We start from the raw sequence: 117303 nt of genomic DNA, 5'->3' as shown, positions 1-117303 counted from the left end.
AATACCACCTGTGCAGTGACGCTTCTCCTGGTTAGAATTCCTTCAGTGTTCATTGTTCAGGAGGTTTTTAACATGAGCCAAATTATCCACAGAGGTCTCTTCCTCTCTAAAACAAATGTACCACGTGATTTAAACCAGTAAAAACACTGAATAAAATAGTTTCATGTTACAAATCAGTGTTTCTGCGAGGCTGTTTGGCCACTTGAGGCTGCTGCTGCAAAACAATCAATCCCAACTGACCTCCACCTTAAAATGCCCAACTTTATAGCAGTTAAACAGCCGCAGTGCCTTTGAGCAAAGTGCCGACTGTGTTTCTTAAAACAGGAAAAAGTTAAGACACAGAAGAATCAGGTGATTTTTTTTTTAATCAGAAAAAATTTATTTTGAATAAACAGCAGATGTTACAGTTATAGACCCTTTCAGTATAAAAGCCTGTATGTATGATAAAAAAAGAGAGAAAAAAAAATAAAGACAGAATAAATAATCTGACTGAGTAAACTGGATGTGATGTCATCGAGAGCAGGAAGTGAATCTTTGGTTGATAATCAATAAAAATAAATAATCATTAAAGACTTTGAACCAAACAGAAAGATGATGTCACTCTGTGGAAAATGGAACAGCTGATTTTTGGCAGATAGTTTTTTTTTTTTTTTTAAGTTTTCCAGTTGTTTATGGGTCAGTTCAACCAAACTACAGAAACTATTTTAAATCATGCTGCAGGTAGGCCTGGGCAATTTATCTATACTATATGGATATTGTGATGTGAGATGCAGTATTGTTTAAGATTGTGTATATCATAATAATGTAAGTGCCTTTTCTTGGTTTTAAAGGCGACTTTTAAAATTTTGAATAGAATTTACCAGACTGTTCTGGCTGTGCTGTTATTTGTCTTTAGCCTCTTAGTAAATAGAATCACATAAATAATGATTATTTATGAAAAATATTGTGTAAAAATATTCTGAAGCACCAATAGTCAACCCTACATTGTCATCACAATATTGATATTTAGGTATTTGGTAAAAAATTACATGATATTTGATTTTCTCCGTATTGCCCAGTCCTAGCTGCAGGTGAGACAAACACTCCAGAAAACACATCCAGGCACTGATCTCACCTGGTGTTAATAATACATGAAGCTGAAGTAATGATAAGAGACAGACTGATGGACGGTGTGTCCTGAACGAAGTGTTGAAAGGGAAAATAAAATGGGACCAGGATCGACCCCTGAGGAACTCCACAGGTCAGAGAGAACAGCCAGACATGGACATAAAGAGTAAACAATGTGAAGGAGAGATTTGGGTTTGTGTAAAAATCGAGTTGCACCAAAACTGGAACAGTGCAGATGATGAACTGGTCCCACGGGCCGTGAGCAAACAATACCTCTGGTGTTTTTTCACCAAAAGCAGGTGGAAGAGGAAACAGAACTGAGGACAGAATGAATCAGCTGGATGGCGAAACATAAATATCTCCACTTTTATCTTCTTTTATTTCATTTTATTTCTTCTTCTCTTCTTTTTATAAATATTCTTGGGTCATTTTTTGCTTTTATCACCAACAGATGACAGGAAGTGAAGGAGGTCGTCAAGTAGCCCTCAAACCCAGTGAGTATTAAAACGCTAAGCAGCCACTCAAACTGTTTGTTGTTGAAGTTGAGAAATAAAGAATGAACTGCAAAGGTTTAAAACTTTTTCTGTGGACGTGGGCACGTGTGCCCTCATTGCTCCAGGGTCAGTTTTAGGTCCTCACTAAACTGGTTTGGCCCAACCAATGACTGTATATAAATATGGACATAACATGTCTCCATTTCACTCCATGTACAAAAATGAAGCCTAAATATCCCTGCCGCTGCCATCTTGCTCTGGTGATGTCATGTGGAGCCATATGTGTGTGTATATACATATATATATATATATATATATATATATATATATATATATATATATGCGCACATATCCTTAACATTTATACTGTGTAACATTTCCTACTGTGAATTGTTGACACAATTATTGTCCTATAATATTTAAATATCTCTATATTTAAATGTCATATGCTGTAAAGCCCTGTGAGGCAAATTGTGATTTGTGATATTGGGCTTTATAAATAAAATTGATTGATTGATTGATTGATTGATATAGTATCAAATAAATAGTTACAATTTAAGTTCTCAGAAAAACAAACACTTGAACACCAGTGTGATAAGAGCTACCTAAAACAACAGAGAACATCTTTGATGTTTCAGTTTGGTCCCTTTGGGCTTTAAGACCTATACTACAGCCAGCCACCAGGGGGCAATCAAGATGTTTCGGCTTTCACTTTTTGGGAGCAGTCATGTCGTCCATCTTTAAATACAGTCTATGGGTCTGACGCTGTCTCCGCCTTTTTATATTTTTGGCACAAATATCATTTGAACTAAATAGTCAAAGACGATGCAGAACAGGACCAGAATGAATCATGTGATGACTTTTTTTCAGACCAAACAATTATTTGATTTATCATGAAAATAACCTGCAGCTTTATTGATAATGATACAGGAAATGTAATTTACATATTTACGTTTACATTTTTTTGGTAAAAGAAGCTGAACTTGAAGCCGCAGGTACTGAGGAGGGGCGGGTGTTATGGTTCGGTTAAGCTAACAGTAAGAGCCACTTCAAAAACAAGCAAACGGTCAAACAGAAGCTAACTATCATTTAATTTATTTTGTCCAGAAGTGTTGAAATAAAGCAGAAAAATCTCTTTTAATGAACGAGTTCTTCAGATCTTTAAAGAGGAGGCACCTCCGAAATGTGAACTGACCCTTTAATGTGCCACCGTATCCATGGAAACTCATCTGACTGACAGGAGGGATGTGATATTGTAATTGTCTGATTGTCTGAAGCCTTTCTGAACTGACCAATAGGCTGTGGCGTGTCTGTGTTCACCTGTGTAGACGAGGTGGGCGGAGCTTAGGACTCCTGACAGGTGTGTTGTCCGTAACAGAAGGTCCGGGTGACGTCATCTGAACACGTTGCAGATGAATCCTCTGCTGTGATTGGCTGTCCTGTGAGCCAAACCCCGCCCACCTGCAGCTGACAGATTAAACACACACACCTGCTGCAGTGTGTCAGAGTGTGTGCTCTCGTGGCGGCAGTGTGTGCAGCACCTGGTCGAGCAGCTGCAGCGCTCGGTGCAGGTGCACCTCCAGCCAGCAGGGGGTGTCCTTGATGCTCTGACGCGGGTAATCGCACCCCCAACCTTTAACGAAGCTCAGACGAATGATACACAACCTGCGCAGGTCGTCCACGCCCAGACCTGCTGCTGCCGAGCACACACCTGGAGGGAGACAGGAAGTCACACCTGAGACACAACAACATCAACAACAACAATGCAGGAGGGAAACAAATCGGTCCATCATTCATTCAAGACCTGTAACATCAAACTGTAAAAATAATAATAATAACACATTTTATTTAGTATTATTACTTTGTATTAAATTTTAGTGCCCCATGTTTGACACTGGTTAAAACATTTCAAGAGTACATAAAAAAATCAGGCAGTTAAAATAATACCAACACCAGAATTACTGCCTCACGGTTTTGGATATATAGTATCATCACTTCATCATTTCATCCCAAAACATGTTTTATGAGGTCACAGTGATCTTGACCTTTGACCTTCAACCACCAGATTCTAATCAGTTCATCGTTAAGCCCAGGTGGGTGTTTGTGCCAAAGGAAATTCCCTCAAGGCCTTCTTGAGATATTGCACTCACAAGCATGAGATGGACGCAAGGTCACAGTGACCATCACACTCAGGTATCTTTTTTTAATGTAAAGTGTCTCTGAAGCATCCAGCAGGCGGCGCTGTTCCCTGCTCCAGACGGACACACAGCAGAGAAAAAGAGGAGGTCATACTCACTGACAGCGGGGGCGATCCCCCCCACATTGTTTGGACCAGGTATCGCACCGGCAACCGCTGCTGCCTGAGTCGCTACTGCTGCCTGAGCTGCTGCCGCCTGCTGCTGCATCTGTCTGTGACACTGCCTCAGGTCAAACACCTGGAGAGACAGACAGACAGGGGAGAGAAAGACAGACAGGTGAGAGAGTAGATGAAGCACAAGTCTTCAGGTTCTTCAAAAAAGTCTTTTTCAAAGGTCTTTATTTTTGTAACTGTTCAGATCTGCCTTCTTATCAACACTCAGTGTGAAGCAGGTGACAGACTGTGAGAGGTGAGGAAGAGACACTGTGTGAGGTGAGAGGGACAGGTGTAAATCAACAGGAAGTCAGTTATAGAAGTTGGTCAGCAGGTGGAGCTGCAGCAGAGACTCACAGATCAGGGAGGAGATTAAGATCCTTTAAAACACTGAGAGACAGACTGATGCAGTTAAAGACAAACTCTCCCTCCTTCTCTTCTTTATAACTCAATGAAACATGAACACAGACATGAGACACATACTGATATCACTCAGTGTGACTCACACATGCCGAGAATATCATTATCTCTGACGTCCATCCAGAATAAACGTCCATTAATCCACTTAGAAATCACAGAAAAAAATATGCTGCAGAACCTCCCTGTGAATCATGTTTGAATGGCAGGTAAACATTCAGTGTAGAGAGGTGGAACCTATTAGCTATTGACTGATGATGAATTACCTCTTACGCATTTATATGCAGATATCTGTTCATAGTACCTGGCATTCGGCACTGGTACTCAACGGTACCGGTTTTTGGGTACTTTAATTTCTCGGTTATAACAAAAATGTACACTCCAAAACAATTCTGTTCATCTGCTCTTTTGTAATCACACACATCGAGCTTCTGTCTCTGTCTGTCTCTGCAATTGCTAAAATAATACTGAGAAGAAAACAGACCAGGAGCTGAAACTACTGCAGCAGATCAGCAGTGATAGTTTTGGCTAATTGAGAAGCTGATTGAGAGGCTGCAGAGATTTGTGGCTGACTTCCAGGCTTTGTTGCACTTCCCCCTCTTGTCCACACCTGGGGTTCTCACCCAGATGACTGGTGTCTTGGCCTGGATATCTGCTGGCTACACTGTCCTGTTCAATTACCACCTTTTACTTATTTATTAATGGATTGATTTATTTGTTTCCATGTTTATTTTAACATTCAGCTGTTTATTTATGCATTTAAAGAATTGATGGATAGAAAAGTAGGAAAGAGCAAAGGTAGATGGAGATAGATACCTGCCATTATTTGTCCTCTATAGACAAAATGCCACAAAATATACTGGTTAAAAGACCGATGTAGTGACGTCTTTTCAGTCTGTAGTCTCAAAAGAAGAGCAAAGAGCTGTCTGCGTTAGTGATGTGACGTTCGCGAACGAGCCGAGTCTTTGAACCGGCTCTTTGAAGTGAACAAGTGAACCGGCTCTTTAGAGTGAACGAGCCAGTTCCTAGTTCACGTTGTGTTGATGACCCCCCTCGGTTAGAAACGAAAGGTAGGAAGCTAACCTACTATCAGCACTTGCTTGTATTGGCAGGCTTGTTGTTTATAAAGGGTGTTGCTATGGCTACACCAAACTTTATATGTGCAGGGTCTATTCTGGGTCCACATTACAATATCCAGATCATGTGATGTGATAAATCAGCAATGCGATTCGTTGTTGAACCCACTAACACCTGCCCTCCACACACACACACAGCAATAACCCCCCCCAAATCATCTGTGGACACCTGAAGAGCTGATCTCCAGAGCTATGACTCACCAGGCTATATCTTTTTGGCCACTCTCTCCATAATGACGGGATTGTGGGTCGTTTAGCTCGGGATATTTCTCAACCTCAACAACGAGTCTCTCGTCATTCATTTTTTGTCACACACCAGACAGCCACAGAGTTCTCTTTATGCACCCATTGTGAGGAGAGGAGTCGAGCTGCCATAGGAGCAGAGAAAAAGAGCTGCTACGGAAGCTGATATGTACAAGCAGCGAGTGAGTGGGGGAAAAATGCATTTATTACCACAGGCAGCCAGGCTAGAAACAGGAGAGTGGTATGAAGTGCTGCGGGGTGTCGCATCCAGGAGCGCCGTCACGTCTAGTTGACGGGTTTGTGTGGGTTTGTACACTGAAAATAATGAGGGCATATTTTTGATGCGTGGCGTTCCCTGCCAGTTCGTTCTGGCTTTTAGTCTTACAGAACCAGATGTATCTCCGCAGCACTCTAACAGCACTAGGGAAAGGTCTAGAAGCCACTATCATCCTGCTATAAGGGAAAAACACTCTGGGTTTTTTGTATTTCTCTAAATCAATCACAATCATCTTGAGCTGCGCGAAGCCCAGGATGTATCAACAGTGCTCCTGCAAAACGGTAGCATACAGATAGCAGAAGGGGAGGAGAACGCTGGCTGAGATAGCCGCCCAGTGGCAGACCTACAGTATACCCACAGTCTACATCCTCAGACCAGTCAGACCACCCTCACCTTGATGTAAGCTCCAGGGTAGATCTTGTGGACTCCATCTCCTGGCGCTCGGCCCGCCTCACGGTCCAAGTACAAACTCTGGACGAACACCGAGTGGTCACTTAGGCAACGCATCCAGATGTCTCCCTCCCCCCGACACTCCAGCTGAACCCCCCGACCGATGTGGAGCCTGCAGAGAAACAACGCGCAGAGGAAGAACATCACTGTAAGTCACTGACATCACACCAGTACTGTCACTGGTCACACTGGTCAGACTTTTCACCTGGCTCGGTGGCTGGAGGCGGTGCGGTGGACGTTACTCAGCTGTCCCAAACAGAAACGGTCTCCTCCTGAAGGGTCCACATAACCGTCCACTGTCACCAGAGGACAGCTGGATTGGACCTTAAACATCTCCCCGACCTGGATGTCCAACTCAAAGTACGAGATGGAGCACCAGAACTCTGGACCTGAGAGGACAGTTTGTCAAATGAGGACATTTTTGTAAAGTGAGGACATTTTAGAAAGTTAAAGACATGTCTGGAAAGTTTTGAAATAAAGGACATGTTTGTTAATAGTTACAGATATTTTTTAAATATTTTAACTTGTTTTTTTTTAAATTTCTTTTGTCCTTAAAATGAGAATATTTTCGGAGAGTGAGGACATTTTACAAAGGTTTGAAAAGTGTAAGGACATTTTCGGAAAGCGGAAATAGTTTTGCTAAGTAGGTACATTTCTGAAAAAGTTTAGAAGGTGAGGACACTTTTTAAAGACAGGATATTTTTTAAAAGTGAGGACATATTTAGAAAGTGTAGACAGTTTTGTAACGTGCTAATATGTTTGGACAGAGGTGGTACCTGGATGGTTGGACACTGGCTGTGGATATGGAGCAGTGCTGTGATGCTGTGACCCTGCAGGAACAAACACTTAGACTCAGTACTACAGTAAAATACCACTACTGTATTACTTTACTGGGATACTTCACACAGTGCCATACAGAAGTGAGTGTTGGGGGCGTGGTGATGATGTAATGGAGGCTGCTGGTGGCCCCGCCCACTCTGTGGTGGTCCTGCAGGGCTGTAGGGGGCAGGGCTGTTACCTGGCCAGGTGGCTGCAGAGACACACAGGACATAGATTAGTATCTGTCTCATATCACTACTGTTACTGTGGTACTACTACAGGTACTGCTGCTACTACGATAATTATATGTTCTGCACTCTGCTGCCAGAGCTTCTACTGATATGGCTGTTTTTATTACTACAGCTACAAATATTACTACTGCTATGTTTGCTACGGATACTAAAACTATTTCTACTATTAGTAATATTGCTACTACCACTATTTTTATAATGTCTACTACTACAACTATTTCTCATCCTACTCAGGTGTGTACAGAGGTACGGTACCAGTTTTGGGGGGGCTGCTGTAGTCGGGCTGTTGTGGAGAGGTGGGGGTGGAGGGGTGAGAAGGGTGAGGGGGGTGAGAAGGCTGAGGGGTGTGAGGAGGGTTTGGGTGAGGGGGGGAGGCGTGGCCCCCGTGGTTCGGAGGTGGGGCTATCTGAAGGAGGCCGGGGCCCTCGCTGCACACACCCCCGACTCCCCCTCCGCTCCTCCCACAGCCGACAGCTGACAGAGCTGCAGCCGTCATGGAGCTGCTGCCTGCAAGACAGAAAGCAGGACGTCAACACACACACGGAGTTTCATCTAAATGTGACATGAAAAACATCAGATTGAAGGTCTGACCTGGAGGGGAGAGGGGCATGCTGGGATACATGCTGACAGGGCGGGGCTGGCTGTAGGGGTCAGTGTGGGGGGGCAGGTCGATCTGAAGACAGTCCTGCATGAACTCCTCCTTTATCAGAGACTGAGGACCTGCAGGAAGACAGGGGGCGGGACGAGGAGCGAGACACGAATCAGACAACAGAACAGACGTCATGAATATTAATGATCAATATTAACGTATAATGATTAGTGGAACAAATTTTCATAGTTAGTTTAAATCAAAAAGCTAATCCAACGCTAAAACGACTGTGTGAATTTATTCTTTTTTTTAATAAATATGTTGTCAAGTTCAGGCGTTGGAGTTGGAACATCTTTAAACATGTTTTGCTTATTCTCATAATATTGAGCAGCACGTCTCCACACCTGCCTGTTAGTAGATTGTACGTGGCATGGAGGCATTTATTTATCTATTTTTATCACTATTTTACTACTATTAATTACTTATATTTATACCTGAGCCTGTTGATCACCTGTTGGTATGTCCTCATGTTTCCTGTTGATGTTTGATTGCCCTCTAGTGGACAGAAAGTATAACAGCCACATGCTGACAGTAGCAGTGCACACATATGCCCATGTGTACAGAGTTTTGGGACATAGTACATATAAATATATGTAAGTAAAAATATAAATTGGAGCGTTAAAATTTGAATATTAAAAGTAATAAGGAATGAAACTCAAAAGGGATGACACAGGAGGACTGACAGCTTGAGCGTGCGTACCTGTGGTGGCGGGGGACGCCACCCTCTCATAGTGGTAGGGGTTCACACACACGCTGTCGTACTTCAGGTCGAAGGCGTACTGACAGAACTTCACATGTTTCAGCTCATTCTTATGGAGGTCGGGCCAACGCCACAGACGGGCGTAGATCACGTGAGGGAAACCTTTCCTCCCCGCCACCTGCAGACAGGCAGGTGAGAGACAGACAGACAGACAGACAGACAGTCAGACAGACAGGAAACATCTTTCATGGAAATTTAAATAAACTCTGTGAGAACAAACTGAGTCACAGTGAGCAGGGGTTACCATGGAAACACTGTGTGTGTGTGTGTGTGTGTGTGTGTGTGTGTGTGTGTGTGTGTGTGTGTACCAGGTGATGCAGGGTTAACCCGTCACACCAAACCACGACCATGACATCATGTCTGACCTCCCGCCTGCTTGTGTGTGTGTGTGTGTGTGTGTGTGTGTGTGTGTGACAAACAGACCTCAGCACACTGTAAGAAGATCATCTGTGTTTATTTTGAACAAGTTTAGTTTTATTTATCTTTTATTTTTGATTTTTTCTGACTTTAACATAAAAGCAAAGGACGAGTTTTAAACACATTCTAACTACTGTACAAAAACACAAAGAGCAGCAATTACAAGAATTTAAAAATAATAATATTTCTCCAAATTATTCATCCGGACACAAATTAATAAATAAATTAGTTTATGAGCTGTAGTGAGGATCAATAAGGAAACACATAATAAAACTATAATATAATTTTTATTTATGGAGCTCAAAACTATCAGCTATCAGTATCATCAAATATGAAATCTGATCAAACAGAGAACATCAGACAGAATAACCAGATAGATTTAAGCAACAGAGACAACTCATGTAAAATAAAGTGACTCGTGATTATCTTTCATGTGTTTTAGGAAGACATTAAAAACATGAGTCAGCATTTTGTTTTCAGGCAGGTCTGCAAATGTAACATATCTGTGATTTGTAGAAACCAAGCAGCAGCCTCTAAGGCTGAAAAATGAAGTCAACGCAGTAGTGCCAAAAACTGCAGTTCCTCAAATGGCCGCTAGAGGCTGGCTCCAAAAGCAAGTCAATCCACATAGACCCTCATGTTAAAAAGTTCAACTTTACAGCAGATATAAACATGTTTAGAGCCTGTTACAAAAACAGTTTTGGTCTCCATAGCTAATTTTAACATTTATGACAAGTGTACAGGGTTGAATTTTTGTATAACTCATTCGTTATTCGTTAAAATTATTAATATTTAAGGGCATGGTCATTTTGAGTGACGGGCTGTCTGCAAGAGCAGCTTTCTCACAAAAGGCATTTTATCTGGTCCGCTTGTAAATGCTGCTGTGAGAACACGAACCAACTCTAGGCAATTATACAACTTTGAAACAAAATTAGTCCCTGATTCAGACCAAAGGAGACGACTCTAGGGCTGAGAGCACCCTGAAATACAGGAAGGAACCACGTCATGAACAACCTTCATCTGAGACGTACTGTTGTTCTGTTTGGTTTAATAAAGCTGAACTCTAATTGTTCAAGATGTTTCAATCAAAACTGAATAAAACAAAAAAAAAAACTAAAACAACAAACAAAACAAAGTCTCAGACAAGTTGATTTGTAAACAGGTGAGACAGACTCGCCTCATTAGATCATTTCTACAGGTGTGTCAAGAGTCTGAAGGTTTCAGAGTGAAGACACACACACACACACACACACACACACACACACACACACAGTGCAGCAGCCTATCAGTGTGTTCTGTGTGCACAGGTGAAGGGCAGGGATAACAGTTTGCAGACAAAACACACACACACACACTGTAAAAATAACATCGTCTTAACAAGTCACTCAGCTTTAACACAAATCATCCTGAAGACAAAACTTTGTGTTTTTTGATAAAAAGAGTGGAAGCTTTAAGAAGCCTGTGGACACACAAACCAAAGGAGAGAAGTCAACTACGCCTCCCAGGGTGCATTTCACCAACAAACATCCAATCATACTACTATACATACTAACACTAAGAGCGACACAGCAAGAGCGTGACCAGCTACATTATCGCTGAGTTGCTGTGGAAGTGTTACTCAAGTGTTCGTTACTGTACCTATATCGTCACAGGCTTGTGTGTGTGTCTGCTAATGGCCACAAAGCACCTCGACTGAACGTCTACTTAAGTTTGTATTTGGTCATAAAGGTATCTGTTTGTGATCAATGTCAGGTAAGCTTGTTGGAAAATATTGCCGGTTCTGGGTGGGCTGGTCATAAAGTGATGAAGCAGCGTTTTGGGACAGTTATTAATAACTTAGACTGTAACATTGTGCAATAGTCCACCTTCCCCTCTTTCTGTCTCACACAGCGAGCAGCTTCATCATCAGCGCTGCTGCGCTCCCGGTTTCCATTATCCAGTTTTTGACAAGGAAAATCAGTGAAAGTCTGACATATGAGAGTATATAGGCCTAACACTGTGTCTTAACAGCAGGCAGGTGCTTCTCTGTCCACATAGAATCTGTTAAATATACACTTCTGTTACATCATGTAAATAAACCACTGTACCTGTCAGCTGTGTGCGCATGTAAACAAACCATGTAGGTTATAAGCTGATCGTCTGAGATCATACTAATGATGTAACCACCTGAAAGATGGGTGAGTACTTGTTATCTTCCTATGTTTGTATTTTTATAAATAGAAATCACATTTTATATTGTGGTACTTACTGTATATGACAGACAATACAGCCAACAGAAAGTATGTTGGTATTAGCGTTGGTCACTAAAAGAAACTTTCAGCTCCAACTTGTGGGTTTGGTTCGGGTCATTGATTAATGCATACAGTACAGGCCAAAAGTTTGGACACACCTTCTCATTCAATGCATTTTCTTTATTTTCATGACTATTTACATTGTAGATTCTCACTGAAGGCATCAAAACTATGAATGAACACATGTGGAGTTATGTACTTAACAAAAAAAGGTGAAATAACTGAAAACATGTTTTATATTCTAGTTTCTTCAAAATAGCCACCCTTTGCTCTGATTACTGCTTTGCACACTCTTGGCATTCTCTCCATGAGCTTCAAGAGGTAGTCACCTGAAATGGTTTCCACTTCACAGGTGTGCCTTATCAGGGTTAATTAGTGGAATTTCTTGCTTTATCAATGGGGTTGGGACCATCAGTTGTGTTGTGCAGAAGTCAGGTTAATACACAGCCGACAGCCCTATTGGACAACTGTTAAAATTCATATTATGGCAAGAACCAATCAGCTAACTAAAGAAAAACCAGTGGCCATCATTACTTTAAGAAATGAAGGTCAGTCAGTCCGGAAAACTGCAAAAACTTTAAATGTGTCCCCAAGTGGAGTCGCAAAAACCATCAAGCGCTACAACGAAAGACGGAAGACCAAGAGTCACCTCTGCTTCTGAGGATAAGTTCATCCGAGTCACCAGCCTCAGAAATCGCAAGTTAACAGCAGCTCAGATCAGAGACCAGATGAATGCCACACAGAGTTCTAGCAGCAGACCCATCTCTAGAACAACTGTTAAGAGGAGACTGCGCCAATCAGGCCTTCATGGTCAAATAGCTGCTAGGAAACCACTGCTAAGGAGAGGCAACAAGCAGAAGAGATTTGTTTGGGCCAAGAAACACAAGGAATGGACATTAGACCAGTGGAAATCTGTGCTTTGGTCTGATGAGTCCAAATTTGAGATCTTTGGTTCCAACCACCGTGTCTTTGTGAGACGCAGAAAAGGTGAACGGATGGATTCCACATGCCTGGTTCCCACTGTGAAGCATGGAGGAGGAGGTGTGATGGTGTGGGGGTGTTTTGCTGGTGACACTGTTGGGGATTTATTCAAAATTGAAGGCACACTGAACCAGCATGGCTACCACAGCATCCTGCAGCGACATGCCATCCCATCCGGTTTGCGTTTAGTTGGACGATCATTTATTTTTCAACAGGACAATGACCCCAAACACACCTCCAGGCTGTGTAAGGGCTATTTGACCAAGAAGGAGAGTGATGGAGTGCTGCGGCAGATGACCTGGCCTCCACAGTCACCGGACCTGAACCCAATCCAGATGGTTTGGGGTGAGCTGGACCGCAGAGTGAAGGCAAAGGGGCCAACAAGTGCTAAACACTTCTGGGAACTCCTTCAAGACTGTTGGAAAACCATTTCAGGTGACTACCTCTTGAAGCTCATGGAGAGAATGCCAAGAGTGTGCAAAGCAGTAATCAGAGCAAAGGGTGGCTATTTTGAAGAAACTAGAATATAAAACATGTTTTCAGTTATTTCACCTTTTTTTGTTAAGTACATAACTCCACATGTGTTCATTCATAGTTTTGATGCCTTCAGTGAGAATCTACAATGTAAATAGTCATGAAAATAAAGAAAACGCATTGAATGAGAAGGTGTGTCCAAACTTTTGGCCTGTACTGTATATGTTTGCAGGTTGGGCGACGCAGATTTGCTCTCATAAGGGGATGGGTGGTGGGATGTATCAGTTTTAAGGTATACCGTGATATAAAAGTTGATGGTTATCGTACTGTGTACATTTGCCTATCTAAGATATTTAAAAAAATGCAACTGGACGGAGAATCTCCTTTTTATTTTAAGTTATTTTCAGAGAGGAGACTCTTTACACAAACTTTCATTGACAAAATGGTTTTAAGTTTCAATTATAGTAATAAAATGTTTGTCCAACCAAAAATAACCCTGCCATTTTCATTCCTGTAAGGGTCATATAGATAATGATAATATAAATTCTGTAATACCATGAAACCGCAATATTTTCTAAGACGGTTATCATATTGTCAAATCTCATAATGTTGCAACCCTTGTCAGCGTGGGTTTAAAAAACCCTGACCCCCGCATCACTGATAGAAATAGTTGTTAATATTAACAACTATTAAATACTTCCTAAAAAGCGCTAACAACGATGATGTTCTGTAGAATTATTTAGCCACTTGTTAACAACTGCCATTTTTAAAAGACGCAAAAGCTTCAAAATTCAAGAGGGGTATTTACTGACATATTTTATGTCACAGAACTAAGGCTGGACAATATGAAGATATCATAATGTTATCGATATTTGACTATGTATCCTCTTAGATTCTGTATATCTTTGTATCGTGATATGGATAATTTTTTTGTTCATTTTAAAGGCTGAAATAGAGTGAAGTGATGTCAATTTATCAACTTATCAGACTTTTTATTTGTTTTAAAGCCTTGCCTTAACCCACTTAGTCGTTATATCCACATTGTTGATGATTATTAATCTAAAATCTCATTGTGTCAACATTTTCTGAAAAACAACAACAATAGTCACCCCTACAACTCTGTAGCATCAGAGAGGATATTTGGTCAGAAATGTTGTGATGTTTGATTTTGTCTCCCAGTCCTAGCATTAATTAAGTGCTTTTGAGGGGATTTTAAAATATAGAGATATATATCATGTATGGAGATAACCCTAACCCAAAAAATGTATTAATGTAATTTTCAGGATTTATCGCCCAGCCCTACATAGAACAAAACATAAAAGTTTCTTAAGCACGCAGACCTTATTTCAGGCATCTAACCTAAAAAATAAAACAATTTAAAAAGCCACTGACTTTGAGACAAGGGAACCGGAAGTGCTAAAATGCTAACTCACCTCCAGGTTTTGGGACTCATCCCTGAACCACTCTATTAGCCATTAAAACAACACATAAAAAACACACAAAATGTAGGGGGACTTTAGAGGGGTAAGGCAGCATCATTCAAAGTAGGACACGTGAAAAGCAGACAATCAGCACAAGCAGTTAAAACATGACGACGTAGAATCCCACTACAGACGGCGGGTAAAAACTGTAAGGGAAACAATCTGACAAACTCAGACAAAAAGCCAGCAAATGAGATCAGACAGTGAGAACATGCAGTGACTCTGTGTGATGGCAGGTCTGGTTGTTATTTAACAAACTCTGAAACACACACACTTCTCCATGTATGCAGATAGAAACAAAACTAACACCTACATTAACTAAAGAGTTTTCTTTTGAGCCACTGAAACTGTAACGTCTGGAAAGTTATGTTCACTTTTGATGCTGTGTCTTCCCCTATACACTGCTGTTTGCTCCTGATTGGATGGTGCTATAGAGCTATAGAGTTTCCTAGCAACGGATTTACACTTCACCAGTTTTAATGGTACAACCTGATTTGGTGAATCATTGGTCTGAAACTAGTTACTGAGAACTTTTTACAGTGTAGAAACTCTGTGGTGAGATCCAAGAACAAACTCTAGACGTGCACACATTCCCGTCTGTCTGCACACACTCACACACACACTCACTCACTCACACTCACACACACACACACACACACACACACACTGTCTGGCTTAAGTTAACCCGGCCCCTTTCCTGTGTTTCAGACAAAACAAGCCAGCCTGCCCTTCCTCCTCCTCCTCCTCCTCCTCCTCCTCCTCCTCCAGGCAGGGAAACACACTCAGTCCTCAGTCTGCTCTCTGACACTCTCGTATCAGTTTTCTGTTTGGGTGTTTGAGGGTTCTTCAGGTTCCTTTGATCCATTAAAAGACTTCACAGGTTCTTGACGAGGATCCACTGGTTCTCCAGGAGGCTGCGTGGCTTCTTACGGAGGTTTCAGGGTTCTTACAGAGACTACTGGCATTATTAAAAAGTGTTGCAGGTCCTTGATAAGGGTTTGGGTTTTTGGAGCAGTGTCAAATGCTTCTTGTGGAATTTCCAGGGGAACTTAAGGAGGTTTCATGGGTGTGCAGAGTTTCTTGATGAGGTTCCAGAGTGTTCTGAAGAGGTTTTGTAGAATAGTGGACAATCTGATGAGCTATTTTAAGAGGATTTTAAGAATGCTGCAGGTGAGCTTGAAAAGGTTTTAGGTAGGGCTTGACAATACATCTTAAAAAAAAATATGCCAGTATTTTTAGGCTATGATGCATTACACAATCTAATTTTTGATATTTTGAAATCTCCAGTAAACTACTGTAAATGACTAAAATACAAAATTATTAAATGAACTATAGTTACAATAAAGTTAATAAAGCACCTACTGTCATAATAAAGTTAAATAAAATCCTGTTATAATAATGTTCAGCAACGTACTACTTTAATAAACTTAAATGGAATTCTGTTACAATAAAGTTAGGTACTGTTATAATAAAATTAAATGAAAATACTGTTACAAGAAAGTTAAATAAAATACTGTTAAAGAAAAAATAAAATATAAAATACAGTTATGATTAAGTTAAAGTATTACCATGATAAAACTGAATAAAGTATTGTTATAATTAAATAAATCAAAGAGGAACCACAGGTGCTTTTATTCTGAAACACCCAGAGCTTTTGTTCTGAACTTGAAGCTTTCACTCAACAGTCAGATGTTAGCAGTTAGCTGAAAGATAAACTGTTGCTGCCGCACCTTCAAACGTGAAGTTTTACTCACTGTGAGTTGATAACAAACAAACAGCTCTCAAGTTCAAACATTAATCATATTTACAAGTCACACTGGTGCTCCATGGTCACAAAATGTGACTAAATAGTTTCAGTCTGGAGCCCTGCAGGTACAAAAACACGTACCTCAACCGCTGACATCACAGCGCCGTTACTTGTGAGGATTTATTCACTGTAAGCTGGAAACAAACTTTCAGCTCTCCAGTCCATGTATTTATAATATTTGAAAGTCACAGTCACAAAATGTGACTAAATACTATGTTAGAAAGTGACCTGGATGGGTGGAGGAGTGTGTGTGACGTATCATGTTTGTGAGTCTTTCTTTGTGTGCGTGTACTTGTGAGAGCAAGAAAACCGAAACGAAATGGGGCACGTTTCAGATGATGACAACATGTGGAGCCTTTGCACTTTATGCAAGTAAGTGATGACATCAATTTTGGCTCGCGTACCTTGCGCCATGGACACTATAATGAGGATAGTCCTAGCTAATAAACCAGAGATTTGAGTGATATCAGATGAAGTTTTCAGCTTGCTACACTTCGCTCAATCTTCATCTTACGTCTACTCTAAATGATTTACACAAGGACGGGGGATTCGATTTTACCATCACTTGTGACCAATGTATCTGCCTTTATCTAACGTCAAGTCCACATTGATGCATAGTCACGCCAACATATCTGTTTTTCTGGGGTTTTGAGAGTGTAGTGAAATGAAGTAAAAACAAATCACGGTATTGGGCGATATTGAGAAGACATGTTGATTTAGATCAGCCTCAATAGCAGCATCTCTCTTGTCTTTCGCACTCACCATAGTTGTTATTACTCCTGCCCGTGGTGCTGGTTGGCTCATTAAGTCACCCTGCTGTGCTCATTGGTCGTTCTTTTATTTTAACTGAGAAACCGCTGTTTCATGGCACGGTGCCAGACAAATTAGTCAAACCACCCAGTGCAGTGGATAGATTCAAAAATCTGGACCCAGGCAAAAAGAGGAGCACCGTCGTGGCATTTTGGAAAACAAACAACATGGCTGCAGCTGATGCCAAACCTTCTGTTTAAGTTCCAATTGTGATGGCAAAAACTGCAACACTACTTCACAGACTGATGCAGCACCATCACTGCTCATCTCTACATGCTGTAGTCTGATTACATTTGTTCGTTGCTCAGCGCTACGTCACGTTGTGTTGCTCTGATTGGTTGTAGATCTATCCATTTGTGTCCAGAGGCATTTTGATCTACCGTCATTGATAACCCAGCTTGGAAATCTAAAATGAAGTGAGAGGTTTTAGAATGACTTGCATTAGTGATTTGGTCTGGCGATGGCAAGCTATGAAGATTCAGGATTTTGAAGAGAGGTTCAGTGTTTGGATGTGAAACCTGCAGAGGTTCTTTAAGAGAGTCCAATGATTCTTGAAGTGCAGTGGTTCTCAACCTTTTTTGCATCACACATTAGATCGTGGACCTTCATTTGGTAAGATTTTGCTCCAGGCACCTCCATCTGAAAGGATTTTGTTTCTTAAATATGATTAGAGAAACTACAGTTGAGAAAATAACTGAAGGAAGTGAAATTTGTGATCCGAGTAGTCCCTCTTATGAGTCTGACTCACACTGGGTTCACTTCTGCAGTGAATCAAACAGTGAAAATAAACCATTCCCCATTTTTCTATGAAACTCCTGGATCCCCCCTAAACGGACCCCTGGTTGAGAACCACTGCTTTAAGAAGTTCTTTGGATTCGTTCAGAGACTTCACTGGTTCTTGAGGGGGTTTCACAGGTCCTTTAGGGAGCTGCATGATGTGTCCAGGCCTCCACAGAAAGGCTCTAGGGTTGTTGATTGGGTTTGATATTAAAGGAACGATACTGGGGGAGGTTCCAGGGGTACCTAATGAGGTTTTAATGTTGGTTGTGGGTCGCAACAGTTCATCAGATGAGGAGGTTTCAGTATAATAATAATAATAAAGGAAGTTATTGAGGTGAGTTCAGAGTTCTTTGGAAAGCTCCAGAAGGGTTCTTACAGTACTGCTGGAGGTGACAGGAACACCTGAGGGGGTTATAGGGTCAATGAGGGGCTGCAGGACTCTTCATTGGGTTTTGCAGGTCCTTGAGAATTATTTTTTTTTGGGGGGGGGGGGCAGGTTGAAATGGTTTTTATGGAGCGTCCTTTGATTCTTCGGTCAGTCCAAAAAATGTTCTGTGGGTTCTTGTGGTGGTTCTGTTGGTTCCTGATTTGTTATGAATGTTATGTGAGGCTGAACGTGGCTCATGTGAGCTGTGTGAAGTGTGATCCATGTTTACATCCTCTGGTCTGATAATTACTGTCTGACAGTCTGTGACACACCCAGCTGTCTGCTGCGCTGACTCTGTTCGACTGTTCCACATTTTATTATCCAGAGCAGCAGAGAACACGTGAGAACAACGTAAGAGCAGCTGAATCTGTGAGCACTGAGACATGAAACATGATCATGTGACTGTTCACCAGGTGTAGGTCATGGTCATCGGGAGGAAGTGAGCTGAACTCTGATTTATTTCTTACAGATCTAATCAGCTGCTCTGAGCGACATGATGCTCGATGAAGGTTTCACTGGAAATAAACTGTGACAGAAGATTACATGTTTATTCCTCCAAAGACAAACTGGTTTTAAAAATAAAGAGAAACAAAGACTAAACTGAAAAATAAAAACGTCTGGATGATGATCACTGAAATAGAAAAAGAGGTATGAAGCTTTAAACACTTCAGATCAACTGTCTCCACAGCTTCACTTCAACTCATTTCAACTGCTATTATCTCTTCAACTGACACTTTCACTGCCTTCACCTCTGTAGCCCTTCCTACAGGACAAAACCCCATTAACATCGGCTAACACCTGGCCTTACTATTCAATGTCAAGTTTAAAAATCGGCATTCACTCCCAGGAAAAAAGACTCTGCATTAGTTACAGGTATTTATCAGCTACAGATCCGATGGCCCCAATCAGCAGTGATGGAAATATGATACCTGGAAGGACGCTGACGTGCTTACTACTGCTTACTAAACTGTTTTCTGGCCTGTTCGTGATGTTGAGCGTGACACACCAGTAAAAAAAATAAAGGCAGCCTCATCAACTGCAGAGCCATGTACACAACTCTTATCTACTGGCAATAAGAAAGCAGTCCATCGCCTATTTTCAGCTGCTTTTCCCATGTTTAAAAAAAACACATGCACTAATTTGGGTGGAAAAGAGTTTAACAGGAAGTATTTCAAAATCTTATTAAACTAAACAAAATACTCTCGTTATTAACACCCAAATCACTTGAAGTGTTTTCACTGCTTAAATTTCAACTGCCACTTCAGATGACATCTTTAAGTGGCACTACATGTCTTTCAGCACTTCTGTTATAACCACAGTTTCAATGTCCATCAGTATTTTGACTGCCACTTCAAACTCGACTTCAACTTCCTTCAGTATTTACACAATTTCAGATGTTTGAACCACAGACTTTTTGTTCTAAGCACACAGAAAAACTTTCTTCAGGAGATTTAAACTTCTCAATTTTATTTGATGTTATATAGCTTAACTATTGCTGCAATCAAAAGCACCTCATACACTGCCTCTTCGGGGCAGAGTTGTCTCGCCTCTGAGCCAGGGATGGAGGTAATAACAGCGCCGAAGTGATGTCTGAATAAACAGGACAGCAAGCAGGACGGGATCATGGGTGGCATGGGTGTGACATTTTGACAATGTGTTATGTATGTGACCCACCGCCTGGAGATTTAAAAAGCAGCTGTTAGCAGTTAGCAGCTAACTCAAAGACGAAGAACAGCAACCAAAAATGTATGTAAAAAGGTAAAATAATTAGGTCCAGGAGCTCCATTTCAAGCAGAGGGCAAGACCAGCCGTCATGTAACAGAGACCATAAATGATTGTTATTGCCATTTTTACTGTTTATAAAGCACTGTCGACATGTGTGTTATATGTCACACTAGAGGCTGACGCTGTTGTGTTAAATGTCAAGTCCGTCCTGCCTCTTTTGATTCCTCGATGCAGGGGGATGCTGTCTAAAACCTCACACTGGAGCAGCATGATGCTGCCTTTGTTTGGTTCTCTTGTAATGGAAAGGCAGCGTAAAGGAGGGACTTTGTAGCGGCCCTGTAGCGCGATCTTTGAGTAAAAAGGACTATAGACGGTAGAGCTTAGATTCTCTGGCCGAGCCCAAGCCCGGCCCGACCCAGCCCACGGGCCCAAGCCGGTCAGATATGAGAGAGAGAGAGAGAGAGAGAGAGAGAGAGAGAAAGAGAGTGTCAGATATGAGAAAGAAATGGCTACAGGTTGGGGGTTGCAATTCACACATACAGAAAGAGAGAGAGAGGGGGGTGGTAGTGATAAGTGGGAGGGACAGCGGCTTTCCGTGCCTCCAAAAAATATGCCCTATTCATTCAGTGTTTACCCAACACGCTCAATACATGGACATGCAATGACAAATTGTCATTAACTTATTACGTTATAAAAAACAATGAAAATATGGACTTACCCATGTTTAAAATGACAGTCAAGCGCCTGCGAGTACACTCGCAGGACTTCCACGGCACTAACGCGCTCGGTGTGTCCTTAGTGTTAATTATAACAGCCAACTTAGTGAAAAATGTCGGGTTTAAATCGGGCCCATAATTACAGTTAATTGGACGGGCCAGTCCCGGACATAACTTGCACGGGCTCGGGCCGGGTCGGGATGAAATTTTTGGGCCCGATCTAAGCTCTAATAGACGGTAGAAATAATGGACGTAGTTACTGTGACATCACCCATCGGTTTGTGGAATCTTGTTTTTAAGTTTCGAGTTAAAAACATTTCTAATGAGGTGACTCCGTCTCACCTGTTTATAAATCAACTTGTTTGCGATTTAGTCCCAAACAGACCCAATCGCCAGAATAAAAGTTGACACTGTACGTTTCTGCCATAGACTGTATAAAACAATGGACTGTGATGTCACCCATTGGTTTGTGGACTGCTGCTCTGAATCCTGGAGTTTGGCATTTCGGTAGTTGCCATGTTGTTTTTTTGGAGTTAGAGGTGACTGTAGTGACGCCTCGCAGACAGCCTGTCACTCAAAGCAGCCACGTCCTTAATTATGCCTAACTAAAGCCTTAATAAAATGTAAATAGATATGTTATATAAAAATTCACCTGTGAACACCTCTGTTGTCATTAATGTTGAAATTGGCTATCGAGACCAAATCTGTTTTTTTGTACCAGGCTGTAAACATGTTAATTTCTGCTGTAAAGTTGGACATTTTAACATGGAGGTCTGTGGGGACTGACTCATTCCCGGAGCCAGCCTCAAGTGGCCGTTAGAAGAACTGCAGTTTTTTGGCAATTTCATGTTGGCTTTATTTTTCAGGACCAGAGGTCGCCAGTTGGTTGCAACTAATGACTCATTTTATGCTAATTATTTTCTTGATCAATCATTAATCTGTGAAATGTCAGAACTCCACACAGCCCAAAGTGACGTCTTCACAATGATTTAAAAGGTATTCACTTTACTGAGATATATATGACAAAGATCTGAGACATTTAAGAAGCTGGAACCAGAAAATATTTGATTACTTTGCTGAAAAAAAAAAGGACTGAAACGGACAACAGATGATTAAAATAGCTGTCTAATTTCCTGGTGATGGACTGATCAGTTAATCGACTGATTGATGCAGAATTAAATGACTGAAGTTTTATCCAACTGAAGCTCAAATTCAGTAGAAAATGTGAATGAATGCTTGTTTCCATCCATTAATGTTCAAGCATCACAAACAAGTGACGCAGTCTGAGTCCTACCTGCAGCCGTCCGTCCAGCGTCCTCTGGATGGTGACACACTTGCTGGGATGGACGCCGTTGGTGGTGACGGCGGTGATGAGCGAGTCCAGCTCATCCTTCTTCTCCTTCAGCTTCTTCACCAGACTCTCGATGGCCCGCTTGGCGAAGCCCTCGTTCTCGGCTCCCTGTCTGTGGCACATCAGGCTGTGGACAATGCTGAGGCAGGCGTCTGCGCTGCTGGGGGTCGGGCCGACCGACATGGTCACTGAATCTGCATTAAATTAGATAATCCAGAATTGTTTGAATTTTAGGTAAAATGTGACCAAAATTAGATTTTTTTCCAACTTTATAATATTTGCTGATTTTCTTCTTCTACGATGATAAACTGAATCTATGTTGGTTGGGCAAAACAAGACGTCACGTTGAACTCTGAGAATTAGTGACACGCTTACAGAATCTAAATCTAACAGACCAAATGATTAATGTAGTCATCATGAAAATCGTCATGAAATCAATCAATAATGAAAATAATTGTTAGTTGCAGCCAAATATTATAAAATGCACCATCTGTAATCCTGAGTGTGTCAATTTTACTAAGGGACTGTTCTTTACCTGTAAGGGGGAAGGGGTGGTGCAAAAAGGGGGAGGCATGTCATCTCGTTAACGATAATACTGGTAGAATATTTAATATCATATGAAAAATTTATATTGTGATACTCGCGATATTTCGGCTTGTTGTCATGTTGACGTCATACTGTTACCCACGGCAACAACAAGCATGGCTGAAAGTGAATTATTATCGACTTCGTGGTGGTTCCAAAAAGAGGAGCAGCTTCAGTAGTGTGGAATAAACTGTGGCGTCCTCAATGTTTTATGAACAGCCCCGGACTTCTCAGACTCTTTTAGTGACTTACTGCTCAGAGGGAACTCATTCAGCGGCTCCTCTGGCAGCAGCACAGTGTCTCTCCCTCTCCTCTCTCTGATTTTGTCATAAACCTTTGGTAATGTAAGCCTACGTGATGCTCGCAGCTCGACAACAAACTCCATCTATGTGAATGTGTGATAGTAGTGGTATCACAACAGCCTGTCACAGGTTACAGCGTGATGATTAGAGGAGAAATGGCAGAGCACAAAGGTCCAGGTGGAAAAAAAACAACTCAGTCATTTAGGATTTTACTAAAAGATGGAAATCACCTGTTGGTTTATTTTTTAAATGTGTAATTTGTGGTAGATTTTATTTAGTTGAAATATTAATACTGTAACAGAATCTGAATCTGAGTTACTGGTGTTGTTCACAAACTAAAGAAATGAGAGATCATTTTTGTTCAGTTCTTACTAAATATTTTGAAGGAAAACTGTAAAACTACATCACTCATTTTGTTGTAATTTTACGTCTTTAAATTAATAATATTTTTAACTATTAAATAACTAATTTTTCATATCGTCATAAATATCGTTATTACAAAAATACTCTGAAATACTGTGATATTATTTTAGAGCCATATTGCCCACCCCTTGTCACACCACACCTACCCCCCTGTCTCTGATAAGTAAAGAACAGTCCCTTACATGAAGGTGTCTTCTTAATATCTAATTTAATCAATTTTGTTTCCACAGTCTACCTGCAGATGTGTTCCCTGCAGGTAGACTGGGTGAGAATCACTTTAACTACCAACAAAAATACTGACATAAACACACAACATGTCCTGAATCAAAGAAGCTTCAGTACCAGCGATGTGATCAACTACAGCATTAGTACAATAACACAGTACAGTCGCACAGACGAACACATGAGAGGGTTTTTGCTGCATGTTCTGTAAGAATGCTCCATAAGAGCGATCAGCGATCAATATAAAGAAATGAATTCAGCCCTGTGATGCTCATCTGCATCAGGCCTGTTTTCACTTTCACTGTGTTGCATCACGTCTCTGATTATTCATCAGTTTCTAACCTCTGAGTGACTCCACATGTTCTCCTCTCATTACTGACCAACCAGTTCATTTCATGGTTATATTGTATATATCAATAGCATGACGTCAAATGTCCATATTTAGTTGTCAGTGATGTCACCAAACTGATTAGTTAGTCTGACCATCAGTCAGTGATCAGCAGACTCATTTACTGTTGATTCACTAATTGATTAATGATGTAATGATCACTGCAGCTGAGGACCAGAGAGACTGGTTGACATGCAGACAGACAGATAGATACTCAGACAGACAGACAGACAGACAGACAGACGCTGTTGCATCAACAGTTGTCAGATATTAAAGCAGCCGTATAGAGTGAACCCTCAGCGGGCTCTGTCAGCTCCACTCACCGGGACTCGGCTCTCTCCGCTCGGCTGTGATCCGCTGCCTGTGACGGTGAGACTGGCCGACCGTCTGTCTGTCTGTCTGTCGGTCTGTGTGTCCGTGTGTCCTCCGTCTGCTCCAGACTGTGTGTGTGTCTGCACACTCATGAGAGTCAGCACAGAGGGAGGGGGGCGGGGGGGCTGTGTCATGCTCACCAGACAGCCAGACATAACAGGAAGTCAGGCGACTCCGACGCTTTATAAAAATAAGAGTAGCGTCAGAGGCAGAGGAACATCCGACTGTAGCCACATTCAGATTAATAACTGTAATCAGATCATGTTAATGTCCACTCACACACATTTTCTGTGGCGTTAAACATCGTGAAAAGCGTTAGAAAACTTAGGAGAAAAAACAATGGTGGAATGTAACGAAATACTTTCACTCAAATACTGAAATTACTTTCAGGTTGTACTTTAGTACAGTATTTCTATCTTCTGCTGCTTTATACTTCTAATCCACCACAACCCAGAGGGAAATATTGTACTTTTAACTGCACCACCCCTTTTTAAAGCTTTACTTACTTTACATATTCAGATTAATTATTAAGATAATCAACTAATAAATGATGATGTATTATCACAGATAAAACTACCCAGAAAGTACATAAATTAAGTAAAATTAGCTCCATTGTTACCATCTGCAACATTAAATTGATGAATACAATAATGCATCAATAATTATAATCCAATATTTTAGGGACTGTTCTTTACTTACCAGAGGAGAGGGGTGGCTGAGGCGTGACTTCGTTTTTGAATTTTTTTTTTTTTTAACCCTCATCGAAGCTACTAATTACTATTTTTCAACCTACGTAAATTAGTAATTAGATTTTTAAAACTTACACTTAGATGTTTGAAAGTTAAAAGTTGAAGACACAATCGTGGAGCTGAAAAAAGTCTCAGTTTTTCACTTTAGTCGTGCAGGCTGGTGAGTTCGTATAAACGGTTTAGTTTTGGCCAAACTTAAAATGAGACAAAGAAAAAAGTGATTTTGATGAAATGTCACTATTCAACACATTCTCACTCCGACCGCGCCACATATCAACATTTGGTCATGGACTTTCCACGTCCAGATACGACATGCAAGGTACCCTGGGTGCATGGGTTGTTGATGTTCTGGGACGCCGTGTCAAGTTCTGCCTGTTACATGCATTGTCTTCTTTCAAAATATACTTCTGTTTTCACAGGAAATTTACTGTTTACATACAGTCTCTATCAAAATAAATGCACTATGTCGGTACAACAACGCAAATTGAAGTTTTTTTTCCTCCAACAACAAAAACACGTGGTCAGGTTTAGGAAAAAAAAAAAGGCAGGGTTTGGCTTTATAATCTTACAGGATGTGAACACTGCTCTCCTGGGTGAAAATCCTGGGTGTTTGTTGGACCCATTCACCACAACTTCCACCCACCCTACTCTTACTTTCCCTGGCTTAACTTTTGTTCTTGTCTTAGCGTTTTCTCCTGACGCCACCAAGCGCCATTAAACTAAAACAGCCACCGGCTGCATATCATGCTGACGTTAAAGAGTGGCTTTTTCCATCAATGTCTGATGCCGTAAGTCACCGCCAATTGCCGGATTTCGACGACTTCAGAATGACACCGGATTGCACTATTTCAAGGTCAGATTTGGTTATGTTTTTTTTTCTGACAGAAGCAGGTGCAAGTTTGAAAATCTGATATAGGCCAAATCTGTTAATTTCTGTTTTATACAGTCTCTGGCTATAATAAATGGTGTGATTTTGGCAATTTTTAAAGAAAACATGCCTTTCAAACCATGTTTGTTTGTTTGTTTGTTTTTTTTTTGAATCACAAAACGTTTATAAGGCATGTTGTCTTAAGAAGTCTACGGTAAAATTAATACAACATATAACCATTTAAATGTATATGCTCCTCCCCCAAACCAAAATAAAAACCTAAGTCCTGCCTCAGTGCTCCCCCTTTTTGCACCCCTCACCCCCTCATAAGTAATGAACACTCCCTAATATATATTACTCTGAAATGGGCAAATCTGCAAAAACAAGTCTGGTCCCTAAACGTTCACACCCAACCAATCAATAAACTTCAACATCTGGCAGCAGAATCACCCTCACTTAAAACTTTTTACACTCTATACATTAGTCACAAGCTAACCTCAACTTTTATTTTGAAGGTTGTGACAGGAAACACGTTTTCCGGTGATTTTTAACTTCTGTCACAAAGTTTGTTGGTGTGCGTGACTTCTGCTCTGCTCCGTGTGTGGTTGCCCCTGGTTACCAGGTGATTGGCAGGTCGATGGAAAGAAAGACTTTGGCGCCATCTTGTGGTGAAGAGAAAAAATATAAACTCAGAAAATATATAAACACTTGTGTATCAAAGATTATTTTGGCCCCAATGACGACATCATTACACATAATAATACTACTACTAATAATGATAACACGCAAGTACTTATACCATACAGTAGAAATACTCCATTACAAGTAGATGTCCTGCTTTACCTAAGTAAAAGTATGTAAGTACAATCAGGAAAATGTACTTAAATAAAACTACTTATTGCAGAAAACCTCAAAATAACCATAAACATATTAGTGAATTATCAACCACTCCACGGTGGCTCCAAAAAGAGGAGCAGCTTCAGTGGTGTGGAATAAGTATATATGCATATATAAATAAGAAAAGAGTAATGTAAAAGGAACAGGGAGATAAATAACTATTATTAATATTTTATGGAGAAGGGGCGGGGTTAAATAAGTTGTACTTCTTCCCACCCCTTTTCTGACATGTAAGTGAAATTATTGTGCTGTTTTCTTTTCTAAAATTCTCTTGATTGTCCATTTTTGTATTATTATTTCTGTTTTACTTATTCATATATACATTATATATCATTTGCATGTTCGGAATAAAAATCACTACTACTAGAATAAACTGTGGCGTCCTGAATGTTTTATGAACAGCCCCGGACTTCTCAGACTCTTTTAGTGACTTACTGCTCAGAGGGAACTCATTCAGCGGCTCCTCTGGCAGCAGCACAGCGTCTCTCCCTCTCCTCTCTCTGATTTTGTCATAAACCTTTGGTAATGTAAACCTACGTGACGCTCACAGCTCAACAAAAAACTCCATATAAGTGAATGTGTGATAGTTGTGGTATCATAACAGCCTGTCACAGGTTACAGCGTGATGATTAGAGGAGAAATGGCAGAGCATAAAGGTCCAGGTGGAAAACAACTCAATCATTTAGGATTTTACTAAAAGAAGGAAATCACCTGTTGATTTATATATATAGATCCCAAGGGACATTTTTTTGTATTTGTGAGCTGTTTAAATGTGTAATTTGTTGTAGATTTTATTTAGTTGAACTATTAATATTGTAACAGAATCTGAATCTCACTCTGAGTTACTGTTGTTGTTCACAAACTAAAGAAATGAGAGATCATTTTAGCTTTTACAGAATATTTGAAGCAAACTGTAAAACTAGATCACTGATTTTGTTGCAATTCTTTTTTCTTAAATTAATATATTTTTTAAAATAATTTGTAATTTTATCGTAATAACTGGGCCACATTGCCCACCCCTATCTTTAAACACATTGTGCGTGATGTAGACCTCTGCCAAAGATAAACTGTTTGCACAAAGCAGATCCTATAAAAAACATTAAAATCTGCACTCCTGCACGCATGACCTTTGTGGAAATGCAAGACTTTTTGGATTTTGTTTTCAACTTTTAACTTCCATACATGAAAGTGTAAGTTTTTAAATATAATAATGTCTGTCATGCCAAGTTACTGCCTGCCACTGTTGTGTACAGTTTTTCACTTCCATACTGTTTTCTCGTTGCATTGGCTCCAGTACCTACATTTGATGGGAATATTACCAAAAACATTTAATAAAGTAAAAAAAATCCCCGGAGGCTCAAGGGAATAAAACTGTAGCTTCAGGAAATGGTCAACATTTAGTTAAAAACAAAAAGTCATACCCGAGCCCCTACTCTGATAAGTTAAGTACAGTCCCTTAGTTAAGACAGAAAGGCTGCATGAAGTTACTCAGTAAGTTAAAAATAAACTTGACCGTTAGCTAATGGTAGCCGGTGTTAGCTGTCTCTGATTTATCAGTTAATTTAGAAACATTTTATTTACTCTGAGTTTCAGTCTTAACTGTTGTTAAGCTACAACACCAGATGCTGCTAGGTTAGCTAGCTATAGCATAAGCACCGTCGGTATTAGCGCCCAAACTTTAAGTGAATGAACTTTACCCTGTGTGTGTAATTTTGTTGAGTTAATTCGGGAAGCGTGAGTTACACTTATAAAGCAACTAATTTTAGCTGGTCGCGAAAACGGCAGAAGATAAAACGCTTTGCGAAATTAGCGGACGGTACCCAACGTTTATGGCAACGGCAAGCTAGCCGATTAGCATTGCGCTCAGTCGAGGTCACCTGAGACTGCGGTGGTGAACAGGTGTGTCTCCGCCTCGTAGCAAAAGGTGAAAGGTAAACTCTTTACATTATTGCTCACATTTGTAACAACGTTCTCTATTAACTTAGTTTACTTTAACTAAAACCGACGCTACCTTCACAGCGACAAAGAACAGAAGCTAGTGCTAGCTTAAACTCACAACGTGCCGCCTTTGTATGGAGAGAATGGCGGCGAATCCCTTTTAAAAATTAACCAAATATTAATATTTCGGAGTTAGTCGGCAAAGTGAGAATACTTTATTTACCACAGTTTAATACTTGTGAATTGTTGTCGTATTGTCTCAAATTCGGCTGTCATTTGAACCACAAAGTTGCACTTATTGTTGACTAAAGTACGACTTTTAACGTGATTGCTGCAGCACGTTACAATGGAAAGTTTACGCTTGCTGTACATTTAAATAACTGCTACTGCTTGTGTTTCTGTGCCGAATTGAAAGGGAGTTTTTGTCATAAAGAGGATGCACGGATTTCGTCGTGTTTGCCCTCTCAGTAATGAAAAGGGCGTTGGTCTTTGTTAATTAGCTCGCAGGTGAACGAGATTTCGCCCCAGATGCGTTTTTTCAACCATCAGTTTTGTGATTGCAGCAGGATGAGTCAGGGGGACTGGATGCCGATGGATGCATCCAAACCACCGTCGTTTTTCCTGAGAAGCACCTCAGCAGTTTCCCTCAATGAGCGGTGAGACACTCATTTAATCACATTTGGGTGAACGTGTATTGATCCTTTATATTTGATTATTCCATTTTCCATCCTGTACTGCTTCTTGAAAAATGAGTATTTCTTCTTTGCCATGAATCACCATGATCCCATAATTTGATGTGGGTCATTAAAGCTCATAATATCATTCAGTTCATACAAAGAAATAAAAATATTAGTACGTCCTTGAACTCCTCTCTCTGTCTGTTACCCTGTAGCTTCTCTCAGGTGCTGGAGAACCAGCTGTGCCATTCCAGGATGAGGACCTTTGACCCCGTCCTGCTGGAGCAGAGGCAGGTGTTTGATGCCCCACAGGTGGTCCTGCTGGTGAGCAGAGAGAGTTGGTCATCGCTGCAGGTGAGTTACAGAGCTGTGTGGAGCAGTAAGAACAAAAGGTCACTTCTGTCTCGTGGTGAAGTCACAGTGGATCTTACCAGGTGTATGTTTAATCTGAAAACGGAGGATAAAATTTTACTATGGTTTGAAAAACATAAGGCCCCTTTAAATTAAATTAAATCAAAAGGCATTTACACAAAACAGCAGGGTGTTCATTGTGCCACCGTTTACATTTAAATAAATGTCTTGCTACGTTTTGTCAGTGCTGAACTTGTCCCAGATGCTTTGACAGGAAACAGTGTGACAGGTTGTATTATATTTAATATAATCCTCCCACCTGAAGGAGTGATGATTAAAGCCCAACCTTACCTGTTTGTCTCTCCTAAACTTACCTGGTCGACCCTCTGATCTCCAACCTGTTGCAGACCTGTGACATGTCTGTGGGGGTGAAGCAGCGTCTGAGGAGGAGGAGGAGCGTCTGGACTCGACTTGGCTGGCAGCAAGTGACTCGACGCCTCTCGACTACCAGGCCTAGAGGCTTCTGGAGCTTTAGGAACAAATACAGGTGGAGAACCAGATTCAGATCCATCTACAGGGGTGAGTACCTGGTGGAGGTGTATCTCTCCTGGTTCAACCACTGCTGAGATGATGACTCATAAAGAGGAATCAATCAGTTAACTAACAGGAAAAAAATACTGACCAGCTTTTATATCTGAACAATAAGAACTCCTCCACCATTATACCTGTTCATGTAGTAACTTCTGCACCTGTAGTTAAACTCTCACCTGTCTCTTTACACCTCTACTTGTAGTTACACCCTCAACTGTAGTTACACTAGCTGGTGTAGTTACACCATTACCTGTAGTTATACTGGCAGGTGTAGTTACACCTGCAGGTATGTCTTCACCTGTAGTTACACCCTTACCTGTCTTTACACCTGTATTTGTAGTTACACCAGCAGGTATAGTTACACTTGCACCTCAAGTTACACCAGAACTTGTAGTTACACCGGCACCTCTAGTTACACCTGCACTTGCAGTTAGGCCCTCACCTGTCTTTACACCTGTACTTGTAGTTACACCTGTAGGGGTAGTTATACCCTCACCTGTAGTCACATCTGCACTTCCAGTTACACCCTCACCTGTAGTTATACCTGTACCTCCTAGTTACACCCTCACCTGTGGTTACACCTGCACCTCTAGTTACACCCTCACCTGTAGTTATACCTGTACCTCCTAGTTACACCCTCACCTGTGGTTACACCTGCACCTCTAGTTACACCTGCACCTCTAGTTACACCCTCACCTGTAGTTATACCTGTACCTCCTAGTTACACCCTCACCTGTGGTTACACCTGCACCTCTAGTTACACCCTCACCTGTGGTTACACCTGCACCTCTAGTTACACCCTCACCTGTGGTTACACCTGCACCTCTAGTTACACCCTCACCTGTGGTTACACCTGCACCTCTAGTTACACCCTCACCTGTGGTTACACCTGCACTTCCAGTTACACCCTCACTTGTAGTTATACCTGTACCTCCTAGTTAGACCCTCACCTGTGGTTACACCTGCACTTCCAGTTACACCCTCACCTGTAGTTATACCTGTACCTCCTAGTTACACCCTCACCTGTAGTTATACCTGTACCTGTAGTCACACCTGTCTGTGCCTCGTGTGCAGGACGACGTAACCTCCACAGTCGACTCGGGCAGCGTCGCCTCCTGAGGACGAGAAACATTCAGAAATTAACTGCAGGTGAGTTCTCACCACAAACTCACACTGATCAGGAACACACTCACCTGTCAGGTCATGACGCTATTCCAGATTCAGGTAAATGATTACAGCTGTTTGAATACAGAGCCTTTTACCTCATTAATGATCCGACTGAACCAGATCTGGATGAAGGGCTTCACCTTCACAGTAAAAATAAAAAATAATGTAACGCCCATTCTGGGCTCAGGTGAGAGGGTTAAATGGACCTGATGATACAGCACTTGAACAGGTGATGTGTTCACTGACCTGACTGTGTCTGTAGCTCAGACTGCACACCTGTCTGTTAAACTCATTGGCTCAGAGACCAGTAACGAAGGGTGTCTTTCTCCCATTTACAGTAATAAACAGTCTAATACTTGAGCCCACTGATCGTTGTTGTCTTGCAGGACGAACACACCTGCAGAAGGGCGGGGCCAACACCTGCAGGTGGTGGGGCCGGAGCAAAGCCAAGATACCAACCAAGAAGCAGCTGGACGCACAGCTGGACAAGTACATGTCCATGTCCAAGAGCCGATTGGACAAGCAGCTGGATGACTACATGTCCATGTCCAAGAGCCGCCTGGACGCAGACCTGGACGAGTACATGTCAATGGCTGGACAGACGGAGACAATCTGGGACTGAGTCTGAGGGCGGGGACTGAAACAAGTTTGATTTGTTGTGATCGGGGGTTCAGTTCAGGGTTTTTTTTTTTGTTTTTTTTTCCTTAAACTCATTTTCTACCGACAGTTTGATTAAATAACTGACGCTTCATTATTTCATTTAAACAGACAGATGATTGTTAATGATTTTCATCTTTAATTTGACAGGAGGATTATTGATTGATGTGATTGATCAGTAGAGGGGAGGAGCTCAGACTTTAGTTTGGTCTCAGGTGAGTTCCAGGTGTAGAAGCAGGAAGTGGCTGTGTTGCCCTCAGTGAACGCGTTAGTTTTACATGTTTGTTCACCTCTGTTTTTTGTTGTTGTCACTTGAATGGGGCATGTGCACTTCACTGACCCCTCTGTGTGTGGGAACTTCTTGTTCTGATTGTGTTACTGAAGCTCCACTTTTGTTCCCAGAGTTTAAAATATATATATATATTTTAATAAAAGACATTACCTGCTGAATCACCGTAGTTTACATCATTCTAATAGTATACTCATCTCTCTCTAGAATATCTGTCACTTTTTCCTCCAATACAGTACTGATTCTAATCAATACTGAATCTGATCAATACGGATTATGATCATGGATATGGAAGGTAACACGAGGGTGTAACTGCATGTACTTTTAGGGGCAATTGAACTCTTCAAACAGTGAAGAAAGCCACCTTAGTGCCCCTCCAGATTTTAAATACAATATAAATGATGTTTAAAATGACGCTGCATTTCGATAGATTATACAGTTAATGATTGATTGATTTTTATTTGTCATGCACACTTACATGTACCCAGCCCTCATGGGTTAACAAGACACCATTACAATGACGTTGCAGTAACAATCCACAGTACATGTTATGTTACTGCTCTGTCCAGAAACTGAATACTCTGAAAATTCAGCCACAAAAAAAAAGGTTCTCTTTCTGACAGAAAACTCAGATTTTTCATGATCAGCAGAAAGAAATCAACAATAAATAGTTTTAATGTTTGTCTGAATGGGCGATGAGGTAGAGTTGCACTTAACTGGAGAGGCCTTGATAAATTCAACAGGTTGAGCAGCACAAACAGAGCTCGGGAATCTGCCATTGTTGTTGTGATGGTCGACTTCCTTGCGCATGCCTCGTGACTGGAACCGTAATGCTCATGTGAGAAAAGTCTCCATTTTCAGAGGAAATGCGTAGTGCAAGTTTACATGACAACGCAGATGGTGCTGTTTCCAAAAAATTGCCTTCTGGGACCCGTTTTCAAAATGTTTTCAGGTACCCAAAACGCCACTGTCGTGTAAACGATCAGCTGAAACGCAACTAAAGTTTGCAGTTTTCGGTTGGAATCGTTGTCGTATGAACAGGACCTAAGACTGATGGTAACGTTTCTGAATGCAGCTGTGCTCACAGAGATCTTTGTCTTGTTTAGATTATACTTCACGTAAAGTTCAAACTGTAAACTGATCTTTTTGAGACAATGAGTTCGTAGTTTTGGTTTATTCCTCATGTCAACATGTCAAACATGAAAAACATTTCACTCCTAATCTCCTGAAGTAACCTGTTCTGGAAAATAAAAGACAAGTTACTCAAATACAATAATGATTTCAACTCATGAGCCCAGAGACGACAGTGGGAGATTAAATATCTTTTTAGTGAGTCTCTGATCCGACATCTTCTCGAGTCCATTCCAAAGCCGAAGCATTTCACATTTATGTCTGATGTTTGGAGGTTCCCATCCCATATCTCCACGATGCAACTTGATTTTAATTCATGTGAAGAATCAGATGAAACCAGAGTTTTAATTTTAAATATTTTTATTAGAAAACACATCAACCTGCAGACAGAACTCAGGGTTTACAATAAAGTACGCAGCATTGAAAAGGCTCAAATTTTACCATTGTGTGGTCTGATGATGTCACATTGATGTCATCAGGGTCATCAGATGTGTAATGCTGCAATCCATTGCAAGTCGGAAGTCCATAATTCCAAGTTGGAGTTTCCAATATCCGATATAAATGCGTCACAGCGCGTCTGCTCGGGGAAGCGTAGACGCCTTTGTATGTCAAGTCTCTGAGCTTCACAAGCATCTACAGAGGACCGACATCAATCACCGCAACGCCAAGAGCAAAAACGAAACGGCATACATGATAAGTCAGCTGTCTTGTTCGTGTCTTCTCACTGAAGGAGCAGTGTGTACGATTTAGGGGGATTTAGTGGCATCTAGTGGTGAGGACTGCAGATTGCAACCAGCTGAAACTTCCGGTTAGAATTCCATTCAGTGTTCATTGTTCAGGAGGGTTTTACCAGGAGCCAAATTATCCACAGAGGTCTCTTCCTCTGCCAATATATCCCCTTAAATCCAACACCTTTAAAGTAACGTATAACAGCTCAATGTTGTGTAAACGGGTGCTGTGACATTAGGTGTGTTTATGTCGACGAACTCGAGCTCAAATTTCCAAATTCACTGACCGTTCCTGTTTTTTTCTGAGTTGCAAGTACAACAGATTGCAGCATTTCAGTATGTGTTAGGCTCCAATGAAAGACACTCCAGGTGCATCATGGGAAATGTAGTATATCCAGTGTTTCTGGATTGAAAACAAAAAACTACATGATGAAGAGACTCTGGAGGAGTTAAGACACGGAGGATGATGAGGATGATGGTGATGCTCTGATGTGATGAAGGTCACAAACACCTGAGGAAGAAGAGGTGACACTTGGAGCCTGGCGGACAGTCGCACAGCTGACCGAAGCGAGGACCTTTCTTCACCGAGCAGGACGCCCTGGCCTCACACTGAGACAGACAGACAGACAGACAGACAGGTCAGAGTTCTGTCTACAGTTCTACAGTCTGCAGGATACTACAGTAACACTGTGATGTTTGTCTCACGGTCGGCAGGCGGCTCTGTCTTCTGTTCAAATTCGACGACTTCCTGTTCTGAAGTTTCTCCAGAACGTTCTGAAGGACGAGCAGCTGACAGACAGACAGTATCATTAATATTTATCATAACACACCATACATTAAATTACATCACAGATCAAGCTCTGTTAAGCAAATGACAACATGCATAATTCATCAGACACTAATTAGGGGAGACCGGGGTTGGCTGGCACATTTTTTAATCTGCTGTATTCCTCTGGCAGAATTTTAGAATATTATAACTAGCAGCAAATGAAAGGTCAAGGTCTCTGCTATTAATAAATATGTGTTACTGTACACAGATGTTTTCTAAAAATGAGTTGATTTGGGATTAAAGTCATGAGGTGCATTTGCAGCAACCAGCCTCATCACAGGGACGGTTGGCACAGTGTTAAAATGCTCAGCCCATCTTCACTGCCGCTTTGTCAGCAGTCTGCCTCAGCTACTGATGCACTGAGGCACCTTTCTCAGCGGTATGACCTAAATCTTTAATGAAATTATTATGTCATCAATTATGTCATCACAGACGTATATCATAATGTAGCTGATTCTTTTGTCTATTAACTAAGGGGTCGTACAAATGCAGCATTTTTTGCATTTTGGTTTTCAATGTAGACGCGGGCAGGCAACTCAAATGCCAGAGTGACACTGCTGTGGTGCGCACGCATTACACAGTATCCAACTTCATGTGACGAGGATCAACCAATCACAGCCGACAGATATCTTTCTCTTCATTCAGAAACATCAGTCTGTGATAAACACGGAAAAGTTGATCATGTCAGTGCAGGGCTACCCAGAGCTTTAGACGATAGGCCTACACACTTATAAACAGCTCCTGGAAGAAGATCAGCTCTGCACTCAGGATATCAGGGAAATAGGCTATACAATGTTTGTTAAGGTTGCTTAGCAACCTCAGACGCAACCTGCTGATGCACGCTTGAAAGCTGGCACAAAGAAAGCACAAACGTAGCGCCCAGCACCTGACCTCGTATTTTCCAGGTGGTTAAAGACGCAGCGTGACATTTGAATATTGAACATTTTGATGTTACATTTTTGTCTCTGTGTCCGTCAAAGGACTAGAAAACAGCTGTGTGCCAACCAACCCCGGTCTCCCCTGCTTTACTCAAGTAGTTTACTTAAGTACAAATTTGAAAACTTGTACTTTACTTGAAAATTTACATTTTATGCTACTTTCTACTCCACTACACCTCAGAGGGAAATACTGTACTTTTTACTGCACTATATCTATCAGATTACTTTATAAATTCAGATTATTAATACAAAATAGGCCTATAATTAGGCTAACTAATTAATGAAGTATTACTATAGATTAATCTACCCAGCAGTATATAAAGTAATTAAAATAAGCACATCCCCTATCAGCTGTAACATTAAAGTGATGAACACATTCATGCATCAATAACTCTGCTTTTTATTAAAACCAGTAAACATAAATCATGACATTGTCTTCTATATTCTATAACTACAGATATGACAGAGTGACTCACCAGCTCTCTGCTGTCCTCTGACTTTCTCTCTGTTTCATCCGTCCATCGACTTCCTGTCTCACCCGAGGACACGAGGAGGAGGACGAGGAGAGACAGCAGGACAATGAAGATGGAGGTCGGTGTGTTCATGTTGCTGCAGGGGGTCAGAGGAAGACCTCAGCTGGAGGAAACAAAGTAGTAGTGATGTGCTGTTGGATGAGATGAGCAGGTCTGAGTCTGTGCTGCTAACGCTCAGATTAACCTGCTGCTCATTATGCAACTGAACACACCACGATGAGTGAAAACATGTCAGCCTAATAAGATTGGACTCATTCAGTGTGTCTGCTTCACTTCAGAGACAACAATCAACAAGCTGTACCTCTTCACTGCCTGATGGTGTCATGCTCATTGTTCTCTCCTCTGCACAGTGTCTTTATTTCTGCTGTTTGTGTTCAGTGATAACTTTTTGTTATTGTAGATTGTTTTGAATTATTGATTAATTTTTGTCTTGATGTGTATTTTGTTATTTGTGAAATCACAGCAACCAATTTAAATGGCCAGTTTTATGATAATCTGCATTTACAGTATTTGCACCTGAACAGTACGGTGTCCTGTGTGGGTCAGTTCCAGCAGCAGTTACATAAACAGTTAATCTGTTCTCAAACTTAATCTTTTCTTTATTTAGGATGAACTAATGAATGGAAACACATCAACAACATGAGGGAGTGACATCATCAAGCTGGAAACACGAGAGTCACCAGATAAACAGTCAATAAATCAGCTGTGATTAAAGGGACAGTTTGATAGTTTCCTCTTACCTGTGGTGTTTATTAGTCTAGATGTTTTTGGTGCGAGTTGCCGAGTGTTGGAGATAGCAGCTGTAGGGATGTCTGTCATCTCTCCAACGTGATGGAACAAGATGGCCCCTCGGCTTGTGGTGCTCAGAGTGCCAACAAAAAAAAAACGTATTACAAAGCAGCAGCCAACCATGTCAGAAGATCCCAAAAAATGACTTACGCCTGGTTCACACTACATGATATCAGCCCGATTACAGCCCGACGCAGCAACGTATGGTGTCGGCTCGGATCTTGAACGACAACGAGTGTCATACACAATAATCCATCGTTTCATCTTGTGTAGTAGACAACAATGTCTGGGATGCCTCACGACATCCTGACACAAAGTCTAGCATGTCTGATTTTCTTTTTGTCTCTCGCAACCTCTCCCGTCACAGCCTTTGACCAATAGAAACACAGAGCCATCTGCAGCCGTGGAAACTGTACAACAACAACAGCCCTGGGTTTTAGATATAACCTGTAGGGATGTTACCACACAGTAAAAAAGGAAAAATGATGGTGTGAAACATCAGAGGCACTCTATCGACCTGGTGAGTAACGTTGCTGTCATTAGCATCAAGCTAGCAAACAATGTTTTTCTCCATAATGGAGGACATAAAGTAAGAAAATTAAAGGCTCTGTATGTAAGAATGTGGCCAAAACGGTTACTGCACTCAAATTCAAAATACTGCCGCGAGTCGTGTCCGCTCCCCCTCCCCTCCAGATTCAAGGTTGCTCGACAGCGGCATGCTGGAGACTGATTTGTTTGCCCACGGGTGGCTGCCGTGGCAGGGCCGCGTCGCCGCGTCCTTGATCTTCAGTTTTCCAGCAGACCGTTCGAGCAAGTCCGGCTTCTCTGCTGCTAACACTGCTGCCGGGATACAGCTGAGGAGCCGGCTGCTAATGCTATGTACCGGGACACTGCTAATGCTGCTTGCCGTGCTGCTGTAGCTCAGTCGTAACTGTAACTGATGCTGAGACTCTACTGACTGCGTGACTGGTAGACGGCGGTGGGTGGCGCAACAGGCCAAAACACAAATTCAAAACATAAACATGATTTGCGGACCGTAAACATTTTTTTAAAATGCAAATATTCTGGCTATACTATTGTTGTCGGTGAGATCAGTATGTTATATGAACATTATTCCTTAGTCTCTGTGACATATTAGGAGGATTTTATGACTATTTGCTTTAGATTTCTTACATATAGCTCCTTTAAAAAATAGTGGCTTTTACTCACCACAACTGCAGAGGCTACCAGCTTCATTTGAAACAGACTACATTATAGACGGTCCGTTATTTATTATTCCCTCAGTATTTTTATATTTTTACTTTTTATCTGCTCCCGTTACCTTGATAAAGTTAATGCATTGCGCCGTCATTTCAAACTGCACACTTCCCGTATCTGTTTCAAATTAAAAGCCCCTTATAACTTCAGTTGAGAGAATCCCTTCATTTTTAAATCAGGCTTTTATTGTGAAACATTTGCAGGAACTTGTTGTGGAGGATTCAGTGACTTGCATGTTTGCATGCAGTACTTCAAATGTAGCTCTGTCCATCTTGTGGCGCTTTCTACATTACTACAACAACATTGCGGCTGGCACATGAACAGACACAGTGACTAAAACAATAGTAATAATAATAAAAATAGGACAAGAATAACCAGATGACATCACACAGGTTGTTAAAGATGACCAGAGATGATTGGTGTTGGACCATCATGTAGTCTGTCATGTCTGTCGGCCAAGTCACGGCACGATTTTATGACCATTCACCTTATCTGACATAGTGACTGTCAGAACAGACAGAAATGTCATGTAATGTGAACCAGGCATTAATCACAGTGCACAGGTTAAAGGAGCTGATGGGATCACAGTTCACTGAATAAAGAAAAAAAAAAAAAACATTGTCTATATCAATATATACTCATAAAAAATATTTCCTACTGAAACCCGAAACTTTGTTTGGTCCTAATGTCCTCAAACGAGTACTTCTACTAATCAACAGTGTCTTATCGTGTTACTGTTGCTAAAATTGGTCAAATTTGTTGCCATATCAAACTACAAACATTATTAATCATAAATAAACAAGTTTCAATCATAAAATGTGACCAGGTTTTGGAGCTTGTCCACTTCTGTGTCGGGATCAGCTGCAGACTGACTTGGCAGAGATGGCTGCCATCTTGTTTTTACATGGATTAGTGTATTGTGCTCTTACTGCCACTAGATGGCCACTAGAGGTCTGAGTTAAGTAGAATAAAGTTTAAGGTGCAGGAAACCCAAAATGTGATGGGACACAGCAGGATATGTATGTCTTTCATTGGTGTATTAATATATAACATACATATTATATTGATGTGTAATATCTGTTCAATAAACCAATAAATAAGTTAATCAATATTAAGAGTTAAGTTTAAAGTTGATGAATGTTTGTCCCAGAAGGTGATTATTGATCAGTCCAGCAGGTGGCAGCACAGAGCAGCAACAACAGTCTCTGATCAGTTTGTGTGGATCGATCAATAACGAGTCATCAGCAGCCCGTCTGTCACAAATCATTTATTACACAATAAAAAAATCGACACAACAAACTGCAGGTGGCTGATGTGTCGTCATGGTAACACCATCAGACATCAGTCGGCTGGTTTCAGTCGACCCGTCAGACACTCTGAAGCTCAAAGAGCGGGAAGTGATGCCAGCAGGTTATCGATCAGCAGCTGATTGGAAGTCAGAGACCTGCAGGAGGAGGAGAAGACACAGGAGGAGGAGCACAGGTGGAGGAGATACAGGAGGAGGAGAAGCAAGAGGAGGAGACATGGGAGGGAGGAGACACAGAAGGAGGAGGAGAAAGAGACACAGGAGGAGATCAGTGATCATATTTCACATTTAAATTTTAAATGAAAAAAATTTAACTTCAATTTTCAGACACAATAAAAACAGAAACTTTTGTTTTTCTTTTCTGATTATTTCAGATTATTTTTGTCTTTTACTTTGATAGGACAGGAAGTGATGTCAGAAATGCAGCAGAGGTTTTACTGAAATTATTCACATGAGCTGTTTGTGTTAAAGCCACAGTGTGTAGGAATTTCTCCCATCTAACGTTGAAATCATATATTGCATTCAAACAGATGGTGCACTCTAGCGCCTCACTGTTTCAAACACGTATTGCAACAACTGTAGTCGCTGTGTACCAAAAAGCTATGATAACACTGATGAAACCATGTCATCCGATACTTCATGGAGTATTCATTCAGGCTCCTACACAGACACACGCAACGCGAGTTGACAAACCCCCTCTTCACCATGCTGGCTGTGTTTACAACGTAGGACTGTTGGGGCGGATGTAAATTGAAACAAACAGATCACGTCTTGTCTTTTGAGAACAGCTGTTAGTGGCCAGCGGCACTACTGCCGCATAACAAAGTCCCACTCTTTGAGCATAATGCAGGATCATGTATTATGCAGCATCACGGGAGACGGAATCCTCATCGCCAAGAAAGTGCAAAAGGGAATCAAAAAGACAGCGTGACCGGTGAATTAAAAAACAAGGGTCAGCATTGGGGTTGCCTTTCCCAGGTGGAGAGAGCTGCTGAAGGAGAAAGGTAATGCAATCACAGGCCAGCGCTAACAGCGGCTAACAGCGGCTAACAGCTAACAGCGGCGCAGTGATGCGAGGAGAGGGATGAGGCTGTTAGCGACTGGCTGCTAACAGCGGCTAACAGCGGCGCAGTGATGCGAGGAGAGGCATGAGGCTGTTAGCAACTGGCCACTAACAGCGGCTAACAGCCAACAGCGGCGCTGGCCTGTGATTGCATTACCATTCTCCCTCAGCAGCTCTCTCTACCTGGGAAAGGCTACCCCGATGTGGGCCTTCATTTTTTTAATTCGTCGGTCACGTTGCCTTTTCTATTCCCTTTTGCGCTTTCTTGGCGACGAGGATTCCGTCTCCCATGATGCTGCATATGCATGATCCTGCATTATGCTCAAAGACATTGTTTCAGATTTGCCAGGGTAGTAGCGAAGCGCCTCTTGCTCCTCTCCTTCGGCTCCTCAGTCACGCAGTGCTGGCCTGGCTCTCAACGAAAACACCGAAGGCAGGGCTATATGTCCCTTGCTGGCGGGTGTACACTCAAGATGGGGAAACGTACCCCACAGACGACTTACCCACACAATGTACAAACAAATCCGAAATTCTCCTTTTACGAGAATAAGTCAGATTATTGGTGGAGGTAATAGTACACCAGTGATGACATATTTATGAATGCAGACATCAATTTTTGCCAGTAAACAACTGAAAATGTTACACAATGTCCCTTTAAAAACAGTAAAATATGAGTGAAGTCTGGTTCATAGATGCCAACTAGGAGCAGCTCTCAGACCTGAAACATCACGTGTCTGAGGTGATAAAGGTGATTGATTAAATTAAATTAAATTAAATTAAATTAAATTAAATTAAATCAAAATCAAATTAATAGTGTGTATTTTAACAATCTTCTTAGTCTAGTTTGAACATTTTGATTTATGAATCAAAATCACAGTAATTATGTGGATAAAAGTAAAATGTTTGCACACTGAACAGCAGTTTAAGTTTTTGTGAATAAAGTTTGATAAAAGAGACAATTTGTACATCAGCTATTCACCATGTCACCATGAGTTTAGGGGGAGAGACCTCACATTAATAGTGAAAGAGTGATGTACTGTGTCACTCTGAGCAACATGCAGGGGAACTGATTATAATATACTTCTCTCTTTGTCCCTGACGGTCTGAATAAGTCACTGAATTCACTGAGGCAGTCGCTTAGTTGGCAAAACTGATTCTGTGAGTGAAAAAGTTTCTCGTTAACTGTGACAGTGAGGAAAACAGATAAAACTGGGTCATAACGCCGAAGATGGACGGATAATAATGTGTTACGAGCTGCTCTCAGACAGGAAGCAGAGTATGATGGGAAACGCTGAGCTGCTTCATCTTTCACCTGGAGGTCAAAGGTCAAACTCTGCACAAGAGAAAAAACACTTTTTACACTTTTATTGTTTCTTCTTTATCACAGTGACTCATTTCTACTGGAACTGAACATAAATCAAAGACGAAGCTCAGAGCGCTCTGTAAACATGTAAACATTAAATCTCATATTTCATCATCTATCAGGGAAAATTAATTTATTTGAAGAGTTAAAAATACATTTTAATAATAATAATAATAATAATAATAATAATTATAACTTTATTAACGACAAAGAGAAAGGTCTGTAGCCACCACATAAAAAACATTTGGATTTATAAATCAACAAAGAACAGAAAATTAATTATTTAGAAAACTGTAAACTGAGATATGATGTTAATAAAACACTAAATCCTCACAGTAGTTATATTGATAAAAGTAAATCGTTTGCACACTGAACAGTTTTTAATGTTTTTGTGAATAAAGTTTAATAAAAAAGTCTTAAAAGAATACAGTTTGTTTTATACATTATCATTATGTTTTATTTGATTGTAACTGTAACTAAAAATAAAACGTATATGTCACATTAGAATTTCCTCCTGACAACATGCAGAGAAAGTAGATTCATTTAAAATTGTATGTTTTTATCTAGTAGTAATAATAATAATAGTAATGATGAATTTAGTAAGGACACAAAGAAAGGTCCACAGCGTACCACATAAAAACAATCGTCTGTGTACAAAAATATGATATAATAAATACAATACAGATAAAAAAGACAAGAAATACACAACATTATGCGTGTTCATATATAAAGACACAAACAAGCTGGAGAGCCAGTGGCCCCGCAGTCTAGACGACCAAGGCCTGGATGAAACCATTTTCTGAGACAGAGAGCTGCACAGGTATCGACATGTAAAATTTCGTATTAAAGGGCCAGTGTGTAATATTTGGCATGGTTTATTGTCAAATCTGAATCTGAATCTGAATATTCTACCCATTAATATGTTTATATAAGTGTATAATCGCTATAAAATAAAATTTGTTTGGTTTTCGTAGCCTTATAATTATGCTTTTACACACACATATATATATATAGGGCAAGTGCCTTGCTTTAGAGAGGTTGCCATCTTGCGCCGCCATGTATGTACGGCAGCCCGAGCAGACAATCCAGCCAGTTCGTCGATAGAGAGTAGTGAAAGGTTTTTTTTACTTATAAAGTTTGCGAATGGACCACACTTACCACGCAACAGGAGAGAATGAACCCGAACCGGAGATATTGCTAGGCTAAATAAACAGCTGAGTTTTGTTTACATGCTACGCTGTCAGTCAGTGTGCGGGCTGGAGATTGGCGGAGCAGAGAGGGGAGGGGGTCCCTGCTAGGTACTGTAAGTGAATATGTGTGTATAAAGTGTGTGTTAGAGTTTGGGACGGAGTCTTTTACCCCCTGGAGTGTTACCGGAGTTTTTGGAGTGCTCAAATAAACAGGCCTTTTTCCCGAACGCTCCTCTGGTCTCCTGCTCGTGAGGGATTCATTACAATATCGTAACATGGTTTAGATTTCTAAATAAACATTCACCTCGTCGCTAGATAGACCTACTCCTGAAAAACTCGTGTCTGCCGCTGCGCAAGGCTTTTTGTCCCTACGAGGCCACCATCATTTACCCGACAGGAGGGGCGAGCGAGTGAGCCCTGCAATCTAGAATTTGATCACTGATGTCACTGTTTTCAACCCATTTTACACACTGGCCCTTTAAAGCAGGACAGGAAGGATCACCAACATTTACAAACATTTGACTGGTGCTACACCAAAGTTTAAGAAGCAGGCTCAGTCCATTATTATCAGCTACTTTAAGTCTCTGCATGTTGCTCTACTGTACCTGTAGGAGCGCCACAGGTGGGCAGTATACAGCGGGGTGCAACATGCTCTACAAACAGCTCTCTTCACATGAACTGAACACATGCTGAATTTGCAAGCACATTAGCTTGCATGTGCAAGTTGTGACACTGCCTGTGGGTATCTTTATCATCAGATAAATAATTGACAATATCATGACCGAGGTATTTAATGTCATTACACACTTTAAGAGCAACACCAGATGAGAAGAATTCATGAAATGTTCTGTCCTCTTCACTTCTAACAATCATAATGTTTCTCTTATTGGCGTTATATTTGATGTCAAAATCAGCACTATAGTTAGTAAACCCAGTAAACACAAGGTTAGCACGATGCTAACTGTAAAGCTTTCACATAAATGTAGAAGTCTTAAAGTCCAGTATCTCACTCAGAGATGTCGAGAAGTGGAAGTTTACAATGAAAACAGTCAAGTTAAGTTCAAGTATCATAAAACTCTACTGAAGTACTTCAGTAAATTTCCACCACTGGTGTTATGAGTGAGATCATTGTGCAGCCCGTTCATGCTTCACATATCGTTCATTCATCCATGTTTGTGTGATTTTATGAGGTTTCCTGTGTTTGTATAACGTTTGAAGAAATGTGCATGTTTCAGTTTTTAAAGGGCATTTTTGGCTTTATTCAGAAAACTAGAATTACGGCCTTGTGGCTGTATGCCTCTGTGTATCAGTAAAGTTTGTCTTACAGTTTATATCCATGTCAGTGAAAACATAGACGCTTCACACACAGAAGATCTACACAATCAGCACAGTTTCAAGATTAGAGTCACCAATTCAGTATCAGACCAAATGTCTCCCCTTCTGTTCCTGAGTTACGACACTGAATAATGGCTAGTTAAGTGTTTCATTTAAACATGATGATATCACAGTGAAGCTGACCTTCGACCTTTTGGATATAACATGTCATCACTTAAATATTTTATCCTTGTAGACATTTCTGTGAAGTTTTGTCATAATTAGCGTATGAATTCTTGACTTTTGGCCAAAAACATGTTTTGTGTGGTCACACTGACCTTGACTTTTGACCATCAACCACCAAATTTTAGTCAGTTCATTTTTTAGTCCAAGTGGACATTTGCGCCAAATTTGACAAAATTCCCCCAAAGCATTCTTGAGATATCACGTTCCGGAGACTGAGACAAACTAGGTCGCAGTGACCTTGACCTTTGACCTATGACCACCAAATTTTTATCACTTTATCCTTGAGTCCAAGTAGACAGTTGTGCTGAATTTGAGGAAAATCCCTCAGGGCATTCTTGAGATAACACATTCACAAGAATGGGACGGATGGATGGATGGACAACCCAAAATCACAATGCCTGTGGCTACAGCTAGCGCCAGCTCGGAGCCATAATGAGAAGAGTGAGAGGATGTGACAGAGCTCTGTGGCCAGATGCAAATGTAGCACAGTTAAATCTGTGGTATCAACAGTAAAACATGAATAAAGTTTCCATGGCCCCAGGCTAACCTGTTAAACCAACAGAAAGGTTTGAGTGAACAGAGTTATCTTCTCCCCTCAGTGAAGAAACCACTGAGCCACTGAAACAGTAAATGCTACAGCAGCAGCAGCAGCAGCAGTAACTTTCCCAAATGTTACAAAGATCTTTAAGGTCCAGTGTGTCAGATTTAGAAGGATATATTGGCAAAAAATTTAATATAATATGATAAGTATGTTTTCTTTAGTGTATAATCGCCTGAAAATAAGAATTGTTGTGTTTTTATTACCATTTATATCTTCAATTTTGCTTCTCAGTGTGCTGTGCAGTGTACTTCGGGGGACGTTTTTGTCCCCAGATTTTGCTGCAGAGGGAGCACTCTTGACTTTCATTCTACTTTTTGGCACAGCCAGCTGTGGACGTGATGCAGTGGCATCAGGAGGAGAAGAAGCTTTCCACTGTTAGGCTGTGAGATAACATTATCTTCTCTCTTCTGCGTGAAAGTGGTGAATTTACAGCTCACAGATACTTAACATACCACAGTCTCTGGCTTTTGTTTGATAATCCAGTGTCAGCAAACAATGGAACAACATTTCCAATCTGCCGTTAGCGCCGTTAACTCGTTTACTATATTACATGAATGCCGCTGTAACAACGAACGTCCTGCTGAGCCCAGTTCAAACTTTCAACCTTAATATGAAAAAAAAAAAATCATCAAATATTCATATTTAAAGGTTGAATCTGATCCGACTGATGTGATTCAGAGTTAGGTACAGCCCTAGAGTAGACAATTAGCATGGCCTAGGCTAGCAACCTGTCTCTGATGAGCCAAACAGTATAAAATGAAACACTAATTTGTGATGTGAAACTGCTTTATTCAGTGTTTTTACCGGTTTAAATCACCTGGTCCATCCGGGAGGAGGAGACCTCTGTGGATAATTCAGCTCCCAATAAAAACCTCCTGAACAATGAACACTGAATGAATTCTCACCAGGAGAAGTTTCAGCTGGTTGAAATAAACACTCCTCACTGCTAAACGCCACTAAATCCTCCTAAATCTGACACACTGAACCTTTAATAGAAACTGGACGTGTAATCAATTCTCCAACCGTGTGTGGTTTGAAACAGTTATCTTCTCAATTAACTGTACTTTTAGAAATTATTGCAAAATACTTGCTCGGTCAACACAATAAAATTAAGTCTTTACTTGCAAATGTATTTTTTAGATACTAAAAATTAAACAGTCTAAACAAAGTCGTGTCTTACTTGGTCCACGTCATAATCTGATGCAGTAAGGTGACTCTGAGGCTGATTGGTGGTTCCTTATTTTGGCTTGCGTACTCAGAACGGACTTGATTGACACTCACCTGTCTGCAGGTGTTCCTTGGCTCCGCCCCCATCAGTTCCAGATGTGATAGACAGCCAATCCCAGCAGCAGCACTGGGCTGAACCCACTGATCCATGAGGCCTGAGCAGGGTCACACAGAGGTCACAGTTTACATCACACATGTATAAAACCATCCACATATTTTTGCACTCTGTGCAGACAAAGCTGTGTTCAAGTTCACAGCAAAACAGTAAAACAGAGACTCGTCAGTGTTCGGTCTGAATGTTGGAACATATCTCATTTCTTTCTTGCTGACATCAGAGGCTTTTATTTTGTGATTGATGTTGCTGCTGGGCTTCCTGTCCCCCCTCAGGCATCTCTGGACATGAACAGTGTTCACTTTATTTTGTAGAGGACAGTAAAGTACAGTAAACGCTGCTGTGACCAATCAGATGCGTCATAAATAACTGATGATGATTCATAACAGGGTCAGAGGTCACAGATTTAGTCTCTTTGATTAAAGGAACAGTTCCACTTTATTCTTTATTTGGATCCACTGAATGTCTCGACTCTTGGTTTTAATCAACAACTCTCACTTGTGACAGTATTTTTATACGGCAGCACTGCTTTTACTTTCACTGCACGTAAGTATCTGAGACCAAACTGTTAAAGTGTCTTTGTCTAAACCTCAAAGTCATTTTCACATAGAAGAATTTATTATCCTCCATCACACTAAGATCCATCTCAGGCTCCATGGATACAGATAGTTTTGAAAACCAATGTTTTCCTCTGCGTTTTGGCCTCTCGTCCACAACTGAGTCTGAGGTCAGTGAGATGGAGATTTTTGAAAACATCTTCTGAGGTGCAGATTTTTCTAAACTCTGGTTACTGTGTGTGTAACAGAGTTAAAAGTGCACTTAATTATTTCTTGTTGTTAAACTATATCTGTGTATTCTATTTATCATTTAAAGTTTCTGTTGCGTATCTGTGAATTAGTTATTTTTATTTAGTCTTATTTTTAATGTTTCCTGTGGGCTCCTGGGTTTCTGTAGCTTGATCTCGAAGGAGAAAATGTAGTTAGGGGCAGTAACGTTCTGCATTAACGGGGGAGCAGAGCTGCAGAAACAGGTGTTCAGAAGGCAGTTAATGTGTCGTATTGTTTGCTGCAGGAGTGAATAAATTCCAGAAAACAATATCTACAAGTCGTCATCTGTGCATGCCCTGTCCACACACGTTACATATGTATCCATGTGGAAGCAATGACATCATCTCCTTAGTTACAGTACAGACAGTGCTAGCTGAGCTGGCTACTTCCTGTTTAGCGCCAATTTGAATGGGGATAAAATTATTTAATTATTCGTCTTGTCTGGACTTTTGAAATGTTACCGGACTGAAAGGATCAATTCAGTTTTGTCATATCCTCCCACACTTTCTGATCATTGCCTTATTAAATTTAGAGCTGACCTGCCCCACCGGCGGTCAAACCATATTGATACTTTTAGCAGCCGCCGTATTGATGACTCCACCATTTCCAAACTCGCTGGCCTGCTCCCGCACTCTCTTGCTACTCTGCCAGAGCAGTCTGTATCTCTTGATGACCTCACAAATGATTTTAATTCAATCTTAAGTGCCACGCTTGATTCCATTGCACCACTGCGCACAAAAACATGTCGCTCCAAAAAACACTCGTCCTGGTTCACTGACACCACGCGTACACAAAAACGCATATGCAGAAAGCTAGAACGTAAATGGCGCTCATCTAAGCTTGAGGTTTTCCGACTAGCTTGGAGTGACAGCCTTCAGGATTACAAACGTATGCTCTCTGCTAGAGCCTCTTATCTGTCATCTCTTATTAACACAAATAAAAATAACCCAAAATTCCTGTTCAACACTGTTGTAAACCTCACTCGCCAACCCTCTTCTGATACTAACTCTCCATTTACACCTGATGATTTTCTTGATTTCTTTAATGGCAAAATCTCCTGTATTAGAGATGAAATTAGCAGCCATCTACTTAATAAGTGTGTAAACCCATGACTATGACAGACTATGACACTCTCGCACTTCCAGACCATCTCTCTAGATGTGTTTTCTAAATTACTACTCTCATCTAAACCTACAACCTGTTTATTTGACCCTCTCCCAGCAAAACTAATTAAAGAACTCCTTCTGATTCTAGGCACCCCGCTACTCAACATTATTAACAGGTCCCTCTCATCTGGCATTGTCCCCATTTCTTTCAAATCAGCTGTAATCAAACCACTACTCAAAAAAACTACTTTTGATCCTGAAGTTCTGAACAACTTTAGACCAATCTCAAATCTCCCTTTCATCTCAAAAGTCCTTGAAAAAATAGTCTCCAGTCAACTTACTGATCACCTTTCACGCAATAGCCTCCTCGATCCTTTCAATCTGGTTTCAAGTCACTACATAGCACTGAGACTGCCCTCACAAAAATAACCAATGACCTTCTCCTTGCATCTGACTTCAATTCTTCTTCAATTCTCATTCTCCTGGATTTAAGTGCAGCTTTTGATACGGTCGATCATAACATCCTGCTAGATCGTCTGTCCAATCACGTAGGCATCCATGGTACTGCACTTTCCTGGTTACAATCCTATCTGAGTGACAGAAAGCACTGTGTCTCATATAAAAACACTACATCCATATCCTCCTTAGTGCAGTTTGGCATACCACAGGGATCTGTCTCAGGTCCCTTACTTTTTTTGTATATACTTACTGCCCCTTGGTGACATATTTCGTAGATTTGGCATTAACTACCATTGTTATTCCACTTACACCCGACAATCAATCCCAGTTTACAAATCTTGAATCCTGCTTATCTGCTGTTACTCACTGGATGTCACAACATTTTTTACGACTGAATGCCAACAAAACCGAACTACTAATCACAGGCCCAAGCACCCAACTACCGCTCCTCACTGACCTTAGTCTAAACATCGACAACTGTGTTGTCACCCCAAATTCAACAGTTAAAAACCTTGGTGTGACTCTTGATTCATCTCTGTCTTTCGATGCTCACATCAGGGAAATCACTCAGATAGCATTTTTGCATCTATGCAACATCTCAAAGATCCGTCCCCTGTTAAATACCTCAGATGCAGAAATCTTAGTTCACGCCTTTGTTTCATCAAGACTAGATTACTGCAATATCCTCCTCTCTGGCCTACCGCAGTGCAGCACAAACAAATTACAACTTGTTCAAAACGTAGCAGCCAGGATACTAACCAAAACCAGGAAATATGATCATATAACCCCAGCTTTAATCACTCTCCACTGGCTCCCGATCCAGTCCAGATCAGACTTCAAGCTGCTTTTACTCACCTACAAATCTCAACATGGCCTAGCACCCCCATACTTATCTGAACTAATCACTCCATATGTTCCAACATGTGCTCTCCGCTCACAAAATGGTAATTACCTCACAGTCCCCAAAGTTCACAAAAAATCAGCAGGTGGTAGAGCATTTTCCCACCGTGCCCCACTTCTCTGGAACCGGCTCCCCCAGTCAGTAAGGGATGCTGAATCCACTGATATCTTTAAATCGAGACTAAAAACCTATTTATTTTCCCAGGCATATGGCACAACTTGATAGCACTTTTTTATTTTAATTGTTTTTGTAAATAATTGTGCTTATTTGTAAATTGTATTTTTTTTCTATTTGTAATTTGTATTTTTCTAATGTATTTTTGTCTATGTGAACTGTAAAGTGTTTCAAGACCATGTTTATGGTGATTTTACAGTTTAAATAAAGCTGAATTAAAGCTGAAAGCTGAATTTCAAGACTGAAACAATGATTTTATGATGAAAACACATGTATTTGTCCTTTAACAAAACATTTGAATATTTCTCACCTTGTTGTGGACATGTTCTGGATATATCCCGGTCACTGCAAGACACAAGTACTGCTGTTAGTACCACGAGTACTGTGAATAATACTACTGTCAGTACTACTGCTGTCGATGCAGTACTGAGGACATTACAGTTACTGCACTGTGTTGGTCCTCTGCTCTCACCGTAGTAGTAGTCAAAGGTGGCGGTGTAGTCATAGTCTTCTGTCGCCGTCACTGTCTGGTAGTCGTAATCGGCAGTGGTTGTCTCTTCTTCATGGCTTCCTGCATCGCCTGTGGAGGTAAAGAAGAATCTCAAAACAGCAGCAGCAGAATGAGAAGAGGAACAAGTAAATCTGAGCTGGAGTTAAAGTGGATTTTTGGCTAACAGTTTCCCTCTGCATCCACTCTTTGTGCTAAGCTAGGCTAACAGTTTCCCCCTGCATCCACTCTTTGTGCTAAGCTAGGCTAACAGTTTCCCCCTACTTCCAGTCTTTGTGCTAAGCTAGGCTAAACAAAACATAAAGAAACCTTCCAAACTTCTTTTAAAATCTGGAAATTTTGTTTCTTTCTTGTTGTTTTTTTGGTAAAAACATGACAGAAAATAAAACATGACAAATGAAATTAAAAACATTTTGGTGTTTTGGCGAATTTGGTTGTGCGGTATTTCAGATTTTAATACTATTTAAACATTTAGATGTCAGATGAGCAACGCCCCGCAGTGATGGAGTAGGCTACTTTTACTCCACTACTGTACTTTAGCGGTATTTTGAATATTTCTATTTCAGGATACTTTATATTTCTAATTTACCACAGTTTATTTTTGTGTATTTGTGATATTTTGTTATCATTTTTCATTCAGACAACAACAGTCTGTGTACGAGAAGGAAACTGTGAAAATATGAAAATTGAAATAATGTTTAGTGACAAGAAGGTTTTTTTTTTTTTTTTTTTTTTTACATTTTCCAGAAAAAGCTTAAACGTTTTGCATCAGACGTTTGAGACGTTTCTGTGTTGCTGCATGTTCATGAGTCCTGTGGGCCTTGTTGGTCATGTGATGTACTTCCTGTTTCAAACTGATTCAGAGGACAGTGATGTGTTCAGGAGACTTCAAGGCGTTTTAAAACCGCCCATGAAAAGTCTCCACTTTGTTTTGTTTCAGAGTTCTGGGGACACTTTTGGACAAAAATGTTAAAATTTCAGGAATAAAGTTGTAATATTGTCAGAATTAAATCAGTTTTATTAGAAAAGTCCAGAATTTCATGAGAATTTTCATATTTGTGTCAGTTTGAATTAACAAGTGAGTTCAGTTGTTTGAGCTTCATGAAATTATTTAAGCTCTTGTACTTATTATAATTATAATTATTATTAATATGAGGTAAAGTTTTACACAGAATCACAATTAAGAGAAAATGGGAATATATTTTTAGTATTGAGGATACTCAGATCATAACTACATGTTAAGAAGAAAATGGGAAATTGATCAAATTGATAAAATGTAAAATAATTTTACTTTTGACATTTTAAATACATTTTGATTATATTACTTCTTATTATTACTTTCACTAAAAGCGCATTCACACCAGGATAGTCCCGGGGACTTGGTTTGTTTGGGCGGGGAATGCCGAAAAAATTTCACACCTTCATTTGGTTCGGTTCACTTTCACACTGCACTTTTTGAAGCGGACCAAATTGCCTGGACAACATCACGTAGTTACAACAGCTGCTTGTTTGGGGGCGGTATTGCCCGAAACGACCACTGACCAGGAAGAAAAAAAGGATGAGGAAGAAGAAAAAAAACAAAACAATTGAGCAACACCAAATTTATGCATTACTAAAAATGCACTGCGCTTTACGTCACTTCCTCTCTTTGGTTCACTTCATCTCTTTGGTTCGCTGGATAGTCCGTTTGTATTTCCCACTGTCAGTGAACCGAACCAGGGTTCACTTGCAAGTGAACTGAGACCACCAGTTTACAAGTGGACCAGGGTTCGCTCGTTTGGTCCGCACCAGAGTTCAAATGAGCGTTCACACCACTTCAAACGAGCTGAACTATCCGTGGAAGCGGACCTGGATTCATTTAAAGTGGACCAAATAGTGCCAGTGTGAATGCGCCTTTATTAAAACACGTGAGTAGACTTCTTCTTCGAGCTTTGGTGGACTGAATGATCCTTCGTACTTCTGACCTTATGATATGTATTATTATATTTCACAATAACACCCTGAATGTGCCATCAGCAGACAGCGTGATGTGATGGGAGATAAAATCTGAGAGTTCAGTTCAGGTTTCACCAAAAAACAAAACATAAGAAAACAAAAACCACGTCTACAGTTAATCAGTAACACCAATCTTTAACTTCATCTTCAGGCCATAGAAAACTGCAGCAGCGTCTCTGATGAGTGAACACTTTCCGTCAGTTTGTGTGACACAAGTTTGGCTTCAGCTCTCACCTATGAACACCTGAAGCTGTTCTGACTCTGAGCTGAGGAATCACAGGACATAAACAGACAGGCTGAAACATGTCGAGACTCGCCTGCAGTCTGAACTCAGGGACTCCCAGCACAAAGCAGAGTCTGAATCACCAACACTTTTTTTTTTTTTTTACTTCATACATATGTGTGTCCATGTATTTAATAGTATGAACGTACCGCCTCTGCAGAAAGGTGTGAAACTGCGAGACTCCAAACTTTATGTTTCTGGTGAAAGAGAAGAAATCAGAAAAGAGAAGTGTCTGGCAGCGGGTCTTTATCTGTGTATAACATCCTACATTTTGAGGTAAAGATGTTGAAATCAACAGTTTTATTTTATCATGTGAAACACAGACAGAGACACAGACAGATGTGCGGATGTCCCTGTGAATCATCAGTAACGATGAACTGCAGAGCTCAGTAAAAAAATGAAGGCTCTTGTTTCAGCAGGCTTTTGTCTCTGTGTTGTTTTGATATTTTGGTGACAGAGTGTGACAAAGACGAGGAAGAAGAGGGGCAGCTGTGTTCCCTGTTTGATCTAATTCAACCGATAAGCTTTCATGATTTAGCACAGAAAGAATCTGTTTCACAATTTTGTTACTGAAACACTTCATTATCGGATATCAAGAAGATTTTACACTGTGACGCAAACAGTTTCCCCCGCTCCAGTCTTTGTGCCAAGCTAGGCTAACAGTTTCCCCCTTGCCTCCAGTCTTGGTGCTAAGCTAGGCTAACAGTTTCCCCCTGCTCCAGTCTTTGTGCCAAGCTAGGCTAACAGTTTCCCCCTTCTTCCAGTCTTTGTGCTAAGCTAGGCTAACAGTTTCCCCCCTGCTCCAGTCTTTGTGCCAAGCTAGGCTAACAGTGTCCCCCTGCTTCCAGTCTTTGTGCTAAGCTAGGCTAACAGTTACCTCCCGCCTTAGGTCTTCATGCTAAGCTAGGCTAACAGTTTCCCCCTGCTTCCAATCATTGTGCTAAGCTAGGCTAACAGTGTCCCCCTGCTTCCAGTCTTTGTGCTAAGCTAGGCTAACAGTTACCTCCTGCCTTAGGTCTTCATACTAAGCTAGGCTAACAGTTTCCCCCTGCTTCCAATCATTGTGCCAAGCTAGGCTAACAGTGTCCCCCTGCTTCCAGTCTTTGTGCTAAGCTAGGTTAACAGTTACTTCCTGCCTTAGGTCTTCATGCTAAGCTAGACCTACAGTTTCCCCCTTCTTCCAGTCTTTGTGCTAAGCTAGGCTAACAGTTTCCCCTCTGCTCCAGTCTTTGTGCCAAGCTAGGCTAACAGTGTCCCCCTGCTTCCAGTCTTTGTGCTAAGCTAGGCTAACAGTTACCTCCCGCCTTAGGTCTTCATGCTAAGCTAGGCTAACAGTTTCCCCCTGCTTCCAATCATTGTGCCAAGCTAGGCTAACAGTGTCCCCCTGCTTCCAGTCTTTGTGCTAAGCTAGGTTAACAGTTACCTCCTGCCTTAGGTCTTCATGCTAAGCTAGACCTACAGTTTCCCCCTGCCTCTAGTCTTTGTGCTAAGCTATCTTTAGCTCAGCAGGTATGAGGAAAGTTTATTGTGTAGCTTAATAGTATTGATTAATACTTTTATGTCACAAGTATGATTACAGATTGATGCTGATCTTTAGAATATTCACAGTAACAAATAATATCATGCAGCAGTCTGAGTCAACTGAAACACCTGAAGAGTGAGATATATGTAGGCTAAATAGTGAAAGTAAAAGAAACATAGGACAACTGCACTTTAATGTGCTCAACAAGATGCCCCTAAATCCTACCCACTGGACCTACAGTGAAACTAAAACCACGCAGATGAGATGTTCAACAACTTCATCTTTCATTTCTGCTTCTAAACTGTTCTGAGGAAATAAACGTCAAACATGAAGAGAAACTAGAAGCTTTTTACTCTGAAGGGCTGTGACTGTGATGTATGGGGTGCCATTTGTAAAGTGGCTCATGCTGAAAATAGCATCAACATTTTGCCACATTTAGCTTCAAACAATGTTTAAAAAAGTGTTGTGAATTTTTTAACGTCACCTGTGCTGACAGGAAGGAAATCAATCCAGTCAGTCTGAAATTTAAAGTATGTAATAATATAACTATTATTTCATTCTGTAAACAGAATTCCAAACAAAGAAGATTTCTTTTCCCAAATCTAACATTTCAAACAATATAAACTTTATCTGTAATTTCAGGTGCAAACATGAAAACTTGGTTAAAGTTTAGGAAAAACTGATTTCTTTGATGTGGAGTAAGTTCTTTTTCAAGGTCAGGGGACCTTCATGGTCATGGTTACAGTAAAAATCACTTGTTTGAAAATGAACCAATTCAGTGTTTTTACTGGTTCTAATCACCTGGTCAGTTTGTTTTGGAGAGGAAGGAGACCTCTGCGGATAATTCGGCTCCAAGTAAAAACCTCCTGAACAATGAACACTGAAGGAATTCTAATCTGGAGAAGTTTCAGCTGGTTGCAATCTGCAGTTCGTGAACTATCAATCAATCAATCAATTTTATTTATAAAGCCCAATATCACAAATCACAATTTGCCTCACAGGGCTTTACAGCAAACAACATCCCTCTGTCCTTATGACCCTCACAGCGGATAAGGAAAAAGACAAGGTTCCGGAGTAACGTTACCCAGAGTCGGAAGGTTGTTTGGTGACATGTTACAGAACTTCTTCACTGTCCTCTAGAACACTTTTAGTGGACCCCTAGAGCCCCTTAAGGGGCCTTTAAATCATTTTGATGATGACTACGACCACCTAAAACATCTCTAGAACCTCTTCACTGGCCTAGAACGCACTCAAGAGACTTTAAAAACCTCTTGATGACCACTAGAACCTAAAACATCTCTCAAACTTTCTCACTGACGTCTAAGACAACTTTATGGATCCCCATAGCCCCTTAAGGAACCTTTAGCACCTTGATAACCACTAGATCCTAAAACATCTCTGAAACTTACTTATTGACCCCTAGAATCATCCTATGAATTCCTAGAGCCTCTTGAGGACCCTTAAACAAGAACCTAAAACATTTTTTGAACATCCTAACTGACCTCTAGAACCATTTTAAGTATTCTGAGAGCCCTTTAAGGACCTTTAAACCCATCTTGGTGACCACTAGAACCACCTACAACATCTTCAGAACATATTCATTGAACTAGTACCCCCTTAAGGGCATTTTACAGCCTACTTAACGACCACTAGAACCTAAAACGCTAGAATTTCTTCACTGACATTGGCTACGGTTACATGATAGCTTCTCATTCGGAATGAAATAAATCTGAATGAAATATTCGGAATTAAAGTTTTTCCAGGTAGTTTACATGGGAAATATTCATTCCGAATGAGGGTTTACATGGGAGATCAGTTCAATCGCCTTTATTCAGGTCTGCGCAAGGTTTGGGGCAGGGAAACCAGGGAAGGTTTCTGATTGGATAGGGGGCGGGGCGGATGTTACATGTTTACGTTTACCAGAAGAAAACACTGTATAGTCCTCACTCCGGATAACAAGATGCTTGACGACACTGTTCTTAGTGCCTTTTTCGGGCGTGTTTTGCTTATATTCTTGAAGCCGCAGTACGACAACAACCTTGTTCTGCTAATGCTTCGTCTGTTGAGGAGGAGAAGGGAGGTAGAAGGTCAAAGAAGGGAGGTAGAAGACTGTGCTGTGGCGAATGGAAACCAGTGAGTGCAACAAGTCCGACTGCTCTATCTCAGCCCGTTGCTATGCAGCCCGTTGCTATGCGCGCTATATACGTCATCGCGCCAGAAGGGCAAGGAAACGAGCATGCGCAGAAAGACCGGAATGAATTTAAAGAGGAATGAGTGTATACATGCACACAAAATTCTTTCATTCGGAATGACAAACGGAATAAACCACCCCCTTTAATTGGATTTAATTTTCAATCGGAATGACCGTTTACATGACCACTTTTAATCGGAATGGCCTTTCATTCCGATTAAAAGTGGAATTAAACTGTGGATGTAAACGTACTGACTGAGAACTGTTTTATGGTTCCATAGAAACCCCTTAGGAACCTTGAAAACATAAGCACCCATAGAACTGCTCATGGGACCTTTAAAAGTTTCTTGACCACAAGAACCACCTAAATCATCTCTAGAACTTCCTTGCTGACCTCCATAATCCTTTTAAGGATCCCCAGAAACTCTTAAGGGACCTTTAAAACCTTTTTGATGACCACGGGATCCACCTAAAACATCTCTAGAACTTCCTCGCTGACCTCTAGAAGCCTTTTAAGGATCCTTTAGAGCCCCTTAATGAACCTTTAAACCCTTTTTGATAACCACTAGAGCCACCTAAAACATCTCAAGAATATCTTGACTGACCTAGAACCCTCTTAAGGGCATCTTAAAGCTTCTTGATGACTACTAGAACCACTTAAAACAACTCCAGAACCTCTCATCTGACCTCTAGAATCCTTAAGTGCGACTTTTAAAAGCTTCTCCATGACCACTAGAACCACCTAAAACATCTCCAGAACCTTCTAACAGACCACAACAATGCCCTTAAGGACCCATAGAACTGCTCATGGGACCTTTAAAGGTTTCTTGATGACCACTACAACTACCTAAAACATCTCTAGAACTTCCTCACTGACCTTTATAACCCCTTTAAGGATCCTTAGAAACTCTTAAGGGACCTTTCTAATCTTCTTGATGACCACTAGAACCACCTAAAACATATCCAGTGTCCTAACTGACCTAGAACCCTCTCAAGGGATGTTTCAATCTTTATGACAACCACTACCACCAGAACCACCTACCTACCAAACCTCTTCACTGACCTAGAACCCTCTATAGGGGCCTTTAAAACCTTCATGATGATCTCTAGAACCACCTAGAACATCTCTAGAACGGATTTACTAACTTACAAACCTCTTAAGGGACCTTTATAACCTTCATGATGACCATGAAAACAACCTAAAAATCTCTAGAACCTCCTCACTGACCACAAGAACGCCCTTAAGAATCCCTGTTACCCCTCAAGGGATTTTTCATACTTTCTTGATGAACCTCCTCACTGACCACAAAAAAACCCTTAAGGATTGCCAGAACCCCTCAAGGGACCTTTAAAACCTCCTTGATGGTCACTAGACCCACCTAAAACATCTCTAGAACCGATTTACTAACTTGCAAACCTCTTAAGGGACCTTTATAACCTTCATGATGACCATGAAAACAACCTAAAAATCTCTAGAACCTCCTCACTGACCACAAGAACGCCCTTAAGAATCCCTGTTACCCCTCAAGGGATTTTTCATACTTTCTTGATGAACCTCCTCACTGACCACAAAAAAACCCTTAAGGATTGCCAGAACCCCTCAAGGGACCTTTAAAACCTCCTTGATGGTCACTAGACCCACCTAAAACATCTCTAGAACCTCTTTTCTGACCTATGTACCTATTATTAACCATGGGTACTCTACATTCAGCACTCAGCTAGTTCAGGAGGATGTGTGCACTGAGGTTAATGCTAACATTAGCTGTTGATGGTCAGAGTCTGTCTGCTTGGTTAATCACAATGTGCCATTTTCTGTTCCCATTCCGTCAGTGGAGCTGCTGTGTAACAAAACTAAAGTAATAAGTGATGTAACGCAGTACTGTTACTGATGAGTAATTAGTAAAGTAATATAACTACTTTATCAATGAGTGATGTCATCATAGTAACACTTGGGATATTTAGTTTGAGTGAGACAGGAGTAGTTTAAAAAAACAACAGTGGGTCAGAACAAACCATTACCAGGATCAATGAGTGTGATGAGGTGTGAGGTCACTCACCACAGCAGGACGACAGCATCAGAGCGAACCAGAGGCAGAGAGACAGCATCACGTTCATCTTGGACGAGAGACAAAACATGACTGAGACAGAGACAGACAGCAGTGGGTGTGTCCTCTCACACACTGCCTCTCAGTTCAGTTAACCCTTTAACCAACTGAGCCTCAAGTTGTTCACATTTATTCAAACACTTTATTTTAAATTCTAGAGGAGGGAACCTAAATGTGTCAGACTAAACTGAGGGTTTAAAAAGCAAATGCACACATACACAGATAGATAATTAAGTAAATCCTGACATGAAGTTGTGGAGCTCTGCTGGAGGGCAGAACAGAGTTCTTCAGAGATCATTTGGTGTTTTGATAATGGAGAACACATAACCCTTACCATGCTTAACCACCTAAAGGACCAAGAAATGTCCCACAGAACAACTAGAACCACCTCAATGACCAGTACGATGTCCCCAAGAACCACTAGAACCTTGTAAGTGACCATTAGATCCTCCTGAAGTATCTGTAGAGCCTCTAAAACAGGAGAACATGTGTTTTTCATTTTAAGAAAAGGAGAGTCTGAAGGGTTAAAAAGAAAAAACATCAGCAAGAAAGTGAAACTTCAACAGGACAAATCCTGACGTGCCGAGTGTGTTTGTGTGAGTGTGTGTGAGTGTGTTACCTTTGACAGAAATGAAACCGGAGACGTTTCAGTTACATGTTGTCCATCTTCACAGCTGGAACACCACCAGGACACTGTGTGTCATACTTTGTCACATAAAAATGTTGAGGAGTTAATTTCAAATTAATTCGTAGGCACACACAATATATGAAATGTATCATGAATATAAATTAAGACATTATGATGTGCTGTATAAAAAATACATTTAAAGGCATACTTCAGATTTTTTGAAATGGGGTTGTATGAGGTACTTATCCATAGTCCGTGTATACAAGGTAAAATTACTGTTTGGAGATGCAAGTTGTGTGCAAAGAGGCTGTTATGTTTGTCAAAGCCAGACTCCATTGAGAAAAACAGTGATTTAACGAGCTGCTGGTCTACCGCTGCCTCTATCAGTTAGTTTGTTGTGTTATTGTGTTGCTTTGGCATCTTAAAGGGTAAGTTCGGATTCACCAAAGTCACACATTAACACAACCTAACACACTGATCGAGGCAGCAGTAGACCAGCAGGTCCTGTGTTCAGCAAGCTACAATTACTGTTTTTGTCAATGGAGTCTGGTGGCTTTGACGAGAGCATCAATGGGAAACTCTTTTTGGTGACCTCAGAATTGCGTCTCTGCTTTATGCAGATGATGTGGTTCTCTTGGCTTCATCACAACGTGTCCTCAAGCAGGAACTGGGGCGGGTTGCAACCGAGTGTGAAGCTGTCAGGATGAGAGTCAGCACCTCCAAGTCTGAGGCCGTGGTTCTCCGGAAAATGGTAGATTGCCTCCTCTGGGGTGGAAGCGAGGAAGTTTAAGTATCTCGGGTTCTGCTTCACGAGTGAGGGTAGAATGGAGCGTGAGATGGATCGGCAGTTTGGTGCGGCATCTGCAGTGATGGACCATCATGTTGAAGAGAGAGCTGAGCCAGAAGGTGAAGCTTTTGATTTACTGGTCCATCTACGTCACAACCCTCACGGGGATACAAGCGACCAAAATGAGTTTCCTCTGAGGGGTGTCTGGGCTCAGCCTTAGAGATAGGGTGAGGAGCTCGGACAGAGGGAGCTTGGAGTAGAGCCGCTGCTCCTTCATGTCAAAAGTGGCCAGTTGAGGTTGTTCAGGCATCTGATCAGGATCGTCCTGGGCGCCTTCTGTTAGAGGTTTTCCAGGCACACCCCACTGGTAGGAGGCCCCGGGGCAGACCCAGAACACGCTGGAGGGATTACATATCTCGTCCGACCTGGGAACATCTTGGGGTCCCCCAGGAGGAGCTGGGAAGCGTCGCTGGGGAGAGGAACATCTGGAATACTTTCTCGGCTTGCTGCCCCTGCAACCTGGCTATGGATAAACGATTGAAAATGGATGGATGGGAAACTGAAACAGCTTTGTCATTGGAAAGGGCTGTCTGACAGTAAAATGAATCAGTGAAAATACTCTCAATATAGGCAAGCATACACCAAAACTGTTACTGATTGTTGTTGATATTTGATGTGTATTAGGGGAACACTTTGTACTGAATGCAAACACTTACAACTTTTTTTTAATTGAAGTTTAGTTTAGCTTTTGTTAATCTGTTAAATGAGTCATGGGTTTATATAAAGTAGACGTAGTGTTCTTTTGCAAGCATTGTCTGCAGGACCTTTAAACCAATCAGAAGGCTTCATTCAACTCAGAGATGGTTCAAGTTATTTTAGAAGACAACACTTTATCTGCAGTTTCATTATTATTGTTATTATTATGTTGTATTTTATGCTTCAGTGTCAAATATCGCTTGTCATTTTATAGACTGAATCACGGTGATGTTGCGCTAACAACAATTACTTCCAGGTAGACAACTGGCAGTTGATTTTTACTGCAAGGATATGTAAAATCAACAAACTTGTTTATTTATTGTAATTTTCAGCAATAACTGAGCTTTTGTAAGTGGCTAAAATGAGCAAATAAAGGCAGAATTTGCCTTTGCGTTTTATGTTGAGGCTCGAGGGTTTTCTACCCGGACGTTTATATGAATAAACACTGTGATTTGGCCTAAAGCTGTTTGATTTACTGTATGTTGTGTACATGTAAAACAGGAGTAACTGTTGCCACAGTAACAATATACAGAAATCCAGTCAGGGGTCAGGCTGACAGGTCAGACTGAGTGTTTAACTCTCAGCAACACATTAACGTTGATTTAGACTCCCACTGTTCGCAGTGACAACTCCCAGCATGCCACAGGGCAGCAGAGGGGCAATGAGGGGGGATGATGGATCGACCTGCCTGTCAGGAATTCTTCCTGCTGAGAAACTATGTGCGTGTGTGTGTGTGACTCTGGTTTCTCCATGAAAATCTTAAATTTAATGCATTATTCCTTTTTTTCTTACACATATGTTATATATAGAGTAAACTATACTATATGTACATACTTACATAGAAATTTATATCATCCATACACACAGTTAAACACATTACAACTGAAAAATTATATTGTTATTGTTATTACAGTTAATTGGTCGGGGAAACTGAAGTTGTTCCAGGTTGATAGTATCTTAAGGGTCCTGTAAGAGGCCCTTGAATATTCTCAAGGACCTTCCTTGACTCAATTAACTAACAGAGACTGAATTATCAACACAGTTACTTCAGTTAGCTGCAGTTTAAAGTGTCCACATTTTGAAATGTAGCTGGCGCCTGACAGCCAATCAGAGAGCAAGATTATCTGTTGCTAAAGTAAGAAACAATAAAACCATTCTGTGAAAATCTCACTGACTGTTCAAGGTGGGAATACTGTGCTGTTATGTTGCCTCACCGTGCTGCATATAAGGTACAATTGTAGAGTAACAGAGTTGTCTCGCCTTTAAGCCGCCATGGGAGGTAGTGGCGGTGGTGTCTGTATAAACAGGAAAGCCAACAGGATGGGACCATGGTTGGTACAGGTGCGATGTTTTGACGTCTTGTTATGTGCGAGACCCACCGCTGGAGATTCAAAAATTACAGTAGCTGTTAGCAGTTAGTGACTAACTCAAATAAGTAGAACAGCGGGTGTCAATGACCACAAATTTGGAAAACAATGAGATTCACAAACTCCTTACCCTCTGAGCAGAGGACAAGATCAGCCGCCATATTACAGGGACAGTAAATGATTGTTATTGCAACGTTATACCTTTGTTATTGTTTATAAAGCGCTGTTGATGTGTATGGTATATGTCACACTAGAAGCCGATGCTGTTGTGTTACATGTCAAGACGTGAAGACTTTGTAGCGTTCCTGTAATGTGATCTCTGTGTAAAAAGGGCTACTGTTCAACTGTCCTGATGTCCTGTTGTCACGGCGATGTCACAGACAATCTGATGATGTCATGATGTCCCATCGAATACTGTGGTTGATCAGATCAACCTGAACACATCGGGGTGAAGCGTCGCCGTCGTAACCAGGCTGGACGTCTGAAGCTGATTGGCTGTGTGCCCGGCAGTAAAAGCTGCTGATGAACGTGGGAACGAGGTTGAGCTGTGACCTTTGACCCCTGTGTGAGGCTCACTCTGAATCTGAAAGGTTACACTGACTGTTTGCGTTTCCCATTAATTGTAGCACAGGGTCCCATACTGAGGTGTGTGGAGCCTCCAGGGACAAACAGCTGAAGTGTGTAGGAACAGTGATAGGAGGGTTACTTTAGAAATGTAATTGATTACAAGTAACCCTTTAAAAATGTAATAAGTAATGTTACTATTTTAATGACTTCATCAAAGTAATGTAACCTATCACATTTGATTACCTAATGAATGTTTTAAACTGGGTACTAAAGCTGAAAAATGTCAGATCTAAGCTGTGGTAAAAGAAGGCGTTCCTACACTGCCAAAAAGATGCAAAGCAGACCTGGTGCAGTTGGTCCTGGGTTCCTCCTGGTGCAGCGGGCCCTGGGTTCCTCCTGGTGCAGTTGGTCCTGGGTTCCTCCTGGTGCGGTGGGCCCTGGGTTCCTCCTGGTGCAGTTGGTCCTGGGTTCCTCCTGGTGCAGTGGGCCCTGGGTTCCTCCTGGTGCAGTGGGCCCTGGGTTCCTCCTGGTGCAGTGGGCCCTGGGTTCCTCCTGGTGCGGCTGGCCCTGGGTTCCTCCTGGTGCAGGTCAATGCCCGGCCTCATGTGTCCAGAGTGTGTAGTTAGTTACATGATTGATCTGATCAAATATTAGTCTCATACAAACATCTAACTATGACTCTGATTATATGCAGTTCAAACTGTAAATATGATGAGTTTATTTTATTCTACACACACTGACAGTCTATCTACCACACATTATATTTACATCAAAATTCTTCATAAACAGGCTGATACTTTCAGTAATAATGAATAGTAAATACATCTGTAGATAATCCTAGAAACCTCACTGAAACCTGAGCTTTGATTTTCTGTTTTCTTGTTCCTTGTTTGTTTCCTGCTGGTTTCTCCATCAGCTGCTGAAAGTTACTGGAGGGCGGGGGGATCTGTTTAATGTTTAGAGACAATAAGGAAGTGGACTCTGATCTAAAAGGTGTCGTTGCAGCTGAGACTCAGAAGACAAAACATTCTGCTGGAGAACACGACTGAAGAGCCCGAACCTGAACCTGCTGCTGGTTGTTGTCTCTGAGTGAAGAAAGATGAAGCTGGAGGTTGAGATTATGTTGCTGGACTACTGCTTCAAACTCTTTATCCACATGTTCCTGGTGAGGACAGCTAAGTTTAATGATATACAGTACAGGCCAAAAGTTTGGACACACCTTCTCATTCAATGCATTTTCTTTATTTTCATGACTATTTACATTGTAGATTCTCACTGAAGGCATCAAAACTATGAATGAACACATGTGGAGTTATGTACTTAACAAAAAAAGGTGAAATAACTGAAAACATGTTTTATATTCTAGTTTCTTCAAAATAGCCACTCTTTGCTCTGATTACTGCTTTGCACACTCTTGGCATTCTCTCCATGAGCTTCAAGAGGTAGTCACCTGAAATGGTTTTCCAACAGTCTTGAAGGAGTTCCCAGAGGTGTTTAGCACATGTTGGCCCCTTTGCCTTCACTCTGCGGTCCAGCTCACCCCAAACCATCTCGATTGGGTTCAGGTCCGGTGACTGTGGAGGCCAGGTCATCTGCCGCAGCACTCCATCACTCTCCTTCTTGGTCAAATAGCCCTTACACAGCCTGGAGGTGTGTTTGGGGTCATTGTCCTGTTGAAAAATAAATGATCGTCCAACTAAACGCAAACCGGATGGGATGGCATGTTGCTGCAGGATGCTGTGGTAGCCATGCTGGTTCAGTGTGCCTTCAATTTTGAATAAATCCCCAACAGTGTCACCAGCAAAACACCCCCACACCATCACACCTCCTCCTCCATGCTTCACAGTGGGAACCAGGCATGTGGAATCCATCCGTTCACCTTTTCTGCGTCTCACAAAGACACGGCGGTTGGAACCAAAGATCTCAAATTTGGACTCATCAGACCAAAGCACAGATTTCCACTGGTCTAATGTCCATTCCTTGTGTTTCTTGGCCCAAACAAATCTCTTCTGCTTGTTGCCTCTCCTTAGCAGTGGTTTCCTAGCAGCTATTTGACCATGAAGGCCTGATTGGCGCAGTCTCCTCTTAACAGTTGTTCTAGAGATGGGTCTGCTGCTAGAACTCTGTGTGGCATTCATCTGGTCTCTGATCTGAGCTGCTGTTAACTTGCGATTTCTGAGGCTGGTGACTCGGATGAACTTATCCTCAGAAGCAGAGGTGACTCTTGGTCTTCCTTTCCTGGGTCGGTCCTCATGTGTGCCAGTTTCGTTGTAGCGCTTGATGGTTTTTGCGACTCCACTTGGGACACATTTAAAGTTTTTGCAATTTTCCGGACTGACTGACCTTCATTTCTTAAAGTAATGATGGCCACTCGTTTTTCTTTAGTTAGCTGATTGGTTCTTGCCATAATATGAATTTTAACAGTTGTCCAATAGGGCTGTCGGCTGTGTATTAACCTGACTTCTGCACAACACAACTGATGGTCCCAACCCCACTGATAAAGCAAGAAATTCCACTAATTAACCCTGATAGGCACACCTGTGAAGTGGAAACCATTTCAGGTGACTACCTCTTGAAGCTCATGGAGAGAATGCCAAGAGTGTGCAAAGCAGTAATCAGAGCAAAGGGTGGCTATTTTGAAGAAACTAGAATATAAAACATGTTTTCAGTTATTTCACCTTTTTTTGTTAAGTACATAACTCCACATGTGTTCATTCATAGTTTTGATGCCTTCAGTGAGAATCTACAATGTAAATAGTCATGAAAATAAAGAAAACGCATTGAATGAGAAGGTGTGTCCAAACTTTTGGCCTGTACTGTATGTCATATATAAATAATATCAATCAGCACCTTGATTATACATATACAGTGTTCATGGTTAACTTCCCTCTCCTGTAAGAGAGAACTTGTCAGAAATCAGGCTGATAATTTAAATAGAACAATAGGAAAACCAACAATATATTGTCTGTAAAAGAGACATGATGATATGATATCTGAGCTCCTCTGTCAATAGCATGTTTTATATTTTACTGGCCTTCAAATTTCAAATCAAACTTGACCGTTTTGCTACTTATAGTTCAGTCTTTCTAAAGAGGGGTTGTAGGGGTACTTATCCATTGACAGTATGTCAGACAGAGATTTCCACCAGGGAAATTAAACTGTTCTGTCGCTCTCTTCAAAGCCACACTCCATTGAGAAAAACACAGATTTAACATTGTTGAACACAGGAGCTGCTGGTCTACTGCTGCCTCAGTGAGTTACCATGTTTGTGTGATTCTGTGACTTTGACATTTTAAAGGGTTAGTTCGGATTCACCAAAGTCACACAATTAGGTTAGGTTTATTTTATTTGATATGGACATCACAAATACATTGAGACTGTCCCAGTGGACAGACCAGATGCCTTTGCTTAGGTGTATGTAGCACACGTGCTAATTTTCAACACCAGTCCATAGGCGGCATTCTAAAAACACAAAGCATATAATTAACAAATGGGATAAAACAAACAGCTGTTATGATTGCAAACAGTAATATTCAAAGATCACAGAGCATATGATCAGCAGTAGGAGATAAAACAAACAAAATTTATGATCGCAACCATGGTATTAGTAACAATATTAAACTAAGTCCATATTTATACATGTGAACATTGTTGTTTTGCTTTTAACCATGCTTTTAGTCCTCTGTTAAAAGCATTTGTATCAGTCTCCAGTTTCAGGTGAGTGGGTAGAGTGTTCCATAGGTTAACGCCTTTTACTGAGAAGGCAGATTGTCCAAATGATGTTGTACACCTGGGAACAATGCAGTCACCATTGTAGGAGGCTCGTGTGTTCATTTGACTTGAGCTCAAACGTCTTTTTATCAGTGCAGAAAACAGGGGTGATACATAGTTATAAAGACATTTAAAAACCAGTCTGATATTTATGTAAATTATGAGATTTTCAAATGCAAGAAGGTTGTGTTTTCTCAGGATGCCACAGTGGTGCCATCTCATGGGTTTTTGATCCATAATTTTTATTGCTTGCTCATATATTGCTACTACGGGTTTCAGAGTGACTTGAGAAGCTTGTGACCATGACGTGATACAGTATGACAAATGGGAGAAAATCATAGCATGCATGTAAAGATGTGCAGCTTTGCATGACAGGTCTCTTCGAATAAAACGAAAACAGTTGAGGTTTGGTTTAACCTTCTTGCAGATATACTGTACTTGTTTATCAAATTTTAAGTTCTTATCTAATATAATCCCCAAGTATTTGACCTTATTCACCTCAGTAATTATTTCATTTTTAATCTTCACCTCAAACAAGTCACACATAGGTTTATTGCGGATAGAAATGCACATAGAAACAGTTTTCTTACCATTCAGGGTTAAATGAGACAACTCAAGCCAATTAGTGACTTTCTCAAGTGCTTGTGTAATAATAGAAACCAACTAACTAATCAAAGCAGTGGTAGACCAGCAGCTCCTGTGTTCAACAAGGTAAAATGACTGTTTTGGTCAGTGGAGTCTGGTGGCTTTGACGAGAGCATAGACGGAGAGCTGAAGCCATTTTTTGGCCTCCCCTGTCAGAATGGGCTGTTTGACGGCAAGGTACAGCTGTGAAAACACTCTCAATATAGTGTCCACTTAGACTGAATCTTAGAAAAAACACTGAACCATCCCTGCAATATGAAAACGTTGAGGGTCTTTTAAGGTAGTAAATGGAGTGGTTCTTTTCAAACTGTAAAAACAATGTCCATCTCTCATGCGTAATATTTGTTTTCAGGCTAAAACTACTCAAAATATCTTTTTTTTTTGTTCCGTTCAGCTCAGCTTTTGTTTGGATCACAGGTTACAGAGGTGAAAACAGTTGACAGGTTGGAGTTCTTTGTATAAACTGATGTTACCTGCAGTAAATTCTACTGTCATAGTGTCAGAAATCAGTAACACTTTACAATAAGGTACACAAAATTAGAGTAGTTACTGAGGAACTAATGAGGAACTAATGAGTAGTTACCGAGGAACGAATGAGGAACTAATGAGGAACTCTAAAATTAGAGCTATTACTAACTACTCTAATTTTGTGTACCTTAGTTCCTCAGTAACTACTCATTAGTTTCTCATTCGTTCCTCATTAGTTCCTCAGTAACTACTCATTAGTTTCTCATTAGTTCCTCAGTAACTACTCATTAGTTTCTCATTAGTTCCTCATTTGTTCCTCAGTAATTACTCTAATTTTGTGTACTTTAGTTCCTCAGTAACTCCTCATTAGTTCCTCAATAACTACTCATTAGTTCCTCATTAGTTCCTCAGTAACTACTCATTAGTTTCTCATTAGTTCCTCATTCGTTCTTCATTAGTTCCTCAGTAATTACTCTAATTTTGTGTACCTTAGTTCCTCAGTAACTACTCATTAGTTTCTCATTAGTTCCTCATTAGTTCCTCAGTAATTACTCTAATTTTGTGTACTTTAGTTCCTCAGTAACTCCTCATTAGTTCCTCAATAACTACTCATTAGTTCCTCATTAGTTCCTCAGTAACTACTCATTAGTTTCTCATTAGTTCCTCATTCGTTCTTCATTAGTTCCTCAGTAATTACTCTAATTTTGTGTACCTTAGTTCCTCAGTAACTACTCATTAGTTTCTCATTAGTTCCTCATTCGTTCTTCATTAGTTCCTCAGTAATTACTCTAATTTTGTGTAGCTTAGTTCCTCAGTAACTACTCATTAGTTTCTCATTAGTTCCTCAGTAACTACTCATTAGTTCCTCATTAGTTCCTCAGTAACTACTCATTAGTTTCTCATTCCTTCCTCAGTAATTACTCTAATTTTGTGTACCTTAGTTCCTCAGTAACTACTCATTAGTTCCTCATTAGTTCCTCAGTAACTACTCATTAGTTCCTCAGTAACTACTCATTAGTTCCTCATTAGTTCCTCAGTAACTACTCATTAGTTCCTCAGTAACTACTCATTAGTTCCTCATTAGTTCCTCAGTAACTACTCATTAGTTTCTCATTAGTTCCTCAGTAATTACTCTAATTTTGTGTACCTTAGTTCCTCAGTAACTACTCATTAGTTCCTCATTAGTTCCTCATTCGTTCCTCAGTAATTACTCTAATTTTGTGTAGCTTAGTTCCTCAGTAACTCCTCATTAGTTCCTCAGTAACTACTCATTAGTTCCTCATTAGTTCCTCAGTAATTACTCTAATTTTGTGTAGCTTAGTTCCTCAGTAACTCCTCATTAGTTCCTCAGTAACTACTCATTAGTTTCTCATTAGTTCCTCAGTAACTACTCATTAGTTCCTCATTAGTTCCTCAGTAACTACTCATTAGTTTCTCATTCCTTCCTCAGTAATTACTCTAATTTTGTGTACCTTAGTTCCTCAGTAACTACTCATTAGTTCCTCATTAGTTCCTCAGTAACTACTCATTAGTTCCTCAGTAACTACTCATTAGTTCCTCATTAGTTCCTCAGTAACTACTCATTAGTTCCTCAGTAACTACTCATTAGTTCCTCAGTAACTACTCATTAGTTTCTCATTAGTTCCTCATTCGTTCCTCAGTAATTACTCTAATTTTGTGTACCTTAGTTCCTCAGTAACTACTCATTAGTTCCTCATTAGTTCCTCATTCGTTCCTCAGTAATTACTCTAATTTTGTGTAGCTTAGTTCCTCAGTAACTCCTCATTAGTTCCTCAGTAACTACTCATTAGTTTCTCATTAGTTCCTCATTAGTTCCTCAGTAATTACTCTAATTTTGTGTAGCTTAGTTCCTCAGTAACTCCTCATTAGTTCCTCAGTAACTACTCATTAGTTCCTCATTAGTTCCTCATTAGTTCCTCAGTAATTACTCTAATTTTGTGTACCTTAGTTCCTCAGTAACTACTCATTAGTTCCTCATTAGTTCCTCAATAACTACTCATTAGTTCCTCATTAGTTCCTCAGTAACTACTCATTAGTTTCTCATTAGTTCCTCATTCGTTCTTCATTAGTTCCTCAGTAATTACTCTAATTTTGTGTAGCTTAGTTCCTCAGTAACTACTCATTAGTTCCTCAGTAACTACTCATTAGTTTCTCATTAGTTCCTCATTTGTTCCTCATTCGTTCCTCATTCGTTCCTCAGTAACTACTCATTAGTTTCTCATTAGTTCCTCATTCGTTCTTCATTAGTTCCTCAGTAATTACTCTAATTTTGTGTAGCTTAGTTCCTCAGTAACTACTCATTAGTTTTTCATTAGTTCCTCATTAGTTCCTCAGTAACTACTCATTAGTTTCTCATTAGTTCCTCATTTGTTCCTCATTCGTTCCTCAGTAATTACTCTAATTTTGTGTACCTTAGTTCCTCAGTAACTACTCATTAGTTCCTCATTAGTTCCTCAGTAATTACTCATTAGTTTCTCATTAGTTCCTCATTAGTTCCTCATTCATTCCTCAGTAACTACTCTAATTTTGTACCTTATTGTAAAGTGTTACCCAGAAATCTTGTAAAAAAAAATAGAAATAAAAAAAAGTTCATGGACTGTATTTAAAAAGTGGACGAAGCGTCCGGGTCTCAAAAATGAAGTTTAAGCCTGCATTCCTTCAATTCGCCAGCAGGGGGCGACTCCACTGGTTGCATAACGACATCAGATTGTATAGACATATATTATATTACATATACACAGCACAACATTCATTTTGTACATTACTGTCCCATTTAGAGTAAATTAGACCATAAAGCAGGGTTTACTTTAGGGTGTGGCTACTTTGTGATTAACACGTTGCTAACATGGTGTGACGTTGGGCTCTCACTCAGATCTACCCCTCGCTTCTTCATCCTCTCGTCTAAATATGGTCACCTCTGGCTCTGGGAAAACAAGATGGCGACAGCCAACTGCTGAACTTGAGGCTTTAAAATGGTCCACAAACCAATGGGTGATGCCACGATAGCAACGTCCACTTCTTTTATACAGTCTATGAGAATGATAAGTTTATCATCATAATGATTGTCATTACTATTATATTATTATTAATATAGTCAGTGGTGGGTTGTAATAAGCAGAACTACAGTTGTTAACTTTTAGAGCAAATAAGTTTTTCACATTTTCTGAAACTGTCATTACTGTATATATTCACACAGCACTAAATGAGACAGAGAAAAATTATGTTTCTCTGCCTCCTCTGTTTGACTCTTAGCATTTCTAATCGTCGTACTGCATGTGAACGAAACCAATAAGAGCTGAGGAGTCTAACACAGCTGTCAGTCATGTTGATCACTGCTTGTAAACTGCAGTCAAACTATTTAACTCGGCAGCACTGATCAAATATGTATTAAACAAATATGTTGTTTCAGAAACATATTTTAGTGACTGTTTAGCTGTAAGTTGGTGACGCGGCTGCCATGTTAGATACAGTCAACTGGAGTGCCAATCCCTTTCTCATTTTACAGCTGAACAGAATTGAAGAATAAACAGAGAGTTTATCCTTCAGTTTAAGCCATATCTCTGTGAACTGTAAACTCAAATCATCGTACAAATATTGAAAACATGTTGTGTACAGTACTGTGAACCAGACACTGTAGCTGACCTTTGACCTGACCTTTCACCTCTGTCTGCAGTATCTGGGTCTGGGTTTATGCGGCATCGGAGTCGTAATCGTGTTCTTCAGAGTAAGCCTCCTGAACGTCCTCCCCTCAGGTAACACCGCTGGAGCTCACAGTTAAAGGAACACTAAGCTACAACATGGTGATATAGTAGCACCAGGACATGGTTAGCTTAGCTTAGCTTAGCTTAGCTTAGCGCAAAGCCTGGAAGCAGAGGGAAATAGTTAGCCTAGCTCCATCAACAGAGAGAGATCTCCACCCTCTAACAGCTTAAAAATGTGCAAACATACAGGTGGATTATAGAAGATCTAGAACACTTCACTATCCAACATGTTCTCATCCCAAGTCGTCACACATGGCTGCTTTGTCAGTGGACTGTAATGTCTACATATTAGGCGCTAGGTATCCTTCTGTGTCTGCTGTTTATGTTCCAGGATGCCACTACTAGTGCCAACATCAACAAAAGCATGTGATCAGGTTTAGAAAAAAACATCATGGTTTGGCTCTACATTCTTACAGGAAGTGAACATCGGGCTACCAGGTGACAGTTTGGTGTTTGTTGAAGCCATCCACCACCCCTCCCACCAGCCCTGTAAGGACTTTCCAGCTCCTTACATTACGTCATTACTGGCAGTGTTTCAAACTGATGCTGTCCACCAGTGTATCATACTTCTGTGACAGGTGCCATCCTGCTGCCCGGTGGCACATCATACTGATGCCTCAATCCAAAGTCGTCCAAATCGGGCACTTGGACAGTGACTTGCAGCGTCAGACACTGAAGAAAGAAGCCATCCTTTAACATCGGCATGATATGCAGCCGGTAGCTGTTACATTTTAATGGCACTTCAGTGGCTTCAGGGGGGAACATGGCAGGACAAGGATGAAAGTTAAGGTGGTGGATGGGTCCAGCAAACACTGACTTTCACCCAAGAGAGTGGTGTTCGTGTCCCGTAAGATTATAAAGCCAAACTCTGTTCTTTTTTCCTAAACCTAACAATGTGTTTTTGTGCCTAAACCTAACCATGTGCGTTGCTGGAGAAAAAACGTCAGTTCGCGTTGTTGAACTGACCGTAGTGCGAGACTGTATGCAAATGTTAAATTTCCTGTGAAAACAGAAGTGTATTTTGAAAACAGACAATGCAACTTCACACGGCGTCCCAGAATGTCAACAACCAACACACCCAGGGTACCTTGCCGAGAAAGGTAGCTTTTGGCGTCTGTGTCTGACACTTAAATCACTCACAGAGCAGTGGTATTTGATGATTTCTATCAGCAGATTAATTTATTAAAAGGACACTTTGACCAGCTTTGTGTCAAAACGACGATGGTAGTATGTATAGGTGAACAACGGTAAACAATGGCAGGCAATGTGAAGTTACTGGTTAGCTTAGTGAAGTATCATGAAAGCACGCTAAATTACAAAGCTGACTACAAGTACAACAGTTTAGTGCCAGTAGTACAACTTTATTGTTACAAAACATTAGTCCCCCTGGGAATAAACTGCAGAATGACTGATACAATAAAGAAGTAATATTGGAGATGTAAAACAATATAATCAATACTAATAATTCCATTGTGTGTGTGTGTGTGTGTGTGTGTGTGTGTGTACAGAAGAGCTGCAGATAGTGGGGGTTGGGCTTCTGCTGATTGGTGGAGTGGCCTTAGTGGTCTGTATTGTTGGATGTGTCGGAGCTGAAAAAGAGAAAAGAGTCCTGCTGCTGGTGGTGAGTCTCACCTGTAACCACTGATGTAACCTCTGTTCTGTGATCACCAGGGTCCATTAAGTGTATAAGGGTGCTTTCACACCTGCCATGTTTGGTTCCGTTCAGTCAAACTCAAGGTCGTTTGCCCCCTCAGTGCGGTTCATTTGGGCAGGTGTGAACACAACAATCAAACTCAGGTGCGCACCAAAACAACCAAACTGAGACCTTCTTGAAGAGGTGGTCTCAGTCTGGTTACAAAGGAACTCTCGTGCGGTTGGTTTGTGGTGAGAAGGTGTTCCGACCTGGATGTGAAGCAACTGCAGTCACATGACACATTGTTTGGATTAAACATGAGCATGTTACAGTCCTGGAGGATTATTAATGTGCACCTCCTCCTGTACTGCCTTAATATGCACATTCAGCACATCCAATGCATCAAAACATTGTTTTCTAGTTGGAGCCACGCCTCGTTTTCAAACTGTATGGTTTGACTAAAATGAACAATGACAGCAATATAGTCCACGATGAGCAGCACTAAAATCAACCTGCGTAGTTGTCCCTCCATTGTGACATTAGAAAGTGTCACATTTATCTTGCAAGTGTACTCTTCTTCAACGTTTGCTTTACTTCCTGGATTTTTCCCACATGGAAATTCTGACCAATCAAGAGCAGCTTTCTCGCACAAGGCATCTGATCTGGTCCGCTTGTAAATGCTGCTGTGAGAGCATGAACCAACTCTAGGCAATTACACAACAAAATTTGTCCCTGATTTGGACCAAAGCAAGACAACTCTAGGTCTGAAAACACCCTAAACGAAGTGGATGTAGCCTCTGGCTCTGAAAAGTGAAGCCAATGTCAAATCTTATTAGTGTCTTAAACCTGCACTCTTTCTAATGGCCAGCAGGGGGAGACTGGTTGCAAAAAGAAGTCTGATTGTATACAAGTCTATGAGAACATCCACCCAAATTTTCACTTGATTGCTTACCTAAGTAAAGATTTTCCCAAGCATCTATTTTTTGGGTGCGACGGTTGTGCCCTCAGATAAACAGTCAGAGTTCAACTTTTGGAGTGCAGCAGCAAAAGATGTAATAAGTATATTCACTTTTCTATCTAACAGGCTGCAGCGAGTGGTAGTGACGACTCTCATAAATGAGAGTCAGTGGCGGGGCCACTTAAATGACATACAACATGTCATTTAAGTGGCCCCGCCTTTAAATACGCATTAACTGTGGGCCATAATAAAATATAAATGTAACTGGTGATGTATAAAAACACTTTACCCGCCGTACAGTTATCACGGATGTTGAAATGGTGGTACATTTTTTGTACCATGCTGTAAACATGTTTATTTCTGCTGTAAAGGTATGGCATTTTTACACAGGTGTTCATGGGGATTGACTCTGTTTTGGAGCCAGCCTCTAGTGGCCATTACCCGAACTGCAGTTTTTGGAACCACCGCGTTGGCTTCATTTTTCAGCCTCAGATTTTGCCACATGGCAAAAACGTCATCCCTGCTTCACTTAACTTCTTTTATGCATTTATGTAATTATCAGTTTATGACATCCAAGTCATAATTACTCTTGTGATACAGTTAAGATCCTGGAAACCAAACAAACATGGCCACCTGACTATGTAATAAATTCCAAATTTAACAGATATATTGTTTTACTGACCGTAAAGATGAATTTTAATCATTCACTCTGTGACTTGTCCTCTTCAGTTCATGGGCTTCATCATCATCCTGGTCCTGGGTCAGCTGTTCGTCACACTGCTGCTGCTCCTAAACAGAGACAAGGTGACAGGCTTTTATTTTGGTGGGCAGAACTTGTAAACACCACAGTTGGTCCAACAGAAAGAACTATACGTTCAGACATTATTTTCAGCTCTAGGAGATTATTTCAGCTGTTAAATTGTGTTAGTTTCTCACTTTTTTATGTGTTGATGCACCTGTAATAAATAACATACATAATGTGATATATGTATTATGTAACATGTGATGTGTGATCAGCTTGAGCAGACTGTGGACGACACAGTGGATCAGATCATCGTTCAATACAGAGGCAGCAACAGAGACGACAGACTGATGGACAAAGTACAAAACTACGTGAGTCTCTCGTCTGTTGCTGGTTGTATTCCTGCTGACTTAATGACGTGATCAAATGAACGTGCCTGTTTGGTTTACTGTTGACAGGATGAGTGCTGTGGCAAGATGGGCCCTGCTGATTGGCTGAAGAACTCTTACATCCAGAGTCTGAACCTGACGGATCCGGACGTTCTTCCTTGTTCCTGTTTCAAATCGTATAGTCGCAGTGATGACTCGCCCTGGTGCTCAGAGCTGCGGAACTTTACCGCCCCGCTGTTCGGCCGGGGAAACAGCTCATATGTTCAGGTACTCATCTATACTGTCAGTGTACTGCATATATATTTATAGGACGCAGAAATGTAATACCAGGACAGTTTAAGATGCAATGTGCAGGTTATGAAAACCACCAATTTTCATACCATGATATCTGGTTTCATGGTACGGCTTCAACCCTACCAGGATGTTTTGTTCATCAGGATAATGTATGTTTGTTGCAGGGCTGCAAACCGAAGTTCAGTAACTGGCTGCAGGAAAACATCATGACAATCCTCGGCTTCGACGTCAGTGTCATGTTAATCCAGGTAATATAACAAGAACCTGTCTGGACAGAGAAAAGACAGAGCGGTGCATTTTAATGGCTTCATGCTGTGTCCTTCTTTCTGTTGAGCTGTACCAAGCTCAGTGGCCTCTAGGGGGCACAAAAAGACTTTAATGTTCTCTCTCTCTCTGAGCATTTGTTCACACCTTCTTCTGTGTAAATCTGTCCTTACAAGTTCAGTGTGTAAGATTTAGGAGGAGTTAGAGGCGTCTAGCAGTGAGGATTGCAGACTGCAACCAGCTGAAACTTCTCCTGGTTAGAATTCCTTCAGTGTTCATTGTCCAGGAGGTTTTTACCGGGAGATAAATTATTCTCAAACACTGATAAAAGCAGTTTTACGTTACAAATCAGTGTTTCTCCGACGATGTTGGGCATGTTGGGAACAGGCGGCTCACCCACAACATGCTGTCAGCCCCTTTTACACTGCCAGTTCAAGGCAGGAATAACGAGCCGTTATGCTGCCTCACTGCTCCGTATATAAGGTACGATCGCGGAATGGGGGGCCAGAGTGGTCTCGCCTATGAGCCGGGATCAGATGTGGTAACAGACTTTTTGACAAAATATTATATGTATGACCCACCACAGGAAATTTGAAAAGTAGCTGGTAGCAGCTAGCGGCTAACTCGAAGAAGAACAGCTGCCAAAAATGTCCACAATTCGGTAAAACAATGAGGTCCAGGAGCTCCGTACCCTCCGAGCAGAGGAAGAGATCAGTTGCCATGTAACAGGGACAGTTAATGCTATTGTTCTTGTTCATAAAGTGCTGCTGACGCATTTGTTATATGTCACACTAGAAACCGACGCTGTTGTGTGACATGTCACGGCCATCAAGGCTCGTTTGAATCTGCAATGCCAGGATGCTGTCTATAATCACGCATTGAAGCAACATGATGATGCGGTTGTCTGGTTCTGAGTGAAAATACAAAGGCCTTTGTATCGACCCTATAGCGCCATCTCTGTGTAAAAAGGGCTATTATTTTGTGTGCTCACTCTTTTTCTGATCCAAATGTTCAGGAGCTTTTTACCAAGAGCTGAATTATCCACAGAGGTCTCTTCCTCTCTAAAACAAACACACAAGGTGATTTAAACCAGTAAAAACACTGAATGACACAGTTTCATGTTAAAAACACAAATGGCCCTACCTAGAGCCGACGATCTCCATAAACAAGGACCCGCTTTGTAGGTCGATATAAACGACTCATTCTCAGGTAAACAAAACGCCGTTTATTCTCAGGTGATTATACACTAAAGAAAAGACACTTATTATATTATATTCCATTGATGCCATCAGCCATTCTCACAAATTCTTTGTATGTTTGCCTACGAAAAGCAAGGCACCCCAATTCGTACATATCCGATGTAGTTTGAAAGGCTGCGATCACGTGACCAAGAGCAGTGACTGATGTAAATAAACAAGGAAACAGACCCGAGCATTTGTAAGAGGCAGTCTGGGTCGGTGGATCTTGTACTCGTCGTCCTCCGCTTATCCGGGTCCGGATCGTGGTAGATGGGTCCCAAAAAATTCAGTTGGAATTGTGTCTTCGGATTCGTGTGAACGTTGAGTGATTTCAAGGTACTTCCTCACGATGTTTTTTTTTTTCTTAAACCTAACCACAGTAACTTTTATTGCCTGAGCCTAACCTCCGTAACAGTTCGTCTATTACGAAACTGTACATTAAGGACACAACTTCATTCATGGGGCGCAAATTCATAGGATATCATACGAACCGTTCTATGAGAGTACACTGGATGCCAATATATTCCTCTAAATCCGACACACTGGACCTTTAACACACTCACATTTGCTCATTTAATATCTTCACATGGACATATTGTCTCCCGTCTCTCTGCAGGTGATTCTGATTGTCATCACGGTGTATCTGTACCGTGATCTTGGCAGGAACGCAGCTTTGAAAAAGGCTGATAAAGAACCTCTGGACGAGCCTGAAGATGCTGTGACCTACGGAGAGTAGAACTACGGCTACATCGATGGTGATGGTTACACAGACCCCAACCACCCGGCTTATCAAAATGAATACTCGACCTACAATGAAATATACTTGGAGCCAGCACAGGGTCATCAACAGACTTCAAACTGAAAGGCTGATCTTTTCTGATTACAGCTGCTTATATTTTACACTGAACATTAATAACATTTGAAGTTGTGAAAAAAAAAGGTCAGTGTTTCTTCTTCTTTTTTCAGAATGGAAATATAAAAATAAATAATGATGGTGAACTCAGATGACGGGGATTTAAATCATTCTGCTGCTGATATTTTGGGGCGTCTGATCAAAATATCTGCATGACTGATGTTAAATATGACAGTTATCCATGTTGTTATTAACAGTTTTACTACATCACTGTAAAACCATTAAAATACATTATCTCATTATCTACTAGTGATGTGTATTGTTTGATCTGGTCTGCTTGTAAATGCTGCCGTGAGAACATGAACCAACTCTAGGCAATTATACAACTTTGGAACAACATGAGTCCCTGATTCAGACCAAAGGAGACGACTATGTCTGAAAGCACCCTAAACATTTTGCTGCTACCTGCATCTGCAGCAGGACATTGCTCAGCTTCTTTGTCAGACTCCCAGCTGCTTCTCTTCCAAACTGGGGTCGTGTCGACCTGAAAGTAACAACAATAGAGTACTTTGTTCGATACCCACCATGTGAATAGTGTAGTATCCAGTTGCATAAGATGCCGTGATATTTGTTATTTTATATGTGTTGTAATTTGTAACTTCTTCACTAAATAAAGCAGATGTAACATGATGTGACTGTAGCGTCTGAATCTGAACCTGGACTGAGAGCAGATGTGGAATGGTGTCACATTTAGGATGCAGTTTACAGATGTGACTGCACTTTCACCCCTTTTCCACCACAGTATCTCTGGCTCTTGAACCATTACAGTTTAGTATTCTTGGAACTTTTTTTTTCAGGATAACGTTTTCATAGAACCATCGTAATCATTGCCTGGGTCCAGACCCTTGAATCTGCCCACTACACTGAGTTGACTGATTCGTCTAGCATCCTGACATAAAACAGCGGTTTCTCAGTTGTCATGTGGTTCGCCCGAACCAATGAGGAGTAATAACAATGGCGAGTGCTGTAGAAGCTGCAAATGAGGCTGTTCTCATTCGACCTCTCAATTTTCCTTGACAATTTTTAACTTTGCTTTTTTCCACTTTCAGAACAGTCTAAATCCTGTATTTTATGTCAGGGGGGAAAAGCCTCTGAAGCAGCATTTTACATGACGTACTTGGTGTTTAACTTGCTCCTGATATCTGACATCTCTTAGCTTTAACAAGTGCATTAATATAAGTCATCCAGTGGGCCTGATGGGACGCTCTGAGCAGCTAGTTCTGGCCCGCAGGCCACATGTTTGACACCCCTGGTTAAAACTCAATCCTGAACATGGTACTAAGGCATATATGTTGTAATTATTTTTGATTTACAATATTGACAAAGACCATAATAAAGCTCCCCTAATATTTTGTTTTTATGCATACTAACACTAGTTTTAATCCTTGAAGTTTTTGTTCTGTAGTTTCCTTCATAATGTCACATCCTGTTGTCGTGTATCTGAAGGCGGTGAAGCTGTGGTGACCTTTTCATTGCAATGACACACTTTTGCCTTCATCACATTGACTGATCGTCTGCTGAACATCAGCATGAAGCTGCTTCCTCTGATCTGTCTCAACACACTCTGCGGTAAGATGTTGCTCAGATTTGTTTATTTTAAAATATGATTGTATACTTATAATTGTCATATTAAATCATTATATAATATGTACTCATTAGATCTGTTGGAATCTACCAAACAGAAAATTAGTTTTATTGCTGTCATATTTTTTTTTAATTTATTTTTATACTTTGAGTGCATGATTCAGTAAAATCAAACTATTGTAAGTTTACTTAACATGTTTGTATTTTGAATTTTAGATTTATATTATGAGTTTTTTTACATTATCTTTATATATATTAGCTGTTTTTAAAAGAGCAAAAAAACTCAGCAAAAATATTTGACACGTGCTTTACAAAATTGTATTTAATTATGTTACTTTAATCTGGTTATATTCTTTGACCTTCATGTTTACATTTATTTAAGTAATATTTCATTTTCAGTAAAATTACATTTATATAACAAAGACACCAGGTTCAGGTGCTTTTGCCGAGTTACCAGGAAAAAGGTTGATAATTTAGTTGTGGCTTTTTAATAAATATTATTAAAATTCGCTGTAAATATTAGAGGACTGAGAATCGAACCCTGAGGAACACCACAAGTGAAATACTAATATTTAGATTTAGCATCATTTGGGAAACAACGTAAACGATAAGATAAATTAACTTTTGAGAAAAGTTTTCTTCTGAAGTCCCAGGTCAAATAAAGTCAAGTTATTTTGATTGTTTATCTATCTGTATTTGTATTAATTATTCTGTTATTTGAAATTTTATTGATTAATTGTTTAGTCATTGAAATGATTAAAATAAACTCACATGTTGGTCTTTAGTCCACAGTGATTCTTTTATTCTTTATTTTATTTTTTGAGTTAAAAACACTTGTTGTGGATGGGCTGCTAACTGCAGTGGCAGATGCAAAAACACAAATGGCACTCTCTAGAGCCAGTGTTTGGTGTATTGTGTTATCATGGAAATCCGACGCTTGGGTAGTGACTTGCGGCGTCAGAAACCACTGAAAATGCCGTCTGACTCGCAGGCCACATGTTTGACACCCTGGTTGCCGTTATAGTTTAATGGCACCCAGCAGTGTTGGGGGAAACGTGGTGAGACAAGAATGAAAGTTGAGGTGGCAAAAGTCTGAGTAGGCAGGGCTGGAGCAAACACTGACTTTCACCCAGGAGAGTGGTGTTTGTGACACGTAAGAAACACTGTTCCTTTTTCCTAAACCTAACCATGTGTTTTTGTTGAAGGAAAAAAATAAAGTCAGTTTGCAGTGTTGTACTGACGTAGTGCCTTTATTTTGAAAGAGACTGTATGTAAACAGTTAATTTCCTGTGAAAACAGAAGAGTATCTTGAAAGAAGACAATGCATGTAACAGGCAGAACATGACACAGTGTCCCAGAATGTCAACAACCAACACACCCAGGGTATTTTTCACGTTGTATCTGGACGTTTTAAGTCCATGACCAAATGTTGATATGTGATGGGGTCGGAGTGAGAATGTGTTGTTTGTTCTGGGCTACCGTAGAAACATGATGGTGCAACATGGCGTAGACGAGGACCTGCTCTCTGTGTAGATGGCGGCTCATTCAGAGATATTATATTCCATTGCTGCCAGTATCGCCAATTAAAATCCGGCACACCTTTAAATCGCAATTTTACATTAACTTTACATGACATTGGGTCGCCTCTAAAATTTGCCTCCCATTACGAGGGGCTTGACGGACACTGAAGATGCTTCTTTTGAAGGCTGAACTAAAAGGTTTGGAAGAAATGGACTGATCTTACTAAAACACCCTGGTATTAATCGTCAGCATGTGTTTGCAGCCACAGCCGGGGCCCTGCTGGTCCAGTCTCCTCCCTATGTATCTGTGACACCGGGGTCAACCATTAGCCTCAGCTGTGACATCACTCACATGGGTAGGCAGTGCTCTGCTGTGGTGTGGCTGCATGTCGGACAGGTGAGTGGTCTCAGTGTGAGCACTCAGTTTGTGTCTGCGGCTCAGACTGGGACTCTGTGTCGGCTTGAGCTCTCCAGCGCCACCCTGCAGGACACTGGCAGGTACTACTGTGTCTACATCAACGGGCTCATGCTAGTGACGGGAGACGGGACCACAGTGACTGTCACAGGTGAAAGAACGAGCTGATGATTAGAGCTTTAAAATGTAAAGTTGTCTGTGTTGTAAAAACAACAGGATGTAAGTTATTGTAGTGTGTCAGCAGGTGTAGCTGCAGCAGAGACTCACAGATCAGGGCGGAGATTAAGATACTGTAAAACACTAAGAAACAGACTGATGCAGTTTGAGTTAAACCTCTCCCTCCTTCTCTTCATCAAGACTCAGTAAAATTTAAACACACAGAAATGAAACACATGTTGCTATCATTTAGGGTGACTTTAGTGGGATTAATACTTGTGTGTCAGCTCCATGCAGAGCCTACGCCATAGCCTGCACATGTGGCCAATGCCATTGTGAGCATTTATACTTGCTTGGTGGTGTGTCTGTGTCGCTCTGCAGTTACACCCCCAAAACACTAGTTGGCGGCAGAGGTTTCTGTGAAGTGCTATAAAGTAAAGTAGATTCAAAACACACAAACCACACATTAAACACACATTAAACATGGCTAAATAGAGACAATTTCAAACACAAGTACACAAATCAGCTTCTTTATGACTCGCAAGATTCACAGACAAACACTTTTTTCAGAAATACAACATGCTAATGTTTTTAAGCCTATGGCATTTTACATTGTATAAATTAGCCTAGCAGCTAGCGATCTTTTCCTCTACTCATATGAAGCCAGGGACAACAAAAGGTAACGTCACATAATTTGGCTCCATTACAACTCACAAGGTTCACTGACAAAACAACTGTCTTATACTGAACACCCTTTCCAAACAAATACAACATGCTAACGTTATTAGCACAAGCCTATGGCATTTTACATTGAATAAATTGGCCTAGTGATGAGCTGAGATTGCCTCTGCTCATATGAAGCCAAGATAAATCACACACTAGACTTAAAATGTTATTTAGTGGAGGCTTTATTGTCTTCACAATTTATTGTTTCTTATCTGTAAAATAAAAAATAAATAAAATCTTTGCTTCCACTGAGGGAAATGGTTTCAGCTTACAGAAATAGGAGGTCTGCATTGCCACGATGTGCAGTTAAATTTCTTTGGAGGTGCATGTCAGGCTAGGGCTTAGGGTACGACATTGATTCGATGCAGAAGTATAAATCCCCCTTCACACTCCCTGAGGATATCATTATCTCAGCTGTCTATAAAGAATAAATAATAATAAGTTTTCTCCTGTATAAAAGTACTCCAGGCTGCAAACAGGAGCTGTTAACAGACAGTTTGGGACTTTGATTGAAAACACTGACGTAATGGAAACAAATATAGACCAAAAAAATGGGCCCAAGTTGGTTTTGTTTTGAGGTGGTCCATCTTATCTGCTTGTATGTTGTCAGCTGTGATCCAGCTGTCTGTGCGTACATACATACCTACGCTCCTTCCAAACGTTTTCTGTTATTTATAAATAGAGGAATTAAACACCTATGACATAAGGTTTCTGTTGTTTTGATGCAACATAAAGTTTTTTTGTTCTGAATCATCAGAGTCGGTGCTCCACAGTCCGGTGGTTGACCTCCTGGTTCCTTCAGACAATGTCGACTCCTCCCTCTTCCCCATCCCCTTGATCTGTCTAGCGTCTGGACTGGAGGACACTGGTCGGGTCACAGTGGACTGGGAGGTGGACTGGGAAAAGGACGAGGCTGAGCTCAGGTCCAGAATCCTCCCTCACAGTGAGGCAGGTGTCATCGGCATACAGGTTTATGTTCCTGTAGAGACCTGGAGGGGCGGAGCTGAAGTCTCCTGTGTGCTGACTGATGGAGAGCTGGAGATCAGGAAGACTGTCAGCAGCAGGACAGGTGAGTTCACCTGAGGGCTCTCCTCCCTTTTCCAGATGTTTTGTAGCTTTGCTTCTTGTTACTTCACTGTATCTTCATCTTTGAGCTTCACTGTTAGGAAAATAGGATTTAGTAGAGGGAGTGGGGGGAGACGACTCGTAATGTTTCCTTCTTTTCATAACACATTCACTCTGACTGCATTCACTTTGGTATTTTAAGCCCAGTTTCCATCAAAAACCTTTGGTGTAGTACTTTCAGAACCAAACGTAACCCCTACAAACATGTACCTAGACCCTAGATCTGTTTAGTGTTTCAATGTTGTTCCAAAGTTGTATAATTGCCTAGAGTTGGTTCGTGTTCTCACGGCAGCATTTACAAGAGGACCAGATCAAATGCCTTGTGTGAGAAAGCTGCTCGATTGGTCAGAATTTCCATGTGGGAAAAATCCAGGTAGTAAAGCAAACGTTGAAGAAGAGTACACTTGCAAGATAAATGTGACACTTTCTAATGTCACAATGGAGGGACAGCTACGCAGGTTGATTTTAGCGCTGCTCATCGTGGACTATATTGCTGTCATTGTTCATTTTAGTCAAACCATACAGTTTGAAAACGAGGCGCGGCTCCAACTAGAAAACAATGTTTTGATGCACTGGATGTGCTGAATGTGCATATTAAGGCAGTACAGGAGGAGGTGCACATTAATAATCCTCCAGGACTGTAACATGCTCATGTTTAACCCGAACAATGTGTCATGTGACTGCAGATGGTTCACATCCAGGTCGGAACACCTTCTCACCACAAACCAACCGCACTAGAGTTTATTTGTAACCAGACCAAGACCACCTCTTCAAGAAGGTCCGGTTGTTTTGGTACAATTGCTGTGTTCACACCTGCTCAAACGAACCGCTCTTCGGAGGCAAATGAACTTGAGTTCGATTGAACGGAACCAAACAGGGCAGGTGTGAAAACACTCTAAGTGTAAACAATTACGTCCCCACGCCGACCTGCTGTTCCTTCTTACATCATTTTTTGATTTCCCAAAAAGCTCAACTGAATGATATTTAATAATACAGAAGTGAGTGAGGTTACCATTTTATAAGGAACATCATCAGTTCAGTCTCAGGAGATGAGCTGCTGTGTCAATAAGGAGCTGAAAGTCCAACGAAAATCACCGAACATATTTTCACTGCAACATCTTTGGAGTAAATCTGGTGTGTGTGTTTGTGTGTGTGTGTGTGTGCGTGCAGGAAAATCCAGTGACTGTGTGTTCCCGATTGCCTTTGTGAGCACAGTGTGTGTCCTCCTGCTTATCGTTACGGTGACGCTCAGCATCCTGTTGTCATGCCGACGGAGAGGACTCGGTGAGTTCAGCAGCACCTTTAAGTTTTACAAGTGCATAAATGAAAATATTTTGAATAATATGTTATTTCTTCACAGAAAGAAAATCAGACAATCCGCCGGCGGTCAGTGACGAGGTGACACAGAGTTTACTGGATTCACAGTTTGTGTTTTTATGTGTTGCTGTTTTTCTGCTGGTCGTTGACGTTGTACCATCAGGACAGGAAAACTTAAAATCAATGATTAGACCTATTAATAATGTTGATAAGCTAATTTAGACTTAATAAGGTTGCCTTTGTTATAAGGGTTAAATGTATTTTGCAGCTCCAGACAAACTTAATTTAATTTCTTGGACCAGAAATGGCTGCTCTGGTAGGAAAGGTTGCCGACACCTGCCATAGGAGGTGCTGACTGTGTGATAAACTGATGCAGACAGTGTCAACGTGATTTTCTGTGAGATCTACACCTGACTCACCTTACCTGTGATGATGATGATGATGATGATGATGATGATGGTGATGTCTCCACAGGCCTCAGCAGATCTTCATTATGCTGCTCTGAGATTTGAAACTTCAGGCAGAAGAAACATCAGCTGACACTGCAGTTCGTCTTCTGTGTGGGGACAAATGGCTGTTAATGTCTGAGGACTGGAGATGACTTCACACTCAGATCCTCCTCATTCACCTGTAATATATCGTATAAAATGTTTGTCAGCGAATCTGTCAAAAACCTGATCCCTGTGTTTGTAGTTTGTCGCATTTTGTTAGTATTTCAAAGACTGTTGTATCTGTTCCAGTTTGTCTGCTGGTTTGGCTCCTTGTGATTTGTGTGAACTGAATTCATTGTGAATAAAAATGTTGGTTTCCAGTAAATGTTTCAGAACGTGAGGTGTGTTAAAGAGAAAAGAGGACATGGAAACTAAGTGTGTCAGCTGCAGAGGATTTTCCTGCTGACTGAAAAACAAACTGACCTTCTTCTGTCTCTCTTTGTGTCGACTCGGCTGTTTTCTGCTGCAGCTCAGTGGAAACTCTCTCAGTCTGCAGGTTTGCTGTGTTGCTGCCACTGATGCTGCACTTTGACTAAAAGGCAAATGTTGGTCCTCAGTGCATCACAGTCTCCAGGAGGGCTGGTAGAATTGTGGATATATAAATACACTGAAACAAAGGGAAAAAGTCACCTCTCAGTGTCTCTGCACCACAGCCTCACCTGACTGACTGAGCATGTGGCTGATAGGCAGAGTGTTTTCAGGTGTGTCCAGGTGAGACAGGGGCGGGGATGAGTCATGGGAAGCTGGTCTGGGATCTGTGCTGTAGCTCCATCACACATACAGATGACTGACAGTTAGTGTGGAGACATAGAAAAGCTGTGGTGCAGACAAACACGCAGAATTATCAGTAAAGAATTCACAGCTGAGAAGAAGCAGAGTCAGACGACAGTAAGGTTCAGCATCAACCTCTGAAACCACAGCTGTCTGTTTAACTCACTGAGATGCAGAGATAGAGACCTGTGATATGAAGCATGTCACCTGCAGGTCTCACATTGACTTGTACGAGTTGTTTCAGCTACTGATGAACATTTAACAGCTTAAAAACAGTATTTGTATGGAGGACTAAAAATGACTGAATCAATAAATAAAGAAATATAATAAATGAATGAATACATACTGTAATACAGGATTAAATAAAATAAATAAAGAAAATAACAAATAAATTAACTGAATAATTTCAGTAATTTGATTAACAACTTTTGTATATTTATTTATTCATTTCAGCATTTTATTTATTTCTGTATTTTTTATTAATACATTTATTTGTTTATTTACTCCTGCATTTTTACAGAACTGACTGTATTTATTTTTCTAAATGTATAACTAACTAACTAACTAACTAACTAACAAACAACATAAATAATCAAAAGAATAAATAAATAAATAAATAACAAATAAATTAATTTAATCATTTAAGTAATTTAATTATCAACTTTTGTACAATTATTAATTTATTTATTTATTTCTCTATTTATTTAAGCATTTATTTATTTATGCAATTATTTATTTATTTATTCCTGTCATATATTATATATCATTATATTATCTATCTAAATGTAGAGGGAAAGAAAGAAAGAAAAGAAAGAAAGAAAGACAAGAATAAATACTCTAGATTAATGCTTAAATAAATAGAGGAATAAATAATTAAATGTATAAATAAATATCTAACTGAATGAATAGGAACAGAGAGATAAAATCATTAAAAGCGTTCATAAATAAATCTAGAAGAGTTTGTAATTAAATTATTTCCGAAGTTATTTATGGATTTATTAGTAAATTTATACTCATGTTATTTTACCCTCGTAGTTTGAACCAAACATCTGATAGTTTTAAATATTTTATATCAGACGGAGATAAACTGAGTCAGCTCCTGACTGTTCATCATCTTATATCTGCTGTCAGCAACATAAAGATGTTGAGTAACGCCTGATGGAACCAGGACTCAAACCAGCAACCCTCAGTGTCATGACATCATGTTGTGATCGAGCTGTAACCACAGGACAGCTGAGAGTTTGTTCTCAGCAAACAGGAGAGTTCAGGCTCTAAAATCAGATTAAAGGGCATACACATGAGAGATGTGTTGAACTCACTGAGCTCCATGTGTCTTATTCTCTGTCTGTTGTTTGTTAGTTTGCTTTCTAAAAATCTAGCTGCCACTCAACATAAAGTTATTGTTCTTTTGGCTGATGAGTGAAGGAAATTAAGCAGCCACCTTCATATTTAACCAACATTTGACTGGTGCTCATCTCCAACCCTGGACACATCGATATCAATCTGTGGTTCCCCTCTCAGCCTGCCGAGGGCGCCACCTCCATCATACTGACACTGACACTGTGGATTCAATGAGGCATCTTTTTTATATACATGTATAACACTTTATTAAAAAACAATTCAATATGTTGATAAACATGAACTGTAAATATGATGTGGAAAGCATTTGTATAAAACTGAAGTCCTCACAGCAGTGTAAAGCTACACCAGGAGCGCCCCTGGTGTTCACACACAGAATAACATCACAACTAAACATCACATGTAAAGGTATGAAATCATAATAAAATAGGTAAAACATAAATGAATACAAAAGAGAATCATTAGTAGAAAATATGTGAAATATAATATAGATATAAAACATTGTAACTTTTTAAAAATATACTTTCAATAGCAAATGTGCGTTCATGGTCTTGACAGTACGCCACCATGAGAACGACATATATAGAGAAAACATATTTTAATCTGTGTAGAGGACAAAACTAATCCTAAGAAGCATCTTTAAAAGTTAAAAACACCTGCTCCTCCTAAAATTAAACAATTTCTCTTATTTATTTGTGCTGAGAAGACAGTTAAAAATGAGTAATATTTCCCACAGGCTCCTTTTTCATGAGAAAAATGTGTCTTACAATTATTATTATTATTTTGCAAAATTCTATTTCATCTAAAAATGGAGTGTTGGCACTTATGTAATTTTAAAAAATAAATAAATAATGAATAATAATAATGTCTGAAAAGTTTAATTTAAAAATCAGTTATAATTATTATTTTAAATAACAAAAAAAATCCTGTTTTAAATTACTCATATAATTATTACAATCATATATGATGAATAAATTCCAATCAGTTTGACAAGTTAATGAAAAAACTGCAGAGAAATCTCATGATGTGACAAAGTCAAAGACTTTCACTGGGGTGGAGACTTGGTGGAGCTGGAGCTGGTGTGTGATTTGTGCAGCTCCGCCACCTGTTGTTTCCAGCAGTTCACACACTGCATGGATTTACGAATAGTGGCAAAGTCTGGTGAGGATGAGGAAGTGGAGGGTGATGAAGAGGAGGGACATGCTGCAGACGCCTGGTACGACCCATTCTGAAACACACAGACAGATTTCAGACATGTTTAGAGAACACTGAAGTCTACACAGCTGATGTTGTTAATGAATGAATGAATCTTTCTGTCTGTCTGTCATGACGGCAGTAGTAGGGGAGACTGGGGACATTCACAACAGCTCCTATTCCTCCAGTCAGAAATGTGTTGCTAATGACTACGCTTATATGTGCAAAAAAATGTCTGTCTTTTGCTCTTATTCCCAAAAAGACAACATTCCTACTGAGCTGTTCACACGGCTAATGGAAATAATTATTCCGGTAAGACTACACACTTGTGGCCGTGCACACTGATTAACGTGTCGTTTATCATGTCAAAATAAAGAAAAGCGGAACAGCTGGAGCTGCATTTTCCTCCAGCTCGTTACACTCTCTGGAGGAGATGTGCGAGTCATCCGATGTCACGATGACCCTGAAACACACTGTATCGTTATCATGTCAAAACAACAAAAGCTCTCTGGCGCCCACTCCACAAGAGAGAGATAGAAGGAGAGAAGGAGAGAAAGAACATGGGGAAAAAAACCCAACAACAAACAAATCTGTGTTAAAATCGTCAGGAGGAGAGCTGGTCATGGTTACCTTGAAGCAGCTGAAGGCCACAACAAACAGAGAAGACCACGCCCACTTAGAGGACAGGAAGTGTGTACCATTTCGTACAATTGGCGCTGCTTGTAATGTGTTGGGAAGTGGTGGATTTACAGCTCACAGATACTTAATACGACACAGTCTCTGGATTTTTGTTTGATGGTGGCAGCAAAAATGTTGCACATTTCTGTTCCGTTGTTAGCGCAGTTAACTTGTTCACTTTAATAAGTGAATGCTGCCGTCAGACTGAACATCTCGTTCAAACCGTAAAACTTTATATATTTAAGAACAAAAAAAAATCATTGGAAATTCGTATTTAAATTCGACTGACATAATTCTGAGTCAGGTACAGCCCCAGAATTGACCTATGGCTAAGCCCCGCCCTCAAACGCGATGAGCCAATCACAGTGCATATAGCCATTCCCATACACTCGGACATTCTCTGCCTGGACATCCATTGAAATGCATTACAGAAAGTCAGTTTGTTCGGTTTTATGAGCTTTTTCTGAGATTTGAAGTTTAAAAATGGTCAAACGGTGTGCATGGGGTACATGCAACTCTGACACAAGGTATCCTGAGAGGCTGGGCGACCAGGTGTATTTTTTACACTTTAAACCACATCTCAACCGAGAAAAGTGTCTCCTTTGTGTGGTAACCATAGGCGTTTCTAGCCCAGCACCCCTAAAATTTGAGAGATTTTTTTTACTGTATGTCCATTTTTAACAAGCTAGAAAAGTGTCAAAACCATACAGCACTTGGTTGAAACATAATATTTTAACAACAGAAATACAGCACCCATACAGCAGAGACAAACATTGAAAAAGTCAGTTACTGTTAATATGTTAATGTTACATGTTGTGCATTGCATTTCAAATAAAAGTCCAAAAAATAAGGTCCATTTTTGGTATTTTTGGTGCTCACTATAGGGGGCTGGTTTACTCCAGAAACATACATACTGCTTATGTGTATGTTGAGGAGCTGCTGTATCAAAATGAGTTATCCTCCCCAAGAAATTAGGGTTATGATATGTTTCTTTTATGATTCCAATCCCTTCCTCTTTTGCTGTGGCTCAGCATTTAAATAACCTTTATCAGATTTGATGGTTTAGTCACAGACTTTCCCAAAAAGTGTTTTTCTTTCACAAATGTGGGAATGAAATTGCGTTAAAATGTACAAAACAGTGAAATTTATCTTGCCTGGCCGGGCAGCTCTCTGGGTGCTCAGCACCCCTAAACCTCTGGTCCTAGAATCGCCCCTGGTGGTAACGTTAGACCACAACATCAACTCAACGTGAATAAGATTAACAATGATGTCTACATCTGTTCTAAGGTAAGTCAACATTGTGTTTAAGGCAACATATTGTCACTTTGCTGGAAAGAAATATAAAGTTATCTTTAACATCTCTAGCTAACGTTAGCTAAAGTTAGCCTAACGTTAGCTCCTAGCTGCGTTGTTCATCATGTCACCTTGTTTGCTGGGAGTTCATTAGCCTATTTTGTTCTAGTTTTGTACTTTGGTGATCGTACATCATTGTTAGCTGTTGTCCAAAGGGCTCTAGTTAAGCTAACGTTAACTTCTGGAGCTTAGCTTCATTAACTTATCTGTAATGGCAGAGATAACAAAGGTTGGCAAACGTTATGCTGAATGATTCAGTGTAAATACTGTAGCACCAAACTAACGGAGAGACACTCTTGGTAAAGATGGTAAAAAGGCCGTTATCCTTTTCTCATATTCTGAGCCAAAAACCTTAACTTCAGTGGCACTTTAACTTGTTGTCTTTGATGGTGACGGCAACCAGATGCGGTTCACAAGCGTACACTGTGACCTGTAAATTTTGGCTTGTAATTTAAGCTTTTCATCGACCTTCTCGACAATAAAATGATGAATATATCCCTCCAATGCGTAGTTTAGGTCCTTGTGGTTACTTCTCAATGACATCTAATCGTTATGTTTCCAAAAATCATCAACTGCCTCCTGTGAAATGCCGTGTACTGTGACACCTGCCATAGCGCCGGTCACTGAATGTTGATAGTTTGTTCAAGTGAGTGGAGGGGGCGTGGCTTAGCCATAGGTCAATTCTGAGTCAGGTACAGCCCCAGAATTGTATGTATTTTTAATATGTTCCATCCAGATGAATACTATAAATGATATGTCATGTGTGACCATGTTTAACTGGTTTGGGTCATCAGCAGGCAGATGTATGTTTAATATTTAAAATTTGGTTGGTGTCGTCCAAATAGTCTCTGAGTAAGTGAGAGAAATGCAAAGAGTGTTGCAACCGTCCCCAGTCTCCCCTAATCCTGACATCCAGGTGAATCTGTGTGTAAATCAGCCAATCAGAGGGCAGAGACTCACCAGGTGTTGCAGCAGGTCTTTGTTCAGCGTGATGGCACGACACAGAGCGCTGACATCAGGACAGAACGACTTGAGCTTCTCCGCACACACCTGATACTGAGACAGTTTGCTGGCCACCTCGGGGCTCTGCACCAAACCACATCAAAACAAAAACACCATTTTAATCTGCTGAGCCACTGAACCCAACTCACAGATGTGAGGGTTGATATATTTTCATAATATTATAGCTCAAGTTTTATTTTATTTTAAACCTTGAGGCCCCTTTTCCCCTTTAAAATAGAAAAAAAATAAAAGTAGAAATAAAAATAAAAATAAATTAATATTTAAAATTGAAATTAAAACTAGAATAAAAATGTAAAAAAATAGAAAATTAAAATAAAAAAAATTGCAAAAATTAGAAAATTAAAAAAAAATAAAAATTCCAATTAAGAAATTTAAAAATTCAGAAAATAAAGAATTAAAAGTCAAATTAAATTTAAAATTAGAATCAAAATTAAAATTATCATTTTTTGGAATTCCAGCAGAACTACCAACAATGATGTGACATTGTGTCTCACATGTCAGACTAAAAGCTGGAGTGCCACTATCAGAGCAACATTAACAGTTTTAATTTGTACTACTGAGTACTAAAATGAGGCGTACCTGTGTAGCAGCAGTTTCTGTGCAGGGCTGAGGCATTAAGTCCCTCAGGGAGCTCTGCAGAGAAAACAAAAACACAACAAGATTTATTAAAACAAAGAGCTCCAAAATGGCTGCCACTGACTGTTGTTGATGGCGCAGCTGCTCAGAGAGTAAAAGTGTCTGAAACATTTTTTAAATGGAGTTTGTTGTGACAGTTTTCTTTCTTACCATCCCATTGAGGATGCGGCTGTAGCTCTGCAGTGCCACCTGCAGGTCCTCGATGATGCTCTGCATGTCTGTGTTCGACAAGTTTGCTGGCAACGCCATACCTGCTGCAAGCTCCGCCCACAAGGCCAGAGACAGGAGGAACAGGTACCCACAATGCACTGCAACAGGAAGAGGAGAGTGTTTGATTTTGATTCATATGGTGCTTTCTGTTTGTTCTGGGAAGTTGACACCTTCTGTGAAAAATATACTACAGGGGCATTAAAGGAACGTGCTGATGACTGATGGCTGCAGTTAATGTGTTCATGTTGTCCCAGGTCTGACTGAGTTTACTGTTGAATCTCTGAAGAAGAAAAAGAAGAAGAAGAAGAAAGACTTACTCATGTCCGTGTATGTAGAGATGTAACAGCTCTGGTGGAGGGATGAAGGAGCTCGGATGGAGGAATGAAGCAGCGGTGATGGAAGGATGAAGCAGCTCTGATGGAGGGATGAAGCAGTGGTGATGGAGGGATGAAGCAGCTGTGATGGAGGAATGAAGCAGCGGTGATGGAAGGATGAAGCAGCTCTGATGGAGGGATGAAGCAGTGGTGATGGAGGGATGAAGCAGCTGTGATGGTGCCGGTCTGATGGAGGGATATAGTGGACTCGTGTGTGTCCTCTGACAGATTGACGTTGAGCCTTCATGCTGCAGAGGCTCATATATATATTCTCCTGAGGTCGAGTTCTGGGGAAACAGTGTAGGTGCTGAGAAGGTCTCAGACCGTTGACTCAGAGTTCAAGTGAAGTTGTGTTGGATGCTTCATCACAGGAACTCACACCTTTATCATTCATGTCATCAGCATAATCAGCATCGTTCTCAGATCTCTGCCAGGTGTTTCATCATCTCTCTAATCGTTAAATTCATCACATCACGTTTTTTTTTCTCTTGCATCATTGTTTTGCTTTCATTACACCCCCACACTCACACACACACCCTAACACACACACACACACACACACACACACACACACACGTAAATCAAAATGATCAGTGATCATCATCTGAAATCTTTAAGTGTTCATTCACTTCATTCTAGTTGAGTTTATTTAGTTCTATTTTTTGTATTTTGTTTTGCTTAACTTGTTATGAATTTAGTTTGTTTTTTTAGTTTGTGTTGTTATTTTTTTGTTAGTTTAGTTTGTTTATGTTTGTTCAGTTTGTTTTGTTTAACTTGTGTTATTTGTTTAGTTTATTTTTGTTTTGTTTTGTTGTTTTTTTCTTAACTTATGTTGTTATTTTGTTTATATTTTGTTTTGTTTATTTCATTTTGCTTGTGTTATTTATTTAGTTTTATTTGTTTTGTTTAACTTGTTATGAATTTAGTTTGTTTTTTTTTTTAGCTTATGTTGCTATTTCTCTCTATAGAGAGAGTTACTATAACTCTCACAGCCTGTTTTCCCTGCTGCCATCTGGAAAAAGACTCAGGAGTATCCGCTGTAAGACCACCAGATTCCTAAACAGCTTTTTCCCCCAGGCTGTGAGAGCACTGAACACTGAAACGGACACTTGCACACCGAACAAACTGTGCCCTGAACTAACCGGCTGCTAAAAGCTCTGACTGTTCTGCACACTTATTTCACTTTTGCCCACCCAAAGTTGCTGCTGCTGTTTTTATCTATTTGTTTTTATCCATTTATTTTTTATTATGTGTGATTTCTTATTAGGGTCCGGGCAGCTAAGCTGCCAGGACACTATTGTAATCCTAGGTATTCTTCTTCTTCTTCTTCTTCTTCTGAGGAAATCATACTTCCCATAGGTAAAAACTCACCAAACTTTGCACAAAGGTCCAGTGTCATGCCAGATATCCTCAGCTGTTGAAAATTCACAACAAATCAACAATACTGTAAACAGTACTGTAAACATATACATGCAAATTCTTGCTAAATAAATCTTCAATGTTCATGAAAAAAATGACAAAATTCTAGAGTCATGGTAGATGATGTGTGGCAAATTTCAGAATTTTATCTCAAGAACTGAATTTTTGACAGCATTTTGAATTTTGCTCTAATGTGAACAATTGGAGTCAATGTAAAAATGGTAATTTTAAACATCAGTTTTTCACTTATGGAGCAAATCAGTCATCGTTACAAACAAATTACCAACATCTCCATGCTGTCTAGATGCAATATGTGTATTTTCAGATTTTTGTCTTAATAACTGATTTTTTTACAGTGGTTTCAAATCTGCCTTTCCATGCACGGATGGCTGCTTTCCTACACAACAGTGAATGGCTTACTCAGTTTGTGAAGCCACTGTTGAGTTGCTACTTGCCAATTAGCTCAGACCGGTAAATTTTCCAGAGGTTGCGGATTCGAGCCTCAACTGGTGCAGAATCCACATTGTAATGTAATCATCTTCCTGTGCTCCAGCTTATTGCTTAAAATTGCCTGAGCCTGACTCATCGATGTTCAGCATCTCAAGTCTTCTTCCTGCTAGAAAATCTGCCTTCTCATGCTTGAAAATAAACCAAACTTTGCACAAAGATTCAGAGTCAAAACTTCAGTATGAAACCATCTGAGGCTTCTCACTTTGCACATAGCTCAACTAGTTAAACATCAGTTTTTCACTTATGGAGCAAATCAATCATTGTTAAAATAAATTACCAACATCTCCATGCTGTCTAGATGCAATATGTGTATTTTCAGATTTTTGTTTCGATAACTGAATTTTTTACAGTGGTTTGAAATCTGCTTTTCCATGCACGGATGGCTGCTAAACCTGCACGTCTGGCTTAGTCAGTTTGTGAAGCTACACATTAATTGTCACTGACTAATTAGCTCAGTGAGATAGAAATTGAGGTTGTGAGTTCAAGCCTCAGCTGATGCAAAAGGCAGATTGTGTTGTTAAATTCCTAAATGTCTTCCACTTCTTCTGCTTGTTGCTCAGAATTGCCTAAAAATGCCCGGACCCGACCCATCGCTGCGCAGCAGATATAATGTAAATATTATATCTGCGCAGCAGATATAATATTTATATTGTATGCCCTGTTTTTGCACTGCTTTTTAACCTAGGAGTACACTATTTCGTTTCTTTTGTACTCAGTACTAACAGATGACAAATAAAAAACCTTTGACCTTATTTTTTTTAGTTTAGTTTGTTTATGTTTGTTTTGTTTGACTTATGTGTTTACTTTGTTTTTTTCTTAACTTGTATTGTTATTTAGTTTGTTTATGTTTAACGTGTGGCATTTGTTTAGTTTATTTTTGATTTGTTTAGCTTGCATTGTTATTTTTTAGTGTAGTTTGTTGATTTGTTTTGGTATTTATTTTCTGTTTGCTTATTTGCTGTATTGTATAAATCATATAAACGGTGTTGCATCACCGGAAACGGACACACACTCATTCAGATTTCTGTTTAACTGTGATTCAGTGAGTATTTGGATCTAAAGAATGCAGTCACACATACAGTCGGAGATTCAAGACATTAACCCTTTAAACATGTTGCTCAAACCAGCCCGTCACACACACACACACACACACACACACACACACACACACACACACATAAATCAAAATGATCAGTGATCATCACCTGAAATCTTTAAATGTTCATTCACTTCATTCTAGTTGAGTTTATTTATTTTTTGTGTTATTTACTTAATTTTATTTGTTTTGTTTAACTTGTGTTGTTATTTTTAAGTTTAGTTTGTCGATTTGTTTTGTTCATTATTTCCTGTTTTCTTATTTGATCTGAGTTCACGTCTAAAAAACTGATACAATTATGTTTTAAGGCAAAGCTGCAGTTACATGCATCACATAGTTTTATTAGCCTAAACCATCACTTATAATTTCTTTTTGTAACCAAATTTTATTCAACAGATTGCTTATGTAGTGGTACAGTAAATTAACTAAATCAACAACAAAATAAAAAGACAAAACAACATACACAGACACAAAGTAGGTGTGCAACTAATTAAAATAAATAAACAGATGACAAAATGTAAATAAGAAAACACTGTTGCATCTCCACACAGTTATATCTACACAATAAATACACCAATATGCACATCACTGTGTGCACAAACTTCACACCCCAAATGATCAACATTTATATTTCTCCTGTCACACTTTCCATACTCTAGTCTAATAAAATAGACTTCATTGTTGAGATACATAATGCATCAATTATAATTTTACCTGAACTTAAACCTCTTACAGGTCCTGTAAAATTCATTTGAATTCACCTGAAAGGCCCGTCCAAGGCACACCCAGAGCAAACCGAAAGCAGTTTGTTTCTTTTTCCAGGAAATGAACATGCACTGTCTTATTTGAAATGTAATGCTGTTTTTTTTTTCTCACCCGTCAGAATCACTCTGAGGGCTTATGTCATTGAGTCATACAAATTTCAACACAGTGGAAAAAAAACAACACCATGTTTTTTTGTTATGTTGACCTGAATATTTTGTTGAAAAAAGAGGCTGCAGATGACTCATACTGGGAGGTAGGAGCTGGAACATGTAACTTAAGAACTGAGACCTTCCCCGACTTTCTCGGTTGCCTATAACAGCACTGACTTGTAAAGAACTGGGGCCAAATTTTCTGGAAAAATCCAAAGAGCTGTTTTGAACAGCTATCTGATCATTATGTGCGTGTGAATGCATACAGTATTTACAATATAAATATAATAGCAGTAATAAAAGCACAATATAGCCACAGACTTTAGGTTAAAAAACTTGGGGTGGTTGGCTTAGGCACAATCAAAGGCGACAGAATACAGGTAAGTTTTTAAATGACTCTTAAAGCTATGGTCGACGTTTAGAAAGATTGATCATTATTATTAACATCGTTTAGACGGTGGTTATGGCCCAGTAGTGCTAGCTACACAATGTGAAGAGCAAAAGGAACCAAAAAAATCCATTCTCTCTGGCGGCTGCAAGCCTGCAAAGAAATTGACCAATCACAGCCATCCGGTCCGCATGGGAGTTACTCCTTGCTCAAATTTGCACTCTCTATCTCTTACCCTCTGTCCAATCCCCTCGCTCCATTTTGACACTCCTCTGTTCCTCGTCCCGCCTCGTCCCAACCCCCTCTGCATTTGAAAGTACGAGCGGTTTGTAAGGCCCTCGGGATGGGCGCGCTGCAGTTTGTTTACAATGGTTGCTAAGCTACTAAGAGCAATGCTAAGTCAAGTCAAGTCAAATTCAAACTTTATTTATAAAGCACATTTAAAAACAACCTCAGTTGACCAGAGTAAAAAGCCAAGGATTCTTGCCTAGCAGGGACTGAACGCCAAGGAGAAAAGATGGGTTTTCAGTAATGTGTTAAAGTGCTCAATAGACTGTGCAGCTCTAACCTGGAAAGGTAGGCTGTTCCACAGCTTTGGGGCCGCCACTGAGAAGGCTCTGTCCCCACGAGTAGAGAGTCTGGACCGAGGTACTGCCAGGAGCAGCTGGTTTGACGACCTAAGTGCTCTAGAAGTACTGTGAGGCTGTACAAGCTCTGATAAATGAGACGGTGCCAGACCATTTAAACACTTAAAAACAATTAATAAAACCTTGAACTGGATCCTAAAATTAACAGGCAGCCAGGCGGGCAGCTGCATTTTGGACTACCTGTAAACGGCGCAGTGCTGACTGGTCAAGACCAACAAACAAAGAGTTACGGTAGTCTAGGCGTGATGTAACAAAAGTGTGAATAACTTTCTCATAATAATCTCGGGGGAGATATGCCTTTACTTTTGCTAATAGTCTTAGCTGGAAGAAGCTCGTTTTGACAATAGAGCTTATCTGCTTATCAAACCTAAAGTCACTGTCCAAAATAACACCAAGGTTCCTTGCAAAAGGGTGGCAGTGAGACTTAAGGGTGCCAATGGCCATCTAACAGATTTTGTTGGCCAAATAAAATAATCTCAGTTTTATTTTTGTTCATGGAGAGAAAGTTCACTTCCATCCAAGATCGGATATCATTGAGGCAGTCTAATAACACCTGAACAGAGGCTTGCTCATTTGTTTTTAAAGGCAGATAGATTTGTACGTCATCTGCAAAGCAATGAAATGAGACATTGTGCTTTCTGAATATGGATCCCAATGGCAACATATATATTGAAAAGAGGAGGGGGCCCAAAATAGAACCCTGAGGCACCCCACAGCTCAGGGGGGAAGTGGCTGAAGAATACTGGCCCAGCTGGACAGAGAAGCTCCTGTCTGAGAGGTAGGACTGAAACCACTTAAGAACAGTACCCTTAATGCCCACACAGGTGTTTAAGCGAGACAGGAGAATGTTGTGATCCACCATATCAAAGGCAGCCGTCAGATCCAGAAGGACCAGGACCGCAGAGTTACCAGAGTCAACTGTCAAAAGAAGGTCATTTAAAATTCTTAAAAGCGCCGTTTCTGTGCTATGACGTGACTTAAAACCAGACTGGAACTTCTTGGAAATGTCATTTAGATCAATAAAAGACTGCAGCTGTTCATTAACCACCTTCTCCAAGACCTTAGAAAGAAAAGGAAGCTTGGAGATAGGCCTAAAGTTGGATAAAACTGTGGGGTCAAGATTATGTTTTTTGATGAGGGGCTGGACCACAGCATGTTTAAAGGCAGCTGGGACACATCCAGACATCAAAGATGAATTTATCAGATCCATAACACAGGGCCCAATGATATGGAAAACGTCCTTAAAAAGACGGGGTGGGATGCTGTCAAGAGGACAGTACGAAGGCCTGAGGTGCTGGACAATATCAGTTAAAGCTGAGAGAGACACTTGTTCAAATGTGTCAAAAACAGCAGGGCAAATGGGAAAGATGGCAGGATCTAATGCAGACGGCGAAAGAGAGGACCTAATATCAGAAATCTTGCCAATAAAAAACCTTAGAAAATCTTCACACAGTTTAGGTGAAGGAACAACACCATTGTGGTCACAGGGGTTTAAAAGAGTATTTAAGGTATTAAAAAGAAACTGAGGTTTATGACTATTGACTGACACAAGATTGGATAAAAACTGACTCTTGGCAGCTTTAACAGCTTTCTGATACTGCAATAGACTGTTTTTTAAAATGTCCAAAGAAACGTGTAGATGATCTTTCTTCCACTTCCTCTTGGCGCGTCTACATACACATCTTAAAGTGCGAGTGGTGTCATTAAGCCATGGCTCTGTTACTGGCTTAGAGCGTTTGCACCTAAAAGGAGCCACCAAGTCTAATATGTCAGTGCAAGTACAATTAAAAGTGTCTATAAACTCATCAGGAGTAAGAGTACCATAATGATCCTGAGTATGTAGCACAGAATGATTAAATGCTAACGTTAGCATCCGGTGGCATGTAGATAGTTGAGACGGTGACAACACTCAGGGGAAGGTACAATGGTCTGCAGGATATTGAGAGAGCTTCAAGCCTAGCCAATATCCCCGAGCGGCGCCCACACTTCTGCCTACGTTCCCTCTGGCGTCTGCGTCACTTACTCGGGCAGCAGATCCACAGTGACTCCGCAGGTCTGCCGATGGCGTCCTGGATGTTGTGTGCCTTTTGAAAGTCTGTCATGATGTCAACCTTGCACTTCCAGCCGATGTCGATAATGTCCTGCCGACTATACACAAAATCTGCTCGACATGAGCAGAAAAACGTGATACAGCGGAGTTTTTGTTGAACAGGTAATATTCCTTTGTATTGTATTTGTATTGTGGATGTTGTGACATAGATAACTGTATGTAACTGTATGTTGCTATGCGGGAGGGGGTGTGTCATTAGGAGGCTCTGAGGGGAGGGGGATACGAGCTTGGAGGGGAGGGATCATGGAGCACAGAGGGAGGGGTGTGTGTGTAGGGGGAATGCTTTTTTCAAATCTCTCTCATCGTCTTTCTAAACATAGACCATAGCTTTACAACTCTCAATGGTGGGGGAGAGCCGGATGGAAGGAGGAAGAGAATTCCACAATTTTGGGGCAGTGATAGAGAAACTCTTGTCCCCATAACACTTAGTCCTAGATCTCGGGACTGATAAAAATTATAGTTGTTATAGTTGTTTGGCTCTAGGGGGAGGTATCTGAGTATCGTCCGCTTAACAGTGGAAAGAAATGTTGTGCTTTTGGATAATGTGGCCTAGTGGAAGCAAATAGATGGAAAAGAGTATCGGACCAAGTATGGAACCTTGGGGAACACCACAGGAGATGGGGGCTTGGGAGAAGGATGCGTTGCCAATGGAGACACTGAAGGATCTGTTGGATAAGTATGAGGAACACCGGTTGATCTAAGCATAATCTCTGTAAGTTGAGCTGTATTATCAATATATTGTCAATCAGTATATTACCACTGAATCAGATATGGAAGACGTAAAGTGCTGAGGTTGACACTTTTGAGAAGGAAGGCCCCCCAACTGGTTTTAACTGGGTTTAGGGGTCTGTCAGGGTTCAAGTGACGCAGAAGTGATGTTGTGATGTATATGACTTAGAAGAAATAAGGATAATTCTACATATATGATTGGTTAAAAAACTTGAAGAAAGTGAGCGAGAGAGAGAGAGAGAGACTAGATGTAAAGGTCAGTGCCCGAGCCTTTTGGGTTCAGTTCTTGGTCCGGACCACCAACTCACATGGGTTTATTTGGAAGTCATCTCTGAACAAAGAAGAAACCGTCTTGCATTGGACTTCTGATCAGCTTCCTGGTTTTTCTTCAGAGTGCTCTGAACTTTCTTTGATTTTACTGTAAGCAACACTGCAGACTATTTTTTGGTTCGAAGGCAGCAAATAAATCCACAACATCTTACCCAAGAGACCCCTTTATAGCAGGCGGCCTGGAGACAGACCTTCACTTAGTGCTAAAGTTCATTTCCAGTTCCAGTTTGTTTAAAGGTCCGTTTCCAGTAGTAAGAAGTAACTTCAGCATGGGTTGTGATGCTCAAAGAAATTATCCAGTGATTTACAGACGTCTCCGTCACAGTGTCAAACTATGCGTCTTTTTGGGCCCCGTGGTGTCATGTGACTGATCCGGACGGTGTAGTTCCAATTTTGACCACTGTGTAAAATTGGCTTTAAAGCCTGGTGCTTTTCAGGGGGGGTTTGCCAGGAAATTTGTCTGCCTTGCAGCAAAAGTTTCCCAGTGGTATTTCAGTGAAAAAAATCCCTGCCGCGCAAAAAACATTTTCCCATAGACCACCATAATAAAACAGGTGTCTGTAAAACTGCTGACACTTCAACCTGCAAACAGTTGAGTCGAGAAAAGCGATTTAAAAATCTGTGATGGCATCACAACGTAAAGTCTGAGCTGGGCAGGAACTCGGTCGAGCCAGCAGCAGAAACACTACTGCACGTATACACTAGGCCAGCTGGAAACTTTTTATGGTGTATGCGCCAGGTGAGCAACTCTGTTGGAGTGAATAGGCACCATGTTGGCGTTTGGTATCTAGTCTTATTATACATCTACGAACATACTGAATTAAGTGAATCACATCAGCTTATTCATCCACACTCCCAGGGCTGGTTTGCAAATGACTTTATTGGCTACGAAGCAACTGATGCCAGATCTATGAAGTTAGAGCCAGCTGGGAGGCCAACGAGCTAACTGTAACCTGAGCTAAAGTTAGCCAGCCAGCTGTAAAGCAACTCTGCATGGATCAGCTGTTAGTTGCTGCTTTATATCATCAGGTGATAAAGTCATTTTCCCTCAACATGATGACGGTTAATCACAGTCAGTCTCTTATAATTCACTCTTGTGGCCGATGCAGGTGCTTGTTCACCTCAGAGACAGGTGTCACTAGCAACAAGGAGTTTGTGAAAGTTACGTACAGGACCTTTAATAACTGAGTTTCTCACCATTCCTTGAATTTGTGATGTTTTTATTGGGCTCTTCATATCACCAACCTGCAGAGCTGAATGTTGCCCTGCTGCTCCAGGAACATGTCATCATAAAGTAATGCTTTTCATATTTCTGCACGTTTCGCTATGAGCGTTTATGTTGGATAACGCACACACACACACACAAAACGGGTAACAACATGACCTGCAGCTCACATTCATACAGCTGAGTTTAAAGATTCATTTTACAGCCTTCGTATTTTTCTGTTAACTCAGTGTATTTCTCCCGCCCCTCTCTGTGTCTCTGTACATTTTTAATAATAAACAATGTTTTTTATTTTTACCATCCTTTTGCCTCGGGGGTCTTTACTGCACCGTCATGGCATCAGTGTGATTTATGTTTATCAGAGGTGGAAAGAAATCAGTTACATTTACTCAAATAATCAACGTCAGTACAAGAATTTAGAGAATTAAGAAGAATTTATACTAATTTATTTATATTTATACTAATAATTTTTTCTTCTGACAGCTGTACTTTCTGGTTATTTTAATACTGGTTTATTTTATTATCAATGGACACATTGCTGCTTGTTCTAAATAAATAAAATCCATTATTATTATTATTATCATTATTATTATTATTTTGCTGATCTCAGTGGACGAACGGCTCACTCTAAGCTAACGAAAACACAATTTTCAGGCGAGAAAACCTACTTATTATATATATATATATACTATATATTGTCCTATCTCCCACACACTGGACCTTTAAAGGAACAAAATTCTGAGAATGAATGTACCTCAGAGCTGTTTTTTTGATGTAACTTTAATTTGATCTTTAACAAAGCTGCCTCTTAAATCAATTGGAGCACATCTCACTGCTGTCTGACAGGTCAAATGTTTCACGTGACTGGTGGAGAGGCTGCTTCTGTCTGGTTCAGCCATCACTGGCCTCCCTTCACTTTGCCCTCCGACGCTTCATCTTCCTGCTTCATCGTGCTCACCAGGTCTGTGAGAGGCCTGCCCTGCTGACGGAGGTACAGGTGGACACTCCCCTGGTGTCCTGGATTGTGCACTCTACACCTTCAGATCCAGCACCATGTCACCTGCACAAGGTCCCTACGACCCTGCATCAGCAAGGAGGAGGCTACGTACAGACAGAACCACCTGCGACAGGTAACAGGAAGTTTGCAGGACATAATGAGACACACTCTGAATGAACCGCACAAACGTACCTGCCCTGAGGTTTGATATCGCACACACACACCTATGATCCTGGCAGTTAACCTCTTTACATTTCGGATTAGCACCTTGTTGCTATTTGATTTGTTATTTTTGATATTTGCGTTCGGTCTGCGGTGACAGCAGCACCCTTGGGATATATGAAGTTCCTCATTCGATTCAACAGTATTTTTCCCCCCTGGCTGGTTTCCACTTAAACAATGAATATCTGTATAGTAAGGTATGCGGCTTCGCCCCCTCCTCACCTGCCCACTTGTCAGAACTGTAACACACCACCCTCCCATCTCCTGTCAGCTCCGGAGCTGTGTGACTAATGACACGTATTTCCTTTACTGTAAGAGACTTGATAGTTGTGCAACAATCCAATAAAAACTTTAATCAGATCTGATGAACATTAAGTGTTCATCAGCTGTTTACCTGCAGCTGATGTTTCACCTCCTGTTCATATGACCTCATACTCAGCTACAAAGACAGAGTTACTGATATGCACTAGTCATCCACCTTTGCTCCATCCTGTTTACAGAGAAACAGGATCTGAATAATTCCTGAACTAGAATACAGACCTGGGTGGACCTCAGACGTCTGATGATGTAACAGTGTGCCTGCTGCAGGTGTGAGAGCTCCGAAGCTTCAGATCAGTAACATCATGTCGACTTTGTCTGTAAACTTTCTCTGGTTTCAGCCGGCAGAACATTAAAATAAAATCTGGAAAATAAATTCTCTAACATTCAGATATTTTATTGTTTTATTATCCGTCTGCATGTTTCAATCAGCAGCAGCTAATTTTCTGTCTTTCATGTTAAAGTTTAAATCTCGTGCTCTGATCCAGGATCAGATCCGGCCCAGTTACACCAGAGTGGGTGAAAGTCTCTGACCGGCTCAGGACGCCATGTTGGATCTGCTGCAGTCGCGTGACTGCAGGTGTGTCTGTGTGGAGTGATGTCATCGTCCAGTTCATCACATGTTAAACAGACAGCTCTGTGCTTAGAGTTCCCAGCATGCTGAGCAGCAGCAGCAGCGTCAGGTCCAGTGGTGCTTGGTGCCGCTCGGCAGAGGCGACAGGCAGCAGGTGAACTCTGTGTGTGTCAGAGATCATGTTTCTGGCGTCCTGCAGCGCGCTGACCGCGGCCGCGCTGGAGTTCAGGTCCCCGGTGGTGATCAGGTCGAACATGCAGGCCTGGTAGTACACGTCTCTGGCAGGAAGTAGCGCAGCGCAGTGAGCCTGGGCGGCGGCAGAGGACGATGAGGAGTAGTCCAGCGGTGGGCGGAGCGTGTTGAGTCTCTGGGAGGCGGGGCAGCCCCACACGCACAGCTGCAGGTCCTGCTCAGGCCCAAAGGCCTCGACGATGCCGCGCGGGGAGCGGACAGACAGGCCGAGCGAGCGTCCGCTCTGGCGGACCACCAGCAGCGTGCCGATGTGAGCTGCTCGGATCTCTGCGTGACGGCCAGGGCTCTGAGTCCGGACCATCAGGCTGTGATGACCTCGTCGCTCACCACTGAACACCGACCCATCGGCGAATGCAGCGGGGACGTTGTCGAGCTCGGCCTGGTACAGCTGCTGATCAATGCACTGACGCCAGTTCTTAAAGATGATGGTGATCTGAGGAGAAACAACAAGTGACATGTTTGTCTTTTATTGGTTTGATAGTTGGATTTATTCATTTCTTGAAGGCTTCTCTTTATTTGTACGTCACTCTGGACAAAATGAGCAGAGGCCTGTGAGAATAATGTCTCATTTCCATTAGAGTTGCACAGTTAAGCTAGACTAGTCCATACCCACTGGTAGCTTCGTCACCTTCTACCTATGCCAATCCTCAATGCCTATGTGCAGTTTCACACAGACTGACCATGTCAGTGAGTAGAAAAACGTGGGACAGACAGAATGACTGACTGACAGAATGACACACTGACAGTTTCCGTGATTATGTACAGCATACCATACCATGACTTAGTCATACCAAAAATTAGAAAAAACACCAACATTGGTCCACAGGGGGAGCCACAGCGATCGGTCGCATTTTAGCCATTTTGAAGCATTTTTCTGTTGTTATAGCGCCACCCAGTTGCCAATTAGAGTTAAATTTCTCCAGTCACCTTGAGGCATCCTGTTCTACATATCTACCAAGTTTAGTAAAAATCCATATGGCGGTTAGGCCTAGATAAGAAATGAGCTCTCTAGTGCCCCCATTTTGTTTGATGGGGTCAATAATGGAGGGGTCCCCTCAGATTTTGTGTGGTCATATGCCTACAAAGTTGCGTGGTGATGGGTGAAACCCTTGAGATGTTATACACCTTTATGTGATGAGCCACGCCCTCCGCAATATTCATTGCCTTATAGAAGCTCAGTTTTAGTAAGTTTTCCAACTTTTGCCAAGAGGGAACTTTAGATATTGGTCCCTAGATTATGTTCACCCAGTTTCATGCAGATCGCTCAAACTTCCTAGGAAGAGATCCATCTGAAGTGTTTTTCAAAAAATTCAAAATGGCAGAAAATCTATATAAGCGGAAGTTATGGGTTCTTGAGGCAAATTTGTTCCTCATGAGGAGAGGCATCTCTGTGCAAAGTTTCATGTCTCTACGACATACGGGGCATGAGATATGCCCATTCAAAGTTTGCCATTTCAATTTCGGTTTGCTATAGCGCCCCCCTTTGGCCGATTGATGTAATATTGCTTCAGGCACAGGCACCTGACCAGTCCACTTACTGTTAGCGATCTATGCACACGACAGCAAACGTTTGCTTGGTTACAGTCTATTCACACTGACCGCCTGGGAGAAAGAGCTTTCCACTACATGACACGGGGATTTCCGGAGCCTGCCTGAGCTAAGGTTGCTATGGTCATTAATTGGCTTGTTGACTCGCAGGCTGCCAGAGCCTTTTCTACAAGGGACGTCCTGCACAAACCGGCCATTTTCAAAAAGCCAAACTGCTGTCCCAAACACCTTTTCTGGTATTTACTCAACCCAGATTTCTTTTCAAATGGCAGCCTGCAACATTAAACTGTGCTCAGCTGACAAGGTGCAGAGGCTCCTCTGTTTGAGTCGGATGAAAAGATTCAAGGAGTGTCCTGTTGAAGATGATTGTCACTATGGCAACCAGCTGAGAATCCTGCCTACACTGACCGTTAACATTCCAGTATTCAGGGCATATAGACCAGACACATGCTTTAAGTAGTTGATAATGGCCGACTTTTAAACAGCAATAAAACACTTCAAATTACATAACTTGAAAATAAAATGAAGAAGCAGCCTGTTGAACAGACAGACTAATCACAGGTTTAGTGGCAGAGGCAAAGTAGTTAAAGGACTCTGTACACCCTGATATATCAGTTATCACATAGCCACCTGTCAGCACTTGCCTGGGCGGTCTCTGTGTGTGTTTGCATGACTCACTCTCTGTTTAGACACAACTGACAAATATGAGGAAGCACAGCATTTATCATTTATCCTCATCAGATAATTTATGGCATATCTAATAAATTTTACGAGGAGGCCCGGGGTGTGTGTGGGAGGTCTTTCTTGACAACGTGATCCGTGATGTTGTCAACACCAAGCACGTGAAGACTGTGGCTGTGGTGGATGTGTTGTAGGCTCTGAAGAGGCAGGGAGGCACCGCGTACAGCTTCAATGGTTCAATAAATCCGTTGGTAATTAAAATCCAAAAATCTGGCCTGCATTAAATTTCAGTTGTCTAGGCAATGTATCTAATAGGTCACACTATATGAGGCTATTTAATACGCTATTAATTCATATATCTATTCATTTGGCATATTTCTCAATTGACTTTTTGGTTGTTGATATTTTCATCTGTTGGACAACTACACGTGATACTGGCCACAAGCAGGCATATGCTGGCTAACGTAAACTCTGGTGTGCAGTGGACAAACTTGAGAAAAGGAGCTGATGCCAAAAGTGAGTCGAGTCGAGTTGAATCAAGTCTATCTGGACCCTGCAGTGGAAATGAGGAGACAAGCTGCAGGTGCATCAGGTGATTCTGAGAGGCCGTTTACACGTACACAGTGATTTTGATAAACGGAGACATCTTCCTTCGTTTGTGCCCTTCGTTTACACGCAAACGGAGATTTCTCCTCTGAAAACGAGTCTTTCTAAAAACTCCGGCCAGAGTGGAGATTTTGGAAAACTCCGGTTGCGTGTTTGCATGTAAACTGAGATAAACGGAGATAAACGGAGTTATAGGCAGCCGACGTCACAGTATGCGCCGGAACTTGCGCCTGTGTCAAAAGTGCGACCTATGTTGCTATGGTGACAATGGATACATGGAAGGCTTGAGCTTCTCGTTACACTGCCACCTACAGGTTTGGCATGCTCTTGTGTATATATACACGGGTAAGTGTAAACGAAGATCTTTTTGAAAACGGAGACGGTGAAATGTCCATTTATGAAAATAGCCAGCCACGTGTAAACGGCCTCTGAAAGGAGTCGAGGCGAGGGCGTGACCAGTGTCGTACTCTCTGACATCAGATCTGTGTGACTCACCTTGGTGAGTGCTGTGGCATGCACCGCCCCCCGTGTTGGCGCGCTGGTGGCCTGTACATACAAGTACTCGTTGTCTATGAGAGGCCACGCCCCCTGCACGGCACACGTTTGAAAGTCGTCGTTGAAAGTCCGAACATGTGGGTCTCCGAACACGCCACAGTGCAGGTACTCTGGCATCCGGCCCTCTCTGGAGAACAGGCTCCTCTCATAGAGGCAGGCGTCCCCCGACAGTGTGCCCTGAGGCGGGGGCCGCGGCTGGACGGTGGGCCCCGCCCGGGGGCAGCGGTGCTGGATGAGCAGGTCCTCGATGCCCTGAACTGCAGAGTGGTACGCCAGGTCACCACGACACGCCCGTGCCATCCGCCTGGTGCACATGGCATAGGAGCGCAGGGCACTGCAGTAACCAGCGTTCACGGCCTCCCTGCTGAGAGCTGCTCCTCCTACTGCACCACCTGCACCTCCTCCTGCACCTCCTCCAGCCCCGCTGCTGCCCAGGTCCAACGTCGCAGCCACAAAGTCAGAGTTACACCTCAGGATCCGACAGGAAGCTCCGACTGAGGAGAGGAAAGATTCAAACATTAAAACACCTGCAGCTGACCTGAGATCTGATCAACCTGATGATGTCATAGTGATGTCATCATAGTACACATACAGTCTGTGTTACAAACCAGAGGGGGAAATTATAATGCTGATATTCTATAGACCACACTAATCGATGGATCGATGATTAACCAGTAGATTAATGACCAATGAAAATGATCACTGGGTGCAGTGCTAGTTCTAATAAGAGGTACTGCCCAGCTGGATTATGGGAAATGTAGGATCCAGTGTCTTTGTGAAAGAGTGAGTTAAAGGCGCTGTATGTAAGAATGTGGCCAAAACGGTTACTGCACTCAAATTCAAAATACTGCCGCGAGTCATGTCCGCCCCCCCTCCCCTACAGATTCGAGGTTGCTGGACAGCGGCACGCTGGAGACTGATTTGTTTGCCCACGGGCGGCTGCTGTGGCAGGGCTGCCTCGCCGCGTCCTTGATCTTCGGTTTTCCAGCGGACCGTTTGAGCAAATCCGGCTTCTCTGCTGTTAACGCTGCTGCCGGGATACAGCTGAGGAGCCGGCTGCTAATGCTATGTACCGGGACACTGCTAATGCTGCTTGCCGTGCTGCTGTAGCTCAGTCGTAACTGTAACTGATGCTGAGACTCTACTGACTGCGTGACTGGTAGACGGCGGTGGGTGGCGCAACAGGCCAAAACACAAATTCAAAACATAAACATGATTTGCGGACCGTAAAATATTTTTTTAAATGCGAATATTCTGGCCGTACTATTGTTGTCGGTGAGATCAGTATGTTATATGAACATTATTCCTTAGTCTCTGTGACATATTAGGAGGATTTTACGACTATTTGCTTTAGATTTCTTACATATAGCTCCTTTAAAGTCCTGAATTAATCATTAAAGAAGAAACTCAAGTCACAACTTGTGTAAAAGTCTGTTCGTCCACACTTTGTTTTCTGTTTGTTTATGTTGTAAAAAACAACAACAAAGGCTTTTATTTTGAAACCTAACAGACATGAAATTAGCTTTTAGCCACGTGATGCTAACGTGTAAAGTGTCTCTTGTTTCTGTGTGTTTGTACCTCCAGGTAGACTCAGCTGGACCAGCAGCAGAGTCAGGTGGATGCAGTGTTTCCATGGTAACGCTGTGGGCCGAGGCTCCATCAGCAGACTGAACCCAGGACGGGCTCACAGAGATCACCTGGACCCTGACAGACAGACAGACACAAAGAGAGAAAGACGATGATGTTACTGGTCCCTCCTGATGTCTGTGTCATGTGAATGTACAGAACTTCCTGTTGATGGTTTCCTGTATTTCTGTTGGTTGTAAGTGACTGAAATAAACCACACTGACTCTGGTGCTAGCAGCTGTGAGGCTGCGCAACATTAGCATCACAGCATCCAATAACTGCAGACATGCACGTGAAGTTCTCAGTGTTTGAATTACACCGTCTCTGTGTTTCTCAGTAGGAAATCAGTTCATCACCTCATGTGATTTTAGTAGATTACACTTCATTAGTAATGAGTTCATCTCCTCTCTATTCTTAATCATGTTCCATATTAATCCACATTTGCTGACATCATCAAACAGCTCATGGAGCTGCAGCAGCGTCTGATACAGATTAATGTGCTGGTTTCAGCCCAGTCACCTGAGGAACATGTTGTCATTGGACATTTCTGCAAACCACAGAAGCATTTCGACATTTCATAATGTATCATATCAGTATTTTTAAAGTGATGTAGCCATGAGAAGGTGGCGGGGATGGTGGATGGACTTGCATTTGTGTAGCACGTTTCTAGTCTTTGAACCACTCGAAGCTTTTACACTACAAGCCACATTCACACACACATTAATACACTCATGGCCTGAGGATACTTTAATACAAGCAGACTGGAGGAACCGGGGATCGAACTACAGATCTCGCAAGTAGTGGACGACCTGCTCTACATGTTGAGCCACAGCCGTCCACATTGAGTCACCTCAGCGAGATGCCTCCTGCAGACCAGTTTGAAAGCAACAAAATACAAGGAATGTTTTTTTTTCCAACTGGGATTGTCCGCCAAAACCATATATTTGAAGCCAAAACATGATCTTTTCCTCACCATAACCAGGTGTTTTTGTGCCTAAACATTACCACATGTGAACCACAGCAATGTTGAGACACAAAGTTTAAATTCACCACATAATATTGTGCAAATGCAACCTATCTGGGGTTTACAGAAATGTACAATGCTAACATTGGGTTGCTGGTTCTGATCTTACTCTGGATCTGGTTATCACATGGAGTTTAAGAAAGCTGGTTATTGATCAGAACAGTCTCCAGGTTTCTGATCAGCAGCTTCAGATGTTCTGAAACTGATAAATATTAATAGTTTGTGTTGATTCAGCTGTCTGATCACTGAGGAGGAAGCTGTGAACTGAACTGTGTTACACTGACAGATGTTTCTGTTCATTGATCTGATGGAAACATTCAGTTAGAGTTCAAACAGACGGTCGATTCATCAGAAGAAGTAAAAATGTCAGACCGTTTTACATCAGAGTCCAGTTTGGTTTGTGGACTGTTGATCAGTTTGGGCTCCAGTCAGCTGATCATTACTTTTAATATTTTCCTGAATCTTCAAAATAAATAAAAACCCTCAGTAGAGGTGACATCAGTGATGTGAGGCCTACCTGCAGAGCCAGTGTTGATCCTCACTGACAAACTCATGAATTAAACTTGACTCGCTCCAGAAACATCACAAACGCACAGAAGAACTCTGCAAACAGTTAAAAATCACACACAGTCTGGTGTGTGTTGTAACTTGGACTCTTGTCTGTTTGTCTTTTTTTCTCTCTCTGCAGAGCAAACAGCAGCGGGCCGAGGGGGCGGGGCTTACTGTGGCGCTGGTTGGTCTTAATCATATCTCACAACCCAAATCTTTTCAAGTGGACACCCCTGAAGGGAAATCTTATTATTAAATGGGGATCTGTGACCTAATGTGTGTCAATATAGGGGTCATGACACAAATAAAGTTGAGAACCACTGCTGGATATAATTCATCACATTTCTGGAAGGACCAATGAAAGAAAAACTCAATGAGAGATGTGAATGGGAAAGCAGTGTTTTTTGGGAAGAAGAACTCCCAGAGACATACAGTCTAACACCTGGGTATATAATGACTACATACTACTGTGATTTACTTACAAGTTACAGATCACAAATTATAACAGAAGTAGTCAAAGTTTTAACACTTTGAATGTCTCAATCGATGTTTTACTTCACCAGGACTCATCTTTAAAGGTCCAGTGTGTAAGATTTAGGGGAATTAGTGGCATCTAGTGGTGAGGTTGTGGATTGCAACCAGCTTAAACTTTTCCCAGTTAGAATCCCTTCCATGTTCATTTTTCAGGAGGTTTTTACCAGGAGCTGAATCATCTGCAGAGGTCTCTTTCTCTCCAAACAAATGCACCAGTTTATTTAAACCAGTAAAAACACTGAATAAAGCCGTTTCACATTTAAAAAGTAAGCGTTTTCCCGATGCTGCTCGTCATGGAGAGGCTGCTAACTACAGTGGCCAACACGAAAACCTGAATGTCCCTATCTAGAGTCAGTGTTTGGTTTGACCGCTCTGGGCTACTGTAGAAACATAGCAGTGCAACATGGTGATCTCTGTAGACGAGGACCTGCTCTTTATGTAGATATAAACAGCTCATTCTAACAATTCTTATTTTCAGGTGATTATACACCAAAGAAAACATACTTATTATATTATACTACATTTCTGCCAATATATCGCCCTAAATCCTACACTGGACCTTTACAGACCCGGTGAAATAAAAAAATACATTTTCAGAGTTCTGCTCTTGTGTCCCTGTGTTAATAGATCATTTCTCTCTTGTTATATGTCAAATACATATCTTTCCCTTTTCTATAAAATAGCTGCACTTTTCAAAACAATGTCACTGAGGTCTGTTCATTCATCTCTCCCTCATCCTCCTCCTGATCTAACAGTGAGGGAGGTGTGTGTGCAGCCAAGAGTCTGCTTTAGCTCCAGGTTGTGCTAAATTCTAAGACCGCTCATGTTTTAGAGAGCTGATAAAATGTAGAGGATTTGATTTAAATCCCTCCTGTAACGGTACTCAGCCTTAAAGGGATAGTGCAATGGCTGAATTTTCATTTTTGGGTGCACTATCCCTTTAATACTCTGGTCACTGGGAAATGAGTCACAGTACAGGAGCTAAAAACATAAAGCCTTGTAGATTCTCATGTAAATAATGTGCGTGGGCTGGGGAGGGATGGGGGAAGGGGACATGAGCTCCCGGAAACATGATTTGTTAAAATTTTCAGGTGTCTAAAGTATTGACAGTATGGTCTATTTTTTTTTATAGATTATTTTTTGGGCTTTTGCCTTTAATGTACAGGACAGAGTGAAATGGGGTGAGAGAGAGAGAGTGGGGGGTGACATGCAACAAATGGTTGCAAGCTGGAATCGAACCTGAGACCGCCGCAGCGAGGCATCGCCTCTGTACATGGGGCGCCGGCACTATCCACTACGCTACCGACGCCCTGACAATATGCTATTTTTGCTATGCACTTCTATTTCTCTGTATCTTAATAACTATTATTGATTTATGATTAATGAAAGAATAGCATGCGTGCTAAAAGTAGCTGATAGCAGTTAGCAGCTAACTCGCGAAATAGGAAGACGGTGAGGTCCAGGACCGTCTTACCCTCTGAGCAGAGGCCGTGATCAGCTGCCATATAACAGCAACGGTAAATGATTGTTGTTACGATGTTATGCCATTGTTATTGTTTACAAAGGGCTTTCGGCATGTCTGTTATATGTCAGCAGTAGTATTTGTAGTAGTACTAAAAATACCAAGAGCTAATAAGAAAACAACACATATAAAGAAGTTAGCTATAGAAATAGCGGGGACGGGGATTATTATGACCTGATAAAAAATCTCGTTGTTTGGCTGAAATGTATTTTTTAATGTAAAGGGTTTGAATTATGTCCCGTATCTGTATCTGCGTGTTGTGTTGTGTAGTGGTTGGGGTGGGGAGAACAGGTGAAAGTTGTGGGGTGGGGGGGTTTGAAGTGCTTCGTCATAGACACCAACCTGTGCCTGACAGTCATCAACACAATCTTTCAACGGTATCCAGACCCCAAACGTCCCGACTCGGAAATCCTTTCACTTCTCCGACTCTGCTTAGAAAATAATGATTTTCTCTTTAATGACAACCATTACCTACAAACACACGGAACAGCCATGGGGCAACAAACAATAAAACAATGGTATGTGAAATGATACAGCATGTGGCGCCCTGGGCGGCTCCATATGTTGCACATGGGAAGATCAGCCGCTGTTCGTCAGTGAGCTGCAGAGCCAGGCTCGCTGTTTCCCTCAGTTTCCAGCCTTCATGCTAAGCTAAGGTAACTGGCTGCTCTGAGATAGCGTTGAACTGTTCCTTTAACATGAGTCAGTGACAGTCAGCTGACCTTTAGTCCTCTGTAACAGGTGGGAGGGGCTCAGGGTCTGTAAGTGTGTGTGTGTGTGTGTGTCTTTTGGGGGGTATGAAGTCTAAATTTAAACCCCAGTTGCCCCCCATAGTTACACACGCACACACACACACACACACACACACACACACACATAGTTCGTATAGGCTACAAGCACAAACACATTTAGACACAGTTAATATATTAAATATATTTGTATCGTTAATACCTGTCCACAGTTTAAAGACACTTTATGACCATTATAATTATATTTATATATACTGTATATATATATATATATATATATGTATTTGTGTTTCTCTTTAAGTGTTCGTATATCTTATTGTACTTTGTGTGTAATCAAACCGACAGAAATTAAAAAATGATTCCTAATATTGTTATTTCATTCTGGTTTGTCACACAGTAACTGGTTTTACTGGTGCAGCTGTTCCCTGTGTACAGTCACATGTATTTCAGGAGGAGTGACGCCTCCTCTGCTGCTGTTTGATCTGAGGGGAGGCTCAGTGACTAGAGACTCTCTTTGTTCCCCTTTCATGGTCCTGTTCATTGAATATTAATTCATATCAGTGATTTTATTTCAGTTTGTATTTCCTCTGTTATTGTCATATTTACTTTTCCAACTTTAGTACAGATGTCCGCATCAAAACAAGTTCCCCTGTAACCATACATTGGCATATAAATAACCATAATTATTTGAATAATGACTAGACAGAGCAAGTTGCCTGATATGAAATGAACAATCTAATCCACTTGTAGCAAAATAAAGCTCAGCTGATGCTGATACAGATATTATAACCATATATTATATACACCTTTATACATATATATGTTTGATAAAGATAGATTAAGGGAGAAATTAGATATAGAAGTAACAGATGAGGGGTCTGTGTCCACTAAGTATTTATTTTCTCTGTGCCGGCATTTTCAGTAAGGAGAGAACGTATGTGGCGGCCTGGAGAAATCTTCTTTGCATCTTTTTTCAGAGCACTTTGGCTCTTTTTATGCGGCTGCTCTGAGCGCTTCTAGTTGAAAATGAACAAACTTGTCAGACAGGCGCTAATGACATCACTGCTGCTGCTTTATATATTGTCCATTCCAAGCTGTATGAACCTATCGCAATAAGGACAAGCCCCTTATTGTGCCTCGAAGTCCCTTCTTTATGCTGCCTTTGCATTTTTACACAGGACCAAACAACGGTGGCATCATGACGCTCAAGTGTGAGATTTTAGACAGCATGCTGGCATCGTGGAGGCAAAAGAGGCGTGACAGGCGCAACATGTAACACAATAGCGTCGCCCTCGATGTGACATATAACAGACATGTCGAAAGCGCTTTCTAAACAATAACAATGGCATAACATCGTAATAATAATAATTTATTGTCCCTGTTTTATGGCGGCTGATCACGTCCTCTGCTCTGAGGATTAAAATTTCCCAGACTTCATTGTTTTCCCATTTTGCGGCCATTTCCTGTTCTTTGTGTTTGAGTTAGGCACTAACTGCTATCAGCTGCTTGTTAAATCTCCTGTAGTGGATCGCACATGTGACACATTGTCAAAACGTCACACCCGCCCCACCCTCCATCATCATATCTACCTCCACTGCCGGCTTAAATGCGAGACAATTCTGTTCCCCCCATTCCGCGATCGTACCTTTTATACAGATCAGCGAGGCCACATTGTGCTGCGATATTCCCACCTTCAACAGGCGGTGCTGAACAGGCCACAGAAAAGCCCATTTATTAGAGCAGATCAGCCAGACGCTAAATGTTGCTGGTGAGTGTTGTGCTTTTGTCAACCCTCTGCTAATGTAGCGTTACTTTAGCTACCTAGCTAAGGTTAGTGTCAAGATATTGTTGTCATAGAAACAAAACCCTTTTTTTATGAAACGCTCCCTGCCACAGCTTTTCTGCTGAAGAAAAATGCATTGTGGCATTTCAACAGAAACTGAGCACCAGACACATCCTGACTTTAATCTAAAACACTGGAGCCTACATTTCCCACAATGCACCTTAGTAGAGTCTTTCATTACAGCGTCCCTGCCTGTAAACAGACTGCAGACTTGTCATTTAAATGACGTTTCAGTCAGAAAATAGTGAAATAGTTTTGTCCTGTTCACTTGTTTCAGGGTTTAAGGACTCGATAACAGAAAGTATTAGTACATTATTTTATTTATATGTAGGTATATATATTTTATAAGTTATTACTATAAGTTATTCTAATAAGCGCAACTGTGGAACAACAAACATTAACTGACCTGAAACATGTACAGGCAGATTCGTCTCTCACCTTCAACTGATTCAGTATCAGAGTTCGTCCATGTCCTCAATCTGTCCTCAGGGAATAATCCAAAAGAGGGACTTGAAAACCTGCAGGTCTCTCCAGGACTCTCTCCAAGTCTGTGAGGTCGGTTCTGTCCCACTTTGGGTTCTGGTCTTTGCCTGGCGGAGCGTTCACAGCTGACGTTTCTAAATAAATCACCAACAACCAGCAGCTGCTGCATGACAACTGTCTCGCACACACACATACACACACACACACACACACACACACACACACACACAGCAGTTTATTTTTATTTCAGACCTCCAGGAAGTTGAAACTTTATTTAAAACCTGCAGTTTAACAAAGAGAGAAATGTTTTGCTAAATGTTAATAAATAATT

At 41.0% G+C, this 117303-nt stretch overlaps 7 protein-coding genes across 22 annotated transcripts; 3 read left to right on the top strand and 4 right to left on the bottom strand.

The window, feature by feature from the left end:
• Positions 1–355: 355 nt before the first annotated feature.
• Positions 356–24600, bottom strand: LOC117265853 (mothers against decapentaplegic homolog 4-like). Its single transcript, XM_033640607.2, has 11 exons — positions 24457–24600; positions 22157–22407; positions 8894–9071; positions 8136–8264; positions 7800–8051; positions 7391–7504; positions 7251–7304; positions 6680–6863; positions 6418–6586; positions 3898–4036; positions 356–3312 (listed from the first exon to the last, which is right to left on the bottom strand). The coding sequence occupies exons 2-11, from the start codon at positions 22394–22396 to the stop codon at positions 3104–3106; spliced, it is 1668 nt and encodes a 555-aa protein (XP_033496498.2). The 5' UTR covers positions 22397–22407; positions 24457–24600; the 3' UTR covers positions 356–3103.
• A 3845-nt stretch (positions 24601–28445) lies between these two features.
• Positions 28446–32843, top strand: LOC117265854 (uncharacterized). 4 transcript variants are annotated; one of them, XM_033640612.2, is made up of 6 exons: positions 28446–28510; positions 29521–29613; positions 29850–29988; positions 30393–30564; positions 31651–31725; positions 32130–32843. In XM_033640612.2, the coding sequence occupies exons 2-6, from the start codon at positions 29525–29527 to the stop codon at positions 32363–32365; spliced, it is 711 nt and encodes a 236-aa protein (XP_033496503.1). In that variant the 5' UTR covers positions 28446–28510; positions 29521–29524; the 3' UTR covers positions 32366–32843. The 4 variants fall into 4 exon arrangements, with proteins under 4 accessions (XP_033496503.1, XP_033496502.1, XP_033496499.1 ...); XM_033640611.2 differs by lacking the exon at positions 28446–28510 and adding an exon at positions 28542–28943; XM_033640608.2 differs by lacking the exon at positions 28446–28510 and adding an exon at positions 28542–28950.
• A 1370-nt stretch (positions 32844–34213) lies between these two features.
• LOC117266457 (cocaine- and amphetamine-regulated transcript protein-like) lies at positions 34214–64405 on the bottom strand. Of its 12 annotated transcripts, none has more exons than XM_033641678.2 (8): positions 59340–60406; positions 51256–51363; positions 51094–51128; positions 47259–47359; positions 37589–40338; positions 36792–36951; positions 35254–35337; positions 34214–35157 (listed from the first exon to the last, which is right to left on the bottom strand). In XM_033641678.2, the coding sequence occupies exons 6-8, from the start codon at positions 36918–36920 to the stop codon at positions 35050–35052; spliced, it is 321 nt and encodes a 106-aa protein (XP_033497569.1). In that variant the 5' UTR covers positions 36921–36951; positions 37589–40338; positions 47259–47359; positions 51094–51128; positions 51256–51363; positions 59340–60406; the 3' UTR covers positions 34214–35049. The 12 variants fall into 12 exon arrangements, 6 of the variants coding, with proteins under 6 accessions (XP_033497569.1, XP_033497570.1, XP_078027487.1 ...); XM_033641679.2 differs by having other exon boundaries at positions 36792–36924; XM_078171361.1 differs by lacking the exon at positions 59340–60406 and adding an exon at positions 53719–53845.
• Positions 64406–64483: 78 nt separating this feature from the next.
• Positions 64484–79219, top strand: LOC117265563 (CD82 antigen). Its single transcript, XM_033640113.2, has 8 exons — positions 64484–64657; positions 72071–72149; positions 73667–73779; positions 75479–75553; positions 75767–75862; positions 75950–76147; positions 76339–76422; positions 78293–79219. The coding sequence occupies exons 1-8, from the start codon at positions 64592–64594 to the stop codon at positions 78410–78412; spliced, it is 831 nt and encodes a 276-aa protein (XP_033496004.1). The 5' UTR covers positions 64484–64591; the 3' UTR covers positions 78413–79219.
• Positions 79220–80087: 868 nt separating this feature from the next.
• Positions 80088–86248, top strand: LOC117265562 (uncharacterized). Its single transcript, XM_033640111.2, has 6 exons — positions 80088–80158; positions 81957–82259; positions 83748–84059; positions 85286–85399; positions 85476–85513; positions 85907–86248. The coding sequence occupies exons 1-6, from the start codon at positions 80119–80121 to the stop codon at positions 85970–85972; spliced, it is 873 nt and encodes a 290-aa protein (XP_033496002.2). The 5' UTR covers positions 80088–80118; the 3' UTR covers positions 85973–86248.
• Positions 86249–88350: 2102 nt separating this feature from the next.
• On the bottom strand, positions 88351–92924 carry LOC144464402 (uncharacterized). Its single transcript, XM_078171194.1, has 3 exons — positions 92881–92924; positions 92239–92364; positions 88351–89281 (listed from the first exon to the last, which is right to left on the bottom strand). Exons 1-3 carry the CDS (start codon positions 92914–92916, stop codon positions 89099–89101), a joined length of 345 nt encoding a protein of 114 aa, XP_078027320.1. The 5' UTR covers positions 92917–92924; the 3' UTR covers positions 88351–89098.
• An 11878-nt stretch (positions 92925–104802) lies between these two features.
• hjv (hemojuvelin BMP co-receptor) lies at positions 104803–117111 on the bottom strand. 2 transcript variants are annotated; one of them, XM_033641086.2, is made up of 4 exons: positions 116928–117111; positions 110221–110346; positions 108583–109136; positions 104803–105685 (listed from the first exon to the last, which is right to left on the bottom strand). In XM_033641086.2, the coding sequence occupies exons 2-4, from the start codon at positions 110300–110302 to the stop codon at positions 105050–105052; spliced, it is 1272 nt and encodes a 423-aa protein (XP_033496977.1). In that variant the 5' UTR covers positions 110303–110346; positions 116928–117111; the 3' UTR covers positions 104803–105049. The 2 variants fall into 2 exon arrangements, with proteins under 2 accessions (XP_033496977.1, XP_033496978.1); XM_033641087.2 differs by lacking the exon at positions 116928–117111 and adding an exon at positions 111810–111943.
• Positions 117112–117303: the final 192 nt, after the last annotated feature.

The sequence above is a fragment of the Epinephelus lanceolatus genome, chromosome 10 (assembly GCF_041903045.1).
Source record: "Epinephelus lanceolatus isolate andai-2023 chromosome 10, ASM4190304v1, whole genome shotgun sequence".
Lineage (NCBI taxonomy): Eukaryota > Metazoa > Chordata > Actinopteri > Perciformes > Serranidae > Epinephelus > Epinephelus lanceolatus.
Note: the sequence above shows the minus strand (reverse complement) of the source record. Positions and strands in the feature narration are given on the sequence as shown.

Coding starts and splice junctions, on each gene's coding strand:
- LOC117265853 (XM_033640607.2), bottom strand. CDS start 22,396: ATGTCGGTCGGCCCGACCCCCAGCAGCGCAGACGCCTGCCTCAGCATT. Junction 7,505..7,799: donor CAGCAGCCCCCCCAAAACTG/GTACCGTACCTC, acceptor GTGTCTCTGCAG/CCACCTGGCCAGGTAACAGC. Junction 4,037..6,417: donor ACCCTGGAGCTTACATCAAG/GTGAGGGTGGTC, acceptor CTGTCTCTCCAG/GTGTTTGACCTGAGGCAGTG.
- LOC117265854 (XM_033640612.2), top strand. CDS start 29,525: ATGAGTCAGGGGGACTGGATGCCGATGGATGCATCCAAACCACCGTCG. Junction 29,614..29,849: donor GCAGTTTCCCTCAATGAGCG/GTGAGACACTCA, acceptor GTTACCCTGTAG/CTTCTCTCAGGTGCTGGAGA. Junction 31,726..32,129: donor CATTCAGAAATTAACTGCAG/GTGAGTTCTCAC, acceptor GTTGTCTTGCAG/GACGAACACACCTGCAGAAG.
- LOC117266457 (XM_033641678.2), bottom strand. CDS start 36,920: ATGAACACACCGACCTCCATCTTCATTGTCCTGCTGTCTCTCCTCGTC. Junction 35,338..36,791: donor CAGAGGACAGCAGAGAGCTG/GTGAGTCACTCT, acceptor TCTGTCTGTCAG/CTGCTCGTCCTTCAGAACGT. Junction 35,158..35,253: donor GACAGAGCCGCCTGCCGACC/GTGAGACAAACA, acceptor TGTCTGTCTCAG/TGTGAGGCCAGGGCGTCCTG.
- LOC117265563 (XM_033640113.2), top strand. CDS start 64,592: ATGAAGCTGGAGGTTGAGATTATGTTGCTGGACTACTGCTTCAAACTC. Junction 75,863..75,949: donor TGGACAAAGTACAAAACTAC/GTGAGTCTCTCG, acceptor TACTGTTGACAG/GATGAGTGCTGTGGCAAGAT. Junction 76,423..78,292: donor TCAGTGTCATGTTAATCCAG/GTAATATAACAA, acceptor GTCTCTCTGCAG/GTGATTCTGATTGTCATCAC.
- LOC117265562 (XM_033640111.2), top strand. CDS start 80,119: ATGAAGCTGCTTCCTCTGATCTGTCTCAACACACTCTGCG. Junction 80,159..81,956: donor CTGTCTCAACACACTCTGCG/GTAAGATGTTGC, acceptor ATGTGTTTGCAG/CCACAGCCGGGGCCCTGCTG. Junction 85,514..85,906: donor CGCCGGCGGTCAGTGACGAG/GTGACACAGAGT, acceptor ATGTCTCCACAG/GCCTCAGCAGATCTTCATTA.
- LOC144464402 (XM_078171194.1), bottom strand. CDS start 92,916: ATGCCTCAGCCCTGCACAGAAACTGCTGCTACACAG. Junction 92,365..92,880: donor CAGAAACTGCTGCTACACAG/GTACGCCTCATT, acceptor GGTTTGGTGCAG/AGCCCCGAGGTGGCCAGCAA. Junction 89,282..92,238: donor AAGACCTGCTGCAACACCTG/GTGAGTCTCTGC, acceptor TGTGTGTTTCAG/AATGGGTCGTACCAGGCGTC.
- hjv (XM_033641086.2), bottom strand. CDS start 110,302: ATGGAGCCTCGGCCCACAGCGTTACCATGGAAACACTGCATCCACCTG. Junction 109,137..110,220: donor CCAGCTGAGTCTACCTGGAG/GTACAAACACAC, acceptor TCCTCTCCTCAG/TCGGAGCTTCCTGTCGGATC. Junction 105,686..108,582: donor ATGCCACAGCACTCACCAAG/GTGAGTCACACA, acceptor GTTTCTCCTCAG/ATCACCATCATCTTTAAGAA.